At 43.4% G+C, this 122636-nt stretch overlaps 3 protein-coding genes across 4 annotated transcripts; 1 reads left to right on the top strand and 2 right to left on the bottom strand.

The window, feature by feature from the left end:
* Positions 1-7520: 7520 nt before the first annotated feature.
* On the top strand, positions 7521-9398 carry LOC125372086 (extensin-like). Its single transcript, XM_048381039.1, has one exon. The coding sequence runs from the start codon at positions 7521-7523 to the stop codon at positions 9396-9398; it is 1878 nt and encodes a 625-aa protein (XP_048236996.1).
* On the bottom strand, positions 9262-63799 carry LOC124134455 (glutaredoxin domain-containing cysteine-rich protein CG31559-like). Of its 2 annotated transcripts, XM_048381058.1 has the most exons (5): positions 62870-63799; positions 31107-31121; positions 18198-18434; positions 10644-10709; positions 9262-10273 (listed from the first exon to the last, which is right to left on the bottom strand). In XM_048381058.1, exons 1-5 carry the CDS (start codon positions 63236-63238, stop codon positions 10085-10087), a joined length of 876 nt encoding a protein of 291 aa, XP_048237015.1. In that variant the 5' UTR covers positions 63239-63799; the 3' UTR covers positions 9262-10084. The 2 variants fall into 2 exon arrangements, with proteins under 2 accessions (XP_048237015.1, XP_048237016.1); XM_048381059.1 differs by lacking the exon at positions 31107-31121 and having other exon boundaries at positions 62870-63553.
* A 7536-nt stretch (positions 63800-71335) lies between these two features.
* Positions 71336-111665, bottom strand: LOC124134454 (ceramide phosphoethanolamine synthase-like). Its single transcript, XM_046499288.2, has 4 exons — positions 109970-111665; positions 85554-85676; positions 77579-77659; positions 71336-73949 (listed from the first exon to the last, which is right to left on the bottom strand). Exons 1-4 carry the CDS (start codon positions 110744-110746, stop codon positions 73926-73928), a joined length of 1005 nt encoding a protein of 334 aa, XP_046355244.2. The 5' UTR covers positions 110747-111665; the 3' UTR covers positions 71336-73925.
* Positions 111666-122636: the final 10971 nt, after the last annotated feature.

The following is a 122636-nucleotide window of genomic DNA, read 5'->3' as shown; positions in this document are numbered from 1 at the left end:
GGGGTCACCATACACAACCATCAGTCATGGGGGTCACCATACACCACCATCAGTCATGGGGGCCACCATTCACCACCATCAGTCATGGGGTCACCATACACCACCATCAGTCATGGGGTCACCATACACAACCATCAGTCATGGGGCCAACATTCACCACCATCAGTCATGGGGTCACCATACACCACCATCAGTCATGGGGGTCACCATACACCACCATCAGTCATGGGGTCACCTCTGACAAGCATGGGTTTCTGAAGACTAATTCTTAACCGGATCATCAAAGGTAGTGCAGTATCTTGTCAGAAAAAAAACAGAGAGTAAACCAGCTTATCATGAATTTTGTTCTTTATTTCATTCAGGTCAATTGTGACACGAATGACCACATGCTAGACAGTGACCGAAAACAACGTCACACACAACAACAAAACAACGTAAGCAGCAACAACATAGTTAGCACAACTAATATTGCAACAGACAATTTGTCAACACAAGATTGCAAAAGAGACTCTAATCAACACAATATTGCAACAGACAGTTTGTAAACACATAATATAAATACAACATCATCACAGGATTAACAGACGGTTTTGGCATGTTTGATGTATTTGGTACAGTGAGCGTTTGTTCCATTTATACTGCTGGCAAGAGCCATTAGAAACATGTCGGTCTTAGCCCTTTAACGACACACCACTCTCCATGGTCAGGTGGGACTTCAACTCTCAAGTTGCTAAGCAACACTTATTTTGGCAATACTTGTTGGTTGCGGGAATCATGTAAAGAGCCATAGGACACCCCTACATATAGTGAGTGAGTGAGTGAGTTGGGTTTAACGCCGCTTTTAACACTTTTCCAGTTATATCGCGGCGTGTCAGCTTAATGTGGGAGGAAAGCCCGAAGTGATGCAGGTCTCAGACGTTTACCACTTCGGTGAAACCCACGAGCACGGGTATGGTGCTGACAAACCTAGAAACATAATCGGGGCGAACCCGGATTCGAACCCACAATCATAGGTTTCTGGCGTGCCCAAGGGATGCAACTCTGCACAGCGAATCGCGGCACCTTAGACGACTGGGCCACCCGTGCCCCCCCCTACATATAGTGGCGATATGACAATACATAATGACAGATAAAGACAACATCATGTTATGGAGATGAATTCTATCATCAAAGGTATCAACATAAAACGAAAATATATTTAGTCTATCTGAATTACCCAGACTTGAAAACTATTGTACATAATGTCCTAATGTCTGAAAGCACAATTTATACCTCAATTACCATGCCTGGCTACTTGTTCTCTAAGTGTATACTTCATGCTACAAGGCCGTGCTACATCCTATTGTGTCTCAGTGTGTCACAAGCCTTTGATGTCACACTACAGACATCAAGTCTTTGAAAGGCATTTAGAAGTGATACACATCGAAAGAGAACTTATGGATTTCAACTTCTTTATTGTGAGGAAGACAATGCTTCAGAGTATATACTTACTCCTTCATCAGGTGAATGAATGCCAATTATCTGTTGGCTTCCCTTGTTAAGTTTCCACCTTTTGTCATTTTTTGTCATAAAAGAGTAAATGCTTGATCTCAGGCTGTCATTGAATCATGCAGATGCTCCTAGGGTGAGAATTGCCGACTGTAATGTAAGGGACACAACTCCAGCAACCTTTTGCTGTCATGTCTTTGAGATAACATAAGTTGAAGCAGGTATCACTTGGGGTACATTTGGTTTTATGCGTCCCGCAAGCCGGATTGATACTGCTACAACAAATTTATCTTACTGACATGACATTGTAAAAGGATTTAAACATATAAGAAAATTGATAGAAAACAGCTGTTCAATTGAGCTGAGGTTAGCTTGGCTATGTCCAGTGACATTCATTTTAAGCGGGGAATAAGGGATTTAGTCTCCTGCTCAGAAATCCACTTGCAGCCTATGTTCTTCATGGCGGGGTATAAGGGATTTATTCTCCTGCTCAGACATTTATTTCCTTCCAAGTGGCATATATAGTATTTTATTAAGATCATGTGGACCAATCAGATCTCATCATTCTGACACGGACATATGATAAACCTCATACTGACCAATGAAGAGCACAAACACCCCTGACCATTCCTACCAATAGTTTAGCCAATTTACCACTTTTTTTTATCATTTAGCAAGTCACACTTCTGTGTTATGTGAACAGTCAAACTGTGTACAGTGAAACCTTGTCAAACCAGACCTTCTCACTCCAGCCACCCAGCTTCTAGATGTTACCTGTTGGGAACATATGTACATGTACCTGTATACAACAGAACAGATAACTCCATATCAGCGAGTGATGGATACATTAATATATTAATCCAATCAATATCACCATGCGATGTACATCTGGTATTAACAGGGCAACACTATAACATATGCTACTCAACTTTTGATTGCCTGTATTCCCAGGGTATCAATGTCTGTATAACATATTCTACACAACTTTTGATAGGGGTAATCATATGTCAGATTTAAATATACACTTGACATAACAAATATCCCTATCAACTGTGGAGTAGGATATATTGTAACTTCCCAGTCAAACAATTACAGATCATACAACAAGTTGTACAACAGTCACACATTCGAGAATGATTGATGGGATATGTTCAAGTCTTATTTTTTCAGCAGCACTTTAAGTCACACAAGCAGTTCTACTGGATTCCAACTTCAGATAGTGTTGACTTGAATGCAGTGTATTGATCAGCCATTTAAAACCACAGCATGATACTGACGCATGCAATAAAAAAACATGAACAACAAACTGCAGTAGTAACTCTTCCCTAGGGTCTGGGTCAGTTCATCAGAATGAATTACTTTTGTTATTCTGTGAAGACTGAATTCCCCAGGCCCTTCCCCCCTAGTAGGTACACATGCACTGGTCAGCAGCTGACTTCTGCTTACTTATTGATGAGGAAACAAGTATGGCGGTTTGAATAATAATAATAATAATATAATAATATGAATAATAATAATAGGCCATTAATATTGCGCATATTTCCACACCACTCAGGGATATGCTCAAAGCCCTATTATTACTCCGGATACTGGATCAGTGTGCACTCAAGAATCATTCTCAGCTCCCTGGGGAGAATACAACCCAAGCTGCCTGTAAGGCGCTAGAAGGTTAACATCCACATTTCCACCTCATCCTACCGGGTACCCACTCACTGCTGGGTGAATACAGGCACATGTCAGACAAAGTCACTTGGCCAAGGAGATGCCACATGTGCTACATGTGCTACAGTGTGGGGCAGGACCGAAGCCCTAGAAACTCTCAGGAGCCAAGCTGCTGAAAGTGGTCACCCATCCATGGACTCTGAAGGACATGAAACGCCTGTATGATTGCATCTCTCCAGGTAATGCAGGTACACCAGAAGCTGTATGTTACCTGTATGTCATCACCTTGTCCTATGTTACCTGTATGTCATCACCTTGTCCTATGTTACCTGTATGTCATCACCTTGTCCTAAACAATTGAATGTTCTTTAACTTGTTTTGAGCAGTATACATCCTCTCATTACATCTGCTACTGTCTTGTGAGATATTTCCACCTGAATTGAAACTTTATTGACAGGTGTTATTTCCAGAATGGTGATATGATCAACAGATGAGCCAGATAAGTAATAGACAAGATGTTGACACATGCTCCCTGGGCAGAGGGCTGTGATATGCCTTTCAGGGCAGAGGGCTTCTATAGGTGATACGCCTTTCAGGGCAGAGGGCTTCTATAGGTGATACGCCTTTCAGGGCAGAGGGCTTCTATAGGTGATACGCCTTTCAGGGCAGAGGGCTTCTATAGGTGAAACGTCTTTCAGGGCAGAGGGCTTCTATAGGTGATACGCCTTTCAGGGCAGAGGGCTTCTATAGGTGATACGCCTCTCAGGGCAGAGGGCTTCTATAGGTGATACGCCTCTCAGGGCAGAGGGCTTCTATAGGTGATACGCCTCTCAGGGCAGAGGGTTCCTATGGGTGAAACATCTTTCAGGGCAGAGGGCTTCTATAGGTGATACGCCTTTCAGGGCAGAGGGTTCCTATGGGTGATATGCCTTTCAGGGCAGAGGGCTTCTATGGGTGATACGCCTTTCAGGGCAGAGGGTTCCTATGGGTGATATGCCTTTCAGGGCAGAGGGCTTCTATAGGTGATACGCCTTTCAGGGCAGAGGGCTTCTATAGGTGATACGCCTCTCAGGGCAGAGGGCTTCTATAGGTGATACGCCTCTCAGGGCAGAGGGTTCCTATGGGTGAAACGTCTTTCAGGGCAGAGGGCTTCTATGGGTGATATGCCTCTCAGGGCAGAGGGCTTCTATGGGTGATAGGACTTTCAGGGCATAGAGTCTCTATGGGTGATACAGCACTTTTGTGTATGTAGATACATGAACAACGTCACTATTTAGTTGTGACATCATACAGGAAGGAGAGCTACTCTAAGGAACACAAACACTACATGGAATATTTGTATTTCACTTCTTGTTTGTTGTCGGATTTCACTGGCAGGGTTAAGTGACTTTCTGAACATCCCCATCAACGCAATTTAAAAAAATTGAAAGTAACTGAAATGAGTATGGACCCCAATTCCAAAAGTATGACAAAGATACTACTTTCCGTTTATTGAAATACTTGACTATATTGACAAGTTGGCCCCAACTATACCGCTTCACTCCCCTACTGATGGGGGATATTTGTCAGGGTTGTGATTTACTGTTATTCAGTCTAGCAATGTCAGGGTGTTCTACAATCTCAGAAAAGTTGTTATAATTAATAAATGATATTTAATAATGAATAAAACCCCACCTTCGTGTCTTCACAGGCAATTTATTTTACATTCAATTTATGACAACAATTGGAAAAACAAATTAGCCAATAAATACTTCCATGCACATAAATCTGTCTACAATTTTTTACATCAATATTCCCCGGACAGTAGAGGATATCAAGTACATGGAACCAGCTGGGGGAACGCCCCTGGAGATATCTGCTTGTATCTCCCTAGTGTTGTCATGGCAACATGGCAGCAATAAATGGTCGAGGAAACAATGCATCATTACTAGTTATATACAACACAATGCTGTCATTCACAGCCTCTGTCAAACATTCATAGCCTCTATCAAACATTCATAGCCTCTTGATGGTCATTTATATACATATTCACAATTATTCACTAACATGATTCAATGAAGCAGGATCATACCATACAATTCATCATCGAAACAGGGTCGCTGGATATTAGTTTCATATTCATAATTTCAGTAGAAATATGTATAATATCCATAATATATTAAATGTAATATGAAGGAAACATGATATTGGACAGAATTTTATATTTCTAAAATGATACATTTTTTAGCATGTATAGTGATATAAAAATGATTTGGAATAACAAACAGTTGATAGCTTCATAATATATGGATTTGTCATGATAGGAGTATAACCCCGTCATGACACTTCTGTCCGTGTCTGTTACACACTACCAGGAGATTCCAGGTTAGAATTGGCCCCAAGCAACTTGTTTGCAACCAAATGGATCGGGTGGTCAGGATCGGGGACTTGGTTGATAGCGTGTGCCCGTACCCAGACAGCGTGGATTGTTGTCCACAATTTGATCACTGGATTGTCTGGTACAGATGTGATTATTTACAGACCGCCATCATATAGCCGGAATATTGCTGAGTGCGACGTTAACAACAAACAAACAAACACACTATCACAACCTAACGACACGCCTGTCAGTGTCTAAGTGCAGGAACACACCAGGAGACACAACGTTCTGTCAAAGCCAACAAAGCATGACTAAAACAATGACATAAAAGACCACAAAAAAATGTATTTAAAAAATTAGGGAAAGTTTAGCCATGCACCCCAAGACTGGTCATTCTCCAGGCGTTGAATAATGCTGCAGGTAGATGTTTTTGCTCATTGTGAAAAAAACATGTTGCCTGGATCCATGAATAATAATTTTTTATAATGGAAAAAAAAAATTTCCAGGCAGAGAGATTCATTGACACACTGTGCCCGAGAAACTGTTCTTCAGGCAAATCAGCAAATATCACATAAATTGTGTAGAAGGGAATTTTAACATCACCTATACCACTCAACTTTTGATAGGCATATCCTGATATGTCAGCTTATTTAAATATACACTTGAATCAGGAGAATCATGTTGTGTGGCGGGGAGAGGGAACAGATCGCTATCAGACGTGGGGAAGTGATCTTTACTAGCAGTCTCAACAGACGTAGACAAATGCTAGAATTTGAACAGAATTATGTTTGACAAAATTTATAGCCTTGTATAAAACTGACATGTATAATATATATATCATAAAAAAAATATATCAGGCCCGACTATTTTGTGTGTTGCTGTGTTTGACATCAACACAGCAGGAAGAAGATGATCTGTTGAATTGAACTTATACAAATGTATTAATTTACACTTTCAACACCTACTAGGGAAAACAAGAATAACAGTTTTGATTTATGAGATACTAATTTGGGTTCTTATTTTAATAATTCGACATTCATAAGTCTTTTCTGAATGGGGTCGATTTTCTATTTCTTGTTTTGGCAAAGGAAGTGTAAGGTCACCCCCTGTCTGATAACCTGTCAACCCTTTACTAAATATAAACTCAATATTTGAACACTTTGCCGGGATTCAGAGTGTAACTCAAGGAATTAAATGGCTGGTATTTATAGCTGTATATCCCCCGCCAGTTATACAGGATCTGGGGTAATTTATCTCGAGGTCATCATTAAACATGAGGTCACCATGAGGTCACAATGCAGCATTGAGTTAGCAATATCAGAAAGTGTCAATATCAGGGAATCAGTTCAATGTTGAAACATTTGGCAATAACACAGTGGAATAGTGGACACATAAGGACAGTCTGGTTGCAAGGTGATGCGCTACAGTCCTGTGCTGTGTTTATCATGGTGTATGCAGAGTGAGTGAGTGACTTTGGTTTAACACTGCGTTGAACAGAAATACTGTATGTACTAAGAAATCAAAATTTGACTTGTCATGTAAGGATCGCTGTCTGGTGTTGCCCCTCCGCCTGCCTCCCCACCCCTCCAGACTCCTCAACCCCTTCTCTTCTTAGCTCCTCCAGACTCCTCAACCCCTTCTCTTCTTAGCTCCTCCAGACTCCTCAACCCCTTCTCTTCTTAGCTCCTCCAACCCCCCCCTACATCCACACTTCCTCACTCAACACTTCATCACCCATACTACCACCACCCCTAAAACTCCCACACCCCACCCCCCCACCCACCCACCACCCAATCACTCATACCTTGATCACCCATACTACCATCCCCATCAAACTCACCCCCTTCCACCCCTCCACCACTCATCACTTCATCACCCACACCACCACCGCCTCAAACTCACATCCACCCTGACACTTCTGATATCCCCTCATCCCCTCCAACCCCGTCCTCCCCCTAACCTCTTCACGCCCACCCTGACACTCCAACCCCGTCCTCCCCTTAACCTCTTCATGCCCAACCTGACACTCCAACCCCGTCCTCCCCCTAACCTCTTCACGCCCACCCTGACACTCCAACCCTGTCCTCCCCCTAACCTCTTCACGCCCACCCTGACACTCCAACCCCGTCCTCCCCCTAACCTCTTCACGCCCACCCTGACACTCCAACCCCGTCCTCCCCCTAACCTCTTCACGCCCACCCTGACACTCCAACCCTGTCCTCCCCTTAACCTCTTCACGCCCACCCTGACACTCCAACCCCGTCCTCCCCCTAACCTCTTCACGCCCACCCTGACACTCCAACCCCGTCCTCCCCCTAACCTCTTCACGCCCACCCTGACACTCCAACCCTGTCCCCCCCTTAACCTCTTCACACCCACCCTGACACTCCAACCCCGTCCTCCCCCTAACCTCTTCACGCCCACCCTGACACTCCAATCCCGTCCTCCCCCTAACCTCTTCACGCCCACCCTGACACTCCAACCCCGTCCTCCCCTTAACCTCTTCACGCCCACCCTGACACTCCAACCCTGTCCCCCCCTTAACCTCTTCACGCCCACCCTGACACTCCAACCCCGTCCTCCCCCTAACCTCTTCACGCCCACCCTGACACTCCAACCCCGTCCTCCCCCTAACCTCTTCACGCCCACCCTGACACTCCAACCCCGTCCTCCCCTTAACCTCTTCCCGCCCACCCTGACACTCCAACCCCGTCCTCCCCTTAACCTCTTCACGCCCACCCTGACACTCCAACCCCGTCCTCCCCCTAACCTCTTCACGCCCACCCTGACACTCCAACCCCGTCCTCCCCCTAACCTCTTCACGCCCATCCTGACACTCCAACCCCGTCCTCCCCCTAACCTGTTCACGCCCACCCTGACACTCCAACCCCGTCCTCCCCCTAACCTCTTCACGCCCACCCTGACACTCCAACCCCGTCCTCCCCTTAACCTCTTCACGCCCACCCTGACACTCCAACCCCGTCCTCCCCCTAACCTCTTCACGCCCACCCTGACACTCCAACCCCGTCCTCCCCCTAACCTCTTCACGCCCACCCTGACACTCCAACCCTGTCCTCCCCCTAACCTCTTCACGCCCACCCTGACACTCCAACCCCGTCCTCCCCCTAACCTCTTCACGCCCACCCTGACACTCCAACCCCGTCCTCCCCCTAACCTCTTCACGCCCACCCTGACACTCCAACTCCGTCCTCCCCCTAACCTCTTCACGCCCACCCTGACACTCCAACCCCGTCCTCCCCTTAACCTCTTCACGCCCACCCTGACACTCCAACCCCGTCCTCCCCCTAACCTCTTCACGCCCACCCTGACACTCCAACCCCGTCCTCCCCCTAACCTCTTCACGCCCACCCTGACACTCCAACCCCGTCCTCCCCCTAACCTCTTCACGCCCACCCTGACACTCCAACCCCGTCCTCCCCCTAACCTCTTCACGCCCACCCTGACACTCCAACCCCGTCCTCCCCTTAACCTCTTCACGCCCACCCTGACACTCCAACCCCGTCCTCCCCTTAACCTCTTCACGCCCACCCTGACACTCCAACCCCGTCCTCCCCTTAACCTCTTCACGCCCACCCTGACACTCCAACCCCGTCCTCCCCTTAACCTCTTCACGCCCACCCTGACACTCCAACCCCGTCCTCCCCCTAACCTCTTCACGCCCACCCTGACACTCCAACCCCGTCCTCCCCCTAACCTCTTCACGCCCACCCTGACACTCCAACCCCGTCCTCCCCCTAACCGACCTAATACTGAGACAGCAGAATTCCTTTGCTCAGATAGGGCAAGTATATGCAGCCTTCAACACATTTGTTTGCTACATAGTTTTCAACTGAACAGTATTCATCAGTATATTTCACAGGCAAACTGACTTTCCAACAAAAGGCCAATGCATGTGATTATGGACACTTAATATTGTCAGTATCCATGATGTGATGTAGTAATGTAACATATCAACACTGGTTTATTGACAACCTAAGAAAAACATGTGAAATATATCGCATAATTTCATTTTTAACAATCCTTAGCAAGCATTTTAGCCCCCAAGTATTTCAGCCATATTTAGGCAAGGGAGGTAATTTGGTTGCTATAGTAACCTGTTGCATCCCCAAACAAAGGGGAAGCCATTACATGGTGTGGCCTTATCAGCGAAGCGCATGTCATCACATTTCTCAGTCACAATCAAAGGCACATTAGTCACAAACATTCAACTTTTAAATCTTAGGACTTCCGTATCATAATAATGTCAAAATCTTCATTTTCTCCTCACAAAGACAGGTATTTCTGTTATTGATTGAAATAAACAATATTTTTGGCTGTCTTGTCCACATTCTATATTGCCCTATAAATACAATGTAAGAAAAAGACATAAGTTACACCCAAAATAATTTTAAAACATATTTTGGAATGTAACAAGATATGCATGAATTATTAAACATCATTCGTTTCAAGTTCAGTGTCCAGTAAATCAATATATTCCTTGACTTGAGCAGGTCGCCAGGCAATATCACCAGCGCAGTGAGACTATGGTTCCTTGAAGGGGCAGGTAAAGGGAGACTACTCTTGTTGGTCTAGGCACATGTCACACCGCTGCAAGCCACTCTCGTCACATTGCATGCAACGCAGGGCATGGAACTCCTCCGTGAAGTGGTTCCGATGTAGTGACTTTTTACTCCCGTGACAATGACTGCAAGGAACGAATCTGTAGCCTCCACACTTCCCACACGAAGATCTCACATTAATTTTCTGAGGACAAAAACATACCATTAATCTAGGTTTAATTGTCTTTCACAAATCATAAACTTTATCGACTATGTTTTACAAGCATGCACTCAGTTACTCACACACACACTAACAAAAATATACACATTACATGATATGATACTTGAGATTTCTTCTCGAAATGCTTAATAAATTTGTCTTTTGTTATTGAACCAAGAAATCAATTTTATTTTAACCACTTCCAAAATATAATTAAATTATTAAAACATTTTGTGTTAATTATTATATCAATGCACTGGATAATATATTTTTTAATTTCCTTTGATATTTGTGATATTGTGTTGCTGATAATTGTTGCTGATCTCATGTTATGAGGAGGAAGTGTCTCACTTACAGGAAAGTTCTCAAGGATGTCTCGCAGTTCCCCTGTCTCATTCAACGTCTGGAACTCGTTTGAATCCTGGAGAAATAGAATAATTAGATTTCAAAAGAGAGATATATTTTCAACAAAAATAAAGCCATTGTTTGTTTATTCTCTTTTATTTCTTTTCAAAAGCCACAAATCAGTTGAGCAGAGATGTGTATTTCTGAGATGTGTAGTTGTGTGTGCATCCGTGGGAGCAGCACGAGGAACGGCTACATCGGCATTCTGTGTCTGCATGTTGTGTGCACAAGGCTTCCCCACTGCTTGCTTGTTGCTGCAAGAGCTGCTATGCCAACATAGAGGACATAGCAAGGGCATAGCAACCTCTGGAATACACAGGACAAGCATAGGATCTGCAATTCACAACATAAAAATTGTTTCCTCAAAGGAGAAGTTTTTAAAAATCAATAAACAGTCCTATTTCACCCATACACAATCTTAAGACCTGTAAAGACCTATTTCAACCCTATCTCTGGAGGGGATCTGACTGTAACCTGCAATACATGAACCTTCTCCCATGTACACTGTAACCTGCAAGACTTGAACCTTCTCCCATGTACACTGTAACCTGCAAGACTTGAACCTTCTCCCATGTACACTGTAACCTGCAAGACTTGAACCTTCTCCCATGTACACTGTAACCTGCAAGACTTGAACCTTCTCCCATGTACACTGTAACCTGCAAGACTTGAACCTTCTCCCATGTACACTGTAACCTGCAAGACTGGAACCTTCTCCCATGTACACTGTAACCTGCAAGACTTGAACCTTCTCCCATGTACACTGTAACCTGCAAGACATGAACCTTCTCCCATGTACAATGTAACCTGCAATACATGAACCTTCTCCCATGTACACTGTAACCTGCAAGACTGGAACCTTCTCCCATGTACAATGTAACCTGCAATACATGAACCTCCTCCCATGTACACTGTAACCTACAAGACTTGAACCTTCTCCCATGTACACTGTAACCTGCAAGACTTGAACCTTCTCCCATGTACACTGTAACCTGCAAGACTGGAACCTCCTCCCATGTATACTGTAACCTGCAAGACTTGAACCTCCTCCCATGTACACTGTAACCTGCAAGACTGGAACCTCCTCCCATGTACACTGTAACCTGCAAGACTGGAACCTCCTCCCATGTACACTGTAACCTACAATACATGAACCTTCCCCCATGTCCACTGTAACCTGCAAGACTTGAACCTTCTCCCATGTACAATGTAACCTGCAAGACTTGAACCTTCTCCCATGTACACTGTAACCTGCAAGACTTGAACCTTCTCCCATGTACAATGTAACCTGCAAGATTTGAACCTTCTCCCATGTACACTGTAACCTGCAAGACTTGAACCTTCTCCCATGTACACTGTAACCTGCAAGACTGGAACCTCCTCCCATGTACACTGTAACCTGCAAGACTTGAACCTCCTCCCATGTACACTGTAACCTGCAAGACTTGAACCTCCTCCCATGTACACTGTAACCTGCAAGACTTGAACCTCCTCCCATGTACACTGTAACCTGCAAGACTTGAACCTCCTCCCATGTACACTGTAACCTGCAAGACATGAACCTTCCCCCATGTACACTGTAACCTGCAAGACTGGAACCTCCTCCCATGTACACTGTAACCTGCAAGACTGGAACCTCCTCCCATGTACACTGTAACCTGCAAGACTGGAACCTTCTCCTATGTACACTGTAACCTGCAAGACTTGAACCTTCTCCCATGTACACTGTAACCTGCAAGACTTGAACCTTCTCCCATGTACACTGTAACCTGCAAGACTTGAACCTTCTCCCATGTACACTGTAACCTGCAAGACTTGAACCTTCTCCCATGTACACTGTAACTTGCAAGACTTGAACCTCCTCCCATGTATACTGTAACCTGCAAGACTGGAACCATCTCCCATGTATACTGTAACCTGCAAGACTGGAACCTCCTCCCATGTACACTGTAACCTGCAAGACTTGAACCTCCTCCCATGTATACTGTAACCTGCAAGACTGGAACCTCCTCCCATGTACACTGTAACCTGCAAGACTTGAACCTTCTCCCATGTAAACTGTAACCTGCAAGACTTGAACCTATGTCTAATTATGTCTATCTGTGTCTACCTATGTCTACCTGTATCTACCTGTGTCTCCCTGTCTCTACCTGTGTCTCCCGTGTTTACCTGTGTCTCCCTGTCTCTACCTGTGTCTCCCTGTCTCTACCTGTGTCTCCCATGTCTACCTGTGTCTCCCTGTCTCTACCATGTCTACCTGTGTCTCCCGTGTCTACCTGTGTCTCCCGTGTTTACCTGTGTCTCCCTGTCTCTACCTGTGTCTCCCATGTCTACCTGTGTCTCCCGTGTCTACCTTAGTCTCCCTGTCTCTACCTGTGTCTCCCTGTATCTACCTGTGTCTCCCATGTCTACCTGTGTCTCCTGTGTTTACCTGTGTCTCCCTGTCTCTACCTGTGTCTCCCGTGTTTACCTGTGTCTCCCTGTATCTACCTGTGTCTCCCATGTCTACCTGTGTCTCCCGTGTTTACCTGTGTCTCCCATGTCTACCTATGTCTCCTGTCTCTACCTGTGTCTCCCATGTCTACCTGTGTCTCCCGTGTTTACCTGTGTCTCCCTGTCTCTACCTGTGTTTCCCATGTCTACCTGTGTCTCCCGTGTTTACCTGTGTCTCCCTGTCTCTACCTGTGTCTCCCATGTCTACCGTGTCTCAATGTGTCTACCTATGTCTCCCTGTCTCTCACTGTGTCTACCTGTATCTCCCTGTCTCTGCCTGTGTCTCCCTGTCTCTACCTGTGTCTCCTGTGTTTACCTGTGTCTCCTGTCTCTACCTGTGTCTCCCGTGTCTACCTGTGTCTCCTGTCTCTACCTGTGTCTCCCATGTCTACCTGTGTCTCCCAGTCTCTACCTGTGTCTCCCGTGTTTACCTGTGTCTCCTGTCTCTGCCTGTGTCTCCCGTGTCTACCTGTGTCTTCTGTCTCTACCTGTGTCTCCCATGTCTACCTGTGTCTCCCGTGTTTACCTGTGTCTCCCTGTCCTACCTGTGTCTCCCATGTCTACCTGTGTCTCCCGTGTCTACCTGTGTCTCCCTGTCTCTACCTGTGTCTCCCTGTATCTACCTGTGTCTCCCGTGTCTACCTGTGTCTCCCTGTCTCTACCTGTGTCTCCCTGTGTCTCCCTGTCTCTACCTGTGTCTCCCTGTCTCTACCTGTGTCTCCCTGTCTCTACCTGTGTCTCCCTGTCTCTACCTGTCTCTACCTGTGTCTCCCTGTCTCTACCTGTGTCTCCTGTGTCTACCTATGTCTCCCGTGTCTACCTGTGTCTCCCTGTCTCTACCTGTGTCTCCCATGTCTACCTGTGTCTCCCGTGTCTACCTGTGTCTCCCTGTCTCTACCTGTGTCTACCTGTCTCTACCTGTGTCTCCCGTGTCTACCTGTGTCTCCCTGTCTCTCCCTGTGTCTACCTGTCTCTACCTGTGTCTCCCGTGTCTACCTGTGTCTCCCTGTCTCTACCTGTGTCTACCTGTCTCTACCTGTGTCTCCCGTGTCTACCTGTGTCTACCTGTGTCTCCCTGTCTCTCCCTGTGTCTATCTGTATCAGCTGATTGTCAGCTGTGGGACATTCATGAGTGTATCAACCCCGCAGATGCTGTCGGTGGAATGACAGGGCATGTCTACATGTAGGGTTGCTGTTGATTCACATCTTGATGACAGCCCATCTGTGCCCTGTGTGGAGACTTTCTCAAATACAGGTGTAGAACACCCAGCATGCAGCAGCTGGTCCTCGAGTCACAATCATCTCTCACACAGGTACTGAGGTCCAGCACACTATGGCAAGTCTCTGTGGCAGAAGGCTCAGTCATGGCAGAAACATGACATACAAATTGTTAGAGCACTGAAAGGACTTTTTCTGTGCTGACCCAGTTTAAATAGTCAACTATTGAGTAAACTTACCATTGAGCTATGCAGGCTGTGGAATACACACATATACCATGTCGTGCTGTTTTTCCCGAGTTACCTACACAATGATGCCTGACAATGAAGTCTGCAGACATCAATGCTGACATGGCAGTGGGTGTCCGATGTTTATACATGATATAGATCCATATGCTGTTGGATGTTAACAACATCATGATATAAGTCCATATGCTGTTGGATGTTGACAGCATCATGATATAAGTCCATATGCTGTTGGATGTTAACAACATCATGATATAGATCCATATACTCTGGGATGTTAACAACATCATGATATAGATCCATATACTGTGGGATGTTAACAACATCATGATATAGATCCATATACTGTGGGATGTTAACAACATCATGATATAGATCCATATGCAGTTGGATGTTAACAACATCATGATATAGATCCATATGCAGTTGGATGTTAACAACATCATGATATAGATCCATATGCTGGTGGGATGTTAACAACATCATGATATAGATCCATATGATGTTGGATGTTAACAACATCATGATATAGATCCATATGCTGGTGGGATGTTAACAACATCATGATATAGATCCATATGCTGGTGGGATGTTAACAACATCATGATATAGATCCATATACTCTGGGATATTAACAACATCATGATATAAGTCCATATGCTGTTGGATGTTAACAACATCATGACATAAGTCCATATGCTGTTGGATGTTAACAACATCATGATATAGATCCATATACTGTGGGATGTTAACAACATCATGATATAGATCCATATACTCTGGGATGTTAACAACATCATGATATAGATCCATATGCTGGTGGGATGTTAACAACATCATGATATAGATCCATATGATGTTGGATGTTAACAACATCATGATATAGATCCATATGCTGGTGGGATGTTAACAACATCATGATATAGATCCATATGCTGGTGGGATGTTAACAACATCATGATATAGATCCATATACTCTGGGATATTAACAACATCATGATATAAGTCCATATGCTGTTGGATGTTAACAACATCATGACATAAGTCCATATGCTGTTGGATGTTAACAACATCATGATATAGATCCATATACTGTGGGATGTTAACAACATCATGATATAGATCCATATACTCTGGGATGTTAACAACATCATGATATAGATCCATATGCAGTTGGATGTTAACAACATCATGATGTAGATCCATATGATGTTGGATGTTAACAACATCATGATATAGACCCATATGCTGGTTGGATGTTAACAACATCATGATATAGATCCATATACTCTGGGATATTAACAACATCATGATATAGATCCATATACTCTGGGATATTAACAACATCATGATATAGATCCATATGCTGGTGGGATGTTAACAACATCATGATATAGATCCATATACTCTGGGATGTTAACAACAACATGATATAGATCCATATGCTGGTGGGATGTTAACAACATCATGATATAGATCCATATACTCTGGGATATTAACAACATCATGATATAGATCCATATACTCTGGGATGTTAACAACATCATGATATAGATCCATATACTCTGGGATGTTAACAACATCATGGTATAGATCCATATGCTGGTGGGATGTTAACAACATCATGATATAGATCCATATACTCTGGGATATTAACAACATCATGATATAGATCCATATACTCTGGGATGTTAACAACATCATGATATAGATCCATATACTCTGGGATGTTAACAACATCATGATATAGATCCATATACTCTGGGATGTTAACAACATCATGATATAGATCCATATACTCTGGGATATTAACAACATCATGATATAGATCCATATGCTGATGGGATGTTAACAACATCATGATATAGATCCATATACTCTGGGATGTTAACAACATCATGATATAGATCCATATGCTGATGGGATGTTAACAACATCATGATATAGATCCATATACTCTGGGATGTTAACAACATCATGATATAGATCCATATACTCTGGGATATTAACAACATCATGATATAGATCCATATGCTGATGGGATGTTAACAACATCATGATATAGATCCATATACTCTGGGATGTTAACAACATCATGATATAGATCCATATGCTGGTGGGATGTTAACAACATCATGCTATAGATCCATATGCTGTTGGATGTTAACAACATCATGATATAGATCCATATGATGTTGGATATTAACAACATCATGATATAGATCCATATACTCTGGGATGTTAACAACATCATGATATAGATCCATATGATGTTGGATGTTAACAACATCATGATATAGATCCATATACTCTGGGATGTTAACAACATCATGATATAGATCCATATGCTGATGGGGTGTTAACAACATCATGATATAGATCCATATACTCTGGGATGTTAACAACATCATGATATAGATCCATATACTCTGGGATGTTAACAACATCATGATATAGATCCATATACTCTGGGATGTTAACAACATCATGATATAGATCCATATGCTGGTGGGATGTTAACAACATCATGATATAGATCCATATGCTGACTGGATGTTAACAACATCATGATATAGATCCATATGATGTTGGATGTTAACAACACCATGATATAGACCCATATACAGTTGGATGTTAACAACATCATGATATAGATCCATATGCTGGTGGGATGTTAACAACATCATGATATAGATCCATATACTCTGGGATGTTAACAACATCATGATATAGATCCATATACTCTGGGATGTTAACAACATCATGATATAGATCCATATGCTGGTTGGATTTTAACAACATCATGATATAGATCCATATACTCTGGGATGTTAACAACATCATGATATAGATCCATATGCTGATTGGATGTTAACAACATCATGATATAGATCCATATGATGTTGGATGTTAACAACACCATGATATAGACCCATATGCAGTTGGATGTTAACAACATCATGATATAGATCCATATACTGTGGGATGTTAACATATACTATAAACACATATATGATATACACATATATGATATACACACATATGCTATATATACACATATATGATATACACCCATATACTATATATACACATATATGATATACCCACATATTCTATATATACACTTATAAGATATACACACATATACTATATATACACATATATGATATACACACATATATACTCAAAGGCAAAAGAAACACGACTACCATACCTGTTGGTTATAATATGAAGAATTACTCATATTCAAGAGATATTAGATTGTTTGATGCACAAATGAACATGGTATATTGTCTGTGACTTGATGCTTATGAAGGCATCACATGTGACCCGAGATGCACCATTTATGCAGTTTGGAAATCATGTGCAGCATATCGTGATAAGAATAAAGACACTGTGGTAACACTTGACTGATTATTTGTTTTGTCATTAAGTGTTACCCATTGGAAACATCTCTTCTTTTCCTACGTACTTCTCTACATGTTTCTGTGGTTCTCGTTTCTTTTGTAGTTGAGTATATAAGTTTATTATTCCTGGAAACCACTTACACCTAAGTGAAGCCCATCAGCGAAAACGTGAGGCACATCGATGTGGTCGGTAGCGAGCCTGTCTTGGAGCTCCCTCTGGTGGTCGCGGCTCATGTAGAGGTCGCGCTCCTCGTAGCGCACCATATGCGTCTGCAGGATGTTGCGCACCACCTTGCACCTCTCCCAGGTGTCGCGCACCACGCACATACTCGTCGTGTAGATCACAATCTTCCCCTTCTCGTGCTGACGGTAGTTCCTCTGAAACCAGCAGCCTCCATTACACATCACAGCCGAGCCATGGTCATAAGTGTTGATACAGGCCGAGCTCATCTCACTGGTCACATCCTTACCTTGTGGACCAATCTCATTCAAATGAGATCTTAGTTCTCACTACCTCTAAACACAGATCTGTTGACATCCCATTACGTGTCACATTCTAACGACCTTTCGCGAACTTTGATCGACCAATGAAATGACAAACAAGAAATCGACATTAGCCAAAAAGCATCTTTCTTGAGCTTTATCGCACTAGTTTCAAACTGCCAACTTCCATTGAACAATATTGATTCAACCTTTGAAAACTGAACAAATGAAAGTTCTGGAATGTCTAATAATCTCTTCCGTTTCGAATGTTTATATCCCATTGAAACGAGAGATAGACGATGAGTTAGACAGAACTGTCATTCGGGATACCCTGTGTTTACTATTTCGGTTTGCATGATTAGAAACACATTTCGACTGTCACTCTCCTGAATTGGTAAGCGATGCTCTGATTGGTCAAAAGAAAGGTTGTTCTCACATGACGCGAAATGTGATGTCCTCAGATCTTTGTTTAGCGGTAACCAGAAATAGGATCTGATTTCAATGAGACTGGTTATGGACCAACTATTGTCGATTCTTATGGGGGAGCTGAAATTTTTAATACATTTTTAAAGAGAATGCTGGAACACAAGAATTGGCCTCAGGTTTAAACATTCTAAACATTGTTCACAGGACTTGCTGCATGTCAAGGTCAAGAATTTCGATGACCTTGAAAATATTTGACTCTTTCTTTGAACTATCCTTGGTTTCCCCCGAATGCCCCGAATGGTTGGTGTTGTATAACCATCTGATGACATCAGCCATACCTTATTATAATCTTCTTACGGTTGTTTCCATACCTTACTCCCTCACCTTACTGTTATCACCTTATGGATGGTTAGTGTCCTTATCATCTTACTGACACGTCCTTCAATGCTAGAAGCCTGCGTTTCATGAACTCATCCTTACAAATGTGGTATTCAACACTGTACTCAATATCCACTGCAAGTTGACTGGCGGCCTGAGGGGATCTCAGAACGTTTGACTTGTCAGTTTTGACCAGAATACTTTCAGAATACTTGTTTGGCCGATATTTTCTGATCATTGATGTCCAACTCTTTATTTAGTCAGATTAATTTATTGCTTTGTCTTACAGATTTGTTTTTCTAAATTATTGTAAGAAACTATGTGTATGTTTGAGAGAATCCCTTCTTGCAATTGTTGGCTGTGATATTTTAAATCATATGTTCAGGAGAAATCCTTGTGATAAGCTACAGACAATTTGGAAATGATATCCCAAAACAAGTTGGATACTTAAACTACTTCCCGCCCATAGAAAGTATACACCCAGTTTGATGGTGGCTAAGAAACAAGAAATGGTAATTCAATCGGGATGTATTTGACAAGGGTATCACAATTAAGTTTTGGATCTCACGTTTGCAGTGTTTTGGCAACTGTTAACAGCCTGGTAACATTTCGATAACGTTTGTAAACTTCGGGTCAAATCCAATATTCAAGTGTATACTATCTTTTACCCGGCAGTAATTTTCAAAGTTTTATTGTATATTTGTAACAGACGGACAGCACTATTTACTATATACTGTATCGTCCCATATTGGTCCCAAATCTCCAAAAACACTACATACTCCTGGTCTGATTTAATGCAAACATTATAAAATTAAATTTGAATGGCAATACTTGTACGGAGCCTGTGAACAAATCAACAGTTGGATGTAAAATAGCCGATCTGGAGTGATGACAGATACAAGACAATGGAATGGCTGACGTTACAACTTCCAACACATATGCCGTGGCTGGAGAGACATCCATCAGGGCATCTGTTGACATACAGTACAGACAGGCAAGTATCTCACACCCTGATCTGTTACTAGCCATTGGCATGCAATATTAAACATGTGTATCAACCAGTTGTGGAATAACGGTAATACTCTACCAGTTGCCATGGATACATTTGTATCCAAAATTTGTCAGAACTGCAGAGACGGCAGAAACATGGTCACATAGATTTTGTAATCTGAACTGTTTTCATTACATATATACACAATTACACATAATATCAATATTTGTTATGCAAGTCTTGTGATTAAAAAAGTACATTATTTGTAGTAAAGTGTATACATGTCCTAGGTTTGTAAGAATATTTGCAGCTAAGATGCATGAAAATGTTGCATGCATTATAAACTTTTTCTTTCAGATTTACCAGTCATAAAGATTTTAAGCTTGTAATTTCAAACAACATCTGGCATTGATTGTTTAAGTATTGGTGTGGGCAGGTAGCATTCCTGTATGGTGTAGAAACATGAATCTGATACATGGGATATTTTAAAACAAAAATGAAATGCTTTTATCCAGGGTTATAAGTATCTGAGAACCAAGATGTCGAGAAAGAAACATTTCTTAAGTCAACAGATGTCAGAACCTTGCAGGTGCGAGGGTCATCTTGGAACACTCCATGCAGGTATAACTACATCAAATCACACTAACGAGCATACAGGTGTATTATCAGGTAAATCAACACCAGGTATGTTGTGTGCTCACCAAGTTACAAATAGACAGAATTCCTGCAGGGGACCTATGTAATGAACCTACTTGATGACCTTCACATAGTGACCCTGTAGGCAGCTGTGGGGGAACATTGGCAGGAAATACACAATATGTCCAATTCCTTTCAATAATTCCGAAATTGTTTCAGGATAAAAGAAAGTCTCTTGTTTCACCTTTCCACCAGTTTAACCCGCGAAATGTGGACTTATTTCTGTCAGGTAACTTTAATTTGTACTAAGTAGGGGTTGGGTGGTGTACATTGGGGTAGGGGTGGGAGTGAGGTGAGGTGGGGTAGTGTGAAGTGGGGTGTGGGTAGTGTGAGGCGGGGTGTGGGTTGGTGAGGCGGGGTGTGAGTTGGCGAGGCAGGGTATGGGTTGGTGAGGCAGGGTGTGGGTTGGTGAGGTGGGGTGTGGGTTGGTGAGGTGGGTTGTGGGTTGGTGAGGTGGGTTGTGGGTTGGTGAGGTGGGATGTGGGTTGGTGAGGTGAGATGTGGGTTGGTGAGGTGAGGTGTGGGTTGGTGAGGTGAAGTGTGGGTTGGTGAGGTGAGGTGTGGGTTGGTGAGGCAGGGTGTGGGTTGGTGAGGCAGGGTGTGGGTTGGTGAGGTGGGTGAGATGTGTTGGGGTGGGGAGGGGTGAACTGGGGTTGGGGTGGTGTGGTGTGCGGTGGTGTTAAGTGGGAGTGGGGCAGAGTACATTGAGGTAGGGGTGGGAGTGAGGTGGGGCGGGGTAGTGTGAGGTGGGGTGTGGGAGGGATGTGCAGGAGGGATGTGTAGGGTAGGTGTTAGATTGGGGAGGGATGAAACCTAGACGTACGGCTTTACATTTACAAAATTCAGAAAGATTTCTTCAAACAGGAATTGTGTCTATTTGCAAAACAAGAAAACAACATTACACATTCATGATATTATCAATATGAACATACACAATACACATAGGGAGGAAACAGAATATATAACACTACACGTAGAGTTCACAGGCCGACCCAGGCCACCATCCACGACTCAGGAGTGTCTCCAGCTAGCTTCCAACTCTAAGCTATGTCAACTCATGTGTTGATGCTAAACGAACACAAGCAATGTTGAGCTCTAAGCTATGACCACTTGGCCATCATCAGTCAAGCTTCAAGCCTACAGTCTAACTCTAAGCTAACCTAGAGGCCATTCCAAGCTTGTGTTGATCTCTACTGTTCCTGGTCACATCCAACTGCGGACCCCTCTCACTGTCCCCCCTGGCTACAACACACGGTGAACCACAGCCCCCATTCTCAATCTATTTTTCAAATCAGCCCCCCATTCTCAATCAAACAGTTATGCGGGACATAATATTTGCAATTCTTTCGAAATAAAACGAATTCAGTAGGCTGTGAAGTTTCATCAGCATTTTGGACATTTTTATACTGAACTGTATGATGTGATTATTCCTCCAGCTGGAGTGGAAGCTTTGTCCCCTTCATTAAACCGAGGCTGGGGCTACGTTTGCAGTGTGTTGTCAACAAGAGAGGACTGATTGTAAGCAAGTAGTGGACCCATCTAATCAGGATCAACCGTTCAACACCCCAAGGCAGGGTTAAGTAACTACTGAAGCTCAGTTGTTGCTGATGTTGCTGATGTTGATGATGTTCCTGTATATGCTGTTGTTGTGAAGTTGCTGTTGTGCTGTTGTCCTCATATTGCTGTATTTTCTGATGTGATGTTGAGGTTGTTGTGATGGTGCATACGCTGATGTTGCTGTTGTTGTGATGTTGCATACGCTGATGTTGCATACACTGATGTTGCTATTGTTGTGATGCTGTATACACTGATGTTGCTGTTGTTGTGATGCTGTATACACTGATGTTGCTGTTGTTGTGATGCTGTATACACTGATGTTGCTGTTGTTGTGATGCTGTATACACTGATGTTGCTGTTGTTGTGATGTTGTATACACTGATGTTGCTGTTGTTATGATGCTGTATACACTGATGTTGCTGTTGTTATGATGCTGTATACACTGATGTTGCTATTGTTGTGATGTTGTATACACTGATGTTGCTGTTGTTATGATGCTGCATACACTGATGTTGCTGTTGTTGTGATGCTGTATACACTGATGTTGCTGTTGTTATGATGTTGTATACACTGATGTTGCTGTTGTTATGATGCTGTATACATTGATGTTGCTGTTGTCGTGATGCTGTATACACTGATGTTGCTGTTGTTGTGATGCTGCTCTATCTGATTCTGCTCAAGGTCTGATCATGTCCGTATTTCCAGGTCAAATCCTGATTGCATGTCAGTGGTCAATATTACCGGAGATGTTGTAATATTTATGTAAATCATCAACATTTCAGTGGCCTAAGACCTGCATCAGTCACTGTGTCACTTCTATATACGTCTATCTGGGCCACACCAGCTTCTATCCACTGGTAGGCTGGACGCTATGATAGTCCAGGTGAATGACAGCTGCATCCATTATTGAATACCGTAACAGCACTGTGCATGGACACCCTGTACACAACCCAGTGTATACTCTTCCCAACAGCCAAACCATGTCCAACTGTGTGGGTATACAACACATCACATGATGCCTTACTGTGTTTCTTGTACGTATGTACGAAGACTTGTTGACTAATGGAGCTGCCACAAGCCAGCCATGAACCGTGGCCTGGGAACCTATCTGCCTCGTGCTTGGGACTTATTGCTTTGATTACTGTCTGTGCTAACTATTAACCTGGCTTCCTTTTGTCCTTTCATCCACTGCCGTTTCCACTGCTATCACCTACCAGCGCTAATTATCTGTTGGCTTCCTTTTGTCCTTTAATCCACTACCGTTTCCATTGCTATCACCTATCAGCGCTAATTATCTGTTGGCTTCCCTCATTAAACTTCCACCTTTGTTATCTTATCACTTTTGTTGTCCTTACCTGAACATATATATGTTTTCTGCCTCATAGCATTAGTTCACCTGATGAAGGTGTAAGCATATACTCCGAAACGTTGTGTTCCTTATAATAAAGAAGTTGACATCCATGTATTCTCTCTCTTATGTGTATCACTTCTAAATGCTATTCAAAGACTTAAATGAGCTGCTTGTGAAAACATATGTTGTTTGTTTGTTGTTTAACCCTGTACTCAGCAATATTCCAGCTATATGACAGTGATCTGTAAATAATCGAGTCTGGACCAGACAATCCAGTGATTGACATCATGAGCATCGATCCACGCAATAGGGATACAATGACATGCATCAACCAAGTCAGCAAGCCTGACCACCCGATCCTGTTAGTCACCTCTTACAACAAGCATAGGCGCCTTCTGTGGAAAGAATGGGTTGCTGAAGACCTAATCTACGCTGGATCTTCACGGGTCGAAAACATATGTAAATACAAGCGGTCCAAAGGAGTTTAACTGGTGATGACCCCGATGCTTGGAGATCTTTGGCCTTCATCTTACATTAAGTGCCTGGGGGAGATTCATCTCTTTGGCCTTCATCTTACATTAAGTGTCTGGGGGAGATTCATCTCTTTGGCCTTCATCTTACATTAAGTGTCTGGGGGAGATTCATCTCTTTGGCCTTCATCTTACATTAAGTGCCTGGGGGAGATTCATCTCTGATCTCCTTCATCTTACATTAAGTGCCTGGGGGAGATTCATCTCTTTGGCCTTCATCTTACATTAAGTGCCTGGGGGAGATTCATCTCTTTGGCCTTCATCTTACATTAAGTGTCTGGGGGAGATTCATCTCTTTGGCCTTCATCTTACATTAAGTGCCTGGGGGAGATTAATCTCTTTGGCCTTCATCTTACATTTAGTGCCTGGGGGAGATTCATCTCTTTGGCCTTCATCTTACATTAAGTGCCTGAGGGAGATTCATCTCTGATCTCCTTCATCTTACATTAAGTGCCTGGGGGAGATTCATCTCTTTGGCCTTCATCTTACATTAAGTGCCTGGGGGAGATTCATCTCTTTGGCCTTCATCTTACATTAAGTGCCTGGGGGAGATTCATCTCTTTGGCCTTCATCTTACATTAAGTGCCTGGGGGAGATTCATCTCTTTGGCCTTCATCTTACATTAAGTGCCTGGGGAGATTCATCTCTTTGGCCTTCATCTTACATTAAGTGCCTGGGGGAGATTCATCTCTTTGGCCTTCATCTTACATTAAGTGTCTGGGGGAGATTCATCTCTTTGGCCTTCATCTTACATTAAGTGCCTGGGGGAGATTCATCTCTTTGGCCTTCATCTTACATTAAGTGCCTGGGGAGATTCATCTCTTTGGCCTTCATCTTACATTAAGTGCCTGGGGGAGATTCATCTCTTTGGCCTTCATCTTACATTAAGTGCCTGGGGGAGATTCATCTCTTTGGCCTTCATCTTACATTAAGTGTCTGGGGGAGATTCATCTCTGATCTCCTTCATCTTACATTAAGTGCCTGGGGGAGATTCATCTCTTTGGCCTTCATCTTACATTAAGTGCCTGAGGGAGATTCATCTCTTTGGCCTTCATCTTACATTAAGTGCCTGGGGGAGATTCATCTCTTTGGCCTTCATGTTACATTAAGTGCCTGAGGGAGATTCATCTCTTTGGCCTTCATCTTACATTAAGTGCCTGGGGGAGATTCATCTCTTTGGCCTTCATCTTACATTAAGTGCCTGGGGGAGATTCATCTCTTTGGCCTTCATCTTACATTAAGTGCCTGAGGGAGATTCATCTCTGATCTCCTTCATCTTACATTAAGTGCCTGGGGGAGATTCATCTCTTTGGCCTTCATCTTACATTAAGTGCCTGGGGGAGATTCATCTCTTTGGCCTTCATGTTACATTAAGTGCCTGGGGGAGATTCATCTCTTTGGCCTTCATCTTACATTAAGTGCCTGGGGGAGATTCATCTCTTTGGCCTTCATCTTACATTAAGTGTCTGGGGGAGATTCATCTCTGATCTCCTTCATCTTACATTAAGTGCCTGGGGGAGATTCATCTCTTTGGCCTTCATCTTACATTAAGTGCCTGAGGGAGATTCATCTCTTTGGCCTTCATCTTACATTAAGTGCCTGGGGGAGATTCATCTCTTTGGCCTTCATCTTACATTAAGTGCCTGGGGGAGATTCATCTCTTTGGCCTTCATCTTACATTAAGTGTCTGGGGGAGATTCATCTCTTTGGCCTTCATCTTACATTAAGTGCCTGGGGGAGATTCATCTCTTTGGCCTTCATCTTACATTAAGTGCCTGGGGGAGATTCATCTCTGATCTCCTTCATCTTACATTAAGTGCCTGGGGGAGATTCATCTCTTTGGCCTTCATCTTACATTAAGTGCCTGGGGGAGATTCATCTCTTTGGCCTTCATCTTACATTAAGTGCCTGGGGGAGATTCATCTCTTTGGCCTTCATCTTACATTAAGTGCCTGGGGGAGATTCATCTCTTTGGCCTTCATCTTACATTAAGTGCCTGGGGGAGATTCATCTCTTTGGCCTTCATCTTACATTAAGTGCCTGGGGGAGATTCATCTCTTTGGCCTTCATCTTACATTAAGTGCCTGGGGGAGATTCATCTCTTTGGCCTTCATCTTACATTAAGTGCCTGGGGGAGATTCATCTCTTTGGCCTTCATCTTACATTAAGTGCCTGGGGGAGATTCATCTCTTTGGCCTTCATCTTACATTAAGTGCCTGGGGGAGATTCATCTCTTTGGCCTTCATCTTACATTAAGTGCCTGGGGAGATTCATCTCTTTGGCCTTCATCTTACATTAAGTGCCTGGGGGAGATTCATCTCTTTGGCCTTCATCTTACATTAAGTGTCTGGGGGAGATTCATCTCTTTGGCCTTCATCTTACATTAAGTGCCTGGGGGAGATTCATCTCTTTGGCCTTCATCTTACATTAAGTGCCTGGGGGAGATTCATCTCTTTGGCCTTCATCTTACATTAAGTGCCTGGGGGAGATTCATCTCTTTGGCCTTCATCTTACATTAAGTGCCTGGGGGAGATTAACCTCTGATCTCCTTCATCACTGCCCAGTGTAGCTGCCCCCACTCCCTGCTTGTCTTGCCCCGTGAAGGTTAGAATAGGTCTTCAGCAACCTATGCTTGTCATAAGAGGCGACTTATAGGATTGGATTATCAGACTCGCTGACTTGGTTGATGCATGTCATCATATTACAATTGCGTAGATCGATGCTCATGATGTTAATCGCTAGTCCAGTTCCCTTATTTACGGACCACCTTCACATAGCTGGCTATTGCTGAGTGTGGTGTTAATATTACAAACAAAACTTACTTGTTTGTGGTTTGACTCTGCAGCTAGCAATATACCAAATATATCAAGGTGGCTTATCAACTTAAATAATCGGACCAGACGAACCAGTGATTGATATTATGAGTAATGTCCCATGCCATCAGAGTATGTTTACTTGTGCACAACCAAGCCATTGAGTCTGACCATCCAATCCACAGTTGCTTGTTAGGACATAGTTTCCTGGGGACCTATTCTAACCCCGGGCCACACGGAGGGCATCTTCCTGAGTCAAGGGAGATAACTGACTCTAAAAGTTCAGTTTCCACCCTTGTCAAACTAGGGAGGAATTTCTGCGCTCGATCGTAGCGCCACCAGTGGCTAATACAAGTTATGTCCCTACTATGTCCCCACTTCTGACCAATCAGATTCCATCTCTCATATCACTTGCATTTGCTTCAAACATGCGGCACCCAGTCATGATGACCTGATCGATAATTATTATCTATGTTGTAATGAAACAGGTTTTATTTCATGAAGTGCAACAAATCATTTGAGCATTTTGATTAAAAGCATGAAAAGATTTGGAACAAATATGTTCACGCTAAATTGACAGTACACATGCTTTGTAAATCCTGCCATCAACAGAAATATGCATGATGGCTGACGTCTCATGTTTGAAATATAAAGTCTCTCATGCAGAGATACAATAACTGGTACTGAAGTGTTGACAGTCATGCGTGGTGTAGAGTGTTGGAAACAGTGCAGAGTGCGATATGGTAGAAGTCCATGTAGACAGTGTGCGTGGTGTAGAGTGTTGGAAACAGTGCAGAGTGCGGTATGGTAGAAGTCCATGTAGACAGTGTGCGTGGTGTAGAGTGTTGGAAACAGCGCAGAGTGCGGTATGGTAGAAGTCCATGTAGACAGTGTGTGTGGTGTAGAGTGTTGGAAACAGTGCAGAGTGCGGTATGGTAGAAGTCCATGTAGACAGTGTGTGTGGTGTAGAGTGTTGGAAACAGTGCGGTATGGTAGAAGTCCATGTAGACAGTGTGTGTGGTGTAGAGTGTTGGAAACAGTGCAGAGTGCGGTATGGTAGAAGTCCATGTAGACAGTGTGTGTGGTGTAGAGTGTTGGAAACAGTGTGGAGTGCGATATGGTAGAAGTCCATGTAGACAGTGTGCGTGGTGTAGAGTGTTGGAAACAGCGCAGAGTGCGGTATGGTAGAAGTCCATGTAGACAGTGTGGGTTGTGTAGAGTGTTGGAAACAGTGTGGAGTGCGATATGGTAGAAGTCCATGTAGACAGTGTGCGTGGTGTAGAGTGTTGGAAACAGCGCAGAGTGCGGTATGGTAGAAGTCCATGTAGACAGTGTGTGTTGTGTAGAGTGTTGGAAACAGCGCAGAGTGCGATATGGTAGAAGTCCATGTAGACAGTGTGTGTGGTGTAGAGTGTCGGAAACAGTGGGGAGTGCGGTATGGTAGAAGTCCATGTAGACAGTGTGTGTGGTGTAGAGTGTTGGAAACAGCGAAGAGTGCGATATGGTAGAAGTCCATGTAGACAGTGTGCGTGGTGTAGAGTGTTGGAAACAGTGCGGAGTGCGGTATGGTAGAAGTCCATGTAGACAGTGTGCGTGGTGAAGAGTGTCGGAAACAGTGCGGAGTGCGGTATGGTAGAAGTCCATGTAGACAGTGTGTGTGGTGTAGAGTGTTGGAAACAGTGCGGTATGGTAGAAGTCCATGTAGACAGTGTGTGTGGTGTAGAGTGTTGGAAACAGTGCGGTATGGTAGAAGTCCATGTAGACAGTGTGTGTGGTGTAGAGTGTTGGAAACAGTGTGGAGTGCGATATGGTAGAAGTCCATGTAGACAGTGTGCGTGGTGTAGAGTGTTGGAAACAGCGCAGAGTGCGGTATGGTAGAAGTCCATGTAGACAGTGTGTGTTGTGTAGAGTGTTGGAAACAGCGCAGAGTGCGATATGGTAGAAGTCCATGTAGACAGTGTGTGTGGTGTAGAGTGTCGGAAACAGTGGGGAGTGCGGTATGGTAGAAGTCCATGTAGACAGTGTGCGTGGTGTAGAGTGTTGGAAACAGTGCGGAGTGCGATATGGTAGAAGTCAATGTAGACAGTGTGCGTGGTGTAGAGTGTTGGAAACAGCGCAGAGTGCGGTATGGTAGAAGTCCATGTAGACAGTGTGTGTGGTGTAGAGTGTTGGAAACAGCGAAGAGTGCGATATGGTAGAAGTCCATGTAGACAGTGTGCGTGGTGTAGAGTGTTGGAAACAGTGCGGAGTGCGGTATGGTAGAAGTCCATGTAGACAGTGTGCGTGGTGAAGAGTGTCGGAAACAGTGCGGAGTGCGGTATGGTAGAAGTCCATGTAGACAGTGTGCGTGGTGAAGAGTGTTGGAAACAGTGCGGAGTGCGGTATGGTAGAAGTCCATGTAGACAGTGTGCGTGGTGAAGAGTGTTGGAAACAGTGTGGAGTGCGGTATGGTAGAAGTCCATGTAGACAGTGTGTGTGGTGTAGAGTGTCGGAAACAGTGGGGAGTGCGGTATGGTAGAAGTCCATGTAGACAGTGTGCGTGGTGTAGAGAGTTGGAAACAGTGGGGAGTGCGGTATGGTAGAAGTCCATGTAGACAGTGTGCGTGGTGTAGAGTGTTGGAAACAGTGCGGAGTGCGGTATGGTAGAAGTCCATGTAGACAGTGGGCGTGGTGTAGAGTGTTGGAAACAGCGTAGAGTGCGGTATGGTAGAAGTCCATGTAGACAGTGTGCGTGGTGTAGAGTGTTGGAAACAGCGCAGAGTGCGGTATGGTAGAAGTCCATGTAGACAGTGTGCGTGGTGAAGAGTGTTGGAAACAGTGTGGAGTGCGGTATGGTAGAAGTCCATGTAGACAGTGTGTGTGGTGTAGAGTGTCGGAAACAGTGGGGAGTGCGGTATGGTAGAAGTCCATGTAGACAGTGTGTGTGGTGTAGAGAGTTGGAAACAGTGGGGAGTGCGGTATGGTAGAAGTCCATGTAGACAGTGTGCGTGGTGTAGAGTGTTGGAAACAGTGCGGAGTGCGGTATGGTAGAAGTCCATGTAGACAGTGGGCGTGGTGTAGAGTGTTGGAAACAGTGTAGAGTGCGGTATGGTAGAAGTCCATGTAGACAGTGTGCGTGGTGTAGAGTGTTGGAAACAGCGCAGAGTGCGGTATGGTAGAAGTCCATGTAGACAGTGTGCGTGGTGTAGAGTGTTGGAAACAGCGCAGAGTGCGGTATGGTAGAAGTCCATGAAGACAGTGTGCGTGGTGTAGAGTGTTGGAAACAGCGCAGAGTGCGGTATGGTAGAAGTCCATGAAGACAGTGTGTGTGGTGTAGAGTGTTGGAAACAGTGCGGAGTGCGGTATGGTAGAAGTCCATGAAGACAGTGTGTGTGGTGTAGAGTGTTGGAAACAGTGCGGAGTGCGGTATGGTAGAAGTCCATGTAGACAGTGTGCGTGGTTTAGAAGTGTTGGAAACAGTGCGGAGTGCGGTATGGTAGAAGTCCATGTAGACAGTGTGCGTGGTGTAGAGTGTTGGAAACAGTGCAGAGTGCGGTATGGTAGAAGTCCATGTAGACAGTGTGCGTGTGCGTGTAGAGTGTTGGAAACAGTGCAGAGTGCGGTATGGTAGAAGTCCATGTAGACAGTGTGTGTGGTGTAGAGTGTTGGAAACAGTGCGGAGTGCGGTATGGTAGAAGTCCATGTAGACAGTGTGTGTGGTGTAGAGTGTTGGAAACAGTGCGGAGTGCGGTATGGTAGAAGTCCATGTAGACATGTGCGTGGTGTAGGTTGTATACGGTATATCTACTTCCTTTCCACGCTCCTGCACGGCATGCTGAGACTTACCTCCTCATCATCTGTCTAGCGGGAAAACAAGGAGAAAATAGATTAAAATTGTTTGAGAAATACACGTGATCAAACTGTGGCATGCACATTTCATTCTTCAAGATCACATGATCTTCACTTCCTGTTGTTTGTGAAAGAAGCAAACATCTTTTTTCTCATCACTCAAATAAACTGAACATGTCAATGTATTGAGTTCAATATCTGCTATCAACATTTTGTTAGTAGGATATAAATAAATTATAGAACATGGAGGGATTACATTCATTGGATTGGTAGTCTGCCAGGGATAAATAAGATATGAACTCCGGTTCTGCACAACATGTAACCAAGGCGAATCAGTCACGACCACTACAACACCACTGAAATACAAGTGCTATACATAGAATTGTTCACAAAAATAAAACATTAAATATGAAAAATGTCAGGGATTGGATATACAGTTGCATACACAACCGTACTTGCTCATGAATATTTAAAACACACATCTAGTGGCTGAACATTCATCTTGGAACAGGAACAGAGGGAAGTCATTGAGCTGGTGATGAAAGAAGAAACCATCATCACCATCATCACCATCATCATCATGTCTGATATGGGGGGAGAGGGTATCTAGGGGGGAACTGTCACTTGGGATAACATTATTAACTGGAAAATGTTGAATAAAAAGTCACAACCTCAACTCAAAAACCACACAGTCAATGTTTCCTATATGAGTAACATATATCCTATGTATAATACTTACTTCATACCAATACATGTATCACGAGCACTACATTCTTAAACTCACAATCTGATAGCTTTGAAATATAAAAAAGTAAATGTAATGTTGAGGTATTGTTTCCCACTTCCTGGTTGTGCGGTCACAGGTCGGAGTATACTGTGGTGTGCGTCATAGTCCAGTTAGTCATGTATGTCTTGTCTGTCTACATTTCAATGGAGAACACAGCAACATTCAAACATTAGAAAGTGTTGAGTCACCTAAATCATCCATATCCTGTCCGTCTTTGTTAATGTGAATTACTCTCGAAGTCCCTCAGACTTTATCTGTACACATCAACCTCAATATCACTACACCACTTCCCGGGTATACAATAACTTACCACAGGATAACCTCATGACACAACCTCACTGCAGGATAACCTCATGACACAACCTCACTGCAGGATAACCTCATGATACAACCTCACTGCAAGATAGCCTCATGACACAACATCACTGTAGGATGACCTCATGACACAACCTTACAGTAGGATAACCTCATGACACAACCTCACTATGGAATAACCTCATAACACAACATCACAGCAAGATAACCTCATCACACAACCTCACAGCAGGATGACGTCATGACACAACCCAACTGGAGGATAACCTCATAACACAGCATCACAGCAAGATAACCTCATAACACAACCTTACAGTAGGATAACCTCATAACACAGCACCACTATGGAATAACCTCATAACACAACCTCACTGCAGGGTAACCTCATAACACAACATCACTATAGGATAACCTCATAACACAGCATCACTATAGAATAACCTCATAACACAACCTCACAGCAGGATAACCTCATAACACAACCTTACAGCAGGATAACTTCATAACACAACCTCACAGCAGGATAACCTCATAACACAACCTTACAGCAGGATAACTTCATAACACAACCTCACAGCAGGATAACCTCATAACACAACCTTACAGCAGGATAACTTCATAACACAACCTCACAGCAGGATAACCTCATAACACAACCTTACAGCAGGATAACTTCATAACACAACCTCACAGCAGGATAACCTCATGACACAAACTTACAGCAGGATAACTACATAACACAACCTCACAGCAGGATAACCTCATGACACAACCTCAAAGCAGGATAACCTCATTACACACCCCAACTGGAGGATAACCTCATGACACAACCTCACAGCAGGATAACCTCATGACACAACCTCAAAGCAGGATCACCTCATGACACAACCCAACTGGAGGATAACCTCATAACACAACCTCACAGCAGGATGACCTCATAACACAACCTCACAGCAGGATAACCTCATAACACAACCTCACAGTAGGATAACCTCATAACACAACCCAACTGGAGGATAACCTCATGACACAACCTCACAGCAGGATGACCTCATAACACAACCTCACAGCAGGATGACCTCATAACACAACCTCACAGCAGGATAACCTCATAACACAACCCAACTGGAGGATAACCTCATAACACAACCTCACAACAATAGCAATAGACAATCAAACATTCACAACAATGACGCAGTATTTATCAAACAACACTTTTACATACAATATTTCTTACAGTTTTATTTGATTGTGATTGTAAAAGCTCCACTAACTTCAAATTGATTCATGTGTGGATAAAACTAGAAATGGATGGATGAGTATAGACCCCCATGTTGAGTGGAGACCCATGTTTGACAAGACCAGGCATTTGTTCACTGTGTACAGAAACACTTGATCGTAATTATCATTTTCCTCACATAAATTGTTGACAACAAATAGCCTTCTCTTTGATATAATTCATATCATGTTCCGTTGTCAGAAGCTGTAGACACACCCTCTTTGTGGAGTGGTTGAAGTGTCAGTTGTCTTAAGCCCATGCATATATTCTCCTGTAGGAGATTTAAAAAGTAATTTTCCTGTTATTTTGCTTAATATTACTTGATGAACATTTGTGTTTCCTCAATACTCTGCTTAACAGAAATTATTAATTAACAATAATCAAAAGGTTTCAGAAAATTATTGATCCAGTTATGTTTGTATTTTCTATAATTATGAACTTTAAAATATATACCTGAGTTCTACAGAAATAATAACTCCACTAGAGAGAATACCATCTCCTCAGAGTAATGGCAATTTTCTGAATTCCCACAGATGAGACAGTCTTAAATGTTTCAATTAAAATAAAGACAACAATACCTGGTATACTTTTTTTGTTTTCTGCCCCGAGAATGTGTCACCCAACTCACAGCACATGACAAGTACATTGTTTGCTGTGACGCAAAGTGAGAGTAGGAGAAATGGCAGCAGCTGGACACCTGTAGGTGAGGATGCTGTCTGCCAATGGAACTCCCCTAGTAATTACAGGGGGATAGTGGCGACGAGGTGTAGATGAGTGAACACTGACCCAAATTGGTTTGTATGTCTATTTAGCCTCCATACAGACACAACAAACATGTCTCGTTTATTCATCAAATGTTTCTCCAAGATAAGCCCCCTCCCTATAGACAAACGGCCATCCTGCCAGGAGGACTTGAAACAAAAGCTACACTCTCCCGGCTCGATCCCCCAGCTCGCATGTCCAAACAGGAAGAGTATACAGGGTTTTAAAACCTCTCAAACTCCAACAAGGGCCGCTAACATTGAGCAGTCTGTCTGCTGCATCAGCTCAAAATATTCCATCCCAAACACAACCGCCTCAAACACCGCTGTAGGGGTAGAAAAGTTGATCTGTCAACTTCAAATAACTGTCATTGACATTTTATAAATAATGTTTATTGATATGTTTATTGATAAACATTACCTCAGCTTAGCTGGTGTGACAGAGTGGGGATGGGACGGATCGCCAGGTAGTGGCACCCTGACATCAGGGTCGGTCACTGTGAACTGGAGTGAAGGAATTAATAATAGTCACTTTCAAGCATTGCATCATTGAGTTCCCTGAAGCTGACATTTAAATTTTGTTGTTGGTGTTTTGGAGTTTAGTTTTTGTTGTTTAGTTTTTAGGAGTGGTGGGATTGCAGTTAAAAGGTAGCTGTCAGGTTGGGTGTGAGGTGTGTTGGGGTTTGGTACCCCTCACCTGTTCCCCTACACCTGTGCCCCTTACCTGTTCCCCTTACACCTGTTCCCCTTACCGGTGCCCCTATGAACATGCCGATTACCTGTTCCCCTTACCTGTTCCCCTTACACCTGTTCCCCTTACACCTGTGCCCCTTACCTGTTCCCCTTACACCTGTTCCCCTTACACCTGTTCCCCTTACCTGTTCCCCTTACACCTGTTCCCCTTACACCTGTGCCCCTTACCTGTTCTCCTTACCTGTTCCCCTTACACCTGTTCCCCTTACCTGTCCCCCTTACACCTGTTCCCCTTACACCTGTGCCCCTTTCCTGTTCCCCTTACACCTGTTCCCCTTACACCTGTGGCCCTTACACCTGTGCCCCTTACATGTTCCCCTTACACCTGTGCCCCTTACCTGTTCCCCTTACACCTGTGTCCCTTATCTGTGCCCCTTACACCTGTGCCCCTTACACCTTTGCCCCTTACCTGTTCCCCTTACCTGTGCCCCTTACCTGTTCCCCTTACACCTGTGCCCCTTACACCTGTGCCCCTTACACCTGTGGCCCTTACACCTGTGCCCCTTACCTGTTCCCCTTACACCTGTGTCCCTTACCTGTGCCCCTTACACCTGTGCCCCTTACCTGTTCCCCTTACACCTTTGCCCCTTACCTGTTCCCCTTACCTGTGCCCCTTACCTGTTCCCCTATGTAGATCTGTTCCCCTTACACCCATTCCCCTTACCTGTTCCCCACACCTTCAACTGCAGTTTATCTAAGTAATCAGTGACAAATTGCACCCATGTAATTTAATCTACTGCATGAAATCATGACTTGTTGGCATGTTGTGTATCTGAGTCCGACATCTTTTACATCCTGTAACATGATATCCTTGAGTAGCTCTACCATTCAGATATCACCCTTCCAGGATCATCCTGCATTACCGTAAATACTCTGTTATATGGCAGTGTATCTCATTGTTTAACAGTGATTGTAGCTGTGTTGCATTGTTTCTGTTGAGATTCGGTAGACGCTCGTTGCATTGCATTTGAGCAGTGATTAGTTGTCAGGAATGTTGTACTATTTAATGTAAGCAGTCTTCAGGAAGTTACTACATTTAGATGTGTGGTGTGCAAACTTTCGGCCTGGTATACAGCAGACGGTGATATGTTGTAGAAACTATGGTAGTGTTTAGTGCCGCTAGACTGGTGAGGGCGCTGTGTAGGACTTTCCAGTAGCTAGTTTGGCTACTCACATCGGAACCAGTTTTCATGTGAGGATCAATCATCATCCTTGATTTCCTTCCTAGCCCATCTCGGGAAGCTGTCACCACTGTCACCACTGGGCGATACATAATATAATATTATCACTGACTTTTGCTATCACCTCTGTATTTTTGTATCTGATACTGACAACTACCATCATATTATATATTGCTATTGCATATTGTTCTTACACTCTATTGTGTACTGCAGTTGTAATTACTGTGTAGTAACTTGTACTGATTTGCAAACTTAGTTAATTTTGTAATATATTTGTTGATTGTATGCCACTTGTTGGTTGGTTGTTGGTTTCACACAAAGTTCTTTTACCTACAGACTTCTGGGTTAACATACTGCTTCAAATTGGGAATCGATGCCTAACAACTCCTCAAACAAAACCAGCAAAGAATACCTGTTTGATTAGAAAAAACCATCAATATATGAAAATACGGATTGTGTAATAGATAAGGTGGTTGCAAGTATAAAATGATATTCCTTTTGGAGGTAAATAAACAAATTAGATCTACTTAAAAGAGAGGGCTGGCTATCAGGCTCCAGCAGGGAGCACTGTTACAGTGTTTAAGTGGCGCCAATATATCCTCCAGCAGAGGAACTACGGTATCCAGAAGCGTCCTTGCTTAATTACTGTGTACATGTTGAGACCTTGTTGTTCTGACTCACTGATTGTCAGACTGTCTCCCTTCACTAGATGCTGACATCACACAGATAATTACAGAGCAATAGTACTTCTACCACTTCACAACGAAGAATGACACAGCTGCCGGTGTGGGAAGACAGACTCTCGGAGGACACAATACTACGATGACACCATGTTCAAAGGACACAATTATTAGATAATACAATGCTCAAATGACAATTATTAGATAATAAAATGCTTGCAAGACAAAATGCTCAAATGACACAATGCTCAAATGACAATTATTAGATAACAAAATGCTTGCAAGACAAAATGCTCAAATGACACAATGCTCAAATGACACAATATTTAAATGACACAATGCTCAAATGACATAATGCTCAGATGACACAATGATCAAATGACACAATGATCAAATGACACAATGATCAAATGACGCAGTCCTCAGATGACACAATGATAAATTATTTATCTTCATGCTTAAGCAAAGATTAATTGATATATTTTCACAAGATTGGCACTGTCAAATATCATCCTGAAGGTTTTCATGCCATTATACAAATATAAAATTATTACTTGTTCCTGAAAAATATGTATCTGAACTTCAGGATAGAACTTTTAGAAGATCTTTGTGTAAATTACGTATATCATTACATAATTTTAATGTTAATAATCTCAGAGAGAAAAATGTACAAGATAAAGAAAGTAGTTTATGCCGTTATTGTAATGAAGGCTATGTTGAGGATGAGTTTCATGTACTTCTCATTTGTAAATATTATCATTTTCTTAGAAATAGATACCCCCCTATGATTTCAACTATGTACAAAGATGAACAACTGATGAAAAATTTGTTGAACTCCCGCAATGCTAATACAATATCATCTCTGTCAATATACCTGAAGAAGATTTTTGAAATTAGACGTTAATATTACATGCAAACACCTACATGTGACAGTACAACGTTGATACAAAAAAAACCTTCTGTACTATAGGTCATATGGCCTAAAATATTGAATAAACTTCTGTCTGTCTGTCTGTCTGATGACACAATGATCAATGACACAATCCTAATATCAATGTAACACTGCCAGATGACGCAATGCTCGTAAGCTACAACACCTAGATACTGACAGCAGACAGGTGTAGACAGGTGTGAAACAAGGCGTGGCACATTGCCTAACACAGCTACAGGTACATCCACCCCCTCCCACAACAACTGACAACCTTGGCTGGCTTTGAATTCATTGAATGGACAAATATAACATCAATCGTGTCCAAATTGAAATAAACACATTGACCCACTTTCCTTGCACCTGGAATGTTATTTCCCAACAAAAAGACATCCAACATTTTTTATTATTATTATCAAGATTTTTAATATTTATAGATGTCTTAATAATACTGACCAGGGAATGTTCTGGATCTTTCAGAGTTTGACATTGATCATGGAATTTGGTATTTACACAGCCCATGGTATTTCTCAACATCGACAGTCAAACATTTAAAAAATAAGTTATCTAAATATGGGAGGGATGTCAGGACTCAAAGATTTCTTTTCAATCTATTCTCAAGCATCCATTTCAAGACACAGTGAGTTATTTCATAACACAGATGATTCACTGGGGTATTTCTAATTCTGACTGGTGTTTTATTTAATGTAGACGCTGTTGCGACATGATCATGTAGTTGAATTATGTCAGCACCCTGAGGGTTGAGGATCACGAGGGCGTTGCACACCATGGTCTGTGCAGTAAGTGGGAGATGTTTGTTTAACTGTTCCTGTACTTGTATGTAAACTTTAATATCACTGTGTAGAAGTGCTTGTCAGTCAAGCAGTACACTGCTATCAGGCTGATAATACTACTCTTGTCAATAGTGATGATTTGTGGTCCTGCTCAAGGGTTCTCTATCACTAATGGGATAATGTCGGTGTTATCTATCTTGTATAGGTGTGGGGGTAGTGTGGGTATGTGTATAGGTATGGGGGTAGTGTGGGTATGTGTATAGGGGTGGGGGTAGTGTGAGTGTGTATAGGGGTGGGGGTAGTGGGGGTATGTGTATAGGTGTCGGGGGTAGTGAGGGTATGTGTATAGGGGGTGGGGGGTAGTGGTGTAGTGTGGATATGTGTATCTAGGGTGGGGGTGGGGGGGTATGTGTATAGTGGGGTGGGGGTTGAGAGGGGCTAGGTGGGTAGATGGTGTGGGAATGGGGGTTGGGGGTGATCCGGAGAGACTCAAGCAAATATTACACAATTTTGAGGTCATGACAACATTGACAGTAATTTAATGGCTGTAATATGAATAATACTTGTGCAATTTTCATGACAACCAACTACTATGGCACTCCTCTGTGTGTGTAAGGTGCTGGCTTGTCCTGACTACAACAGACAAACACATAGGCATACATTCAATCTTTGGATGATTATGGTATGGTAGGACAATCACAAATTATAAATCTTGAGGTAAAAAACCAGGGTGACATTGACTATTCTCAACTGGGTGTATTGTTATCTCTAACAGACCAAGCACTACATATGTCGTAGACACCAGAAACTTGAGATTTAATATTTGAACACTTGAGCACCCCATTACTTTAATAAACCCTTCAGGACTGAAATAGCCTACTTGAATATGCTGACTGATTATATGTGGGTACAGTTTCACTGTGTATCCACCGCTGAAGCGCTACACATGAAAGATATACTACTCTCCTAAAGGCATGTTTATATATTTACACAAGTTTAATATTTGCACTATGTAAACAACTTAGTTTAAGCATACCACCAATATTTGCTACTGTAAATCAAAAGCAGACTACTAAGTACAGTTCACTAAAGGCTTTTTTATTAATGAGGGAGATAAGCTATATATTGTATACTGTATATAGTATATCATGTTTCATTCAAGTAGCTTATTGACTTCAAATGATTTACATCTGGCATATTAGTGGGCTATATAGAAGCTATAAAATATTAATTGCAGGAATCTAGGTGTGAGTGCCATTGGTAGACAGTTTAATAGTCATCTGCCAATCCTAAATGAAATTAAACTGTAGTAAGTAGCTGGTGTGTTTATGTTTAAAGTATGGGGAGGTGCTGACTGCTTTCTCGCAGGATCATATCTGGATTGTTGCATTAATAAATATACTACTCAAAGAGAAGTTAAGGACCACTTGATTGTTTCCTATTTCTACAGGTAATCTGGCATGCCATGTTGTATTAACTGTAGTAATATGAAAGAATCAGGTGGTCCTTAACTTCCTTTGAGTAGTATATATCCAAGATTACAAGGATCGAAGTAGAATTTCATAGTGACAACTTAACTGTTTAGGACATTGCTGAAATATTGAGGAATCTAGCTTGATGTGATGTTTGGCCGTGAGTGAGTGAGTGAGTGTTGGAAAAAAATGTTAAAATCTCTGGATGATGGGGTAGTGTTGTGGTTTTAGTGTTCACCAGGGGTCCGGAAACCGCCATATGCGCCGGACATGTCCGATTGGGAATCTCAAATGTCCGGTTTAAAATATTGCTTACCTGACATTTAAATTTTTATGTCCGGACATTTTAAAAAGTGAATAATTGTCCAGTGAATTAAACAATTTAAATTGAAACAATCCATAATTCATCATGTTATGAATACGTAACAACTTGTAATGTGTGTGAAAAGTCGTACTAAATTATGCTATTTGAAGGGGGCATGGCCTAAATGTCCCATTGTGATTTTAAATTTTCCGGACCCCTGGTGTTCACCCATCAATCTGAAGATCTGGGTTTGATTCTCCACATGGTTTCAATGTGTGAAGCCAACTCACTGTTGTAGACATTGGAATATAGCTGGAATAGTGCTAACTGTGTCATAAAACAACATTCACCCACTGTTAAAACATCAACCTCTGATCCTCGATATATCATCAATAATATATACAGAAAATATTTACCATGATATGATGTGTACTTAGATACCTGGAATCTTGGTGGAGCATTGCGGACGCAGCTGATGGAGAATGTGTGAGTGGCAGAGTGAGTGAGTGAGTGATGGCTGTAATCTTGGTGGAGCATTGCGGACGCAGCTGATGGAGAATGTGTGTGTGATTGCGGGAGTATGTTCGGTGTGTGTATGTATTGTAGGTAATATGAAAGGGTAATCCTGACTTGTATGTTATATCTAATCTCTTTGGTGTTTGATGGATCTTATGTCATATAAATATGTGAATGGAATACCTGTGTGACTGTACTATAATTTAGACTTAATGTTGTGTCATGTGATATAAGCTGCTATTTTACAATATTTGACTGTAGTAATTTAATGAGAATTGATGTCTCACAAGGCCGGTTTTGTCCAGCCACGGCGATGTAACCGGAGCAACCAATGGAACAGCATGTGAAATAAATCAATAAATTAATGTTCTTCTACTATCACTGATGTTCTTGTTAACAGGAGCCAGGGCCAAGTGGTATCTGTGCTGACAGGTGTAGCAGAAAATATCCAATCATCAGATGAATGTCTGATCACAATAGTATTTTCTCGTTAGCAGGTAAGTGCCCAGTGAATGATGGTGATAGTGAAGGGGAGCAACAGGTATTGATTGGCTGTCCAGGTGAGAGAGCAGCAGCATCAGCAGCAGGTAGGCCTGCCTGAACTCAGGGCTCAAGATCAATGCTTGCACACCTTGCAGCCTCGTTAAGCACACAGGTGACAGGTGCACACAGGTGTAACATCATACCTGGACACCTCTCCGAGACGAGACTGTGGGGAGGGGAATAACACTGGAGTTAATTACAGGTAGAACGTGCACACCTGTAGCTATACATACGGTAGCTGGTCACACACTGATTTTATTTGTTTATTAATTAAACTGTTTTATATAAAATTATTCATCTAATTTACATTATCGGGTTGAAAGACACCAGGTGACACTTGATACCACTGTTTACATCAGCAGGAGGTTGCATAGGGTCTATACGTGTTGCACCCAATAATTCGCAATCCTCACACAGAAAATAAAAATAGGGCTAAAAAAACACTTTTGTTTTATTTACTTTGGTCCAATGTAAGGTGGGACTGTCAAGAAACACTGGTTTGTCGGTAGTCCTGGTCGATATTTCTATCCAAGAAACAAGAGCACAGCCTTGTAGCTTACAATGTTAACTCCACACTTGTGGTATAAATATGTTTATATATATCCACATATGTTACACGTTATATCTCCTGTGTGTCACGTCCATCAATATGACAGCGTGACATGATATATATGTAATGTTGATATCGATGAGACTGGCACAGGCAGGAGAGACTGACCTCAGCCTGGAAGCAGGGGGACTGGCCAGCTGACCAGTACACAGAACGCCACCAGTACACATGTACTTGTCAATATTTATAGAATCCAGTGAATACAAAGAACTGATTATTTGTAAAATCCATTTACCTACTGCTGCTACTGCTGTTGTGTTATAATTCTTCTTATCTCAATACACACACTCTGTCACACACACACACACACACACACACACACACACACACACACACACACACACACACACACACACACACATTGACTACAACATCACCAACTACAGCCTCATTGACTACATCACCCTGTACAACCTCATTGACTACTACATCACCCACTACAACCTCATCGACATCATCACCAACTACAACCTCATTGACTACATTATCACCCACTACAACCTCATCGACTGCAACATCACCCACCACAACCTCATCGACATCATCACCAACTACAACCTCATTGACTACATTATCACCCACTACAACCTCATCGACTGCAACATCACCCACCACAACCTCATCGACATCATCACCAACTACAACCTCATTGACTACATTATCACCCACTACAACCTCATCGACTGCAACATCACCCACCACAACCTCATCGATTACAACATCACCCACTACAGCCTCATTGACTACAACATCGCCCACTACAACCTCATTGACTACAACATCGCCCACTACAACCTCATTGACTACAACATCACCCACTACAACCTCATTGACTACAACATCGCCCACTACAACCTCATTGACTACAACATCACCCACTACAACCTCATTGACTACAACATCGCCCACCACAACCTCATTGACTACAACATCAACCACTACAACCTCATCGACAACATCACCAACTACAACCTCATTGACTACAACATCGCCCACTACAACCTTATTGACTACAACATCACCCACTACAACCTTATTGACTACAACATCCCCCACTACAACCTCATCAACAACATCGCCCACTACAACCTCATTGACTACAACATCGCCCACTACAACCTCATTGACTACAACATCGCCCACTACAACCTCATTGACTTCAACATCGCCCACTACAACCTCATTGACTACAACATCACCCACTACAACCTCATTGACTTCAACATCGCCCACTACAACCTCATTGACTACAACATCGCCCACTACAACCTCATTGACTACAACATCGCCCACTACAGCCTCATTGACTACAACATCGCCCACTACAACCTCATTGACAACATCGCCCACTACAACCTCATTGACTACAACATCGCCCACTACAACCTCATTGACTACAACATCGCCCACTACAACCTCATTGACTTCAACATCGCCCACTACAACCTCATTGACTACAACATCACCCACTACAACCTCATCGACTACAACATCGCCCACTACAACCTCATCGACAACATCACCCACTACAAACTCATTGACAGCATCATCACAGACAACAAGGTCATCACCGCCTGTTTTGAGTCACGACAACCACATGGCCCATCACTCGCGATGTCCACCACTTGTGTATGTGTTTAGATTCAGTTAAACACGGACCACGTGATAGTGTCCGAATATTGTTTGTAAAAATGTTGACTCAATCTCCACTCCACTGCTGTAGCAACAGGAGCGCCACCTACACGTGGCATGCGTATGGGAGAGTGTATCAGTGAGTATACAGTGTACCATATGTGGCCACACTAATTCCCATATCAGAATTCTTAACATGGCCTCAGCCTGTGCAAGATTAACGATATTATCCCAGAGCACCCACGCGCAGATTGATCTTAGTTTTGTCTTTAGTTGCCGTAGCAGTGACTTGCGGGAAAGGGTTAAGGGAGGAATAAAACGGAATTAATCCTCCACATGAACTTTTACGTGTGTCAAACGACATCGACCTACTCGTGTGTCAATTGATGTAAACTTATACACGTGCGTAGAACGACAACTTATACACGTGCGTAGAACGACAACAACTTATACACGTACGTAGAACGACATCAACTTTTACACGTGCGTAGAACGACATCAACTTGTACACGTGCGTAGAACGACATCAACTTGTACACGTGCGTAGAACGACATGAAAACATACACGTGCGTAGACCGACATCAACTTTACACGTGCGTAGAACGACATCTATTTGTACACGTGCTTAGAACGAGGTCGGAGTGACGTAAAGTCGACGGCGTAAACAGGGGAGGGTTGACCTGAAGAATAACGAAGCCACTATGCGACGTGAAACACTGACATAAACTTTAAAGTTTGATCAGAGAAATGAAACCAGGTGTTCATTAGCCCCGACTGTGCCATTGTTGAAACAAGGAAACAATGACATTCTCCAAAATAATCCAAGAATATCCTGTCTAATACCCCTTCATCGTCCAACGGGGTCGCGGGGCCAACTGGGTTTATTCAACACGGTTATTTCAAACATATCTGTTTTAGAAATGTGTTTATTTATGACTTGATTTAAACAAAGTTCTCCAGGTCGCTATTTTCAGCTCCACGTTTTTGTATGAATGACCAAGACATGATACTATCAACTTCTGAACAGCTGTAGGTGTCATGCCCAGGAAGAATGTCGCATCTTCTTTAACATTGATTGCTAACTGTTCCCTGCTGTAAGATATTCCTCTTATAAAATCTCATTAAATACTGTGAAGTGACGAGGTTGGCGAGTATGTCGGCAGCTGTCGTGTGACATTGAGAACATCGCTGGAGGAATACTTCACCTCCGATACACGCAGCGCTCTCCATGCCACATTCCCGGCGACTAACAGCTGAGCTACGTGTGAAGGTTCTCGATGTCTTGAGTTCAAACATTTACAAATATTGAATGTGAAGCTGAAGTAAGTTAAACTCAATCGCGACTTCAGCATGTCTATTCGTGAGAGACGACGTCCTGAGCACGTATGAAATCACTGCCGTCGTCGTCACAGTGTAGGGGGATCGAGACATTTAACGCCTGACCCCTCCCGGTCGTCACGTTGCAGCGACGCAGGACACCGGGTTGTTGAAACAGCAAGTCTATAGCGCTCCCAAGCCCCCACCGCTCGTGCGCTCACGCACACACACGCACGCACGCACGCACGCACGCTCGCACGCACGCACGCACACACACACACCTTCACCATCTCGGCAACACCCGGCCTTTATCCCCATCAAAATTCGACCCGTGAAGATTCCGGGTTAGAATAGGTCTTCAGGAACCCATACTTGTCGTAAAAGGTGACTCTGCTTGTCGTAAAAGGCGACTAACGGGATCGGGTGGTCAGGCTCGCTGACTTGGTTGATGCATGTCATCAATCCCAATTGCGTGGAGCGATGCTCATGATATTAATCACTGGATTGTCTGGTCCAGACTCGATTATTTACAGACCGCCGTCATATAGCTGGAATATTGCTGAGTGCGGCGTAAAACATCCAACCAACCAACCAACCAACCCGTCACAATTCATGGCGTATACTATGAACAATGTCTACACATACACAGAGCTCTCTAACCATATAACTCCACATAGAGCTACGTAGTTAGGTATTGGGTGACAGTGTCCTAATGGAAGGGAGTTGTAGGACGTTGTATGGCGTTGTCAGGCGTTGTAGGACGTTGTAGGGCGTTGTAGGGCGTTGAAGGGCGTTGTAGGGCGTGTTCCTTTCATCGTGTCATCTTGCTCGGCTGTAATCAGTCATCTCACGATCAATTCCTGCATAAACTGTGTTGTGGCGCAAGCACTAAGGTATTTCAAGGAAAGTATCGTCGTGATGGGGCTGTCCCAGCTGTTTGAGTCTTTATGCGACCATCAGAGAACATTCGCCACAACGTTGCCGGGATTAATGACGTCGTTAGTGAGCACGACCAAAGGATACGTTCAACAGTAACGCTCTACTATTCTGAATGGGACACCGATAAAAGCGTCACAATTAGAATCGAACCATGCAATGCAGTTACAAATACAAATGTCTTAACTAAGAAGCTGACGTTTGCTCCAGCCACATGGTGAAGACATTCTCGCCACACTCCAACACTCTCGTCTTTTCGGTACAGCCGTTCTTAGGGTTGTATGACGTCATCAGCTCGTTGTTGGAGTGTATGCTCGAAATATTGCATGTTGGTTGCACGAACCTGATGTTTCCCGAATGTTTAACATCTTAACATTTCCACGGAATTTCCCAGCCAGGTGGCACTGAGCTTCTGACTGAACCAACATGGCCGCTACTTTAACACAACCAGCACTGTTTGCTGCACATCCACCTCTCGTCCAAACAGTGAGTGAGTGAGTGAGTGAGTTGGGTTTGACGCCGCTTTGAGCAGTATTCGGTCATATCCAAGCATGTCCGACTACTGCCAGACGAAATCACAGAGCTCCAGTTCGTGATGTTTGCCACCCAGCAAGGACATGGCACGGACATTCGAATCAGCGATCACTGATTGATTTTCTTTTGTTGTTTAACGCTGCACTTCTGCAATAGTCCAGCTATATGACGGCGGTCTGTCAATAATCGAGTCTGGACCAGACAACCCAGTGATTGACATCGTGTGCATTAATCTACGCAATTAGGATACAAGATACAAGATACAAATGATTTCATTTGTAGTTCAGGCCTAGGACCAATACTTCAAATGTAGTTATTGTTGTCTAGTGAGATTTACAAAGAGTTTTTTTGGAAAGTTTAATAAGAATATCTGAATTAAAGATTGAAACAAATAGATCGAAGGCTGCGAAACATTGTATTTTTGCTGGGGGAGCAACACATCAGTACACATTTTTACAAATGATATCTCTCGTATCTTGTACATTAGGATATGATGACATGCATCAACCAAGTCAGCGAGCCTGACCAACGTATCAGTTGGTCCCCTCTTACGACAAGCATAAGTTGCTTTGCTTTTTGTTGGTTGTTTGTAGTTTAACGCCGCACTCAGCAATACTCCAGCTATATGACGGCGGTCTGTCAATAATCGAGTCTGGACCATACAATCCAGTGATTGACATCATGAGCATCGATCCACGCCAGCAGGTTGAACAAGTGACCAACCGACACTGGCACGGCAATAAGGCTTCACAACACAGGTTTCTTTAAATCTTTGAAGTTGAGCGTAGCATTCGTTATATTCTCTTGGTTGGTGAGTGCACATTACAGGGCCTAACAACTGACTGCAGGTCGACCTGTGACTAATGGAGACCCGGGGTGTGAGTGAGATAGACAACCCCCACCTTAACAACCCCCATTAGTCGGCGTGGGCGCTGCGGCAGTTGTTGGCGAACACTGCATGACGTTGTAAGGACGTCGTCACATAAAGGATGAATATACAGTATAGCTTACATGTGTCACTGTGGCTGACCCACTCACATTATACATATACTCACCGCCAAAAGAAACGCGAACCATAGAAACATATAGAGAAGACATATTCCCAATGTGTACCACTTGATGACAAAACTAACAGTCAAGTGTTACCGTAGAGTGTGTTTATTCTTATCACGATATGCTGCACGTAATTTCCATACTTTACACGCTAATCCTGCACGAGACAAATGGTGCATTTTGAGTCATGGATCTATGACGTCACATATGATGCGTTCATGAGCGTCGGTTCACACAACTTACCAGTATGTTCGTTTGTGCATCGAACCAATCTAATAACTTTTGAATACGAGTAATTCTTCATATATTAACAAGAATGTTTGGCATTCACGTTTCTTTTGGCGGTGAGTATACATACATAGATAAGTACCCTTATTGCACAATGGGCGATATATCTACCCGGCTTTCTCCCTATCACGACCCCATACCTAATAACCTCACCACTCACGTAAACCTACCCCTGAATGAGGAAGTAGGTAGTCCCCTCCCCGCCCTTGGGATAACCCTCCGTACGTCGCCCTGAATCATCGTATACTTGTCTCCGTACAGCCAGTGTCGTCAGACAGACCGTGATGTTTGCTGACGGGGGCGTGAATCTTGATATCAGATTGTCCCCCAATACCTGTCAGCGTTCTATATAGACAGATAACATGACGTTTACTGAGATGTGGTTGTGACTGGGTTTGTATTCTGGACCGATTGAGCGTTTACATTCATTTACGAGATAGGGAGCTGATTTTGTTACGTGCTTACCATTTGATGAACACTCGATGATCGTCCATATTGGTCAGTATGTTCAGCGCATCAGTGTGGCTTCCAACATGCACTGTACACGAGGAGACAAACAAACTAACATGTCTAGTAGGCAAACACAAGTAATAAAGCGAAGCAAGGTTTTCTTGAGTGTATATGGTTATGACGTCACGACATTGTGACGCAATAAATGGGAGATACGTTTCAATGACAACGGGGTAAATAATGTGTGTAATTATCTCCGTGTTGCAGTTGCTAAACCCAGAAGCACTTTATTGTGATTTAAACACTCGGGGTGACGTAAGAGATTGAGAATTCTCCAATGGGTTTGTAATTTCACGGGTGTGGGCTTCGGGGGCGGGGAATAGAACCCTGCTCGTCAGCGCGACCCTTCACTACTGGACTATCTGTACCGGAAGCCATGGAGCCAAGCTGAAGCCCTTGTCATGCGCAGTTCATTCTTTACGAGAGAGGCAAACTGTACTGTCTGAGTTACATGATATAAAACACGGACGTGGTGGGGGTCGACTTTTGAACTAACCATCATTAAGTTTATTTCTGCTAATCGGAATCCGCACAGCAATGTCGCAACTGAGAAAATATGAACCCTAAACCAACTAATTATTTCCTGAAATAAACAGAATATGCCCACAGACACGGAAAACACACATACTTATGGGGTTCTATTTACTTATTGTGTTTGGAAATGACATCTGATATTCGTTAAGTAAATCGATGAACAGACGGCCAGTTGTTTTCCAGGCCTCGATCATGTCACGGACTGTTTTGTTGGCTGATAATGGAGGCTCCGTATTGCGCCAAGACGTTCGAGAGAGGTTTGACGTCTTGTCCAGCAATCTAATCGAATCTACATGAGACAAACCGATGTTTGGAAACCAATGTCGCTGACATGTTCTGAGCCTAGCTAGGATGGATTCAGCTGATGAAGTTGTCATGGTTGCTAATTGCTTTTCGACATCCCCTCTGATGTCAACTTCTGAAAACGATGCTGGAGCGACGTCAACATCATTTGCATAATGCTTGCCTGACATTTCTGTCTTCGAGTTTGGGCATTGTGTATTCATAGCTTTCGGCCATGGGAGCCGTGCCAATTTACACTTGTCAGAGGGGTACTCAAAGTACGTGATCTAGACTACCAGTTGACGGACTTTCATTTTTGTGGAAGCCTCGGTGGCTGAGTGGGTTAGATCGCAGACTTTGTGTGCTGGCGATTAGGTGCCTAACTCTGGCAAGTGTGGGTTCGAATCCCGGACGGGACTCAACCCAAAAAAGTACGAGAATCTGTACATTACTAAGAAAGTGTTATCACAAAATAACATTTGTTACACTTGATATTCTCACACAGTTGGGTAAGCAAATTAGCACAACATTGGTCATTAATGGTCTGACCTTTCCACACCTAGACGCTTAGACCTAGACACCAAGACCTAGAAACCTAGACGCTTAGACCTAGGAACCTAGACGCTTAGACCTAGACACCAAGACCTAGGAACCTAGACGCTTAGACCTAGACACCTGGACCTAGGAACCTAGACACCCAAGTGGGTTAGTGAGTGAGTGAGTGAGTGAGTGAGTGAAGTGAGTGAGTGAGTGAGTGAGTGAGTGAGTGAAGTGAGTGAGTGAGTGAAGTGAGTGAAGTGAGTGAGTGAGTGAAGTGAGTGAAGTGAGTGAGTGAGTGAGTGTCCACAGAGAGGCAATCATTGGCTACCTTGACAAGTTTTCCCCAAGACTCCTAATAGAGAGACAAGCATGGGCTACGATGAAGGGAACAATTCTACCATGGAATTATCATTCGGTTGCGAAGACAGTTGAAGATATACCAAATCTAAAATTATAATAAATACTTCATAACTATTACAACGGATTGAGAATGAGAAGGTGATGAGGCTAAGGGACTTCAACCGAAACAAAGCCGCGTCGCTCGTTGCACCTGTGCACCCTTTACACCTGTACACCCTCTACACCTGTACACCCGTTACACCTGTGCACCCTTTACACCTGTACACCCGTTACCCCTGTACCCGTAGGTAATGACAACCTGGTCCAAGTGCACGCAAATGCTGTTCTCGATATCTTAAAGTATACGTCAAGATAACCTGTTTTGTGTGTCGTATATTAAACCGGCTTGGGGCGATACCGAGGCGTCTAAAGACACTTGGATCCCCGGGTAAGCCCAACGTGATCACATAGGTTGCACGCTCCACTCTAGGCCGCATGTCTGCCCACTTCAGTATGTACTCGTCATGGCATGCAACTGTTTCACAGCAGGAACACACCCTGCTTGTAAATAGTGCACTGTCGGCATTACATCGTTAATAATACACTGTAGGTAATATGTAATATTATTTATGATCGTGTCAGTCCCTCGACTTTGATTTTGCTACCATGTGACGAATGGAATGTGTCCGAGTTCAGTCACTCTCCTTGTTAAGCCGAGTCTGTTTTGTGAGTGAGTGAGCGAGTGAGTGAGTGAGTGAGTGAACGCCGGGTCCTTCATGTGGAAGTAAATCTTTTAAGACGAAGGTCCAATACGTAAACCAGAGACCCACGAGTACTGGCATGGTGCCGGCAAACCAAGAAACACGTTAAGAACGATTCAAGGATCCGAACACAGAAAGACTGTTCCCGAGTAGACGGCAATAAGCATATCTACCCAGGTAGCAACGTCACACTGCCGACTCCCGACTCCTGAAGTCGAAACTACGGTTTGCTCTATGATTGTCATCGATGTCGACAAATTCAATGTATGTGTTACCAATCGTATAACGTGCTGTCCTACGTGGTCCATATCTGTTGAAATCCAAATTAATGGATGTCGGAAAGGTGTCATCAATTCAATTCATTCAATTTGTCATCATTTGAAATAATTCAATTTCCGAACTGTCTTCGATCTCTGCTCAGCATGCCTGGTAATGGTGGACCCGTGACGATCCGGGGTAGCATAGGTCTTCAGCAACCCATGCTTGACGTAAAAGGCGACTATGCTTGACGTAAAAGGCGACTATGCTTGTCGTAAGAGGCGACTAACGGGATAGGGTGGTCAGGCTCGGTGACTTGGTCGATGCAGGTCATCGTATCACAGTTGTGTGGATCGATGCTCATGATATCAATCACTGGATTGTGTGGTTCAGACTGGATTACTTACAGACGTCGTCATATAGCTGGAATATTGATGAATACGGCGTTAAACAACAAACAAACAAATGAGATACGATGACATGCATCTACCAAGTCAGCAAGCCTGTCCACCCGATACCGTTAGTCGGCTCTTACGACAAGCATACACAAATAAACAAATCGTATAGGCGACCATAGCATGACAGTGTGGAATGGCGCACGTCCACATTCCAAACCTGATGTTGACACAGATATACAGTGTTACTGTGTCAGTAAACATATTGTTTACATATTTCTTCCCCGTTATGAGTTTCTACACTGGGTTTTATGGAACAATATCACAAGGGCGCCACGGTTTATATGGCGAAGAAAGTCATTCCAATTCTTCGCACAATGTCCTCGAGGTTTATTTCGGTACTGGACAATTTACCAGCCTGGTCGAGCACTCCACGTGCTCTTTCACGCCACGTTGACAACACTGCCCCTGCTCACAAAGCATGGTCGATGTGTCCATCATGTTGGAGACAGCCGTGCGTGTACCTGGGTACACAGGGTGCCCTGTAGGAATGTCGGAGTCGTTGTTGTCGGTATTGTTGATGTGGTGACTCTAGCCTAGCCTTGCTCCAAGGCGATACAGAAGGCAAAGCCCATGGATGTGTACTATTTTTTTCCTCCTATTAGGCTAGATATGTGGACAGTAAGTCTCTTATAGGGACAATTTGATCTTATTACTTACATAACCTAGAAATTATGACTATCAACGAGTGTTTGTTCATTTGTTGCTTAACGCCGCACTCAGCAATATTCCAGCTATATGACGGCGGTCTGTAAATTATCGAGTCTGGACCAGACAATCCAGTGATTGATATCATGAGCATCGTTCAATGCAATTGGGATACGATGACATGCATCAACCAAGTCATCGAGCCGGATTACCCGATCCCGGCATGGGTTGCTGAAGACCTATTCTACCCCGATTCTTCACGGGTCATAACTTCTGTGGGAGGGGATGACCTGTGTGTGTGTGGGGGGGGGGGGGGGGGGGGTCTCCGCGAGCTGGCTGTGATTGCGTGTCGTCTTACCCCGCAGTCAATGCAGGCTGTCAGTGTTTAGTATGTCCTGTCCGTGAGGTACACAGACACACGCCCTGCACCCCCAGACACTCTCTCATGTCAGACAAACAGGTAACTGTTGAGGAAAATGTTGAAACTTAACAGTAAATACATGTATATTTTATCTGACGTGTGGCGTTGATTGATATACCAAGTGTATAATATCTGCATACAACACTCTCCCGAGCATCTGTGTACAAGACTCTCACAACTGGTATAGCATCTGTGTACAACACTCTCGCAACTGGTATAGTATCTGTGTACAACACTCTCACAACTGGTATAGCATCTGTGTACAACACTCTCACAGCTGGTATAGCATCTGTGTACAACACTCTCACAACTGGTATAGCATCTGTGTACAACACTCTCGCAACTGGTATAGCATCTGTGTACAACACTTTCACAACTGGTATAGCATCTGTGTACAACACTCTCACAACTGGTATAGCATCTGTGTACAACACTCTCACAACTGGTATAGCATCTGTGTACAACACTCTCACAACTGGTATAGCATCTGTGTACAACACTCTCACAACTGGTATAGCATCTGTGTACAACACTCTCACAACTGGTATAGCATCTGTGTACAACACTCTCGCAACTGGTATAGCATCTGTGTACAACACTCTCACAACTGGTATAGCATCTGTGTACAACACTGTCATGCTGTATTTAACAGCAAGGCCGTGCAGACGAGGGTTTGACCAAGGTCGCTGTTATTACTTATTTATCGCCAGGAAACAATGGCTAATCCTTAACCTACACCAGCCTGGAAGCAGGAATGGCGGGCTTGTCACGGCGGTAACTAGCCAACAGCCCGTGTGTGGACCGAGCACTGCAAGTTTGAAAGTTTTGCCACTTTAAAGTATGTAGGAAAATAAACATAAAACCGCGTCAACAGTCGGAAATAACCGTGAGAATCTCCGGCGGCGTTTCGTAAAAAGTCGTCAACTTTCGTAAAGGGGGACTGACGGTACAGGTATATAATGGACACGTGTTTCCCCGGGAGCCTATTTCCGTGTAGCCAAGATATAAACGTCGAGCGTCGCTGGCATCTCGGTGTATACATACATAATCCCATTGTTTTGCATATGTTTTTGATGTCCCGTGAAAGATGTTTCTTGAGGTTTTGACGTTTCCGCCTTTCTGGGAAATCTTGCACTCAGCCTCACGTCTCGTTTTATGATACAGCGTATGTTGGAGGAGTGTTTTAACGTAAACATTTAATACTTATCTGAGAGACAGTGACGTACTTCATGTACATACAAGACACATTAACCGACAGCAACTCTGATGACGTCATGTCCATGTCGATATATGAAGTTATAACTCGGCTCTTACGCAGGCATTTAACGACACCTCAGACAGTTCCATAAAAAAAATATTTAGCCAGTGTGACGGATGTGAGTTTACAACACTGAATATACCATGGATTTATGGGGTCACAACCACGATTATCCATTGTATTTTATTTGCAGTGGAAATATCCACTGGATAATCGAGGCTAAAAGATTATTTAGGCAGACGATATGTTCAATGCACTGGTCTGACTAATGAATGCAGTGGACATATTGGGTTGGAGAAAGGCATTTGGACAATTTGTATTTCTTTGAACGAAACTCCTGCAAAAACATACAGATTCGCCTGCAGAGTGTCCACAATGCATTAGGTCTCCACAGCTGAACTGGAGCGACGGTAAACAAATATCTAATGGTTGTTTAGCTATTGACCTGGAATGCCGTATATCCTTTACAGTTCAAAAAGATCGGGGATAAATAAACCAATTCCGTGAACTATTTTTAGATTATATAGATTCTGGATTCTAACAAAAACGTCTAGGCTATTACACAGCAAACAGGGCCTAAATACGGGTGATTTCTAAATCATATAATTATAACCAATGGAGGCCGACAATTACGGGCATAATCTGATGGGCTCTGTACCGACCGCGTAGCATACGGCAGTCTGACACGACAAGTCCATTTCCTTGGCTCACGCCAAACGCTAATATAATTGAACGGGGACCAAATATGTGTTAATTCTCCGCTAATTGCTCGGGTGTTCTCTTGTATCGGTAATGTTGACGGCGATGTTGACGGCGATGTTGACGGCGATGTTGACGGCGATGTAGGTTGTGCCTCCGTCGTATTGACCGCTACTGCTTGGACGGAGGGACGAAAATATTGTCCTTATTGATTACCTGGTTAGTATAGGACATAGTCCACTATAGGTGGTCAGTATAGTCCATATTGACCTGGTGATCACTGTAGTTCATATTGACCAGGTGGGCAGTATTGTCTAAGTCTGGCGCAATGTCATTAAAAATCAACATGCAGGGTCACTAACCGGACACAGGTCAAGATGGTAATGGAGAACTCATGTCCTCATGCCTCACACAATGTTAGAACTGCAATCTTGTCATCGTCGGGTTCAATCCCAACCTAAAAGCCAACACTAGCTGCCCAGATACACATCCAGTGAGAGGCGCCGCAATTCGCCATGCAGAGTTACGTCCCTTGGTCATGCCAGAATCAGATCGTGGGTTCGAATCCCGGTTCGCCCTGATTATGTTTCTAGGTCTGCCAGCACCATACCCGTGCTCGTGGGCTCTCCATAGTGATAAACGTCTGTGAACCGTATCACTTCAGGCTTTCCTCCCACATTAAGCTGACACGCAGGGACTGGAATAATACTAAACGCGGCGTTAAACCCAACTCACTTACAAATGTTTCAAATCGCCAGGAAGGTAGACGAGATATAACCAATAGACATACTCACAATGACCACACTGACCTCGTAACCCACCTGCACTAAACACCGTTCACCGTACACAAGTCCAACTATGGTTACGATTATTGTAAAATCCATCGCGTATATCGGATATCGATTACAAAGATTGCCTTGTGTTGGTGTACAATGTTCTGGCCCTCCAACACTCAACAAGTCAATACACTCTATACTGGCACGTGTGTACATGATGTCGGGATGAAGTGATGTACATGTGTCTACATCGCATCTCATTGCAACTGTCAGCACCATTGTGTAGTTACATGTTTCAGTACAAAGTGATTCATGCATCTACACAGGGTTCTTATTGGCCAGCAGGGTCGGCTCGCTGTGGGTAGTTCCGATTCTGGGTTCGAATCTCAGTGTTGACACACGTGTGATCCTTGCTATCACAGTACCATACCGTGGTTAGGGTTTGGACAAATTGAGCTTCACCCCACATAACGGTGATACACCATAGTGATTCGTAGCTCTGTGACGGGGAATACGTGGCCGTTCGTCACAAAACACGCAATGTTGTGACGTCGCCGCCCGTCATAACACGTCATAGTGTGACGTCACCGTTTGCCATAACACACATCATAGTGTGACGTCACCGTTCATCATAACACGTCAGTTTGACGTTGCCGCTCATATCATGCCATGCTGTGACGTCGCCGCTCGTCATAACACGCGTCATAGTGTGACGTCGTCCCTCGTCATAACACGCGTCATAGTGTGACGTCGTCCCTCGTCATAGCATGCGTCATAGTGTGACGTCGCCCCTCGTCATAACACGTCATATTGTGACGCCGCCGCTCGTCATAACACGCGTTATGGTGTGACGTCGCCGCTCGTCATAACACGTCATACTGTGCACTACACGGCTGGTCAACACAAATCACAGATTTACGTCAGGCGTACAGGAAGTGAGGGAGATGAATTACATCACTCGACAGTGCTGTTTCTCCTACACATCCAGCGTCCGTAACTAGATTTAATCAATATCAAACAGCCATTAACACAAGGAACCGATACAGATGTCGGATTATATAGTAATGTGTGTAACAACCACAGCAGAGAGGATATATTGATTACCCTTATGTAACGTTTTTCAAACACTGCGAAAAAGCGGAAAAAAAGTTTACTAGCTGTAGCTGAAGCTGTTGCTTAGAGGAGGCGAGGTGAAATGAGGGTAACGTCACGTTCATGACTGCAGCACTTTATAGTGACGTGCATATATGTGGCTGCTTGTACTAGTCCAGACTAATGCCGGTTTTATAGTGCAAGCCCACTGAGATACCATGCCGTAGTTTAACATGGATACCCCTTTACTGACTCCGAGCTGACCTGTCTTCGTTTTATCCTCTTGATGCCGAGCGCCAGGCAGGGTAACAACAAGTACCATCTTTAAACGTGTTTTGGTGTGGCGCGGACAGGGGATCGAACCCCCGACCTTTCGCTTTCCGGGCAGACGCTCTATCAACTACATCACGGATGCGGTCAACTGAAGTAGATGTAATGGGTGATGGATACGACGCAGATGTAGTAGATGGAGTAGACGTAGTAGATGGAGAGAGTAGACGTAGTAGATGGAGTAGACTAAACTTCAGGAAATATAACTGAATTTCTAATCCTTAGAAATCGCAAAGATAACAACTGACATCAGGGTTACTGGTATATCTGATGGTAGTGTTGTTCTGATTAAACCAAGGCTCCCGTCAGCCAGGGCCATCTACAAATAACACGTTCAGTTCTGTCGACACCCATTGCCAACGGTTGCCACACGGCTGCGGGCACTCCGCTCCAGGGGACGCGCCTTTTAGTGGGGCGGTGACTACCCTGGACAAGGGACGCGCCTTGTAGTGGGGCGGTGACTGTACCCTGGACAGGGGACGCGCCTTGTAGTGGGGCGGTGACTGTACCCTAGACAGGGGACGCGCCTTGTAGTGGGGCGGTGACTGTACCCTGGACAGGGGACGCGCCTTGTAGTGGGGCGGTGACTGTACCCTGGACAGGGGACGCGCCTTGTAGTGGGGCGGTGACTGTACCCTGGACAGGGGATGCGCCTTGTAGTGGGGCGGTGACTGTACCCTGGACAGGGGACGCGCCTTGTAGTGGGGCGGTGACTGTACCCTGGACAGGGGATGCGCCTTGTAGTGGGGCGGTGACTGTATCCTGGACAGGGGACGCGCCTTGTAGTGGGGCGGTGACTGTACCCTGGACAGGGGACGCGCCTTGTAGTGGGGCGGTGACTGTACCCTGGACAGGGGATGCGCCTTGTAGTGGGGCGGTGACTGTACCCTGGACAGGGGACGCGCCTTGTAGTGGGGCGGTGACTGTACCCTGGACAGGGGATGCGCCTTGTAGTGGGGCGGTGACTGTACCCTGGACAGGGGATGCGCCTTGTAGTGGGGCGGTGACTGTACCCTGGACAGGGGATGCGCCTTGTAGTGGGGCGGTGACTGTACCCTGGACAGGGGACGCGCCTTGTAGTGGGGCGGTGACTGTACCCTGGACAGGGGATGCGCCTTGTAGTGGGGCGGTGACTGTACCCTGGACAGGGGATGCGCCTTGTAGTGGGGCGGTGACTGTACCCTGGACAGGGGATGCGCCTTGTAGTGGGGCGGTGACTGTACCCTGGAAAGGGACGCGCCTTGTAGTGGGGCGGTGACTGTACCCTGGACAAACACCGCTCTGCACATTGGGTGTGTCATTACGGGTAATCAGGAACTACCAAAGCCCAAGAGAGTTGTCATCACAAACACAATGCACACTACAAACTCCATTGATTTCCCAGCACCGCAGTCCCCGTGATGCAGAGAGACGTTAGTGAACGCAATACATAGATTTCAGCCGACTGTCCTTGGACGAAACCGTGACGTATATTGTGAAAACACAGTAACAAAAACATATACCTCGGGGGAAAATCGCGTTCAGCTAACTACACATTTCCATATAAAATAAACTGTTTTATAAATCATATCCTGTATTCCTTTTCTGTCAAAACACATTTGTGTTGCTTTACAAAGTGACACATTTATATTAAAAATACACAGGCCGATTACGTCATGACATATCGGGTGACTGTACCAAGGTGAATCTACTCGACATCCTTTCTGTGGGTTCTTCTGCTTCTTCGCAACATGTGATGTCCCAGTGCCGTCATCTGGAGGAACATACAGTATTCCTATACCAACTGTTTCGGCAACTGATCGGCAATGCCTTTCTCATTTATCGAAATCAGGCCAATATAATTTACAGGTGCATGAGTGAGTGAGTGAGTCATTGCAGTTAATATAGCATGTTGGATACGATGCTGAGAGCGGGTGGGTGGGTGGGTGTTCAAGTGAATGGATGAGTAAGTGAGGGAAAGGTGTTTCCTTCTGAAAGTCATTCCACGCTACAAACAGTAGGAACAAGTCTCTGACCTCAGCCCCCCTGATCCTGCAGTGGCGCCACGAACAGGGCACTATATATATTCCGACTCTCACACGAAATCAAAATTTACTATATTTGAACCGCTTTTCAAAGTTCCGACCTTGGGATTATTAGATGAACGATAATCTTAATGGCCGACAGTGAGTGATGTTATCACCATGTTCGTGGCGTATATCCACCAGAGTGATCAGCCCTGTACGAGGGTGAGGCGTATGTGATCTTCAAAGCCACGCTGTGACTGTTGTTACCCTCAGATACAACCCTCGAGACGTTGTCCCCAGCACATGTTTATTACATTCCAAGTTGGCTATGAATGTGACCAGGAAGCCATTCGTTCGAGAGAGCGGACTTGTCTTAACATGCGCTTAAATAATTGTAGCGCTAAGACCGCTTTGTAGAATGAGTCGCTTCCTGGTTCTGATCTCAGCTATACTTAACATACACTTAAAATATCTCCCTGAGATCGCTTTGTAGAACGGGTCGCTTCCCTGTTCCGACCTCAGCTATACTTAACATACACTTAAAATATCTCACTGAGGTCGCTATGTAGAGCGGATCGCTTCCCCGTTCTGACCTCAGCTATACGTAACATACACTTAAAATATCTCACTGAGGTCGCTATGTAGAGCGGATCGCTTCCCCGTTCTGACCTCAGCTATACGTAACATACACTTAAATATCTCACTGAGGTCGCTATGTAGAACGGGTCTCTTCCTGGTGCTGACCTCAGCAATACTTAACATACACTTAAAATATCTCACTGGGGTCGCTATGTAGAACGGGTCGCTTCCCTGTTCTGACCTCAGCTATACTTAACATACACTTAAAATATCTCACTGAGGTCGCTTTGTAGAACGGATCGCTTCCCTGTTCTGACCTCAGCTATACTTAACATGAACTTAAAATATCTCACTGAGGTCGCTATGAAGAACGGATCGCTTCCCTGTTCTGACCTCAGCTATACTTAACATACACTTAAAATATCTCACTGAGATCGCTGTTTAGAACGGATCGGTTCCCTGTTCTGACCTCAGCTATACTTAACATACACTTAAAATATCTCACTGAGGTCGCTATGTAGAACGGATCGCTTCCCTGGTCTGACCTCTGCTATACTTAACATACACTTAAAATATCTCCCTGAGGTCGCTATGCAGAACGGATCGCTTCCCTGGTCTGACCTCAGCTATACTTAACATACACTTGAAATATCTCACTGAGATCGCTATGTAGAACGGGTCGCTTCCCTGTTCTGACCTCAGCTATACTTAACATACACTTAAAATATCTCACTGAGATCGCTTTGTAGAACGGGTCGCTTCCCTGTTCTGTCCTTTGGGCGCGCCCGGTTCGCCCCGATTATGTTTCTATGTTTGTCAGCACCATACCCATGCTTGTGGGTTTCACCAAAGTGGTATACGTTTAAGACCTGCATCACTTCGGGCTTTCCTCCCACATGAAGCTGACACGCCGTGAATACTGCGTTAAACCCAACTAACTCACTACTAACACGAAACAGAGATAACAGTAGCGAGTCATTACGTGCCGAAAACACATCCGGGTATGTACGGGTACGTCATATATGCCATGCACATGGCTGTTTCTTTATTTATTACAATGGGTATACATTGTATTTCCACCCGATCGTTTGACCCCCTGGCTCATCCCGAGAGATAGCGGAACTCAGAAATCTCAGTGTTGTCGTCTTTCTGAGAAGAGACGGACATGACTCACGGGGTGCCGTGGTATCACAGACGTGCATACACGAATCACACTGCAGCAGCCACGCCCCGGTTAATTGAAGTCAGTCAGAAAAAGCATGCGTACAGTGGCGAAGCTACCACGTAGCACAAAAAGCAAGTGCTTACACGTTGAAATCGTTACAAAAATACAATAAAATAAATAACTTTATAAAAAGTACTTTAGTGTGTTCTTCTTTCAGTCGTTTGTTAAAAGATACATGATCTTTTGTAATTTACAGGTTGACCCGCCAGTCAGTGTCAACATATCGCTGATGAGTTGGTTCCATGTTGTTGTTGGCATGTTACAAGTCCTTCACCCATTTTGAGAACACCTGGTGTCCTGACAGCGGTCAGTTGCCTATTCATTTAATGTTCACATCTATTTTGCCCTTTACGGCAATTAGAATCTGTTTCGGGGCATAATCTAAATTGTTATTCTCTTGCATTGACAGTTTATATTTTATGAGGATATCTGGGTTCGATCACAATAATCAAACTGTTTCATACTTAAGTTGTGTTATATACAGAATGTGGTAAGGATATTTCGTGATATCTCTGTGTTAGATATGTTGCTTTGGCCTGTTTGTGTTTGTGTTTGGCAGCGTTACGAGTGTTTAAGAAAAATAAGTACTACAATATGATTGCTTACATTTTAATTTCCCCTGGCTTACAAATATATCAAATGGTGTATATAAAGATATATATTCTTTGCAATACTTTTATATAGCCTGCGTCCATCCAGGTGCCTTCGTGGCGGACCATCCACGTCATTCTGAAGGTCCATCGTCTTGTCCGATATATGGATGACATGTGCTGCACGAGGTATAAGTGTCAAACGGCCCATAAACAAACGTTTCATTTAATGCCGACCTTTCGGGCCTTGCCGTTCAATAAATCAATAAATCAGCGACATATGGATCAGTGATCAATAGAGATGATATTGGTGTTGATATGTCCTAGGGTGAAGAGACGCACGTCAATCAGCGACCTCAATATGTGTGAGAAAGCGTGTAGGTTTGCAGACCTGGGTGGGACGGCGGGTCCGTGGAGTCTTTATACCACATACAGATACATTCGAAGAACCTCGCATTCCATTGAAATCATGAACCAGATACAATGAAAGAAACGTGGACAGATGGCGCTGGTGCGGGACAGTTAAGTGAACATCTCACACGTGGCCACGTACTGGAGGCTCGTCTAGTGGTGCTGATCACCATGCACAGGTGCCCCTAGCACGTGCCCCGGGGCACCGACATGGGAGTTACTATCGCTGTCGTCACACGGCAATAACACTGGTCTTCATTACTTATTAAAGACTATTGAAACGTCTCCTCTTACGCAACCCCCCCCCCCCCCCTCCAGCGGATGGTGTTCCATTGACCTGAATGGTTAAATACCTATCAGCTATACCCGGTATGTCTGCCGTGTTTTCTAAGACTTTGTGAGTACACGGTGGAGGGTTATTCCTGCTCTGTAAGTCAATTCTTGTCACCTACAAGTATGCTGCAATGTTTTACCCTGCATGAGAGTGAAGGGATTCCGTACATTACCAGAAGGTCTAGACGCAGAACCAACACAGTCGGCCTCAAGGCGACATGGCAATGAGACCAATGAGGACCCGGAACACTACCACAGCATCAATATAAAGTCAAACGTCGGTGAACTAGATGAAACAGCTTTTATGGAACTGTACGAACAGTTATAACCTCTATGATATAACGAACAGTTATAACCTCTATGATATAATTGAAACATTTTAAATTAAGATTAACTGTATAAACAGTTTGCAAATGATCTACGCGAATCACTTATTATACTTCGGTGCATTATACAAAACTGTCGAACGTCAGTGGATTATAGAAAACAGGAACACAGTCAAGGCGTCATACGAATCAGTTTTAACGTCAATAAATTATACGACACAGGTGTGAAGTCAAGGCGTCATTCGAATCAGATTTAACGTCAAAGAATTATACGAAATAGGTTTAACGTCAATTAATTAAACACAACAAGTTTAACGCCATTACCTATACGAAACAGTTTTAACGACGCAGAACCATACAAACCTGTTTTGACGTAAATGAATTAATCACCTGTTTTAACTTCGACCGATAATATGAAATAATACGAAACGATGAATTATACAAAACGTCAATTAACTAAACGAATCAATGTCAATGAATTATATAAATAAATTCTAACGCAAACGATCTGTTCGAATCAGACAATACATAAAAACAAACAAACAACACACATCTCGAAATAATAATCTCAAAAAATTTATAATATCTGAAAAAAACAGCGTAAAGATCTCAAAGTAAAATCCCCTGAAAATGAAAACGTACTTTTAGTAAAAGACCAACCCAAGAACAAGGTGTCCTCGCATAGTGGCAATTGTTAGCTCACCTTATCACTGATGGGGTCGAGGAAGGTAGCGATTCCGGCCCTCACTCTATTACGGTATCCTCTGACGGTGCCCCGGGGGCTGACGATCTGGCGCTCTTGGAGGGTGGAAGGATCACGCACATTCCTCCTCCCGGCGAAAATCGGATCCGATTCCAATTTTCTCCCATTTGTCAACCTAAACTCCCCATCATTTAGTCTTCTTTCTATGGCGGACGCGGCTTTACCCATTATCTCCGAGTGGAACTGTGGTGGTCGATGTTGCTCTAACCCCCGGGGCCCTACACTTGGGGGGTGGGGCTCCACCCCGTTACACATCTCAAGCGGCCCGCGCATGGCTTGCTCGGACTGTTGGTTAAGCACTCGGGACATCGCCCATTAACGCACGCCGTAAAACAGAGATTATCCTATTCCAAGAGAATTATCAATGATTCATGGCACCTCACCAAACTGCTACTACATCCGACACAATCGTTCCCCTTGTCTCTGGCGGTGTGTCGACGACGACGTGATTGTCTCTGTCACACAGCTCGCACCGGTGTCACGGTTAGACTAACGGACACCCAGCTGTTGAGAGGGGCGTGGTCTGCCCGACTGTCAGACTCTCCCAACCTTTCACTCACAACACACATTCAACTCACGAGCCACGAGTCTACCTGGGTCACGTGACTGACGTCATGAAAACAAGCAGTGTTTCGCCGTGTAGGGAGTATCTATCACGAGGTGCGAAACAAACGCTCACCTATCGATTTTACCGGCGACGTTGCTCAAATACCCCCGGAGCCACAATCGCACTTTTTTCTTTATTTGCGCGTTCTCTACAGCAAACCTGGGGACGAAATGTGCGACCTGTCTGAATTCCTCCGTGTTTTTGAAGACAATATAACCAGCCAGCCATAGACCCGCGCTCCAGACATTGCCAACTCTAAACCGTTACATCCTCTAAATCAACTCCGAGCCCCACTGCAATCGGAGTAATTCGGATTTCTTTTGTTGTTCGTGTTGTGGGCAATTTTTTTAGTTAATACTTCAAAGGTGATGTTTCTGCTTCAATTTGTTGTACTATCAGAGCGCCAGGTCTCGGCCATATTGATGGCGCAACAATCCACGGACAATACATTATATTTAAGTCGCCGGTTGCTGTCTCCGTGACGTGTTTTATCACCGCCCAGACTCGTGGGACAGTAGCTCGCATTGCAGATACAGTTGTTATACCTGGAGGCGGTAGATCAAAGGAAGCCATGTGCTATTATGAACAGGTAAACGCCAGGTAAACGCCAGGTTAAACGTCAGTGAAAGGGATGGTTACGTCCGCTTCAGGCAGTTAAACATAACATCTCATTTATAAATTTTATAACTGTGTCTTTTGATATTCCGTGTTTTTCTCAATCTCATTAAAATCAGACCTTAGTTCTCGCTACCGCTTAACAAAGATCTGAAGACATCCCATTAGGGGGTCACGTCAGAACGACCTTTCATCCGAGAAATCAGAGCGTCGCTTACCAGATCATGAAAGTGACAGTCGGAATGTGATTTCTAATCATACAACCTCGAAAACATTAACATTAACACATGATCTACATAGATATAGATCAGTAAACCCATCTTGATGAAGCTTGGTCAAACTGACCAATGACTACACTGCTTGCAACTCAACCAAATCATCAGTCGTAACGATAGTTACGGGTTTAACGACTGAATCCATACAATCTAGACCATCTATTAGCCATTCCAGAATGTTCTTTTGTTCAGGTTTCAAATTTGTAATCGAGAATTTGTCAAAATATGTTTCGAAGCGCAGTCGCCAATTTGAAATTGGTGCCGTAAAGCACGAGAAAGCTGCCTTCTGATTGGTCATTCCATTGGTCGGTCAAAGTTCGCGCAAGGTCGGTCTGACGTGACCCGTAATGGGATGTCCTCAGATCTTTGTTAAGCGGTAGCGACAACTAAGATCTGATTTTAATGAGATTGTGTTTTTCTGTGTTATACATTCAGAAACGAGGGTGATGGCCGATTCTTTGTGATACACATACAACGGTTCTATATAAAAATACCTCTCACGGTGCTATACATATCTACACGACCACTGCTCACACTAAAAAACAACAAATGTAATCATTTGTCTTAAAAAATATGTCCTTAACAACAAACATTAAGTCTTTGAAAGGCATTTAGAAATGATACCAATAAGAGGGGGAGAAATGGATGTTAACTTCTTTATTATGAGGAGAGAGTAAGTGAGTGACTTAACATTTAACGTCGCATCGGCATTATGTCAGTCATGTAGCTACGAGAACAAGCCGAACTATACGCAATTTAGTCATGAATACAAAGTTTGCAAGACGCGGCGTCAAACACTACTCACTCACAACTGAGAATCACGTGATACGCAATGTTCGTAGAAGGCAGGTGCGTGGATGTTGTTTGACCTTATAACAGCGACTGACCCGTGATTCAAAGCACAACGGTAACTAAAAAATACTTCGAACAAACACCGTCACCTCTGAGACCTGCAAAAAAACAAAACAACTTCCAAATATAAACATCGTGTTTATAGGAAGCGTTGGATAACAACAACTATAAATTGTTTTATTTAAAGCAGAGGTAAATTTAGTAATCCATATGCAAATATACCTGCACAGATTTGGTTTCTAGAGGAAGTAATTTCTCTGAATGCGACAAGGTTTAAATGTATCAAAACAAAGAGTCGGGACTATGGGCTGTTGTTGGCCTGTTCAGCCCCTGGGGATATCCGTTATTAATCCCGTCCCCCCGGCACAAGTGGAACATCTTAAGGCAACAATGTTTTGATGTTAGAACAACGCTTTTCACGTAGGCTTCACCAGTGCCCCTCCCGACGCCTCGGGGAGGGGACATGTAGAATATTCCCCATCGGCGTGTTTGGGGGACAATGGCAACTGGTGTACAATTGTGAGTGTCTTTTAAGTTTGTCTGTGGTGATGTTTTCACAAAAGACTTTATAGCGGATGAAGGTACTGCCTAACGTGAAACTTGGTGAAAAGAATAAAGTGGGAAACAATGACTGGACTGGTTATTTGTCTTGTCCGCGTATCTCCAACTCTTGTTACATAATAACAGCCTTTGATGAGAAGTCTTAGACACACCGTGTGATAGTCTAGTGGTGGTTAAACCTTTCATTCGTCGCAGTGACAACAACCAGCGTTTCGTTGTCCTCGTGGTTACAATGAGTGAAGCCTATGTCGTACTCACTCACTCACTCACTCGACCCGTGAAGATCCGGGTAGAGAATAGGACTCCAGCAACCCATGCTTGCTGTTACAGGCGACTGTGCTTGTCGTAAGAGGTGACTAACGGGATCGGGCGGTGAGGCTCGCTGACTTGGTTGATGCATATCATCGTATTCCAATTGTGTAGACAGATGCTCAAGACGTCAATCACGGGATTGCCTGGTCCAGGCTCGATTCTCTACAGACCGCGGTCATATAGCTGGAATATTGCTGAGTGCGGCGTTAAACAACAACACTCACACACACACACACACTCAAGTCGATGGTGATGACTACAGAATCTGTCTGTTTGTAGAAGTTGACTAACTGAAACTGTCACTTGAAAGTGCATGGTAGATTCTCACGGGGGGGGGGGGGGGGGGGGGGTAAATACTGTTCCAGGAACACAAAGGAGGTTATTAAAACCATTTTGCCTCAACGGTGACTCACACAATCACTGACTACACGAACACGGAACAATTAGTTGTGACAGAATCGCCATCGTTGGAGGCGTGATAATATCAAACAAGGATAAAGATATATGGATGGACAACTTCTTCTTTACAATTAGGAGCGACGTTTCGGTGTAGGCTCTAACGCCGTTATCAAGCCAGTGTCTTATCCTTACTTAGTACTCCAACTTCTAAATGCCTTTCAAAGAAAAGTGATAATATCGTTTAAAGCGCCAGTAAAATATTACGGTCAATCCCACGTGCGTGGATCTTAACCGCAACCGTTAGACACCAGCGGAGCACGTTTCGCCGACAGTGAGTGCACTTGCTCTTAAACCTTTCACACATGGTAACAGACACAATGTCGGGGGTATAACTATCGAATTTACCTTCACCTTGTGCGAGTTCATTGGAGTATGAATACCGTCTCGTGAAAAACCTACGAACTTCGTTCCTACACTTATGAAAGTCAGTCATTTCGCGGTCATGCGATCAGCCTCTCTCGTGCAATAGAAAAGCCGTATATCGTGCAAATGTCGCTTTGAAAAAAAAATAGTATTGGTTGTCGTGTTATTTTACGGAAAATCTCTGAAGAATAAATTAGTGAGGCTACACTGCAAACATTGCTTGTGGGTACCTGTTGAGTGAAACAGCTATTTCACGCACATACCGACAAATCCCCTGCATGTCAAAACAGGGTTTAAACGTAATTTCCGACCATTATGTATGAGGGATCGGCCACGTGACCCCTTTTGGAAACCATGTGCTATAGATGTATGTAAATCTCTTGGGAATGTGCATTCGACAGTATCACTAAAATGCATCAAAACCACCAAAATAATGATGTTAGATGCCAGTAAAATCAAAATATTCGGAGATATTTACTGTCTATCAGTAACCCTTATACTTCAAGACCAATGTCGATCACCCCCTCGCAGTACGGTATCTGCGGAAGGAGCATATCCTGGGCAGTCATCTCAACACCGACAAAGAAAGACCAGGGAGGTGGAAATAGGACAAAGAGTAAAAGATATAAAGTCCAAGCGCATACAATTGAGCCAACGAAAGTTTGTGCAACGTTCACCTTCTGCCAGCTTACCGAGTTAATTCCCAAAGGTTGTTCCACGCCACAATTACTTGTAGGGGCTGTCGGGTAGCCAAGTGGTTAAAACGTTCGCTCGTCACGCCGAAGACCCGGGTTCTATTCCCGATATAATGTGTGAAGCCCATTTCTGGTGTCCCCCGCCATGATATTGCTGGAATATTGCTAAATGCGGCGTAAAACTATACTCACTCACAATCACTTGTACTGTGTAGTCGCTTTACATTCTTTGTGTATTTCGGAAGGTTTGGGTGTACAAAGGTCGCCCTTTGTCCTAAAAAAAGAAAAAGCACAAGAAATAATCCACCTATCAGACAAACGGCGTGTTAATGATGCCATCAATTTGGAGGACGTCCCGCAATAAGGAGGTATGTTCCGATTGTATCTATCGGCTGTTTCCGGTACGGTACAGCATGCTTGCACCGCACACACCAGTTCCTGTCGCTGGCTGTATTAGTGGATTGGTTTTGGATTTGCAATATGCGGGTACTGCCTTGGCCAGCTAACGTTGCTGACCCACTGGACACGGGTGAACAACTTACATGCCGCTCAATAACATTGACACGACTTTATATGGAGCATGGTTACTTGTTTCCGTTTTTATAATAATCATGCACCACATCACATCCTTCACCCAGGTCCTGATGATTGACTGATGCAATTCACACAATCTCTTAATTTTAGGTTTTGGTTTCTTTATTGTTTAATACCGCACTCTGAAATATTCAAGCTATACGACGGCGGTCTGTAAATAATTGAGTGATTGAATCCATGACTATCGATCTACACATTAGGGAAACGACGATATGCATCAACCAAGGCAGCGAGTCTGACCACCCAATCCCGTTTGTCGCCTCTTACGACAATCATGAGTTGCTGAAGACAAATTTTAACCCGGTTTTTCACGGGGTTCTTACTTTTCTCGCCGCAAGTATGTAATAATGGTGTTTTGTGTAAATAAAACTGTTCATTTCATGTCACGTGCCTTCTACTGATGTTTAATTCATTTTTAACTCGAGTCCGTGAAACAGAACACCGGAAATGCTTCCGTCTCCTAGCAACGATACCTAATGTCACCTTTTGTTCACGGCAAGTCTGCAGCGCTGGAAGCCAACTGGAGTTGGCCGGAGCTCGATGACGTCTTCATACTGAAGGGATTCTCTACATGAAAAACATGCCATCCTTAATTTCTTTGGAATGTTGTTCCTATCGAAGCTATTACCTGAAGATATAATGTAATTAGTGACTGGTGTGAAAGTGATGCATCGTCCCTGTGTTCATCTTCCCGAGGCAAGGGAGTTAATTGACTGTAAAAGTCCAGTATCCATCCTTGCCGAACTAGGCTGGAAGTTTACAGTAAGTTAACTCCCTTGCTTTGGGAAGATGCTCTGTGATTTTAAGCTGGATTCAACTGTATCATAACACGGATGTTAGAACACTAACAAAAAAGGTTCTCAAGAGGCTCCTAGAAGATGGCCAACTGAACCGGACTTGGGGCATTAGTTTTGTTTGTTTGTTTGTTGTTGTTTAAAGCCACAATCAGCAATATCCCAGCTATATGATGGCAGTCCGTAAATAATCAAATCTGGACCAAACAATCCAGTGATTGATGATACGATGGCATGCATCTACAAAGTCAATGAGCCTGACCACCTGATCCTGTCAGTCGCATCTTCCGACAAGCAGTTTGCTCTGTGGTAAAAGGAAACATAAATCCCTAAGCAGAGTTGCACCCCTTAGGCATGTCAGGATCCAATAATTGTATGTTCGAATCTAAGATTCTCCCTGATTATGACTGCTCTTTTCAGCACATCTGTGCTTGTGGGTTTGCATGACTTCGGGCTTTTGTCTAACATCAAGTCTAACAGGTCATGATATAAGGCTATGAAAGAGGGCTCCAAAGGTGTGAGAGACCCAACTCACTCACTCACAAACGTGAACTGGCGCAGAGTTGTAGAACCATCCTCATCGGGCGTCATTCCACAGCATGGTTGTCTGTGGTGAGGTACTTGATGGTAGTCAGAGTGCTAAGATATGACAAACGAGAGGCAAATTTTACATTTCTCTTTATTCCAATCACAGTCGTCAGTCTTACCCAGTCACACAGTTTTAACAAAGCCACACTGCCTCATGGTTAGAGAAAATACAGCTTACAGCACAATATCTATATTTATGATAATAGATAAAATAACATCTTATACCACAGAATATATGTTTGGCCAAACAAGTCCATAACAGCATTATTATACATAATAATCAATATATTTGGTTATGAGATAAATATTTATTAAAAAGACACAATGGTATGGGATTATCTGCAGATAGCATTGCAAAGCTTGCTTTACTAAGTTCACAAGGACTTGGAGTACAGGTGTCTCTGCTGATACAATAACACATGGTAGAGTGAGTGACTCCTGTAGCACAGCTTTGAACAATATTTCAGTTATTTGTGTCTGCTTGATAGGGGAGGAAAATCTCCGCCTGTGGAAAACCTCACGAGCACAGGCATGGTGCTGACAAACCTTGAAACACAATGAGGGCAAAACCGTGACCCGAACCCACGATCATAGGTTCTGGCAACTTTGACGACTGGGCCACAAATGCCCCCAAATATGACTTGGGCCCCCGTTCCACAAAGTGATCATAGAGCTACAATGGTCGTAAACCTAGGTTAAGGTATGGAACCATAATGGGAGTTACGATCACCTTAGTGCTAAGATGTAAAGTATCAGTCTCGGAACAGAGTTGTATTTGGTACAAAGACACAGCGATGCTTCAAGCCCTTATGAATAAGCCCAGTCAATGTCCTGGGCATCAGACCACTACACCAATCAAGGGGAAGATAACTGTAAACTTTGGTATTTGAAACATTTTCAAGTTGTTTTGAAAAGTCTGAAAGGCACACAAATTATCTGGAAGCTCAATACAAATGAGTTTGCCAATTGCACGCACATGCGAGATAGGGGTTGGTTTGGGTTTCTTTTAGGGCACAAGTTGGTGTGATGGATGTGGTGGTGGTTGTTGTTGTTGTTGTGGTGGTGGTGGTGTGTGTAGGATGTGGTGGTGGTTGTTGTTGTTGTGGTGGTGGTGGTGTGTGTAGGATGTGGTGGTGGTTGTTGTTGTGGTGGTGTGGTGGTGGTGTGATGGATGTGGTCGTGGTTGTTCTTGTGGTGGTGGTGTGATGGATGTGGTGCTGGTGTGTAGGTGTGATGGATGTGGTTGTGGTGGTGTGTGTAGGTGTGATGGATGTGGTGGTGGTGTGTGTAGGTGTGATGGATGTGGTTGTGGTGGTGTGTGGGTGTGATGGATGTGGTTGTGGTGGTGGTGCTGTGTGTAGGTGTGATGGATGTGGTTGTAGTGTGTGTAGGTGTGATGGATGTGGTAGTGGTTATGGTGGTGTGTGGGGGTGGATGTGGTTGTTGTGGTGGTGTGATGGATGTGGTTGTTCTGGTGTGATGGATGTGGTTGTGGTGTGGTGGTTGTGGTTATGGATAGGGTTGTGGTTATAGGTGTGGGTTATAGGTGTATGTGTGGGTGTGGGTGTGGGTGTGGATGTGGTTGTTGTGGTGGTGTGATGGATGTGGTTGTTCTGGTGTGGTGGGTGTGATGGATGTGGTTGTGGTGTGATGGATGTGGTTGTGGTTATGGGTAGGGTTGTAGTTATAGATGTGGGTGTGGGTGTGGGTGTGGGTGTGGGTGTGGGTGGGTATTGGTGAATGTGGTGGCGGAAGAACAAGCATTTATTGCATTCAACTATTAACACTAACACTGAAAAAACCCACAACGTAATCCTGGGATTGTCAGACCCAAAATATTACTTCATGAAAATCAAAATGCCATTGACTGTTCCCAAGGGCTGTGTCAACAAGACAGCCTTTTCGTAGTCTGCGGGCAATATCAAATTTAAAAAAATAATTCTTGCTACAATGGGCACCTGTCGGAATGATCATCAAGACAGCAGAAGTTCACAAGGCTCCCTCCCTGTGTCCAGAGGAACAGGATTACATTGTACATCATTCCATAAACAGCTGCCGACAAAAAGCCAAAATAAGAAATGTTTGACAAATTAACACATATGAGGTATGTCAGATGACATGGCACATAGAGTCACCGAGAAGCCCCATGCCATTCAGGACAAAATGTCAGGCTACGAGACAGAGTTGTGATGGATATTGGCCTCAGAGACCGAAAGAGACATCGCTCGGTAACCTGTGTCATACGTGATACATTATCATTCCCTGATATAGTGTGAGAGAAAGATGTCGTAAGGAAATAAAAAATATACAGTCATCATTACTGACATCATCATCCATTATCATGCAGGTACATAGTGTCACTGAGAATTTCAGGTTGGATAACGCTACAAAAATCACTGCTAATAAAAGACTGATTGCGTTCTTGTGATTGGTTACTATGTGGTGAAAGAAGTGCAACGCTATATTACAGCCCAATACACAGGTATAGCACTACGCTACTGCAGAGTGCAAGCATCACGACAGATTGATGGCCCCCCTGGACAACACCCATATTAAGCTGATTATCACACACTTACATATATACATGTCATCGGAATGAGTGGACAGATAGTGTAAACAAGTCAAATAATCACTGCACGGGTTGTCCCATCAAATCGGCACCATTCACAAGTAATCAAAAACAATGAAATGAAACAAATGGAATGACAATGATCAAGAAGCCGAAGTTGCTTCCCATAATTTTGGTGTTGGTTATGTGACATACAAGGGGCGTAACTGTAGTGTTAACACACGACGTCACATCATCACCAAACTTCGCTCTGACACTACAGCATTATACAGGTCTGTGCCATTACGTGTTGACCCACGCCTACTTCATGCTTGATGTCAACACTGATATAAATGGATCACAGTGTCAAGAGGTCAAGGTCAAATGGCACCAGTCATAGTGGATTCTCCCAGACTGTAGACTATGCCTATGCATAGCTTCTCTTGTAGCTTTGAGTGTCATTTATATGTCATACCAAATCTGATGATAATTACCGGGTATAAGAAATTCGGTATATTGCTTCGCGTGTGTCGATGCATACCAAGTTCAATGACATCTAGAGGTTACTAGGAAACCCTTTCACCATGTCATCAAACAGATGTGCATTATAAAATATGGACATCTGGAAATCTTAATATTTTCTTGAGAATGTATGCCAAACAAATAAAACTACTGCATGAAAAATGAAAATATCACAAAAGTTATTCTAATATATGCTGATTACTTGAATATTGGTATGCTTTTCAAAGCCGATGACCTTTCATTCAACTAAATATGCGATAAGCAATGGCAAGATAAGATTTTTGCAAAAAACATTCTGAACTCGAGAAAAAACAGCAACACAAACCAAAAGCAAGCATTGAAGTCCCAAGCTTCCTACTTCAAACAGTTTCCGATCTAAAACACCAGCCATATCTTTTAATGACTAAACTCAAGCCTTGGAGATAAGCAGAGGTCATATTAGGATATTTCGAAAAGCTGCAGTCGGCGAAGACAGTGCTGTTATTATACATTATACATTATACATTATAAATGACAGACGTCCTGTCTCATTGGTACCTGTAAACAAGTCACCATTATGCTTAATGATTGGTGTTGTCATTTAAAAATGAAATACCTGATCACATCACCACATTATGACACTCAGTAGAACTTGAACACCATGGACATTCCCTGACATCCATTTTCAGACAAGTTGATCCGACAAGGAAATAAATTAGGAAACAAAAAACACACTAGTGTTACATGGCCAAGTCTGTCAATGTATGCATATACATGAATATTTCAAATATTATATCCACATACTCAATGTCAGCACTCCCAAAGCGATAACAAAGTTGTAGGTAGCACTGAATATCCCCTGTTCAAGATGTACTCCCTAGTAGTGAAACTGTTTAATGCGAAAATATTTTATTGCATCAGAAATAAATTTTCTTTGTTTTGCAAAATACCTCTTCAATTCTTGATGAGGATAATAACAAAGCAGACACAACATGAGGGTATATGTTGGCACCCCCAACACAATACCCCACTGCATGTGTCCATGGAGGGCTTTGAACACACCTGTAGTGTGCCACATAGAACACGACCTGAGCCCCCAAACATTCCTATGTCATGATGCAGTCTTCTTTCTCTTATCACAATGTAGTTCTCAAGAATCCTCCAGCACAGACAATAGGGGGAAAACAGTGCCACAATCAGTTCCGGTTCACGTCATGTGATCAGTTCCTGTGTCAGAGATGCAGTAGGTATTTCACCTGGAACGGGAACACCACAATAAACATTCACGTACATTAGTTTTGATTGTTATACCCATGACAATCAGTGCTTCAACATATCGTTAAAATCTTCAATACATGATATACTTCAAATTATAAACAGTAACTTTCAGAATGGATATATATCAAATTTTCAAGGTATTTTGTTTCATGCCGAGAAAAACGTGTGGAATACAATTTGTACATATTGTACGTAAATGTTTGTATATAAGTATACTGCATACAAGTTGTATATAAATGTTGTATAAATGTGTGGAATAAATGTATCTGCACAGCATATGTTAGAGTGGGATACAAGTCATTCTTACATTTTTTATGTAAGCATGGGACATAAGTTGTACTTACTTATTGTATGCAAGTGTGGGATAAGAAGAGGTATTTACGTATTGCATGTTTAATAGCTTGGTATGGCTTGGGATAGAAGTCTGTCATACTTACATGTCTTGTATACAGGCATGGGATAGAAGTTGTACTTACTTATTGTATGTAAGTGTGTGGCTTACGTATCGTATGCAGGCGTGGTATACAATTTGTACTTGCCGGTACATATTGTATGTGTCAAAGTCGTACTTACATAGTGTATATAGGAGTGGGACACAAGCCACACTTTCATAGTGTATGTAAACGTGGGTTACAAGTTGTACTTACGTATTGTATATAGGCGTGGGACACAAGCCATACTTACATAGTGTATGTAAACGTAGGTGACAAGTTGTACTTACGTATTGTATATAGGCGTGGGACACAAGTCATACTTATATAGTGTATGTAGGCGTGGGATACAAGTCGTACTTATGTATTGTATATAGGCGTGGGACACAAGCCATACTTTCATAGTGTATGTAAACATAGGTTACAAGTTGTACTTACGTATTGTATATAGGCGTGGGACACAAGCCATACTTTCATAGTGTATGTAAACATAGGTTACAAGTTGTACTTATGTATTGTATATAGGCGTGGGACACAAGTCATACTTTCATAGTGTATGTAAACATAGGTTACAAGTTGTACTTACGTATTGTATATAGGCGTGGGACACAAGTCATACTTTCATAGTGTATGTAAACATAGGTTACAAGTCGTACTTATGTATTGTATATAGGCGTGGGACACAAGCCATACTTTCATAGTGTATGTAAACATAGGTTACAAGTTGTACTTACGTATTGTATATAGGCGTGGGACACAAGTCATACTTACATAGTGTATGTAAACGTAGGTGACAAGTTGTACTTACGTATTGTATATAGGCGTGGGACACAAGTCATACTTTCATAGTGTATGTAAACATAGGTTACAAGTTGTACTTATGTATTGTATATAGGCGTGGGACACAAGCCATACTTTCATAGTGTATGTAAACATAGGTTACAAGTTGTACTTACGTATTGTATATAGGCGTGGGACACAAGTCATACTTACATAGTGTATGTAAACATAGGTTACAAGTTGTACTTACGTATTGTATATAGGCGTGGGACACAAGTCATACTTTCATAGTGTATGTAAACATAGGTTACAAGTTGTACTTACATAGTGTATGTAAACATAGGTTACAAGTTGTACTTACGTATTGTATATAGGAGTGGGACACAAGTCATACTTATATAGTGTATGTAAACATAGGTTACAAGTTGTACTTACGTATTGTATATAGGCGTGGGACACAAGTCATACTTTCATAGTGTATGTAAACATAGGTTACAAGTTGTACTTACGTATTGTATATAGGCGTGGGACACAAGTCATACTTTCATAGTGTATGTAAGCGTGGGATACAAGTCGTACTTACGTATTGTATATAGGTGTGGGACACAAGTCATACTTACATAGTGTATGTAAACATAGGTTACAAGTTGTACTTACGTATTGTATATAGGCGTGGGACACAAGTCATACTTTCATAGTGTATGTAAGCGTGGGATACAAGTCGTACTTACGTATTGTATATAGGCGTGGGACACAAGTCATACTTACATAGTGTATGTAAACATAGGTTACAAGTTGTACTTACGTATTGTATATAGGCGTGGGACACAAGTCATACTTTCATAGTGTATGTAAGCGTGGGATACAAGTAATACTTACGTATTGTATATAGGCGTGGGACACAAGTCATACTTTCATAGTGTATGTAGGCGTGGGATACAAGTTGTACTTACGTATTGTATATAGGCGTGGGACACAAGTCATACTTACATAGTGTATGTAGGCGTGGGATACAAGTTGTACTTACGTATTGTATATAGGCGTGGGACACAAGTCATACTTACATAGTGTATGTAAACATAGGTTACAAGTTGTACTTACGTATTGTATATAGGCGTGGGACACAAGTCATACTTACATAGTGTATGTAGGCGTGGGATACAAGTTGTACTTACGTATTGTATATAGGCGTGGGACACAAGTCATACTTACATAGTGTATGTAGGCGTGGGATACAAGTTGTACTTACGTATTGTATATAGGCGTGGGACACAAGTCATACTTACATAGTGTATGTAAACATAGGTTACAAGTTGTACTTACGTATTGTATATAGGCGTGGGACACAAGTCATACTTACATAGTGTATGTAGGCGTGGGATACAAGTTGTACTTACGTATTGTATATAGGCGTGGGACACAAGTCATACTTACATAGTGTATGTAAACATAGGTTACAAGTTGTACTTACGTATTGTATATAGGCGTGGGACACAAGTCATACTTACATAGTGTATGTAGGCGTGGGATACAAGTTGTACTTACGTATTGTATATAGGCGTGGGACACAAGTCATACTTACATAGTGTATGTAAACATAGGTTACAAGTTGTACTTACGTATTGTATATAGGCGTGGGACACAAGTCATACTTACATAGTGTATGTAGGCGTGGGATACAAGTTGTACTTACGTATTGTATATAGGCGTGGGACACAAGTCATACTTACATAGTGTATGTAAACATAGGTTACAAGTTGTACTTACGTATTGTATATAGGCGTGGGACACAAGTCATACTTACATAGTGTATGTAGGCGTGGGATACAAGTTGTACTTACGTATTGTATATAGGCGTGGGACACAAGTCATACTTACATAGTGTATGTAAACATAGGTTACAAGTTGTACTTACGTATTGTATATAGGCGTGGGACACAAGTCATACTTACATAGTGTATGTAGGCGTGGGATACAAGTTGTACTTACGTATTGTATATAGGCGTGGGACACAAGTCATACTTACATAGTGTATGTAAACATAGGTTACAAGTTGTACTTACGTATTGTATATAGGCGTGGGACACAAGTCATACTTACATAGTGTATGTAGGCGTGGGATACAAGTTGTACTTACGTATTGTATATAGGCGTGGGACACAAGTCATACTTACATAGTGTATGTAAACGTGGGTTACAAGTTGTACTTACGTATTGTATATAGGCGTGGGACACAAGTCATACTTACATAGTGTATGTAAACGTGGGTTACAAGTTGTACTTACGTATTGTATATAGGCGTGGGACACAAGTCATACTTACATAGTGTATATAGGCGTGGGATACAAGTTGTACTTACGTATTGTATGTAGGCGTGGGATACAAGTTGTACTTACGTATTGTATATACCCGTAGGACGCCAGGGCTAAGGAGATGACGACTATATACCCAAGATACTGCACAAAATTGAGGAATTCCTGAAAGAAAATAACAACAATGTTAATACTCTATATACTATTCTACATTCAGCAGTTTACATACTAAATGATTGTGATATACACATGAGCAGCGTGAGACTGATCAGACACACAATCGGGCACTTATATTTACTGACATAAGGATGCACACAAAGCACATTAGAATCCAAGACAATACGTGACCGTGAGAAGTGACCTGGAGACAAGTAAAGATAATACGGAACGGCGTTGAACCCTTGTATGGGATAAACAACAGAGCTGGGATGGCTATTTTGAAAAACTAAGGAAAATGGCTGTGATTATATGTGACGTGTATGTACATGGTAAAGTAGGAGTAAAGTTATTGTGGTAACGTAATATTGATGCACTACATATCGAGAAATTTGGTGTGTGTGTGTGTGGTGGCAGTAGCTTGTCAGGACTTGATGTATTTGGTGTGTGAGTGTTATATGTGTATGTTTGTTTGTTAGTTGTTTAATGCCGCACTCAGCAATATTTCAGCTATATGACAGCGGTCTGTGTAAATAATCAAGGCTGGACCAGACAATCCAGTGATTGATATCATGAGCATCAATCCACGCAATTGGGATCGATGATGATCCCGTTAGTCGCCTCTTACGACAAGCATAGTCCCCTTTTATGATAAGTATGGGTTGCTGAAGATGTGTGTGTTGGGATATGTGTATGTGATATATTTGTGTATGAGTGTGATATGTGTATGTACGTGTGTGTGATATGTGTATGTGTGTGAAAAGTGTGTGTCTGTGTGATGCGTGTCTGTGTGATGCGTGTCTGTGTGTGATATGGGATGACTTCAACTTTATTCCTCCAGCCTTTGGTGTTTACTAGGGCTGTTACGATTCACTCGCGTATTCGGTGAATCGAAGCGTAACCTTTCATGAATTGAATTCGTTATTCATGGCCACTAGAATCGAATATTTATGAATATGCTATCATGTAAATTTACATACCCTGTACCTAAAAATATCCATAACAACATATTATATGCATAGATTTCTTTCAATGACAACACTCTGATAATATTTAATTTGATAGTATTGTTTTCACTGGTCATTGTCGCATTTGAGCAGATACTAGTACCTGGATAAGTGCAGTATATAAATGTATAATTTATTAATAATTAACAAACCATGTCAAACAAATTGTGATGTTTTTGTTACACTGAATATAATAAATAATACATAAACTGCTGACTTGTTATTGTAATTGTGAATTAATATTCGTATTCGTTACCCTATATTCGTGATATGAATCGTATTTGCCTCATAGTGTATTTGTTGCAGCCCTTGTGTTTACATTTCACAACTTTTGAAGCACAATCGAGCATGCTCTTTCTACAAAGATTTCAAAGAGTGTCATATGACTTATACTGAAAGAATGTTTGATTAGCCTGATTAGGGTTACAACATTCAAGGCCTTTTGTAAGGCTTTCAAAAAGTTTATGGGGACATTTCCAAATCTGACACATCAGTGACTAAAATTATGTCCAAAGCACCATATCTTCCTGTGTTTTTTCCGGTGATCAATTAACTTGCCTTTGCATGTATTTGTGATGGATGCCACCAGCTGGGCAAGATCACACTTCATATCATATTTGATTGTGATTCATAAACACATGCTCATGATACACCTGGAAATGTACAACTGACTTTGCTTTTAGCAGAGATTTCTCATCATGATGGAAGGGATTTTGTTGTATTTAGTTGTCCAACATAAATCATTAATTACTCAATCAGAACTAATGCTACTTTAAGTGAGGTCGATAACAGGTCTCCCCTCAAAGCATGCCGCAATTCCCAGTAAATGCAGCATTGATGAGAAGGACAAAATAAATAGCTGTCAAGCTGGAGATAACAAGACACACGTGACACTGGGGCCTGCTGAAACAAGTCGGTCAACAGGAGAGGAGACACGTCCCACTGATCACCCCATCATGGACTCTCTATGACCACACAGCTACTCTATCATGTCTATGGCTTGTTTGGGGGTAATTGAACATAAAATATATTAACACAATCCACAACAATGGTTATATGCACACACGACCTATTGTCCCTTCGCCACAAACAATATTTTAATTGTACAATTGCTGTAATGACATATTGGTGAGCAATGCGGACACTTGCACTGTTAAGTACCTGATACCTCAAGGGACAATAAACCTGTTTCCCCATTGAGGGTGCATATGGCTGTAACCAACGAACCAACGCAAATCAAATTACACCTGCCTTATAGTGAGGTGTGCCTCGCGTAATATTCACTGTCACAACAAACCACATCAGTAGCGTATCCAGGACACTATCTGCACACTTACTATCATAAGTTGGGGGGCACCGAATCTGTTGCATGGCATAACCCACATTACAACACTCTTTACAGGACACTCATCACAATCTCCCTGAATATCATAACACCCATGTAGTCATAAAAATGTAAATAGAAAAGTGACATGGTTAGTCAATGAAATGCAGTTTATTTGCTCCTCAGTACCATGCCATGTAGCCCCTGGTTTCCCTGCTACTGACACAACTCTGCAGGGACACCTCCGGGTTATAGGCGTGTTGTTTTACATGACGGAGGAGACAAGTGGGATGGGATATATATATTGACCCGTCTCCTGAGGTCCAGGCAGTAATATTACTAATAATGTAATGTCACATATATCCTCTTTGTAACATTTCCAATATATTTCCTCTTTGTAACATTCTATACCGTAATAATTCCAATATATCAATGCAATATTTTTCTAGTCTATTCGCATCACAGGCATAGTTGGCCTGCTGTTGCCCCGCCATTACCACACATTTAGTTGCCCTGTCACCATCAGCAACCTAATTACACCATCATTGTCCCTTTATAGCCCGCCACCCCCACAGGTCTAGTTGCCCCTTTATAGCCCGCCACCCCCACATGTCTAGTTGCCCCTTTATAGCCCGCCACCCCCACAGGTCTAGTTGTCCCTTTATAGCCCAGCCACCCCCACATGTCTAGTTGCCCCTTTATAGCCCGCCACCCCCACATGTCTAGTTGCCCCTTTATAGCCCGCCACCTCCACATGTCTAGTTGCCCCTTTATAGCCCCATCACCCTCACAGGTCTAGTTGCCCCTTTATAGCCCCGCCACCCCCACAGGTCCAGTTGCCCCTTTATAGCCCCGCCACCCCCACATGTCTAGTTGCCCCTTTATAGCCCCATCACCCTCACAGGTCTAGTTGCCCCTTTATAGCCCCGCCACCCCCACAGGTCCAGTTGCCCCTTTATAGCCCCGCCACCCCCACATGTCTAGTTGCCCCTTTATAGCCCTTCCACCTCCACATGTCTAGTTGCCCCTTTATAGCCCCGCCACCCCCACAGGTCCAGTTGCCCCTTTATAGCCCCGCCACCCCCACATGTCTAGTTGCCCCTTTATAGCCCACCACCCCCACATGTCTAGTTGCCCCTTTATAGCCCGCCACCTCCACATGTCTAGTTGCCCCTTTATAGCCCCATCACCCTCACAGGTCTAGTTGCCCCTTTATAGCCCCGCCACCCCCACAGGTCCAGTTGCCCCTTTATAGCCCCGCCACCCCCACATGTCTAGTTGCCCCTTTATAGCCCCGCCACCCCCACAGGTCCAGTTGTCCCTTTATAGCCCCGCCACCCCCACAGGTCCAGTTGCCCCTTTATAGCCCCGCCACCCCCACATGTCTAGTTGCCCCTTTATAGCCCACCACCCCCACATGTCTAGTTGCCCCTTTATAGCCCGCCACCTCCACATGTCTAGTTGCCCCTTTATAGCCCCATCACCCTCACAGGTCTAGTTGCCCCTTTATAGCCCCGCCACCCCCACAGGTCCAGTTGCCCCTTTATAGCCCCGCCACCCCCACATGTCTAGTTGCCCCTTTATAGCCCCGCCACCCCCACAGGTCCAGTTGTCCCTTTATAGCCCCGCCACCCCCACAGGTCCAGTTGCCCCTTTATACCCCCGCCACCCCCACAGGTCCAGTTGCCCCTTTATAGCCCGGCCACCTCCACATGTCTAGTTGTCCCTTTATAGCCCCGCCACCTCCACATGTCTAGTTGTCCCTTTATAGCCCCGCCACCGCCTGCGCCACCACCACAGGTCTAGTTGCCCCTTTATAGCCCTGTCACCCCCACAGGTCTAGTTGTCCCTTTATAGCCCCGCCACCTCCACATGTCTAGTTGTCCCTTTATAGCCCCGCCACCTCCACATGTCTAGTTGCCCCTTTATAGCCCCGCCACCTCCACATGTCTAGTTGTCCCTTTATAGCCCCGCCACTGCCAGCGCCACCTCCACAGGTCTAGTTGCCCCTTTATAGCCCCGCCACCCCCACAGGTCTAGTTGTCCCTTTATAGCCCCGCCACCTCCACATGTCTAGTTGTCCCTTTATAGCCCCGCCACCTCCTCATGTCTAGTTGTCCCTTTATAGCCCCGCCACCGCCAGCGCCACCTCCACAGGTCTAGTTGCCCCTTTATAGCCCCGCCACCTCCACATGTCTAGTTGTCCCTTTATAGCCCCACCACAGCCACCGCCACCTCCACAGGTCTAGTTGCCCCTTTATAGCCCCGCCACCTCCACATGTCTAGTTGTCCCTTTATAGCCCCACCACAGCCACCGCCACCTCCACAGGTCTAGTTGCCCCTTTATAGCCCCGCCACCTCCACATGTCTAGTTGTCCCTTTATAGCCCCACCACAGCCACCGCCACCTCCACAGGTCTAGTTGCCCCTTTATAGCCCCTCCACCTCCACAGGTCTAGTTGCCCCTTTATAGCCCCGCTACCCCCACAGGTTGAGTTGCCCCTTTATAGCCCCGCCACCTCCACAGGTTTAGTTGCCCCTTTATAGCCCCACCACCCCCACAGGTCCAGTTGCCCCTTTATAGCCCCCGCCACCCACACAGGTCCAGTTGCTCCTTTATAGCCCCGCTACCCCCACAGGTCCAGTTGCCCCTTTATAGCCCCGCTATCCCCACATGTTTAGTTGCCCCTTTATAGCCCCGCCACCTCCACATGTCTAGTTGCCCCTTTACAGCCCGGCTACCCCCACAGGTTTAGTTGCCCCTTTATAGCCCCGCCATCTCCACATGTCTAGTTGCCCCTTTTCGGCCCCGCTACCCCCACAGGTTTAGTTGCCCCTTTATAGCCCCGCCACCTCCACATGTCCAGTTGCCCCTTTATAGCCCCGCTACCCCCACAGGTTTAGTTGCCCCTTTATAGCCCCGCTACCCCCACAGGTTTAGTTGCCCCTTTATAGCCCCGCCACCTCCACAGGTTTAGTTGCCCCTTTATAGCCCCGCCACCCCCACAGGTCCAGTTGCCCCTTTATAGCCCCGCCACCCCCACAGGTTTAGTTGCCCCTTTATAGCCCCGCCACCTCCACAGGTTTAGTTGCCCCTTTATAGCCCCGCCACCCCCACAGGTTTAGTTGCCCCTTTATAGCCCCGCTACCCCCACAGGTTTAGTTGCCCCTTTATAGCCCCGCCACCTCCACATGTCCAGTTGCCCCTTTATAGCCCCGCTACCCCCACAGGTTTAGTTGCCCCTTTATAGCCCCGCCACCTCCACAGGTCTAGTTGCCCCTTTATAGCCCCGCCACCCCCACAGGTCCAGTTGCCCCTTTAAAGCCCCGCCACCTCCACATGTCCAGTTGCCCCTTTATAGCCCCGCTACCCCCACAGGTGTAGTTGTCCCTTTATAGCCCCGCCACCCCCACAGGTCCAGTTGTCCCATTATTGCCCAGTCTGACCCACAGGCACATGCACTGTTACAACACAAATATTCAACCACAGCAAGTTCCCCTGTATATTCTTTAGAAAGAGTACCTGGCAATATTCCACAAAGAATATTATTTTCTGATAGGCTAGCCTGGTGTCGTGGTTAACATTCATAGCTTGCATACACTGTATTTGTTGTCTCAATGTCCCTTGACAAAGTGAATTATGGAAATGGAAAAATGGTAGAATGCACCATGTGTGTCATTCAAATGTAATTTCCTTTCTGTCTGGCGTCCCACATATTTTTCCAGATCACTTTACACAATTTATAAACATATTACGAACGTCTTAATTACATCTATATTTTCATAATATCCCATTTGATTGCCTGCCTGGAGGCAAGATGTCACCACTAGTCCTAGTTGAAGGAAGGTTTGGTTTGGTTTGGTTTGTTTGTTGTTTAACGCCACACTCAGCAATATTCCAGCTATATGAAGGCGGTCTGTAAATAATCAAGTCTGGACCAGACAATCCAGTGATTGAAGGAAGCATTGCAATCTGATGTGGCTTGGTACAGGGCAAATACACAAATGGACAATCAGATTTGGAGAGAGAGTGAGTGTAATGTAAGTCCCCCCACCCACCCCCATCTCCCCCCACCCACCCCCATCTCCACCCATACACGCCAATGATGATGCAACAACTGATGTCATAGATCTTAAATCAATCCTTTATTAATGCATACAACGAAGTAGTTATTGGTGAAGACACACAAATGCACCATCTCAATGAGTGAGTTGGGTTTGTTTGTTTGTTGCTTAACGCTGCACGCAGTCTGTAAATAATCAAGTCTGGACCAGACAATCCGGTGATTGATATCATGAACACTGATTTAGGCAATTGGGATATGCTGACATGCATCAACCAAATCCTGAGCCTGACCACCCGATCCTGTCAGTCCAGACAAACATGGTCGCCTGTTACGGCAAGCTTGGGTTGCTGAAGACCTATTCTATCCCTGATTTTCACGGGTCCAGTTGGGTTTGATGCCAGTTTGAACAGTATTTCAGTTACATCATGGCGTGTCAGACTGAAGTGGTCTCATGTGTTTAACCGATCACCTATAAGTCACAGGTATATCATGGCATGTCAGACTGAAGTGGTCTCATGTGTTTAACCGATCACCTATAAGTCACAGGTATATCATGGCATGTCAGACTGAAGTGGTCTCATGTGTTTAACCGATCACCTATAAGTCACAGGTATATCATGGCATGTCAGACTGAAGTGGTCTCATGTGTTTAACCGATCACCTATAAGTCACAGGTATATCATGGCATGTCAGACTGAAGTGGTCTCATGTGTTTAACCGATCACCTATAAGTCACAGGTATATCATGGCATGTCAGACTGAAGTGGTCTCATGTGTTTAACCGATCACCTATAAGTCACAGGTATATCATGGCATGTCAGACTGAAGTGGTCTCATGTGTTTAACCGATCACCTATAAGTCACAGGTATATCATGGCATGTCAGACTGAAGTGGTCTCATGTGTTTAACCGATCACCTATAAGTCACAGGTATATCATGGCATGTCAGACTGAAGTGGTCTCATGTGTTTAACCGATCACCTATAAGTCACAGGTATATCATGGCATGTCAGACTGAAGTGGTCTCATGTGTTTAACCGATCACCTATAAGTCACAGGTATATCATGGCATGTCAGACTGAAGTGGTCTCATGTGTTTAACCGATCACCTATAAGTCACAGGTATATCATGGCGAGTCATATCGGAGTGGTCTCATGTATGTAACCGATCAACTATAAGTCACAGGTATATCATGACCAATGCATGAAACACAAAGTAAGGTCTCATGTAGTCTGTCTTACGGACCCTGATACAAATATATCCAATACAGCCCATGCAAGTCTATAATGTTTCGGCAAGAATAGATGCCTGCAGTATGAGGAAAATGAAGAGATTCTCTGGGCTCCTTTTTATCATATTTTTATTAAGATAACTGTTTTTTTTCAGTAAGATATGTTCATTTCAGAGACTAGATGTTAGTCTAGGTCTCGTGTGGAATTTCATCATACGTAATATTCGGGCATGTTGAAAATGAAGAACAAAGACTGAAAGAGATTTCTACTTACCCAAACTTTATCTATACAGACAGCCACCACGAGGTACTGAAGGAGTTGCTGCCCTTGGAGGAGGCGCCAAAACAAGATGATGCACCACGTGAACCAAGAATGTAACGTTGCTGTCTGGAGTTCCTGGAGAAGACAGAGAGAAGAGTGAGTGAGTGAGTGAGTAAGTATGGTTTTACGCAAATAATGCAAACATTTTGCCTACAAGCTAAAGTGTAAAAGGTCAATGTTTACAAATTGATTTGGGCGATTTTAAAAGCAGTTTGTGCATTTTGTTGTATATTGCTGTATAATCTGTGGTTTGCAGAAACAACACCAGCCATTCACATGAGTCAAGTGTTTCTCCTTGAAGGTAATTGTGGACATGTAACGGAAACATGCGTTACGTGGAGATTCAGGGCTACGATACACATCATACACAGTGCCTCACGTGGGGATTCAGGGCTACGATACACATCATACAGAGTGCCTCACTTGGGGAGATTCAGGGCTACGATACACATCATACAGAGTGCATTACGTGGGGAGATTCAGGGCTATGATACACATCATACAGAGTGCCTCACGTGGGGAGATTCAGGGTTACGATACACATCATACAGAGTGCCTCACGTGGAGATTCAGGGCTACGATACACATCATACAGAGTGCCTCACATGGAGATTCAGGGCTACGATACACATCATACAGAGTGCCTCACGTGGGGAGATTCAGGGTTACGATACACATCATACAGAGTGCCTCACATGGAGATTCAGGGCTAAGATACACATCATACAGAGTGCCTAACATGGAGATTCAGGGCTACGATACACATCATACAGAGTGCCTCACATGGGGATTCAGGGCTACGATACACATCATACAGAGTGCCTCACTTGGGGAGATTCAGGGCTACGATACACATCATACAGAGTGCATTACGTGGGGAGATTCAGGGCTATGATACACATCATACAGAGTGCCTCACGTGGGGAGATTCAGGGTTACGATACACATCATACAGAGTGCCTCACGTGGAGATTCAGGGCTACGATACACATCATACAGAGTGCCTCACATGGAGATTCAGGGCTACGATACACATCATACAGAGTGCCTCACGTGGGGAGATTCAGGGTTACGATACACATCATACAGAGTGCCTCACATGGAGATTCAGGGCTACGATACACATCATACAGAGTGCCTCACATGGAGATTCAGGGCTACGATACACATCATACAGAGTGCCTCACGTGGGGAGATTCAGGGCTACGATACACATCATACAGAGTGCATCACCTGGAGATTCAGGGCTATGATACACATCATACAGAGTGCCTCACGTGGAGATTCAGGGCAACGATACACATCATACAGAGTGCCTCACATGGAGATTCAGGGCTATGATACACATCATACAGAGTGCCTCACGTGGAGATTCAGGGCTACAATACACATCATACAGAGTGCCTCACCTGGAGATTCAGGGCTACGATACACATCATACAGAGTGCCTCACGTGGGGAGATTCAGGGCTACGATACACATCATACAGAGTGCCTAACATGGAGATTCAGGGTTACGATACACATCATACAGAGTGCCTCACATGGAGATTCAGGGCTACGATACACATCATACAGAGTGCCTCAAATGGAGATTAAGGGCTACGATACACATCATACAGAGTGCCTCACGTGGAGATTCAGGGCTATGATACACATCATACAGAGTGCATCACGTGGGGAGATTCAGGGCTACGAAACACATCATACGGAGCGCATCACTTGGGGAGATTCAGGGCTACGATACACATCATACAGAGTGCACTACATGGAGATTCAGGGCTACGATACACATCATACAGAGTGCATTACATGGAGATTCAGGGCTACGATACACATCATACAGAGTGCCTCACGTGGGGAGATTCAGGGCTATGATACACATCAAACAGAGTGCATCACGTGGGGAGATTCAGGGCTATGATAAACATCATACAGAGTGCCTCACGTGGAGATTCAGGGCTACGATACACATCATACAGAGTGCCTCACATGGAGATTCAGGGCTACGATACACATCATACAGAGTGCCTCACGTGGGGAGATTCAGGGCTATGATAAACATCATACAGAGTGCGTCACGTGGGGAGATTCAGGGCTACGATACACATCATACGGAGCGCATAACGAGGGGAGATTCAGGGCTACGATACACATCATACAGAGTGCCTCACGTGGAGATTCAGGGCTACGATACACATCATACAGAGTGCATTACATGGAGATTCAGGGCTACGATACACATCATACAGAGTGCCTCACGTGGAGATTCAGGGCTACGATACACATCATACAGAGTGCCTCACGTGGAGATTCAGGGCTACGATACACATCATACAGAGTGCATTACATGGAGATTCAGGGCTACGATACACATCATACAGAGTGCATTACATGGAGATTCAGGGCTACGATACACATCATACAGAGTGCCTCACATGGAGATTCAGGGCTACGATACACATCATACAGAGTGCCTCACGTGGGGAGATTCAGGGCTATGATAAACATCATAAAGAGTGCCTCACGTGGAGATTCAGGGCTACGATACACATCATACAGAGTGCCTCACGTGGAGATTCAGGGCTATGATACACATCATACAGAGTGCATTACGTGGGGAGATTCAGGGCTACGATACACATCATACAGAGTGCCTCACGTGGAGATTCAGGGCTACGATACACATCATACAGAGTGCCTCACCTGGAGATTCAGGGTTATGATACACATCATACAGAGTGCCTCACGTGGGGAGATTCAGGGCTACGATACACATCATACAGAGTGCCTCACGTGGGGAGATTCAGGGCTATGATACACATCATACAGAGTGCATCACCTGGAGATTCAGGGTTACGATACAAATCATACAGAGTGCCTCATGTGGAGAGTTTCAGGGCTATGATACACATCATACAGAGTGCTTCACCTGGAGATTCAGGGCTACGATACACATCATACAGAGTGCATCACCTGGAGATTCAGGGTTACGATACACATCATACAGAGTGCCTCACGTGGGGAGATTCAGGGCTACAATACACATCATACAGAGTGCATCACCTGGAGATTCAGGGCTATGATACACATCATACAGAGTGCATCACTTGGAGATTCAGGGCTATGATACACATCATACAGAGTGCCTCACGTGGGGAGATTCAGGGCTATGATACACATCATACAGAGTGCATCACGTGGAGAGATTCAGGGCTATGATACACATCATACAGAGTGCCTCACTTGGAGATTCAGGGCCACGATACACATCATACAGAGTGCCTCACGTGGGGAGATTCAGGGCTAGGATACACATCATACAGAGTGCCTCACCTGGAGATTCAGGGCTATGATACACATCATACAGAGTGCCTCACCTGGAGATTCAGGGCTATGATACACATCATACAGAGTGCCTCACGTGGGGAGTTTCAGGGCTATGATACACATCATACAGAGTGCATCACCTGGAGATTCAGGGCTACGATACACATCATACAGAGTGCCTCACATGGGGAGATTCAGGGCTACGATACACATCATACAGAGTGCCTCACCTGGAGATTCAGGGCTACGATACACATCATACAGAGTGCATCACGTGGGGAGATTCAGGGCCACGATACACATCATACAGAGTGCATCACGTGGGGAGATTCAGGGCCACGATACACATCATACAGAGTGCATTACATGGAGATTCAGGGTTACGATACACATCATACAGAGATCATCATATAGCTGATATATGTTTCACCGGGGCCTATTGGATATCTGCTAATGCAGCTACAGATGTGACAGGTGTCTATGCAAGTATATATGTCAGGACATCCCCACACTGGCTCAAATATCACCTCACACACTACAAACTAGCAGCTTTCTTTAAGTGAAGCATAACGGCATTCACTTTAGAATATTAAAATGCCAAGTTATTCATGTAATTTTTACAGTTTAATATGAACTAGTGCTCAGTCAGTGTATGTCGATATCAAGGCATTCAAAAAGGATGGTCGGTATTGGGGCCTTGAGATGGCTGGCAAGGGACGTGATGAAATAAAACATTGAGTAAGTAGATGAGTGTCTCGATAAAGCTTCAGGCCATGGTAACATGTGCCCGTCCCGTAGCTTGCCCGTCCCGTAGCTTGCCCGTCCCGTAGCCTGCCCGTCCCATAGCCTGCCCGTCCTGTAGCCTGACCTGGTACGAGAACATAGCCAGCCATGGTCCCCAGGTATCGATCAATGTATGACATTCAACATTACAGGTGGCCACTCGGTAACTAACTGCATTCAGGCTGTTGCACAAGTATTTGATTGATTAAACTAAACGATCAGCCTTACCGACCACTGTTAAATCGATTAAGGTTCGCATATTTCCTGCACTAGTGTAACTACCTATGCACAGATAACCTAAAAACCTGATAGCATTCAAACACGTCAAACGTATAATACAACCAGATCTAAGGAGGCATGCTGGAGTTATAGTTAAATTACAGTTTCAAATCCTGGTCCGCAGTATAGAAAAAGATTTGTCAAGTCAAAGTTGCTCTGTCAAGAGAGTGAGCGAGTGAGTATTATTTTATACCGCTTTTAGCAATATTCCAGAGATCCCTCAAGAGTGTTGTGTTGGGGGGGGGGGGGGGGTGAGTGGTGTTGGGCTGTGGGGGTGGGGTGGTGGGGTGGTGGGGGTGCGGGTGGGGTGGTGGTGTCGGGGGTGAGTGGGATTGGGTAGGTGTTGGGGGTGGGTGGGAATGTCTGGGTACATGTGAGTGCATTTGGTAGATGTGGTAGGTGTTGGGGCTTGTGGGTGACTGGGTGATGAACGAGGTTCACCCCCCAAAAAATTAAAAAATCGATCACTTGACATCTCTCCCCAACACACGAGCGAGATTATCAAATAGATGGCCCTACAACCTGCTTCTTGTGTCCCATGTGTGTCGGGTCAATCACGACATCTGTCTGGGGCCATATCTGTACAGACAAAACGCCATCATATGTCGATTATCATGTGCAATTTCATAATTGGCAATTGTCACTCTGTTTCCGCAGGTCAATCATGCAGCCGACATTGATTACCTGCCATCTCGAGGTGCGCCATGATGAAAGCATAATCTCTACAACCCTGACACTACACTGGGGCAGGGGTTGTCGTCTGGGTAGTCTACATTAGGATTAGTGTGCTTGATCAACGCCTCTCCATCGAGGTGAACAAGAAATAGAATCAACTGGTCATCGATTGATATCCCTTGTCGTGTAGGGTACAAAGACCTGGCATATTACCAAAACCTTATTCCTTCACAAGCAATCCTATCATTTCAACCTCAAGTTAAAAATCTATAACGAATCGACCTCCTCCTGGTACTTAAACCCAACAATCAAGTAATTCTTCCTTGTGACATTTAGGGTCAACACTGGCATATTCATTCCTTATGGGTGGCTGTTGATAAGATTTGAAATGCGTCTTTACAAAGGGGTAAACCATTTCATGGGGGCCTGAGTGCCACATGCATGCTACATTCAAAGTCTGATTTCATGCATAATCCCAGACATATGCCCTATCATTGTAATGTGTGTGGGTATATTCACTGAAACCCTTCAATGTTGAAGTGGCTGTGCGCGGAGTCTGTGTATACCTGGTCTCATGTCATGATATGTGTATGAGAGGGCATATCTCAAGTATTCACATCCATAAATGCATACTAGTATATGTATGAATACCGTATTCGACGTAATAAGCGCCCACGGCAATATTTGCTAATATCTTGGCTAGTGAACAATCCCAATTAGCACCCTTTGTGTGTTATAACGCCGCGATATAACTGGAATATTGTTAAAAGCGGCGTTAAACCCAACTCACTCACTCACTCACTCATGTGTTATATGCACCCTTAATTACAGGAAATTAAATTCTTGAAAAATATATCTGGCGTGTCTAATACCCACAGACTTTTCTTTTGTATCATTTCAGGCTGTCAGCCTAAACCACAAAATGTACAATCTTTCAACTCTTTCACCAAAATGATATTCTAATAAGAGCCCCCTCTTTCTAATTTTGAGAGCGCCCTGGGCGCTTATTACGTCGAATACGGTATATGTAGAGAATTCATACATAATGTTTGAAAAAGAGTGCACACAGTGCCATTAGATTTATGACATATCAGTAGATGAATGAATAAGGTTATTTGCGCATGTTGAAGGTGTGTTGTGAAGTTGTTTTGTGAAGTAGTGTTGTGAAGTTGTGTTGTGAAGTAGTGTTGTGAAGTTGTGTTGTGAAGTAGTGTTGTGAAGTAGTGTTGTGAAGTTATGTTATGTATATGAAAGTGTATAGGAAAGGGGATCTTTTAAAATGATGTAATTGTGTTTAAATACCAGGTGGATTTTAGGCCACATACGCAAGACACTGTCATAAGTACTATAAAAATTATTGTTGTTTAGTATTCGGTTACAACATACTTTCAGGCAGGACCTGGTTACCAGGACTGACATTTGAATTGCGTCCCCGCACTACGCGAATAGCCCTAATTAACCCATTATTGATGTCGCTATTAAGTCTGGAGATAACGCCCTTGTCACAGCCCCAGATGATGGCGGCATATCCGAGATATTGTTTGACTGAAACAGGAAGACTGAGACTGGGAGATTGAAACAGGGAGACTGAGACTGGGAGACTGAGACAGGGAGACTGAGACAGGGAGACTGAGAGAGGGAGACTGAGACTGGGAGACTGAGACAGGGAGACTGAGAGACTGAGACTGGCAGATTGAAACAGGGAGACTGAGACTGGGAGACTGAGACAGGGAGACTGAGACAGGGAGACTGAAACTGGGAGACTGAGACTGGGAGATTGAAACAGGGAGACTGAGACTGGGAGACTGAGACTGGGAGATTGAAACAGGGAGACTGAGACTGGGAGACTGAGACTGGGAGATTGAAACAGGGAGACTGAAACTGGGAGACTGAAACTGGGAGACTGAGACTGGGAGATTGAAACAGGGAGACTGAGACTGGGAGATTGAAACAGGGAGACTGAGACTGGGAGACCGAGGCTGAGAGATTGAGACAGGGAGACTGAGACTGGGAGATTGAAACGGAGACTGAGACTGGGAGACTGAGACTGAGAGATTGAGACAGGGAGACTGAGACTGGGAGACTGAGACAGGAAGACTGAGACTGGGAGATTGAGACTGAGACTGGGTGACTGAGACTGAGAGATTGAGACAGGGAGACTGAGACTGGGAGACTGAGACTGGAAGACTGAGAGATTGAGACAGGGAGACTGAGACTGGGAGACTGAGACAGGGAGATTGAGACTGGGAGATTGAAACAGGGAGACTGAGACTGGGAGATTGAAATAGGGAGACTGAGACTGGGAGACTGAGACTGAGACTGGGAGACTGAGACTGAGCCTGGGTGACTGAGACTGAGAGATTGAGACAGGGAGACTGAGACTGGGAGATTGAGACTGACACTGGGAGACTGAGACTGGGAGATTGAGACTGGGAGATTGAAATAGGGAGACTGAGACTGGGTGACTGAGACTGGGTGACTGAGACAGGGAGACTGAGACTGGGAAACTGAGACTGGGAGATTGAAACAGGTAGACTGAGGCAGGGAGATTGAAACATGGAGATTGAGACTGGGAGACTGAGACTGGGAGACTGAGACTGAGAGATTGAAACAGGGAGACTGAGACTGGGAGATTGAAATAGGGAGACTGAGACTGGGAGATTGAGACTGAGACTGGGAGATTGAGACTGAGAGATTGAGACAGGGAGACTGAGACTGGGAGACTGAGACTGGGAGACTGAGACTGATTCTGAGAGATTGAGACAGGGAGACTGAGACTGGGAGACTGAGACAGGGAGACTGAGATAGGGAGACTGAAACTGGGAGATTGAAACAGGGAGACTGAGACTGGGAGATTGAAATAGGGAGACTGAGACTGGGAGACTGAGACTGAGACTGGGTGACTGAGACAGGGAGACTGAGACTGGGAAACTGAGACTGGGAGATTGAAACAGGTAGACTGAGGCAGGGAGATTGAAACATGGAGATTGAGACTGGGAGACTGAGATAGGGAGACTGAGACTCGTGTACATGTATTGAATCACAGAAACATTAGGAACATGTGATGCCAGCCTGCGGTTACATTCTATGGCATGTGAGGGGTTATCAATCCGCCTCAAGAAGGTCACTTCAGTAACAAATCATGGGAGACAATGGAATGCTCATCAGTTGAGGCCGTGTCCGCTCTAATGCGGATGATGCTGACATAATCCTGTCAATAATATCAACAGATAAAACTATCAATTATTTAGATTGACTGGAGGCGGTCTACTCAGCTCTGGAGACAGACAATTCCATTAAAACAGTTACCTGGCATTAGTTGATTGAGGTTCAGGATTGCTGATGTTTACCAAAACAAGCCTCAAGAACACTTGCAGGAGTGTTTGCAGGAATCACAAGTATTTGCAGGAATCATGAGTGAGTGAGTGAGTGAGTATAGTTTTACGCCGCTTTTAGCAATACTCCAGCAATATCATGGCAGGCGACACCAGAAATGGGCTTCACACACTGTACCCATGTTGGGAATCAAACTCGGCTCTTCGGTGTTACGCGGAATGCTTTATCATATAGTAACCTGACCACCCCGCAGGATTCATGAGCATTTGCAGGAATCATGAGCATTTGCAGGAATCATGGACATTTGCAGGAATCATGGGCACTTGTAGGAATCATGGACATTTGCAGGAATCATGGGCATTTGTAGGAATCATGAGCATTTGTAGGGTTCACAGGGATTTGGAGGAATTATGAGCATTTGCAGGAATCATGGGCATTTGTAGGAATCATGAGCATTTGTAGGATTCACGGGGATTTGGAGGAATTATGAGCATTTGCAGGAATCATGAGCATTTGCAGGAATCATGGGCATTTGTAGGAATCATGAGCATTTGTAGGATTCACGGGGATTTGGAGGAATTATGAGCATTTGCAGGAATCATGAGCATTTGTAGGAATTATGAGCATTTGCAGGAATCATGGACATTTGCAGGAATCATGGGCACTTGTAGGAATCATGGACATTTGCAGGAATCATGGGCACTTGGAGGAATCATGAGCATTTGCAGGAATCATGGGCATTTGTAGGAATCATGAGCATTTGTAGGATTCACGGGGATTTGGAGGAATTATGAGCATTTGCAGGAATCATGAGCATTTGTAGGAATTATGAGCATTTGCAGGAATCATGAGCATTTGTAGGAATTATGAGCATTTGCAGGAATCATTGACATTTGTAGGAATCATGGGCACTTGGAGGAATCATGAGCATTTGCAGGAATCATGAGCATTTGCAGGAATCATGAGCATTTGCAGGAATCATGGGCATTTGCAGGAATCATGAGCATTTGTAGGAATCATGAGCATTTGCAGGAATCATGGGCATTTGCAGGAATCATGGGCATTTGCAGGAATCATGGGCATTTGGAGGAATCATGAGCATTTGGAGGAATTATGGACATTTGCAGGAATTATGAGTATTTGTAGGAATCATGAGCATTTGCAGGAATCATGGGCATTTGCAGGAATCATGGGCATTTGGAGGAATCACGGGCATTCGGAGGAATCATGAGCATTTGGAGGAATTATGGACATTTGCAGGAATTATGAGCATTTGCAGGAATCATGAGTATCTTCAGCAACCTATGCTTGTTGTAGAAGGCGACTAACAGGATTGGACGACTTGGTTGATACATGTCATCGTATCCAAATTTCATGGATATCATGATATCAATCCTTCCAGTTATATCATGGTGTGTCAGCTAACGTGGGAGAAAAGCTCAATGTCATGCAGTTCTCAGAGGTTTACCACTTTGTTTAAACCCATCAGCACAATATGGTGCTGACAAACCAAGAAACACAATAGGTTTCTGATGTGCCCAAGGGACACAACTCTGCAAAGTGAATTGTGGCGCCTTAGACAACAGGGCCACCCGTGCCCCCTATATTACATGAAAATATAAACTGCATTTATGTCTTATCACAAATAACACGTTGTACATGTGATAAATATTGTATGTTTAAGTACTTCATATTATATTTTTATTACTAATGTATTATATATTGCATTGCATAATCAGAAAAAGTGCAAAAATAGAAAAAAACATATGTACATCGTGTACATGTATAAACATGATATATAAATGTATTTATATTTTTAAAAAGTTTTCAATCCAGAATCACTTTTGTGAATAAACATAAGTTAAGACTATCTTTTATATATGGATAAATGTACCTGTGATACATAAGTCTGAAATAGTGTATACTTTAATTTCTCCTTCTTCTGGATTACAGCTCACTGAACCCCATACATTAACACAGAGACTAGCAAAGGGATTACAGCTCACTGAACCCCATACATTAACACGAGAGACTAGCAAAGGGATTACACCTCACTGAACCCCATACATTAACACGAGAGACTAGCAAAGGGATTACAGCTCACTGAACCCCATACATTAACACGAGAGACTAGCAAAGGGATTACAGCTCACTGAACCTCATACATTAACACAGAGACTAGCAAAGGGATTACAGCTCACTGAACCCCATACATTAACACAGAGACTAGCAAAGGGATTACAGCTCACTGAACCCCATACATTAACACGAGAGACTAGCAAAGGGATTACAGCTCACTGAACCCCATACATTAACACAGAGACTAGCAAAGGGATTACAGCTCACTGAACCCCATACATTAACACGAGAGACTAGCAAAGGGATTACAGCTCACTGAACCCCGTATATTAACACGAGAGACTAGCAAAGGGATTACGTCCCACTGAACCCTATACATTAACACAGAGACTAGCAAAGGGATTACAGCTCACTGAACCCCATACATTAACACAGAGACTAGCAAAGGGATTACAGCTCACTGAACCCCATACATTAACACGAGAGACTAGCAAAGGGATTACAGTTCACTGAACCCCATACATTAACACGAGAGACTAGCAAAGGCATTACAGCTCACTGAACCCCATACAATAACACGAGAGACTAGCAAAGGGATTACAGCTCACTGAACCTCATACATTAACACGAGAGACTAGCAAAGGGATGACAGCTCACTGAACCCCATACACTAACACGAGAGACTAGCAAAGGGATTACAGCTCACTGAACCCCATACATTAACACAGAGACTAACCAAGGGATTACAGCTCAATGAACCCCATACATTAACACGAGAGACTAGCAAAGGGATTACAGTTTACTGAACCCCATACATTAACACGAGAGACTAGCAAAGGGATGACAGCTCACTGAACCCCATACATTAACACGAGAGACTAGCAAAGGGATTACAGCTCACTGAACCCCGTATATTAAAACGAGAGACTAGCAAAGGGATTACGGCTCAGTGAACCCCATACATTAACACGAGAGACTAGCAAAGGGATTACACCTCACTGAACCCTATACATTAACACAGAGACTAGCAAAGGGATTACAGCTCAATGAACCCCATACATTAACACGAGAGACTAGCAAAGGTGAGGTGAGGTGAAATTGGGTTTAACGTCGCGTCCAAGATTATTGCACTTATATAGCGACGTGTGTGCACGTGTATTTGTGTGTTTGGTTGCTTGTACTAGTCCGGACTGATGCCGATTTATAGTGCTAGCTCACTGAGATACCATGCCGCAGTTTAACATGAATACCCCACTCAGACACAGTATACTGACTCCGAGCCGACCAGTCCTTGTTTTAGCCCCTTAATGCCGAGCGCCAGACAGGGTAACAACAAGTACAATCTTTTAACGTCTTTATGTATGACGCGGCCCGGGATCGAACCCGGGACCTTCCGCTCTCCGGGCGGACGCTCTACCACAAGACCACGGAGGCGGTCACTAGCAAAGGGATTACGGCTCAGTGAACCCCATACATTAACACGAGAGACTAGCAAAGGGATTACGTCTCACTGAACCCCATTCATTAACACAGAGACTAGCAAAGTGGAGACCTGCTGACAGGAATCACACAAGCATTTGCGTGGGAAAAAGAGCACACGAACATTAACCACATGGACTGTGGACTTGGACTGTGGACTTGGACAGTGATAGAGTCGTCCTGAAGATTGTCACTGAACTTTGGGACACATTGTGCAAATTACATAGGGATAAATTACTGGTACAACCAATGTAAATCTTGGTTGAGTTGGGCTGGAAGAGGGATATTGGTCTGTAACTAACGGACGCTATCACCACCTACAACCATATGCATACACACACTCACACTAATCCAGTAAACACCTCAGGCTCTTAGGAATACATACTTTCAGGCAGGAATTGGAATACATTTCTACTTAGTTACATATTCAGAAAACTAATTTAACGGAGGCAATGACACTAAACACCTGGGCCACAGTTACAGAGCTCCAGATAAGCTGCATATCTGCGTAAAATACGCATCAGAAATTGCAGATATATGCAGTAAAATAAAATCCAAGCGTATCAAATACGCAACGAACATTACAGATACGCTACAAAAATAAACTTTGTCCGAATCATCAAAATATTGTGAAGTAACCCTGCATATTCGATTAGCAAATCAGCAACTTATTTTGAAGTTATAAACGGGCATTCCGTCAACCTTGCCAATCTCCACGATGACAGTTACATCATGATCATTTGCCATCACACTTTCTTGTTGAATCATCGTGGTATTTTTGAGTCCTATGAAGCTCTCGAACCCACACGACACCAGTTTGCAGGGACAAGATGAATAGTGTTTTTAAATATTTAACTTAAATACCCACATGTGTAAAAACTAGTGGGTAACAGAAATTTGAATACCCAGATAGAATTACTGATACCCAATGATTTAAAATGCATGGGTAGAATACCCACAACAGCAAAAGCTTATCTGGAGCTCTGGGTTACTATCAGCGTCTACAGAAATATGGGTTATCTCTTATCTGGCCACACAGGGTAACCTTGACAGTATTTCAGTTACACTGTGACAAGATCAAGTACCCTGGTACTCACTTTATACTATAGCCAATAAAACCCTGCCAACAAAGGACAGTGATACAAAACAGTGATAAAACCCAGCTGTAGACATATCTATTTTAAGCACAATAAACATGTATACACATGTTAAAGAATTAAGTCCAGCAGTCTGACTTACACGTTTGAGACTTCTTGCCTGAACATGGCTTGAAGGGTAATTTTTTAGCTTACTTGACCGAACAGAATTTTACCAGACTTGGGGTTCAGACTAGTGGTCAAAGTTGCAGACTAGTGTACACGATTGACAAAGTGTTGACAACACTGACACCGCACCTGTTTTCTTCAATGTCTAGGTGGAATGGTGTCAGTTGACCCACTTCACAGATTTGCTGTCAGATTGCAGGTTTTGAGATCAATGTCAGCTTAGAAACTTCGATTAATGCAATCTACGACACTCTGCTAAATCAAGCTATACATCTGCTTTCTGTTAATTATCAAGCCTGGGCCAGACAATACAGTGATTGACATAATGAGCATTAGGGCTGCAACGAATACACTATGAGGCGAATACGATTCATATCACGAATATAGGGTAACGAATACGAATATTAATTCGCAATAACAATAACAAGTCAGCAGTTTATGTAGTATTTATTATATTCAGTGAAACAAAAACATCACAATTTATTTGACATGGCTTGTTAATTATTAATAAATTATACATTTATATACTGCACTTATCATGCTTATCCAGGTACTAGTATCTGCTCAAATGCGACAATGACCAGTGAGAACAATACTATCAAATTAAATATTATCAGAGTGTTGTCATTGAAAGAAATCTATGCATGTATGTTGTTATGGATATTTTTAGGTACAGGGTATGTAAATATACATGATAGCATATTCATAAATATTCGAAATAAGTGGCCATGAATAACGAATTCAATTCATGAATGGTTACGGTTCGATTCACCGAATACGAGAGTGAATCGTAACAGCCCTAATGAGCATCTCTCTACCCAAGCAAACTGTTAAGACTTGTTACAAACATTAGCGGTAAGAATACATTATTCAGTGGGGACCCATGAAGATCTGGGGTAGAATAGGTCTTCAGCAACCCATGCTTGTCGTAAGAGGCGACTAACGGGATCGAGTGGTCCGGCTAGCTGTTTTGGATGATGCATGTCATCATATCCCAATTGCCTAGATGGATGCTCATGATATCCATCACTGGATTGTCTGGGTCAGACTCAATATTAACGGACTGCTATCATATAGCTGGAATATTGCTGAGTGCAGCGTTAAACAACAAACAAACAAACAAACAAACAAACAAACAAATCCTGGGTAGGAAGGACGTACTGGTTCTACCTCATCAAGACGTGTGTTATTGCCCTCTTTTCAGGGCGTCACCATCTAATCTTGACACTATGTCATTGACTAATGAGAACTTTCGACAACATATGAACGTGCCAGTGAGCGCGATGGCATATTGTCAGATTCACAGTGAATCTCAAACTCCTTTTCTCCTTCAAACAAGGCATCAATATGGTCATGAGGACATGAGGTAAGTATGGACGTATGTGGAGAGTGGCACTCGATAGTCACCACAATACAATGTACCTCGCTGTCAGGGCTAACTGCAACAGCTTGCAAACATCCATGCCAGCATAGGAGTTTCAATCAATGTGTACACTTCTATGCATATTCATATAGGAAAATCAATATGTTGGATTTAACATTGACATATTAATGAAAAAAACAAACCTGTTTTGTATCAGCTGTTGTATCCTCATCAGGACATCCCCGATAGTACAGTTTAAAGTATAGTAATAGAACAATAGTTAAAATATAAATTGATTTTAGTTACATCATCATGTAGCCAGTATGATGAACAATACGATGGCCGAGATAAAAAGTGTGAAAACATTAAGTTAGTGCTGTTGCGCTTAATTAAAAGTATGTATTTTGAGGTCTGTATCTGTCAAAACCCAAACGAATCTTAAAAGCGCTAACATGGCGGCATCGCTTATAAGTAGCAAGGCCGTCAAGATGCAAAGCTGATCAGATAATAACACCAGCCCAGGTACAGAAGATACACGATCGTTGGTATACCTGTGATGAATATATAATACTGGTATGGATTCCATGTATGTCACGGGTATGGCTAGTGGTGGCATGTCAAGTAACCTTGATTTAACGTGAATTATATATCATAATAGTAGGGGCGTTTGGGTAGTTTCAGTAGACAAAGCATTCGCCCTTTCCGCCGAAGGCCCGGGTTCGATTCCCGACATGGGTACAACGTGTGAAGCCCACTTCTGGTGTCCCCCGCCATGATATTGCTGGAATATTGCTAAAAGTGGCATCAAACATTACTCACTCACTCATAATATCATAAGATATTTTCCTTTTCAATTTTAAGGGTGTGGGTTCCACACACCTCCACTCCTACGATCCATGCTGTTATAAAGATAGACATCGATTGATCTTTGTAGCCAATTAGTGATATTTGACCAGAACAGTATTTTTCTCACCTGCAGACGATCATCTCACAACAACATGTAACCGCAGTAGATTACTGCATAATTAATGCCAGCAGTCAGTCCTGGTACATAAACACTCAGCCATGTGTATGGTGTAATGTAACATGGCAGCAAGTGACAAGGATTCACTGAGTCTATCACATGTCCCTTCATTGCTGCAGTGCTATTACAAGGTGAGGTGAGGTGAGGTGAGATGAGGTGAGGTGAAAATAGGTTTAACATCGCGTCCAAGATTATTGTACTTATATAGTGACGTGCATGCACATGTGTGTGTGGCTGCTTGTACTAGTCCGGACTGATGCCAATTTATAGTGTCAGCTCACTGAGATAGTATGCCGAGGTTTAACCATCTTCCCAAGGCAAGGGCGTTGACTGACTTTAAAAGTCCAGTTTCCACCCTTGCCGAACTAGGCTGGAATTCCTGGGCTCGATCGTAGCGCCACCAGTGACTATTTCGAGTGATGTCCATTCAAAGCCTCTCCTATGGACCAATCAAATTCCACCTCTCTTAAAACTTGCATTTGCTTCAAACGGGCGCCCAGTCAAGATGATCTGATCGACAATCAAGATCTATATTGTAATAAAACGGGTCTTACATCGCGAAGTGCATCAAATTACGTGAGCACCTTGACTTAAAACTTGAAAAGATTTGGAAAATATCTGTTGACCATGAGTTGGCAGTGCACATGCTGTGCAAATCCTGCAATCGACCAAACTCTTCATGACAGTTTACGAACCGGATTTCGATTTCGGTGCGCAATTTTGATTGGACTATGCATGTACTCGGCACAATTTGTGCTATTAATGCCTTTAGTCACTCTTCTGTTGAAAGAAAGAAGGATGTTTCAATCCTTTAATCAAACCCTTACAAAGGAAAGTACAGTGTTCAAATGATCATTGTGTGTAATTTTGTAGGTAATTTCCTCCAACAAGACATGTTTGAAGCATCTGTATATCAAGGTTTTGCCTTCAGCCTTTGAAATTGATAGACAGGACAAACATGCAAATAAACATTATTTATGCGCTGATTTTGCTGTTTTGAATACCCTATTTGCATGAAGAATGTTACATCTATCCAAATCTGCAAAGCTGTATATACCGATTAGACACTCCCTAATAGCACATCGAGTATCACTCCCAGACAGTCCTTGTTTTATCCCCTGAGCGCTAGGCAGTGTAACATCGCCACCTCTCCAGGCAGACACTCTACCACTAGACCACGGAGGAAGTGCCTAACACTAGCATGTCATGTAACACTCCATGACAATGTGATCCAACAATAGGAAATTGTGTATCACACCCCGATAGTGGCAGCTTAACATTAAGACATGGACGAACACTCCTTGACCATGTTGACAGTGCAGCTTAAAATTAGGACATCGTGTATCACACCCTAATAGTACAGCTTAATATTAGGACATCGTGTAACACTCTCTGACAGTGCAGTTAAACATTAGGACATCGTGTATCACTACCTAATAGTACAGCTTAACATTAGGACATTGTGTAACACTCTCTGACAGTGCAGCTTAACATTAGGTCATCGTGTATCACACCCTCACAGTGCAGTTCAACATAAGGACATCATGTAACACTCCCTGACAGTGCAGTTAAACATTAGGACATCGTGTATCACACCCTAATAGTGCAGCTTAACATTAGGACATCATGTAACACTCCCTGACAGTGCACTTTTACAATAGGACGTCGTGTTTCCTGATACTGCAGTTTAACATTAGGACAATGTGGAACTGATACTGCCAGTGTAGGCTAACAGGTTCCTGTGGACCTAAATACATCATGCGGGGATTCCCCATCGTGGCTCTACACCAGGAGGTGTGAAACTTGTCATTCAGATCACCCAAACACCAGTGTTCCATGACAGCTGGAGGGTATCAGATACGGAGTAGATGGGTGGGATTCCACCCCAAATGAGGTGAATATAGAATCATTATTGCTTTGTTGTGTCAATTCCTCCAGAGTGCTGGTAATCCTATAAATGCCATCGTCGTGTCCGCCAGAATTTTGGCGTCTGCAGTGGTATTGATCGCATCGAGCTGGGAGCAGCGTCTGACTGTCATATTAGACGTCTATTTTAAGAGGAGGCATGTTACTAAATGTAGTAGCAGGAAACGAGGCAATAAAAAGGGAAGTCCGAACAAACTGTACAATTATTGTAATGACCACAGAGGGCTGGTGAGTAGAAGTGTGCAATAAACCTGGTACATCGGTATACTGCAATACAGTTGTCAGCCTTACACGGTATCGCAATACAACCCTCGCGTATTGATATTTTCCAGTAGTCACAGAAGAATAAATATTGTATTTTGAATGTGGTACCTTCAGAATCAGTAAGGAGAAAAAATAAAAGTAGAAAACACATTTATGATCCAAAACTGGCTCCCACAGGAGATATCGCTTGGATGAGATAAAGCGATATCTTCACTGTTGATATCGCTGCATTGAAATTACATCACAATGCTTAGCAGACGTCACTGGTTACCATGACATCACAATCAAATGACATCACTAATGGCTCTGCTACTGAAGCTGTTAGCAGTACTTTTCACACTGAAGACACTGCTAATTACTGTCTACAAACTGAAAAAGTTGGAAGAATGATGTTGAATGATAAATATAATCTCACCCTCGTGTCTATTGATATCAAATATATCAACACTCGTTGATAAAAGTGGTAAAAATCATTGGCAAGCCTCGGAATGTTTCCACTTTTATCAACTCGGATTGATATATTTGATATCAAAAGAAACTCGGGTGAGATTCTCTATATATACAAAAACAAAACTAGTACCATGTTTTCATAACAATGATTTCCTGAAACATTTGTTATTGTTTTCAAGGAACACAGGGTTGACACAATCATAGTGGGTATACATGATACTGTTGACATTGATATATCTACCTTGTTAAGTTATTACTATTTTTTCATGATTAATTTTTTATGTATTATAGCTATATTGTTGTAATATAATTTTATAATGAAGTAGATCAGTGGAGACATGCATATGTTGTACTTGTAGGCCTGTCTTATCCATCTCGACAGTCAGACATGCTTCCCGGAAATGGGTCAACGTTTCACCACAACAAAATGCTGTCTGGGGAAATAGTTTGGACAGCTAGACTGGTACCCTGCACTTCACCTCCTAGCTGCAGGTGACAAGCACTCTAGGTCAGGTGTACCAGGCTAGGCCAGAGTGTGTCTCCTTATGACTGTGGCTGATTAACATAAACATGTATAGTGTAATAATTTACAGATAGGAATGTTTTAAAAGATAATTAAAAATTATTGATGTATTTCGTATGTACGCATATCATTATACATCTGTGAGATAAAGGTAACGTTTCTTTTTAAAGTTTGGTTACATCTTTCATCCTATTAATTAACTCATCCGGATGTAACTTTATCAAACCAAAAACAAATAAGGCGCCTGGCGCCACGCAATAAGCATTGGTGTATAAAGTGTATGTTATACTGTTGATATTACTTGTGCATAACGTACATGTATACTATTGATATCATCGCTTGTGTACCTACCAATATCCGTCGTCTAAAACAAGTTGCACTGTTGATTATTTTGTGCTGGTCAGATTACCAGTTTATATCTATATGATGTTGATATCATCAATGGTGTATATCTTACATGATATAATATTGATATATTATCACTGTTGTATATCTTAAATGATATATTGTTAATATCATCACTAATGTATATTTTGAATGATATATTGTTGATATCACTGGTGTATATCTTAAATTATGTACTGTTAATATCATCACTGGTGTATACTTTAAATGATATACACTATAATACAGTAAATATCATCACTGGTGTACATCTTAAATGATATAATATAAATATCACCACTGGTGTATATCTTAAATGTATATCTTAAATGATATACAATAAATATCATCACTGGTGTACATCTTAAATGATATACACTATAAAACAGTAAATATCACCACTGGTGTATATCTTAAATGAATATCTTAAATGATATACAATAAATATCATCACTGGTGTATATCTTAAATGATATACTGTTAATATCATCACTGGTGTATATCTTAAATGATAAACTATAGATATCATCACTGGTGTATATCTTAACAATGCTTAAATGATATACTATATATATATCATCACTGGTGTATATCTTAAATGATACACTGTTGATACCACCACTGGTGTATATTTTAAATGATGTACTGTTAATATCATCACTGGTGTATGTTTAAAATGGTATACAATATAATAAAGTAAATATTATCACAGGTGTATATCTTACATGATATACTATAAATATCATCACTGGTGTATATCTTAAATGATATACTGTAAATATCATCACTGGTGTATATTTTGCTTGATATACTGTTGATACCATCACCATGATCACTGATGTATATTTTTAAAATAATATACAGTTGATACCATCACTGGTGTATGTTTTAAATGATATACAGTAAATATCATCACTGGTGTATATCATAAATGATATACTGTTGATACCATCACTGGTTTATATTGTACTGTCAACCACAAACCTGTATATCGACTATAATGCACAAACCCCACTTCATGTGACACGGGTCAGCAGACACACATATTCTATAAATAGCAAAGATGACTGACTGGAATGAACAAACACTGTGCACAAGGTGTGGGGTAGTGACCCGGGTGAAGGTGTGCGAGTCAGTGCAGCCTCGCAGTGGAGCATGACTACCTCGCTTCCCCCACCTATCCAGGAGTTATCACCTGTCAATATCACACGGTTAGCCTGGGACACACAATAAACAGAGACATTCACTGTATCATGTTTAAAGTTGACGGGCAAAGAGAGGTGAAATGGGGTCCAATGTCACGCTCAAGATGATTGCACTTAGAGCTAGGGATTTATCAACCTGTTCAGAGGCCGATATTCGGCTTCAAGTCTGCAGCTAATTCAGTAAAAATACCCAAATTGGAATCAAACATTTCCTCATTCATGCTGACCTATATTCATAACTAAATAAAAGTGACAAAACACTTTCCATAATCATATGAAATATCAAGCATATGCTTATTACTCACTATCAAATTTGCAACATATATAATGAGTTTACAACAAACATTATGGCTATGTGTATTTGGCTCATATTTCACTATTGGCAGGGCCGTTATACAGGAAGAGGCTTAAATGCATAGCTGAACGTTACTGCATTGAATGTAAACATTCAATGTTGAAATACCTTTGGATTTAGGAAAATAAGAACATAAAAAAATCCCAATTTTGAACCAAAAATAATTTTTCATAATTTCCCTGCAAAGGGCACTTAGTTAAGCATGTTAAGAATCCTAGATGAATATCCGATAGCACTATAAAACCTGCATTAGTTGAGACTAGTACAAGCGCCCCTCCCCATCCCACACACGTCACTAGTTCGGGCTATATGTAGGTTTTATACAAGGACCTCACTCTCCCTGATAAAACTGCAGTCAGAAACGTACCACCCGCAACACTGTACAAGTATACACAACTAATCCTTCTGCTTAAATGAAATGGGCCAGTGCCACGGCTATATACATGCCCTAGATAACACACATCAATCGCTACACCCCACCTACCAGGCTATATACCCCAATAATCCATATCCATTCCATAACGGCCACAGTTACACAACTGGAAGCGTTCAAGCTTTGCACATTCTGTCATTAGGGATTTGTCTGTGTTCAATGATGCTTTAACTATGGGGTGGTGGTAGCCGCCATGTGTACACCTTGTCCATGACTATGGGGTGAGGGTAGCCGCCATGTGTGCACCTTGTCCATGACTATGGGGTGGGGGTAGCCACCATGTGTGCACCTTGTCCATGACTATGGGGTGGGGGTAGCCGCCATGTGTACACCTTGTCCATGACTATGGGTTGAGGGTAGCCGCCATGTGTACACCTTGTCCATGACTATGGGGTGGTGGTAGCCGCCATGTGTACACCTTATCCATGACTATGGGGTGGTGGTAGCCGCCATGTGTACACCTTATCCATGACTATTAGGTGGTGGTAGCCGCCATGTGTACACCTTGTCCATGACTATGGGGTGAGGGTAGCCGCCATGTGTGCACCTTGTCTATAACAATAGGGTGGGGGTAGCCACCATGTGTACACATTGTCTATAACTATAGGGTGGTGGTAGCTGCCATGTGTACACCTTATCCATGACTATGGGGTGGTGGTAGCCGCCATGTGTACACCTTATCCATGACTATGGGGTGGTGGTAGCCGCCATGTGTACACCTTATCCATGACTATTAGGTGGTGGTAGCCGCCATGTGTACACCTTATCCATGACTATTAGGTGGTGGTAGCCGCCATGTGTGCACCTTATCCATGACTATTGGGTGATGGTAGCCGCCATGTGTGCACCTTGTTTATGACTATGGGGTGGTGGTAGCCGCCATGTGTACACCTTATCTATGACTATGGGGTGGGGGTAGCCACCATGTGTACACCTTGTCCATAACTATGGGGTGAGGGTAGCCGCCATGTGTACACCTTATCTATGACTATGGGGTGGGGGTAGCCACCATGTGTACACCTTGTCTATAACTATAGGGTGGGGGTAGCCACCATGTGTACACCTTGTCTATGACTATGGGGTGAGGGTAGCCACCATGTGTGCACCTTGTCTATGACTATGGGGTGGGGGTAGCCACCATTCGTACACCTTGTCCATGACTATGGGGTGGGGGTAGCCACCATGTGTACACCTTGTCCATAACTATTGGGTGAGGGTAGCCGCCATGTGTACACCTTGTCCATAACTATGGGGTGAGGGTAGCCGCCATGTGTACACCTTGTCTATGACTATGGGGTTGGGGTAGCCGCCATGTGTACACCTTGTCTATGACTATGGGGTGGGGGTAGCCGCCATGTGTACACCAGGTCTATGACTATGGGGTGGTGGTAGCTGCCATGTATACTACACATTGTCCATGACTATGGGGTTGGGGTAGCCCCCATGTGTACACCTTCTTGAATATAACTATGAGAGGGACCGGTGTCATGTGCACAGTTATTTCACAACCAGCTTGTCAGTACCATACATTTTATACACTGAGAAACATAAGTGAGTGAGTGAGTGAGTGAGTATGGTTTTACACCGCTTTTAGCAATATTCCAGCAATATCAATGCGGGGGACACCAGAAATGGGCTTCACACATTGTATCCATGTCGGAAATCGAACCCAGGTCTTCGGCGTGACGAGCGAACACTTTAACCACTAGGCTACCCGACCGCCCCCTGAGAAACATAATACTAAACTGGAGCAATGATGTGTGGGAAGTAGCCTTATTCCAAGGCTGTAATGAATGATAAGTCCATGAATGTATGTATAATTCTATCCTATTAACAGGCAAGTCTAGATTAGCAGTCTTTTATAGGGGGGACAACTTGTTCCTATTGTTTATACAATCTTGAAATTAGGATTTAAACCAATAATTACTGCCTTGGAGACTTGTGCAAGTCTATGTTTGAAGATTCAAGGCACGTACTTTGAATCAGACTGTGATTAAGTATCCATAGAACACATACACACTTCACATTTAAGGTAGCTCAGCTGTAGGGGTTAACGGCCAGGAGAGCTGTAAAGGGAAAGTGCTTTGTTTCAGGTGAGAGAGGACTGGGGTATTGGGAGGAGGCATAGGGAGGGGGGCGACAATAGTCTTACATTTCAGGTCCTCGTATTGACCCGATATTTTAGCAGGGACAGTGAGGTCCTCGTAATGACCCGATAGTTTAGCAGGGACTGTGAGGTCCTCGCAATGACCCGATATTTTAGCAGGGACAGTGAGGTCCTCGCAATGACCCGATATCTTAGCACGGACTGTTGGGTCCTAATTGTTATGAACATACATCAGACAAAGGACAGTGAGGTCCTCGTAATGACCCAATATTTTAGCAGGGACAGTGAGGTCCTCGCAATGACCCGATATTTTAGCAGGGACAGTGAGGTCCTCGCAATGACCCGATATTTTAGCACGGACAGTGATGTCTGTGAAATGGTCCTCCAATGGTAGAGGGAGAGAGCTGCCTCTTGGTCTGTTTACTTCACCACCTGGCAATGATGTGTCATTAGCCTACATAACAGACGTGCCAGCCGCATCACAACGCCTCGCCTAGTGAATCAGCTTGGAACAATTAGATACAAACAATTGTTTAGGACGTGTGTTGTTGGGTGTGTGTGTGTGTGTGTGTGGGGGGGGGGGGGGGAGATGCATGACAGAGCCAGGTCAGATCAGGTATATGTAGTTTTATCTCAAGTTACACTATAACAGCCACAGCTTCAATACAAACACACACTTGTTGCCACCTGACCCTCAAACCACCTGCAGGCCTTCACATTATACAGGGAATGGGTTGGGCGTAGGGTTGGGCGTTTGTTTGCATTCATCAAACACCAGCCTTCTGTTTTGGATTAAATTTAAATGAGGTCTTGAAGCTTGCTGCCCACTCTCAGCAAATAGTTTCACTGTTACATTTGTAATTAATACATCTGTCCATTCCACCACGTGGAGGTGCCTTATATAGAACATGTATCCGGCACAGACGTTCCACAGACATCATCAGCATTTATACACAGTTAATGCCCTGTAACATGACCAAAGATGCAGACACAAGCGCATATTGATGAAAAACACACACCATTTATGCTAGATCTTTTTAGACTATAACACTAACAGTGAAATGTATCATATCAAACATTATTCAAAATAAAAACAGTGCATTCCTTACCGTCAGAGCTGTGTCATGGATGGGCTTCTCGAACAGTCCCTCCATCTGGTCCACCTGCATATCCCAACACTTGCTGGCCAGGCCAATCATTACACCGTAACAAAGAACTTTATAAAATATCAGCTTTTTACTGGGTACGCTTGTATGTCCATTAGTGGAACCATTGGTGCCATTCTTCGTCCACAGCGGTACATCCACAACCTTCTTGTCAAAGTATTTGAACAGGTAGAAAAGCACACCGAAGGATAACGCAAATCCGCCGACAGTGTCACATACCACATCAATGTAGTAGCCCGAACTGTTTCTGTGGGAATGATAGGTGCTTTCTTTGGCACGGCTTCGGAAGACAACGCCGTCAAGACCATCTAACCATGTTCTGAACTCAAACAACAACAGCCCGAACCTACGGTCCCTTATACACTCTGACGCTACGAACTTGCCTGCAATGAGGGCAATGACCACATGGGAAAAACTAATCATATTTGCTGTAATAAAGAAAAAGACAGTACTAAATCCAGTGACTTGATCAAATATTTCTGAAGTAGGTTTAATGACATAGTGACTTGTTGGATCAGTCATGATCAACTTCACAGTGAGGGGGTAGAAGGGGGAGTAAGCGTGGCTTGGGAGGGTCTGGGGGACTGACAGCACCGTGTCTTGTAGGACAGCATATAATACTATATCCATGATGATGTAAAACACTGTTATCACCGTCCCCAGACATATCAACACATTTTTCTCCTCGCGGAAGATCTGAAATGAACAAAAAGGCACCATCGTTTCTGTCACAACCACCGGAAGGAACCTGAAGACCGGAAGCACTTTGGAAGTTTAAAAGCTTGTAACCTTGTATTCAGCCATGTTGGTACTACTCCACCAGCATCAGCAGCGCTTCGCATCACACGGAGTCAGACTGACCTGAATCTATATAACCGGAGCCTGGGGCACCTGCTTACTACATTCCCGCTCAGTGAATCTCACACACACTACACCATGGCCTTAGATTTACATCCACACTCCCGCACTGATCCACGGACACCCGCACCAGTGAGAGATTAGCGAGAGATGAGCCTTGTGTTGTTGGCAGATCGGGGGATTCCTCCTATTTAAATTCCGAAGTGTTTATTTTTAGCTTCTCTAAAATACGAAGCGTGTGACCTCCCTGGATGCCTGGCTGTTGTCACTGTGAGCGAACAGTGGCAGCTCGCACGAGGAAATGTTGCCGACTGTGTGTAGTCAATGGACGAAGATTCAACTCTTTGAATACCCTTGTGTTGTTCTCATCGACAAGGACGTCTGCGCTGTTGCATTAGTCAATACAAGCGGGAAAGAGGGATTGGTAACTAAGAATGAATATCCGGTCTGGTGTCAATGTCCTCTCATAAGGAAGATTATTTGTAAAGATCGTAGATATCACGCAAGTGGACCACCTTTCGTGATAATGTCAGTCAGTGACACCACTGTAGACACCCCTATCTGTACCTTATGTTTAGAGGGTACTCACTGTCGAGACGAAGTTTCCGTTCAAACGTGACACACACAAAATAAAACACTCCAGAAGACTATACAGTATCTTGTCCGTGCGCCCAGCAGTAACGCGTGTACTACTGAGAGATTGAGCGTAGACCGCCTCTACGAGCTTTAACCGCAGTTGCCCACTGATCATCTAAACTGAACGCGTGGTGATAGGTCCGGTATTGCGGTTGGCGCGGGCCTTACAACACCGATACAACAGGTCCCGTGACTCTTGTGGCTGGGGGCGTTTCAGGTCGCCCGGTATCAGTTAAATATAGTCAGGCAGAGCGGTTGTTTTTGAAGTATGAAATGTGGCTACTTACAATATGGGGGCTCCGTTCGCACGCAAACATAATTTAAAGTAAAGATTTACATATGAAAAATATGTGGAGCCAAAAAAGCCGTAAGGCCGCATGTGTCGGCGACAAGAAGAAGAGGTGGAAGGAAAGTTACAGCATCTGCATCTACTGTTTCTATATAGAGACAAGACGAATACGTAACAATACTGTTTATATGCACGACAAAACAAAGGGGAGTTCACGTCTATTTACGAGATACGCAAGTATGTTTTTACATTTACGTTCAATGGACATTCTTACAGAACAAAGCATATGCCTCGTGGAAAAAAAACGAGCTATTGGTAAAGAGATGTGATTTTAGTTTGCAATTTATATTTTGAATACATTCCATGCTTGACATAGACAGTATACAACACGTGACACCCATCCTAGTGACCCCGGAGAGGTTGCATCCGGTCACGGCGTTGTAATGTCCGACCGGATAAATGTCAATGGTTCTTCTTCCGTATCAGATTAGTCGAGAATTATTGGCCATCATGACACCAGCTCACTCCAACATTGAACGTCGTCGTGGTATAACACGGTGAGGAAGGAGCCCCTGCCGTCACATCGCTGTCGTTAGAACCTTTTTACAATACACCCTTTCTCGTTTGTCATGTCACCAATAGAGATATCCAAGATTCCACCACGTTTTAAATGTACCTGTGTTTTATTACGTCAAAAACACGGTCAAATCTTTGACAAATACACTGTAAATGTTTACATCAAGGTACATATCTGTATGTTGTATCTGCTACCCCCCGCGTCAACCCGTGAAGACCCGGGGTAGAACATGTCTTCAGCAACCCATGCTTGCCGTAAAAGACGACTAAGCTTGTCGTAAGCGGCGACTAACGGGATCGGGTGGTCAGGCTCGCTGACTTGGTTGATGCATGTCATTGTATGCCAATCACTGGATTGTCTGGTCCAGACTCGATTATTTACAGACCGCTGTCATATAGCTCGAATATTGCTGAGTGCGACCTTAAACAAACAAACAAAACACCTGGTGTCACGTGTCGGAGTTTCCCCATGTCAGTTTTGTGTCCTTATTTGTATTGTCGTAACAACAGATCTCTAGTGACAGAAACCGAAGTGAATGCCTACCAGAGAGACAAGGCCTGAAACCAACAGTACCCGTTGCTGGGCTCTTTCAGACATTGTAGACACACCTGTCTAAGGCACATGCCACACGTGACGGATACGTGTTTCTTGTGTACTGTATAAATTACTACACATTGCACAACACATGCATTCGCTGTGCAGTGACATCGATGGCCCCTGGTTCTCTGTGCAGACAGAGGGGGACCAATGTGAGGTGTGGTGAAATGGGGTTTAACGTGGCGTTCAAGGTCATTGCACTGACATATCGATGTGTACGTGAGCGTGTCTGGTGGTACTAGCCGACTTATGCAGTATTTATAGTGCTAGCCAACTGAGATATCATGCCGCAGTTTCCGTTCATGAATCAGCCATCAGGGGAAACAATGAATATAATAAATAACTAAACTAAAATGTTTAAGAAAAAAATAAAAACTTTAAAAACTAAAAAAACACACACACACTGAAGAAAGCATCTCAGTCTGAAATCTTACTTGAAGCTAAACCTTTCCTTATAATTGCTATCTAAACTACACCTACTAATTACCAAACCAGAACTAACACTGGTGAGTATCGTTTTACGCCGCTTTTAGCAATATTCCAACAATATCACTGCAGGGGACACCAGAAATGTGCTTCACACATTGTACCCATGTCGGGAATCGAACCCGTGTCTTCGGCGTGACGAGCGAATGCTTTGACCACTAGGCTACCCGATCGCCGCAGAGCGAACATGAAAGTGGCTTTTGGGGGACCTGCAATGCTAAATGCTACGGGGCTAGCTTCTGAAACCCAACTGGCACAACATATTTCATTGGGTTTATAACACGTGACTTATGCTGGAGGTCATCGGAGATCTATACAATTATGGGAAACTTGCAAACTAACGGATACATAGTGACAGTCGGTGAACCATGTACTCGGAAGCGACATGGGGATGTGTCAGAACACTAGAGGTTTTATTCACACTCGAGATAGATTGGGAACGCCAAATAGAGGAAGGGGAACGGTGGGGGGACCAAATCCACCAGCAGATAGGAAGACGTCACCCCTATGTAGACTAACATCTAGTCTCTGAAATGAACATATCTTACAGAAAAAAAACGGTTCTTAAATTATCTCCATAAAAATATAATAAAAAGGAGCCCTGAGATTCTTCATTTTCAGATACTGCAGTAATCTAGACTTGCCAAACATTATAGACTTGCATGGGCTGTATTGGATATATTTGTTTCAGGGCCTGTATGATCTACCCCCTTTGTCGTCACAGATTGCCTGTCGCTTGTGGGTACTGTTTAAGTGTCTAAGTGTTTATACATGTAGCGATGTGGTGTGAGAGACGAACACCTCGGTGACTGTTTTGTCGGTAATCCAGACCTGGCGATCACTCCAGGCAAGGCTTGAGTTGTGTAACACATGGCGTATGGCTCTTTATCTCCAATTGTCCGACACGAGAGATTACACCATAACCCGGCTTGTGGAGATTGTAGTCATGGGTGTTTTGTCATAACACCTTCGGGTACAACTGCAGAGGATCAACTCGCTGCCACACATGTACAGAAGTAGTCTGTAGTAGTAAATTGTTTATTTAAGCACTTGAACAAGTAAACAATACATGATATATCCATATAAAAAACAGAGCCCCGAGCCACAAATTGGCCTATGACACTCAAAAAGAATACTTGGTTGTATAAAATAAAGACTACATTTGCCGTTTTCTAAACATTTCAAAAGTGTTGAGGTCAAAATGCTTTGTATTTTACTTTCTTTCATTATATATACAAGTTTATCTTCATCATTAAAGTTATATAACCAAGGATTATTTTCGTATGCTGCATTAAAAAGATTGAAACGCAAATTATCATTAAAAACTACATTGAATTATAAAAATGAAACTCATTTCCAATTATATTAACACGTACATCATTTGGTAAAAATACAATATTTACAAATTCTCTGCACAAGAGGCTTGGCATATTTGCCGGTTTCAATATACAAGGGTAAAATACCACATCTAAATTTGGATAAAACACGACGGTGGTCTCTGTACATTACACGTTGGACATGATGTTCAGTAGCTGGAGTTGCTTTATAAGTTCTACACGTGCGAGCTTATTGCCATTTAGTTTACCTGTATCCTTCCATAACGAAATATGCCAATTCTCAACATCACAGTTGCTCCGTCGTCGTGCAGACAGCGTGTCGGTGTGCTACTTGACTGAGCTCCTTCTATTAAGATTGGGAAATGGACAAAAACGAACAGCTATTTTATCACGTTATATGCGACATATTAAGGATTGGGTAGAGTGAGAAATTGTGAAATAAGAGAATATTACAAACTAACGGACCATGTTCCAAAATCTTAAACCTGCCAAGGTCAAATCGATAACGCACATGGGTCATAATCCAGGACTAGTATCTCTCATGGTGCTGGTCAGATAGAGTTATGCAAATAGATTTAAGGCTTTAATATCTACAGCTGTTTATCATCCACCCTTATCAAATCAACCCTACCACGGATACATTCGTGACATACTAGCAACTCGTCAGCTATTAGACTGAATGCCATTTGAAGTGATACGCACAAAAGGAAGAGAATTTAAGGATGTCAACTTCTTTATAATGAGGAACACAACGCTTCGGAGGATATACTTACTCCTTCATCAGGCGAAGAAATCCTATGAGGCAGAGAACATATGACTGACGTCCAAAAGAAATTTTACCAGATTTTGAAATCACTCTTGCTCAAAAACAACAAAACATACATGAAGTATGAAGTAAAGTGTATTGAGAAGATCAATATATCAACATAATCAACACTGAAAATGACAATCATACCGCGACCGAGAATGACGTCAGAGCCCCCCAAAGTTGGGTGTGGTACAAAACTCGAGCTTTCAGAATCATGGACAATAGGCAGAGTACATAAACAATCGCTAACGTTCAATAACAAGTCATTAGTAGCGTGTGTGACCACCAAATGCCTCAATACACGCAAAAACTCTTCGACGCACAGAAAAAGTCAGTCGTCTGATGAGGTCACGTGGGATTTGACGCCATTCTTCTTGGAGGGCCAAGATCAGTTCTTGCCGGTTGGCTCGAGAGTGTGGTCGTTGTCGAACACGACGATCCATCAAGTCCCAGAGGTGTTCTATTGGGGACATGTCGGGTGAGCGTGCAGGCCACGGTAGGACGTTGACGTTGTTGGCTGCGAGGAAGTTAGTGACAATTCTGGCTGTATGGGCTCTAGCGTTGACATGCTGATAAATGACACCACGTGGCTGCTGTTGGAGAAATGGTAGGACAACTGGACGAAGAATGTTATCCATGTAACGCTGAGCTGTCAAGTTTCCGTCAACGATGACCAGCGGTGTCCTCTTCTGCCCACAGATCCCTCCCCACACCATGACACTCCCTCCACCATATGGTACGACCTCCTGCACGCAACACGCCGCCGTTCGTTCACCTCTTCGGCGTTGTCTTCCATCAGCCCTAAACATACAAAGGTCGAAACTTAAAAAGGGAGACCGACAGATAATTGGCGCTGATGGTGCTAGGCAATGGACAATGGGCACACGAGATGCAGGTGTAATTAGCACTGATCAGTAATAGCAATGGAAATTTGGTACTATTTTAAAAGTCAGTCAATCTTAGATATTCCCATTGCAATACTGCTTTAAATAGATCATGTCTATTCTGTTACGTTGTTTACCTTTTGGAATATGTATTGTTTGTTTGTTTGTTGTTTAACGCCGCCATCAGCAGTATTCCAGGTTTTTGATGGCGGTCTGTAAATAATCGAGTCTGAACCAGACAATCCAGTGATTGATATCATGAGCATCGATCCACGCAAATGGGTTGGAATATGTATTGTGGCTGAACTAGAATGCATCTTGTGTGACTACCCACTCGGGTAATGTATTAGTCAGAGCGTGTCGGGTATACTGTATTCAATCATATGTAAACTGTTGTATTATGTTGTGTACCTTGGGATATGTGTGGTGACTAATGTGGTCTGTATCTTGTGTAATGGTTCTATATCGTATTCATCTGACGTTCTTCGCATATATGTGCTTCTATAACTGATTGTAAACATTCTATTGTTGACTGGTTATATAAACATTCTGTGGCTGTCTAATAAACTGACTGTTTATTCATTCAGGTCTTGTGTTGTTGTGGGAGTTGGTCGTGTACAGTGGTACCTCTGCTAAGCGAGCTGATTCCCCAACTCTCGCTATTTAATACTCCCTACCTAAAGGCCCCTACATGCTGCGCCAACCAACAGTGGGAAGACTTTTGTGGCCCATACCTGTTGGCACTACTACCCGTGAAGACCCGGGGTAGAACAGGTCTTCGGCAACCCATACGTGCTGTTACAGGCGACTGTGCTTGTTGTAAGAGGCGACTAATGGGATCGGATGGTCAGGCTTGCTGACTTGGTTAAAGCATGTCATGGTATCCCAATGGCGTGGATCGATGCTCATGATATCAATCACTGGATTGTCTGGTTCAGACTTGTGCGGCGTTAAACAACAAACAAACAAAACATATAACGTGCAGGTGCTCTGCACATGTTGCACATACACACGGGTCCTACTGTTGTGCATAGAGTGTGCTCCGTGTGGATTGTTGTAGAATCTCAGAATTAGTTAAAAAAATCGAATCTGACTTTGTTCATCACCCGAATGTCTAGTTATGAATTGTCTCTGCGTTGCAAGTGCTGTCGTTCGGTGTTCCGCGGACCCGAGATGTCTGTTCGCCAGGGGATACTTCATGACAAGGCAAACATCGCCAACACTCCTTAAAGGGGAGCTCTGCTTCAAGGTCATGGTTGGTTGGTTGGTTTGTTGTTTAACGCCGCACTCAGCAATAATCCAGCTATATGACGGCGGTTTGTAAATAATCGAGTGTGGTCCAGACAATCCAGTGATTAATATCATGAACATCGATCCACGCAATTGGGATCGATGACATGTATCAACCAAGTCAGCGAGCCTGACCACCCGATCCCGTTAGTCGCCTTTTACGACAAGCATAGTCGCCTTTTACGGCAAGCATGGGTTGCTGAAGACCTATTCTACCCCGGAATCTTCACGGGTATCAAGGTCATGGCCGCAGAAAGCCAAATCAATGTGGTGTTTGAGCGGTTGAAATAAATGTTGATTGGACTGTCGTCTTCCTAGGGAGAGTCCCCCTTTTAGCTGCTTCATAATGCATTGTTCTTGTCAGCTCCGTGTTTATTTGTTTGTGGTAGAAACATTCTCCGGCATGCCAATATACGGAGAATACTTATATATATGACACATCAACGCCAGAGATGAACCTGTTTCAATTATCTGCTAAAACAGATTTCATTGGGTGTAAAAGGCAAAATTGCGATGGAAATTATATAAATGGATTACTGAAGATGAATGATGATACCAGGTGTTCGCGAAAAGGGTAAGCATGTCCTGCTCTACCGCAGCACCCGCACTCACACAATAAAAAAGTATGTGTTTGTTTGCTGCTTGACGCCGCAAAGACCTGTCCTGCAATACGACTGGGCCTGTAAACAATAATTCTGACCAATAAGTTTTGGGGTGCATGGGTGAGTGTGTATTGTTTTACGCCGCTTAGAGGAATATTCAAGCAATATCAGGATGGGGGATACCAGAAATGGACTTCACACATGTACCCATGTTGGGGAATGGAACACGGGTCTTCGGCGTGACGAGCGAACGCTTTAACCACTAGGCTAAACAACAGCCCCTCAAGTTTTGGACCAGATGATCCCGTGCATGACACAATAGCGCATTTGCCGTTTTACACACGATAAGTATATTTTGAATCACGTCTGCTGTGTACAAGTGCGGAGATTCTACCTCTTGTAATTAAAGAGAAACGTTCAAGTAAGACGTTAGTTTTGCAACACAGTAGGGGAGGGGGCAGTTTTAATGTCTTGGCCCAAACATTTCTTCATAAAACATTGCAAAAGTTGCGAAGAACCTGATTTATTTCGTTGCTAGGAAGGAATTCCACATGTAAATCTAAATAAAATATGTCGGAAAGCGTTGCCGTGAGCGAGCTGTAGGCGGCGACTGCTTAGGAATTGCCAGGGCTGGTAGCCGAGTCAAGGGCGTTCTTCATTGAACGTGACCCGACTGCAGTGATTTAGTGCTGTTTTGTTTCTATCGGTGGCGTCGAGGACTGTCTTGTATTGGGAGTGGTTGGGCAGGCCGTGTACGTTCCTTTGCCAAGAAAATGTCAAAATATAGGGCCTCGACAGGCTTGGTTTATTTGGACCAGACTTGACAGACTGGGCCTAGTTAGACCAGAATTCCACGGACAGGACCTAGTTATACTTGACCTCCACAAGCCTGATGTAGTTAGACCAGACCTCGACGAATTGGGCCTAGTTAGACCAGAATTCCACGGACAGGACCTAGTTAGACCAGAATTCCACGGACAGGACCTAGTTATACTTGACCTCCACAAGCTCGATGTAGTTAGACCAGACATCGACAGAGTGGTCCCAGTTAGACCAGAATTCCACGGACAGGACCTAGTTAGACCAGAATTCCACGGACAGGACCTAGTTATACTTGACCTCCACAAGCCCGATGTAGTTAGACCAGACATCGACAGAGTGGTCCCAGTTAGACCTGAGGTTAGGTGAGGTGAAATGGGGTTTAACGTTACGTCCAAGATTATTGCACTTATATAGCGAGAATACTAGTGAGAGATATACCCCGGTAATTGTCAGGATTGTTTACGTTAACATTCTTGAATAACGGAATAATAATAGATTTTGACCAGACAGAAGGAAAAGAACATGTATCAAAATTCCGATTGAAACGTTTAACCAGAAAAAGCACAATATCAGGTCATGAGTACTTAAGCATTTCAGCTATAACACAATCAACCCCAGAAGACTTACCTGTTTTGAAGCGAGATATAGCATTACATATTTCCGATTCCGTGACAGGCGATTCTAACAGAAGCATGTCAACATCATTAAAATTCTCACTGACGCCATCATTATCACGTTCAAAGACCTCATTGTCTACCAAATATAGAGAATCATCCTTTGAGAATAACTTCTTGAAATGATGTAACCATTCTGTTGGGGATATAGATCCTCTTGGGGTAGAATGTCTCTGAAGAGAACGTACAGTTTTCCAAAATAATTTCGGACTGTATAAAGTGCTGTTTAGTCGGACTAGCTGTGACGATTTGAGATCATATTTGAACTTTCTACAAAAGTTTTTATACACATTTCTCAATTTACAGTAGCGTTTTCTGTTGTATTCACTGCGATGTAATATGTAGTCCCCTCCTCTACATAAGCTTCAATTTTATCCATCAGAGAATTTTCATGAATATGCAAGGACCCTCTCAGTGTTATGATAAAAATACTTTCCTTCGATTCGTTCCATGAAAATGTACTGTTCTTAGAGACATCATCCTCACAGTCTAAACTATGTATGGCACGATTGCTACAAGGAAACCTGCAGGATAACTCAAGAGGGAAATGGTCTGAATCTGATCGATCACCAACATTTGCCATATCTACATACTGGAAAAAATCAACAGATGCAATAAAATAATCAACAACACTAGAACCAGTATCTCCTACAAACGTAAACTCGCCTGCTCTATCACCATAAACTCTCCTATTAAGTATAAACGTACGAAGAACAAAGCTTACATCCAATAAAATGCGTCAGAATCTCTTGATAGTACCAACGTGAGATACACGCTGTTCAACAGGGGCATTGTCTCCATCAATGTATACATCATCAGGTCCAAAGTCATCACTGTCCTCAGAAATGGGATTATTTTCGTTGCCTGTGCGGGCATTAAAATCACCGCAGAGTAGCACGTGTGAAGCAGTGAAATCAGACCAATGCTCCAATATAAAAGCTTCCACTTTATAAATAAGGCAGCCTGAATCAGTTTTCCCATTGCAAAATGTAGAACCTGCCGAAGGGACATATGTACACAACACCATTAAATCACATTTTAAATTAAACACAGATTTTGGAATTTTAAACATATGAACTTTTCTATATCGGAGCTAAGGTGGATGCACCGGTTCACAACTTGCCTAACGCAGAAACACACACCACCAGAACATCTACCTGAAAACGATGTTTTAACTGCTGAGGCAAAGTACATTTGGTAACCAGGTAGCCAGTTTAAGTCTGGGAAATCTGATATAAATGTCTCCAAGAAACACACAATATCAAACGATTGGAGGTAGGCTAAAGTCACAATCATCAAACATTTTACGTAGGCTACAAATGTTCCAGGACAACAATGACAAATGTTCCAGGACAACTATGACAAATGTTCCAGGACAACAATGACAAATGTTCCAGGACAACTATGACAAATGTTCCAGGACAACAATGACAAATGTTCCAGGACAGCAATGACAAATGTTCCAGGACAACAATGACAAATGTTCCAGGACAACAATGACAAATGTTCCAGGACAACAATGACAAATGTTCCAGGACAGCAATGACAAATGTTCCAGGACAACAATGACAAATGTTCCAGGACAACAATGACAAATGTTCCAGGACAACAATGACAAATGTTCCAGGACAACAATGACAAATGTTCCAGGACAACAATGACAAATGTTCCAGGACAACAATGACAAATGTTCCAGGACAGCAATGACAAATGTTCCAGGACAACAATGACAAATGTTCCAGGACAACTATGACAAATGTTCCAGGACAACAATGACACATGTTCCAGGACAACAATGACAAATGTTCCAGGACAGCAATGACAAATGTTCCAGGACAACAATGACAAATGTTCCAGGACAACAATGACAAATGTTCCAGGACAACAATGACAAATGTCCCAGGACAGCAATGACAAATGTTCCAGGACAACTATGACAAATTTTCCAGGACAGCAATGACAAATGTTCCAGGACAACAATGACAAATGTTCCAGGACAGCAATGACAAATGTTCCAGGACAACAATGACAAATGTTCCAGGACAACAATGACAAATGTTCCAGGACAACAATGACATGTGTTCCAGGACAGCAATGACAAATGTTCCAGGACAACAATGACATATGTTCCAGGACAGCAATGACAAATGTTCCAGGACAACAATGACAAATGTTCCAGGACAACTATGACAAATGTTCCAGGACAACAATGACAAATGTTCCAGGACAGCAATGACAAATGTTCCAGGACAACAATGACAAATGTTCCAGGACAACAATGACAAATGTTCCAGGACAACAATGACAAATGTTCCAGGACAACAATGACAAATGTTCCAGGACAGCAATGACAAATGTTCCAGGACAACAATGACAAATGTTCCAGGACAACAATGACAAATGTTCCAGGACAATCGTTACCAGTGTTTGAGTTATTTCCATTCTGTGTCGAATACTGGCCCTGGCCGGATTGTTATTTCCTATGGTAGCCACCACGATGTGAGGTACTCCTCAATTGTCGTTTAAAGCTCTCTGATTTTTGTTTTTGTGTGCCATGATTATGTTCATCATTAAGTGGTTTAGTTAACAGCTTACCATTCTTGAAATATCCAATCAGTCCTCTATCTTTCACGGCTTTAAGGTGTTCACGTTGGCGGATCGTTAAGTCACTTGAGACTCCATAATCGATATTCTTGAGTGGTGTTCGAGCTTTCAATACTTCATTCTTGTCATCAGATAGCCCTAATTTA

This window comes from Haliotis rufescens, unplaced genomic scaffold (assembly GCF_023055435.1).
Source record: "Haliotis rufescens isolate VD_foot unplaced genomic scaffold, xgHalRufe1.0.p SCAF_35, whole genome shotgun sequence".
NCBI classification, from domain to species: Eukaryota; Metazoa; Mollusca; class Gastropoda; order Lepetellida; family Haliotidae; genus Haliotis; species Haliotis rufescens.
This window is presented reverse-complemented; position numbering and strand designations above follow the sequence as displayed.

What these genes read in the sequence shown, in the direction of transcription:
- LOC125372086 (XM_048381039.1), top strand. Translation starts at nt 7,521, where the DNA reads ATGCCCAACCTGACACTCCAACCCCGTCCTCCCCCTAACCTCTTCACG.
- LOC124134455 (XM_048381058.1), bottom strand. Translation starts at nt 63,238, where the DNA reads ATGTCCCGAGTGCTTAACCAACAGTCCGAGCAAGCCATGCGCGGGCCG. An exon ending in CTGATGGGCTTCACTTAGGT is followed by an intron (nt 10,710 to 18,197) that starts GTAAGTGGTTTC and finishes CTATTTCTCCAG; the next exon opens with GATTCAAACGAGTTCCAGAC. An exon ending in ACATCCTTGAGAACTTTCCT is followed by an intron (nt 10,274 to 10,643) that starts GTAAGTGAGACA and finishes TTTTGTCCTCAG; the next exon opens with AAAATTAATGTGAGATCTTC.
- LOC124134454 (XM_046499288.2), bottom strand. Translation starts at nt 110,746, where the DNA reads ATGGTGCCTTTTTGTTCATTTCAGATCTTCCGCGAGGAGAAAAATGTG. An exon ending in TCCATGACACAGCTCTGACG is followed by an intron (nt 85,677 to 109,969) that starts GTAAGGAATGCA and finishes TGTCTTCTCCAG; the next exon opens with GAACTCCAGACAGCAACGTT. An exon ending in CCTACGGGTATATACAATAC is followed by an intron (nt 73,950 to 77,578) that starts GTAAGTACAACT and finishes TTCCCGTTCCAG; the next exon opens with GTGAAATACCTACTGCATCT.